Source organism: Heptranchias perlo, chromosome 3, assembly GCF_035084215.1.
Source record: "Heptranchias perlo isolate sHepPer1 chromosome 3, sHepPer1.hap1, whole genome shotgun sequence".
Taxonomy (NCBI): domain Eukaryota; kingdom Metazoa; phylum Chordata; class Chondrichthyes; order Hexanchiformes; family Hexanchidae; genus Heptranchias; species Heptranchias perlo.
The window spans coordinates 41,111,837-41,256,015 of record NC_090327.1 but is presented as its reverse complement, the minus strand read 5'-3'; the positions used below and the strand labels follow the sequence as shown (position 1 = coordinate 41,256,015).

Sequence of the window (144,179 nt, the reverse complement as noted above, 5' to 3'; positions counted from 1 at the left end):
ATAACGTACAGGGTGGATAAAGGGGAACCAGTGGACGTAGTGTATTTGGACTTCCAGAAGGCATTCGACAAGGTGCCACATAAAAGATTATTGCTCAAGATAAAGAATCACTGGATTGGGGGTAATATTCTGGCATGGGTGGAGGATTGGTTATCTAACAGGAAGCAGAGAGTTGGGATAAATGGTTCATTCTCGGACTGGCAACCAGTAGCCAGTGGTGTTCCGCAGGGGTCGGTGCTGGGTCCCCAACTCTTTACAATCTATATTAACGATTTGGAGGAGGGGAGCGAGTGTAACATATCAAAGTTTGCAGATGATACAAAGGTGGGAGGGAAAGTAGAGAGTGAGGAGGACATAAAAAACCTACAAGGGGATATAGACAGGTTGGGTGAGTGGGCGGAGATTTGGCAGATGCAATACAATATTGGAAAATGTGAGGTTATGCACATTGGCAGGAAAAATCAGAGAGCAAGTTATTATCTTAATGGCGAGAAACTGGAAAGTATTGCAGTACAAAGGGATCTGGGGGTCCTAGTGCAAGAAAATCAAAACGTTAGTATGCAGGTGCAGCAGGTGATCAAGAAGGCCAACGGAATGTTGGCTTTTATTGCTAGGGGGATAGAATATAAAACAGGGAGGTATTTCTGCAGTTATATCAGGTATTGGTGAGACCGCACCTGGAATACTGCATACAGTTTTGGTGTCCATACTTAAGAAAAGACATACTTGCTCTCGAGGCAGTACAAAGAAGGTTCACTCGGTTAATCCCGGGGATGAGGGGGCGGACATATGAGGAGAGGTTGAGTAGATTTGGACTCTACTCATTGGAGTTCAGAAGAATGAGAGGCGATCTTATTGAAACATATAAGATTGTGAAGGTGCTTGATCGGGTGGATGCGGTAAGGATGTTCCCAAGGATGGGTGAAACTAGAACTAGGGGGCATAATCTTAGAATAAGGGGCTGCTCTTTCAAAACTGAGATGAGGAGAAACTTCTTCACTCAGAGGGTGGTAGGTCTGTGGAATTTGCTGCCCCAGGAAGCTGTGGAAGCTACATCATTAAATAAATTTAAAACAGAAATCGACAGTTTCCTAGAAGTAAAGGGAATTAGGGGTTACGGGGAGCGGGCAGGAAATTGGACATGAATTTAGATTTGAGGTTAGGATCAGATCAGCCATGATCTTATTGAATGGCGGAGCAGGCTCGAGGGGCCGATTGGCCTACTCCTGCTCCTATTTCTTATGTTCTTATGTTCTTATGTAGACCCGTTTATTCCTACTCTCTTTTCAGTCTGTTAATCAATTCTCAATCCATGCCAGTATATTACCCCCAATTCCATGTGCTCTAACTTTGCTCACCAACCTCCTGTGTGGGACCTTATCAAAAGCCTTCTGAAAATCCAAATACACCACATCCACTGGTTTTCCCCCTTATCTGTTGTACTAGTTACATCCTCAAAAAACTCATAGTTTGTCAAACATGATTTCCCTTTCCCATGTTGACTCTGCCAAATCCTATTATTATTTTCTATGTGTCCTGTTATCACATCCTTTCTAATAGATTCAGGCATTTTCCCTACTACTGATGTCAGGCTAACAGGTCTGTCGTTCCCTATTTTCTTTCTCCCTCCTTAAATAGTGGGGTTACACTTGTGACCCTCCAATCTGCAGGAACTATTCTAGAATCTATAGAATTTTGGAAGATGACAACTAATGCATCCACTATCTCTATAGCTACCTCTTTCAAAATCCTAGGATGAAGATCATAAGGTCCTTGGGATTTATCGACTTTCAGTCAGATTAATTTCTCTAGTACTTTTTTTTTACTATTACTAATTTATTTCAGTTCCTCATTCAGACTCTTGGTTTTCTAGTAATTTCTGGGAGGTTTTTTGTGTCTTCGTCCATGAAGACAGACACAAAAAGTATTTGTTTAATTTCTCTTCTATTTCCTTATTCCCCATTATAAATTCTGCCGTCTGTCTGTAAGGGACCCACATTTGTCTTCACCAGTCTTTTCTCTTTTACATACCTATAGAAGCTTTTACAGTCTTTTTATGTTTCTTGCTAGTTTACTCTCATTCTATTTTCCCTTTCTTTATCAATTTGTTGGTCCTCCTTTGCTGAATTCTAAAATGCTCCCTATCCTCAGGCTTACTATATATGCCTCTTCCTTTGATTTAATACTATCTTTAATTTCCCTTGTTAGCCACGGTTGGACTACTTTTCCTGTTGGGTTTTTAATAAAAACAGAAAATGCTGGAGAAGCTCAGCAAGTCAGGCAGCATCTGTGGTGAAAGAAAGAGTTAATGTTTCAGGTCAAAGACCTTTCGTCAGAACTGGAAGATGTTAGAGGTAACTATTTTTAAGCAAGTACAGAGCCAGGGACAGGGGGGAGGGGTGTGGAGGAAAAACAAAAGGAGGAGTGTGATAGGGAGAGGGCAAGAGTGATTAAATGACAAACGGGATGATGGTGCAAGACAAGGAAGGTGGTAATGGGACAAGTTAAGAAACAAAAGATGGGTCTAGAGGAGCTGTAAATGGAAACAGCAGAACCATTACCAGCAGCTGCAGTCCCATCTTATTACATGTGCACAGAATGTTGAAGCTGCAATGCACTCCACCATCCCTCCTCCCAAGTTTTGTATTTTGTGAAGTATGTTTGCAGAAGAAATGTTGATTGTAGTATCCTTGAATATTTACTGCTCTCACTTTTATTAAATTGTTGGCTGATATATGCAAACAAAGCAAAAGCCTTGTATTGGCCAGTGGCTGCATTTAAGGTTCAGTTTGTCTACTTGAAAAAGTTAAATCTCATTCATCGAGATTGTTTGAGGAAGCGGAATAAATTTCTAACTTATTTTAAAGAAAAATTGTATTAAATTCTTTAACTGAAGGAACTAAATTGTTCAGTTTTTTCAAAATTTCAAAACAGAGTACAAATTTTATTAGTATGTACTGCTGTTGAGTTAATGCTTTTATCTTTCAATAGCCAAGTGGATTTTGTGGATAATTGTATGGTGCATATTAGAACAAAAAAACTTGCTAAGGTTTGCATGATGTGAAGGAATGTTCAGGAAAAAGATTCATGATGTGATTCTGCGAAAGTTTTCGTTCAAAGTGCAGTGTTAACAATACAACTTGCATCTAATGTATCAAGGTCCTTTACAAATGGGCAAATGGACATCGAAGAAGCAAGGTATTAGGAGGATGGGTTTTGAAGTTCTTGGAGGTGGAGAGGCTTGGCGAGTGAGTTTGAAAGTGGGATTGAGGCCACTGAAGGCTCTACTACCAATAGTTAAGTACAGAAGGCTGGAATCCGAGGAACTGAGCTTTCGAGAAGGTATATATCGCTGGAGGCGCTTGTAAAGGTAATGTAGGGTGAAGTCATTGAGGAATTTGAAGATGATGGTTTTAAATTTGGTGCACAGGGTGAGGGAAAGTGAATGTAGATGAGCAAAGGTAAGGGTGATGGCAAGTGGAACTCAGCGTGGGTTAGGATATATGTAGAGTTTTGGACAAGTTGGAATTTATGCAGGGTGGGGGGATGGTGGATGAAGGATGGGAAGCCAGCAAGCCTAGAATTAGAGTAGTTGAGTCTGGAGGTGACATAGGATGTATAAGGGTTTCAGCAATGGCGGCGTGAGGTGGGCAATATAGCGGTGGTGGAAGTAAGCAGTTGTGGTTATAGAGGGGACTTGGGGTTTAAAGAACAGCTCAGGATTGAACAGGATGCCAAGGTTGTGGAAAAGTCGGGTTCTGCCTGAGAACGAACAAAGAGAGGACTTTCACTTATATAGTGCCTTTCAGGATGTCGCAAAGCGCTTTACAGCCAATGAAGTATTTTTGAAGTTTAGTTACTGTTGTAATGTAGGAAACACAGCAGCCAATTTGCGCAGAGCAAGGTCCCATGAGCAGCAATGAAATAATGACCAGATTTTTTTTTAGTGATGTTGCTTGAGGGATAAGTATTGGCCAGGACACCGGGGAGAACTCCCCTATTCTTTGAATAGCACCATGGGATCTTTTACGTCCACCTGAGGGCAGCCGGGGCCTCAGTTTAACATCTCATCTGAAAGATGGCACCTCTGAGTGCAACGCTCCTTCAGTACTGCACTAAAGTGGAGGGGCCAGGGAGAAGGATGACAAGGGAAGCAAAGTTTGTGGTGTGAAGATGGATTTGGTTTTTCTAATGATGAAATGAAGGAAATTATGACTCATCCATAGGAAGGTGAGGACAATTCCAAACTCCTTGATGTCAAGGCCTTGGAATATAGGAATGTACAGGATCGGAAAATACCACTGTGGTACACCTGGCAATGCCAGTGTCCAGGAGATAAATCATATGATACCAATCATATCCTTTTATCTTTTTTTTTTCTCCAGGTACTTATTGAACACTCTCTCGTTTCTGCTCCCAATGCCTCAACTGGCAATCCATTTCGTATTACCACCCTCAAAAGTAGTTTGTTCTATACTATCTTTTTACCCTATTTCTAATTTTGAGGTTATGACCTCTTGTAGAATCTGTAGCTGTTAAACATATTGATATTTATCTTCTCTACAATCACAGAGTGATACAGCACAAAAGGAGGCCATTCAGCCCATCGTGCCTGTGCTGGGTCTTTGAAAGAGCTATCCAATTAGTCCCATTCTCCTGCTATTTCCCCATAGCCAGCCCTGCACATTTTTCCCTTTCAAGTATTTATCCAATTTCCTTTTGAAAGTTATTATTGAATCTGCTTCTACCACTCTTTCAGGCAGTGAATTCCATATCATCATAACTCACTGTGTAAAAAAAAAAAATTCTCCTCATGTTGCTTTTGGTTCTTTTGTCAATCACCTTAAATCTGTGTTCTCTGGTTACCAACCCTTCTGCCACTGGAAACAATTTCTCCATTTTTCTTCTATTGAAAACCCTTCATGATTTTGAACACCTCTATTAAATCTCCCCTTAACCTTTTCTGCTCTAAGGAGAACAACCCCAGCTTCACTAGTCTCTCCATGTAATTGAAGTCCTTCATCCCTGGAACCATTCTAGTAAATCTCCTCTGCACCCTCTCTTAGATCTTGATATCCTTCATAAGTGTGGTGCCTAGGATTGGACACAATACTCCAGCTGGAGCCTAACCAGTGATTTATAAAGGTTTAGCATAATGTCCTTGCTTTTGTACTCTAAGCCTCTGTTTATAAAACCAACGATCCCATTGCTTTTTTTTTAGCAGCCTTCTCAACTTGTCCTGCCACCTTCAAAGATTTGTGTACGTACACTCCCAGGTCTCTCTGCTCCTGCACCCCCTTTAAATTTTACCATTTAGTTTATATTGCCTCTCCTCATTCTTCCTACCAAAATGCATCACCTCACACTTCTGTGCATTAAATTGCATCTGCCATGTGTCTGTCCTCCCGAAGCTTGTTACTATCCTCATTATTTACTACATTTGAGATTAGAGTCATCTGCATATTCTGAAATTATGCCCTGTATACCCAAGTCCAGGTCATTAATAAATATCAAAAAAGACCAGTGGTCCCAATCCCAACACCAAAGGGACACCGCTGTATATTTCCCTCCAGTTTAAAAAACAACTGTTCACCACTACTCACTACTTTCTTTCTCTTAGCCAATTTCATATCCACACTGCCATTGCCCCTTTAATCCCACGGGCTTCAATTTTGCTACCACATAAAGTATTATGTGGTACTTTTATCAAATGCCTTTTGAAAGTCCATATGCACAAAATCAATTGCGCTACCTTCATCAACCTTTCTGTTGCTTCCTAACAACCCTTTCTGTACTCTTGGATCTTGAATACCTCTAAGATTTGATTGAATTTGTGAAATAATTGAATGAAATGATAGAGAATGCATTTGATACAGATGATGGTGCAAGGCAAAAGGAGCTGAAATGTTTGTCCCATGCCTTCTTGTCACAAGTGCAAACATTCCCAGCTTCTGCAGATACTTTTAACTCGGGTGCCTAAGTCTCAGCTATCAATTCAGTGCATCCTCCCCAACATCTCGATGCCTTTTTCTCTAGGGTAATGATGTTTAAGATCCTCCTCCTCATTTGAGGATGTGAAAAGTAATTGTATTATATTAATATTGTATAGATTACTGGGGGTGAGACTATATTTGCAATACTGTAAATTTTGAAACCCTACCTTCAAAGGTGGGGGCTGAGAGAAGGGTGACATGGATAACTTGGACTTGGGCTGTAAGTAATGAGGACAAACATGTAAAGCTGAATTTACTTTTAGTAGGGGGAGAGTTTTGAGGGGTGAACCTAATCCAGGTCTTTACAATGTTGAGAGGCATAGACGATGTAAAAATAACCAGGATATTTGAGTTGGATTGTGAGCACAGGTTTAATATTAATAAATTTTAAGTGAAACTAGAGTTGGAATTCTCTCAAATAAAAACATAGTGGTGGAAACACTCAGCAGATCGAGCAACATTGTGTTTGATTAACTTGATTGAGTTGTTTGATGAAGTAATGGAGAGGATTGATGAGGGTAATACGATTGATGATGTTGTGTATATGGACTTTCAAAAGGTGTTTGATAAAGCACCACATAATAGACCTATTAGCAAAATTGAAGCCCATAGGATTAAAGGGCAATGCCAGTGTGGATACGAAATTGGCTAAGTGACAGAAAGCAGAGGGTAGCGGTGAACAGTTGTTTTTCAGACTGAAGTGAAATGTACAGTGGTGTCCCGCAGGGGTTGGTAGTAGGACCACTGCTTTTTTTGATATATATTAATGATTTGGACTTGGATATACAGGACACAATTTCAAAGTTTGCAGATGACACGGAACTTGGAAATGTAGTAATCAATCCTTCCTCTGTTCATTTCTCAATCCTTAAATCTCATTGGTTAAGGAGATACACCGGTCCCATTGTTCACCATGGTCTAGAGGCCCTCTTGCCCTCGCTGAGTCATTATCAGCTCGCACTTCCAGCAAATTGGCGGGCAAAATTTTTTAAAACTTAAACGTGCAATTGTAAGTCTTACTCTTGGGGTACACCGCAAGATGCCTTGCTCCAGCAAAATCTAGCCCATTATCTCTCTAACAACTAGTGCAAATCAAGTAAAATATTTTGAGTGCCATGAGTTGGTAAAAGAAATGCAAATATATCTAAAATAACACAGTTTAGGAATAAACATGGATTCCTACACATGTTTGATGTGGAAGAAAATCACTGACACTGAAAGTCCCTAGAGGGACCAAGTAACAACCTCAGAATTAGAGGAAATATTTGGAAAGATACAGCAATAATGAGAAATACTTGTCCAGGGTGAGAGCAAAACTGCAAAGGGCACAAATTCAGTAAATGCAACATTATGAAATCACATTTATAGCCACAGCTCAGACGAGCTGTAATATAGAACCCTAGAGCTTTACAGCACAGAAATAGGCCATTCAGTCCATCATGTCTGTACCAGCACTTTGCTAGAGCAATCCAAAACTTTTTTCATGTCTCGTCTCCCCATAGCCTTGTATTTTCCTCTGCTTTAAATATGTATCCAATTTCCCCATAACAGATATACGGTCAGATTTTGCTGTAGCGGGGCATTTAATGTTGTCTGCCGTTAGTTAGACATGCCCCTGCATCCTTCAGCTCAAAATATTTTTGCCCACTAAGTTGCTGAAAGTGTGAGCTGATAGTGCAGCAAGGGAAACAGGGCATCAGGGAGCCGAGTGAACAGGGCAACAAACAGGGTATCTCCTTAACCAGTGAGATTCAAGAATTGGGAAATAAACACGGGAAGGACTGAGAAGGAGGGTGAATTAGAGTGGGTGAATTCAATGTCAAAACAGGTACAGAAAGAGAAATAAAGAAACGGAAATAAAAATTGGTTTGAGAGAAAAAAGAGACAAAGGAAAAGTTTTTTAAAAAATTAAATTTAAATTTGACTTTTTAAAATATCTCCAGCAACAATTAATACCTGAAGGAATGAAACTCCACACTTGTAATAGTTAATTTTCAGTGCCAGAGAGGTTAATTGACAGTAATTAACAATTATGTCGTTAAAAGGTTACTTGCGCTTGTAATGACAAGGCTTGTCATTTTGTGGGCAAGTTTAGTTCGTATCTACCGTGCAAATACAGCAACGTCACGACATTCAATGCCCGTCATTGGTGAGGCAGACAGCGCGATGTCGTTTTCGCAAAGTTAACAGTGGAATGGCGCAACTCGGACAGCAACTTTTGGATAAAGGCATTTAACCGCGCACCTGCTCCTCACCTAAAGTTGCTGTATCATTTGTGCTTAAATAACGGCCACTAGCCTCACCGTTATTTTGACAGCAAAATCTGGCCCCCTTTATTTTTTCTGCCTGAACCACCGCCTGTGGCAAAGCATTCCATTGTCCAACAACCCTCCGTAATGAAATTTCTCCTAACCCCTCTCCTCACTCTCTTAATATTATAATTTAGTTTAGAGTTTTCCTTTGTTTTGTTCAAAGTTATTAAAGAAATGGAAAGAAAGATGACAGTTTTAAATTGATGACCCTTTGTCACTGACTTCCCAATCAGAGGAATTAATCTTTCCTTATTCACTCCCTTCATCAACTTAAAAAAAATCTATTAAATGTACTTTCAGCCTTCTGTGCACCAATGGAAATAGTCCCAATATCTCTCATCTTTTCTAATAACTATAATTCTCCATCTCTGGCATCATCCTGGTGAATCTAGGCTGTATGCTCTCTATAGCTTTAATGGCCTTTCTATAAAGAGTGCCCAAAAAGCAGAATATTTAAAAACAATGAGCTCTAAATAATGTTTCTGCATCCACTTAATTGTCAATTTGATCCCTTCAGTAGGAATGAATAAATTAATTTGTGCAACATCTCAGCCGACATAAATCTATTCACCCCTGAGTGATGGTGCTGGGCAAAACTTTAGTTTTATTTGTCAACACAAGCAATTGTTCAGTTGAAGTTTGACCACTGTAGAGTTTAAACCTCCTATTGTCACTTCAATTGCCTGATATTTCTGTGGGGGTTCACCCGATCTCCTGCAGTAACATCAGTGGGAAATCAGTGGAAATCATAATGAAATGACGTCAACAACCGTTCACGCCACTTCTTTGTGGTTTCCTCCGAACCCCCACCGAAGTTACAGCAGGGGATCGGGAAAACACCTATGGAAATTCTACTCTAATTTCTTTAAATGGTATGTGTTTTAATTTCCTACTGTGCAGTGAACAGATTCCAGTTTTTAAAAAGTTCATTGCTGGGCAACTGGATGATGCAATTGGTTTCTAAATTGTTCTTTCATCTTTGGGACCAGGATTTAAATTCAGCCCAGCCTGATGGGGTGAAAGTCTTCACTCCACAACCCAGTTGTGAATGGACATGAATCTGTATAAAACTGATCATAAATTGGCACCAATTGACAGTCTCAGTCAAACTGCAAGGATGGCAAATGTGTGAAATGTCTCACTGATGGTGCAAGGGATTCTTCGAGGTTGGAGTTGAGCCAGGGGTTGAAATTATGGAAAAGAAAATTGGGCAGTGTATAAAATGGGCTGCTGATTTGTTGTCCACTATTTTAACATCTCCCTTCAGTTGGGAAGGAGAGGGTCGGGGGTTAAAATATTGGGACCGAGCAATCCCGACATCATTCCCGGCTGCCGTAAAAAACCCCGATCTTTCAGGCTCCATCCCTCCCCCCCACCCCGATTGGTACCAGGAGCCTCGCCACCACCACCCCCCCACCCCCACCCCACCCCACTGACTCCTGGGGACCATTCCTATGGGTCCCTGGCTGCGGCCTCCTGTCGCTGATTTCCGCTAACGCCTGTCGGCCAGGCAGTTAATCTGGCCGGTCGGCGGGCAGGAGTCTGCAGTGATTTTTAAAAATTCGTTCATGGGATGTGGGTGTCGCTGGCAAGGCCAGCATTTATTGCCCATCCCTAATTGCCCTTGAGAAGTTGGTGGTGAGCCGCCTTCTTGAACTGCTGCAATCCGTGGGGTGAAGGTTCTCCCACAGTGCTGTTAGATAGGGAATTCCAGGATTTTGACCCAGGGACGATGAAGGAACAGCGATATATTTCCAAGTCAGGATGGTGTGTGACTTGGAGGGGAACGTGGAGGTGGTGCTGTTCCCATGTGCCTCATGCCCTTGTCCTTCTAGGTGGTAGAGGTTGGGGGTTTGGGAGGTGCTGTCGAAGAAGCCTTGGTGAGTTGCTACAGTGCATCCTGTGGATGGTACACACTGCAGCTACTGTGCGCTGGTGGTGGAGGGAGTGAATGTTTAGGGTGGTGGATGGGGTGCCAATCAAGCGGGCTGCTTTGTCCTGGATGGTGTCGAGCTTCTTGAGTGTTGGTGGAGCTGCACTCATCCAGGCAAGTGGAGAGTATTCCATCACACTCCTGACTTGTGCCTTGTAGATGGTGGAAAGGCTTTGGGGAATCAGGAGGTGAGTCACTCGCCACAGAATACCCAGCCTCTGACCTGCTCTTGTAGGCACAGTATTTATGTGGCTGGTCCAGTTAAGTTTCTGGTCAATGGTGACCCCCAGAATGTTGATGGTAGGGGATTCGGCGATGGTGATGCCGTTGAATGTCAAGGGGAGGTGGTTAGTCTCTCTCTTGTTGGAGATGTCCATTGCCTGGCACTTGTCCAGCGCAAATGTTACTTGCCACTTACCAGCCCAAGCCTGGATGTTGTCCAGGTCTTGCTGCATGCGGGCATGGACTGCTTCATTATTTGAGGGGTTGCCAGTGGAACTGAACACTGTGCAATCATCAGCGAACATCCCCATTTCTGATGGAGGGAAGATCATTGATGAAGCAGCTGAAGATGGTTGGGCCTAGGACACTGCCCTGAGGAACTCCTGCAGCAATGTCCTGGGGCTGAGATTATTTATTTAAATGAGGCCCTGCCTTTAAGATTGGCAGGGCCTCCTTCCATGTCCCCGGCCTTGCCAGGTTCTTCGCCCACTACCAGGCTCGCTCGCACCCTTCCCACCTTCCTGTTAATATTGGGGCTGTTATATCCATATTGCACTACTGTTGAAGACAAATTTCATGCCCGAGATTTGTTGAGGATGGATATAGGGTGTTTCACTCTGCATGAAACTTGTTATATTTGACCAGGACATGCTTGATGCTGTCTGGATGTAAAAGGTGAAGAAATGTATGATTTCCCAGCACTGAAATCACCCTATTTGATGCGAACATAGGAACAGGAGTAGGCCATTTCGCCCCTCGAGCCTGTTCTGCCATTCAATGCAATCATGGCTGATCTGTGACGTAACTCCATTTACCTGCCTTAGCCCGATGTCCCTTAATACCTTTGGTTAACAAAAATCGATTAATCTCAGATTTAAAATTAACAATTGAGCTAGCGTCAACTGCTATTTGCGGAAGAGTTCCAAACATCTACCACCCTTTGTGTGTAGAAGTGTTTCCTAACTTCATTCCTGAAAGTCCTGGCTCTAATTTTTAGGCTATGTCCCCTAGTCCTAGACTTCCCAACCAACGGAAATGGTTTCCCCCTATCTATCCTATCAGTTCCACTTAATGTCTTGAAAACTTCGATCAAATCACCCCTTAATCTTCTAAATTCCAGGGACTACAACCCTAATTTCTGTAATCTGGCTTTGCAATTTAACCCTTGGAGTCCAGGTATTATTCTAGTGAACCTACGTTGCACTCCCTCCAAGGCCAATATATCCTTCCTAAGGTGCGGTGCCCAGAACTGCTCACGTACTCCAGGTGTGGTCTAACCAGGGCTTTGTATAGCTGTAGTATAACTTTTGCCCCCTTGTATTCTAGACCTCTAGATATAAAGGCCAGCATTCCATTAACCTTTTTGATTATTTTCTGTACCTGTCCATGACATTTTAATGATCGATGTACATGGACCCATAAGTCTCTTTGGATGCCCACTGTTTTGATCTTTTCACCATTTAGAAAGTACTCTGATCCTATCCTTTTTAGGTCCAAAATGGATGACCTCACACTTGCCTACATTGAAATCCATTTGCCACAATTTTGCCCATTCACTTAATCTATTAATATCTCTTTGTAATTTTATGCTTCCATCTACACTGCTTACAATGCTGACTATCTTTGTGTCATCGGCAAACTTGGATATGTGATTCCCTATCCTATCATCTAAGTCATTAATAAATACAATGAATAGTTGAGGCCCCATCACAGATTCCTGTGGGACACCACGAGTCACATCCTGCCAATGATTACTTGTCCATTATCCCTACTCTCTGTCTCCTGCCACTCAGGCAATTTCCTAACTAGGTCAATAATTTGCCTTCAATTCCATGAGCTTCAACTTTAGCTAACAGTCTTTTCTGAGGGACTTTATCGAATGCCTTCTGGAAATCCATATAAACATCCATAGACATTCCCCTGTCCAATACTTTAAACTTTTTGAAGAGGCGGCTAATCAGGTTCGTCAGGCATGACCTACCCTTTACAAATCCACGCTGGCTCTCTCTGATCAACTGAAAATTTTCAAGGTGTTCAGTCACTCTATCCTTAATTACAGACTCTAGTAATTTCCTGACAGGTGTTAGGTTAACTGGTCTATAATTCCCTGGTTTCCCCCTCTCACGTTTCTTAAATAGCGGAGTGATGTCCAATTTTCCAATCTAAAGGAATCCTGAATCGAGAGAACTTTGAAAGATTATAGTTAGGGCATCTGCAATGTTCTCACCTATTTCCTTTAGAATCCTGGGATGGAAACCATCTGGTCCTGGAGATTTGTCACTCTTTAGTTCCATTATTTTCTTCATTACTGTTAATTTGCTTCTGTTTAATAAATACTTAAAAAAAAATCACGTTGCTGTGCAGCTCATTTTGTTTTAAGCCAAATTTAAAAGATATTTTTCAAGATGACTGTTATTCTGCTGGTAGCTTACAGGATAGCATTAATGTGCTTTATATGTCTGTCCTCAATAATAGACAATTAATGGTTCCGCCAGGACCACTCTGCTCCAGACCTCATTACAGCCTTGGTCCAAACATGGACAAAAGAGCTAAATTCCAGAGGTGAGGTGAGAGTGACTGCCCTTGACAGCAAGGCAGCATTTGACCGAGTGTGGCACCAAAGAGCCCTAGTAAAATTGAAGTCAATGGGAAGTAGGGGGGAAACTCTCCAGTGGCTGGAGTCAAACCTAGCACAAAGGAAGATGGTAGTGATTGTTGGAGGTCAATCTTCTCAGCCCCAGGATATTGCTGCAGGAGTTCCTCAGGGCAGTGTCCTAGGTCCAACCATCTTCAGCTGCTTCATCAATGACCTTCCCTCCATCATAAGGTCAGAAATGGGGATGTTCGCTGATGATTGCACAGTGTTCAGTTCCATTCGCAACCCCTCAGATAATGAAGCAGTCCATGCCCGCATACAGCAAGACCTAGACAACATCCAGACTTGGGCTGATAAGTGGCAAGTAACATTTGCGCTGGACAAGTGCCAGGCAATGACCATCTCCAACAAGAAAGAGTCTAACCACCTCCCCTTGACATTCAACGGCATTACCATTGCCGAATTCCCCACCATCAACATGCTGGGGGTCACCATTGACCAGAAACTTAACTGGACCAGCCACATAAATACTATGGCTACAAGAGCAGGTCAGAGGTTGGGTATTCTGTGGCGAGTGACTCACCTCCTGACTCCCCAAAGCCTTTCCACCATCTACAAGGCACAAGTCAGGAGTGTGATGGAATATCTCCACTTGCCTGGATGAGTGCAGCTCCAACAACACTCAAGAAGCTCGACACCATCCAGGACAAAGCAACCCGCTTGATTGGCACCCCATCCACCACCCTAAACATTCACTCCCTTCACCATCGGCGCACTGTGGCTGCAGTGTGTACCGTCCACAGGATGCACTGCAGCAATTCGCCAAAGCTTCTTCGACAGCACCTCCCAAACCCACGACCTCTACCACCTAGAAGGACAAGAGCAGCAGGCACATAGGAACAACACCACCTGCTCGTTCCCCTCCAAGTCACACACCATCCCGACTTGGAAATATATATCGCCGTTCCTTCGTCGTCGCTGGGTCAAAATCCTGGAACTCCCTTCCTAACAGCACTGTGGGAGAACCTTCACCACACGGACTGCAGCGGTTCAAGAAGGTGGCTCACCACCATCTTCTCAAGAGCAATTAGGGAGGGGCAATAAATGCCGGCCTCGCCACTGATGCCCACATCCCATGAACGAATAAAAAAAAAAGACAATTTTAAATTGATATATTTTCTATTCTACACCTTGCTGTAGGAAAGACAAAAATTACACATAATGTCTTAGGAAAGGAAGCAGATCTTAAGACTATGAAGCACAGCATTTCAAAATACCAGAAACATGTTCATACTAATCCCGAGAAAAAAGCTTCTCAAGAAACCTGCTGTGCCTCTAATGAACAATTTTCTGATGAAGAAATGCAAGAGAATAGAGTTAAGCAGCCCATATGTGAAGCCAATAATGCTGCAAATGAAACCCCATTTGTTGATACCATGATTTCTGGCAGTTGTATGATGGTTACTTCTGATCACTTACCTCCCTCCAGGCCAAAGGTGATGGACAGGGATGGGGTAGAAGAAAACAATTTTTTGCTTGGGCTTTTATGACAGAGTTTGACAGCTTGCAGGTCAGCCTGCCTGATGATTAGACAATTAGATTAGAGCCTGGAGCCAGTTTTCTCGCCAGGCTGTAAGGAGTATGTGTTGTGTTGCCTGATTCAGTGATTAATAACTGTAAATAAGTAATGTGCCTGACACTAATTTAAAATGCTATTGCCTATGAAACATTTATTTGATTCAAGTTGCCTGTAAAGAGAGTGAAACCTGCTGAAATGGGCGTCATCATGTGTTTGTTGAGGGAGGGGGTGGAGGTGGGGGGAGGGAGGGTGGGAGGGTGGGTGGGAGGGGGAGGGGAGGTGGGGAGGGAGGGGGTGGAGGGAGGTGGGGGTAGGGGTGGGGGTGAGGGGAGAGAGGGAGGGCGGTGGGGGTGGAGAGGGGAGGTGGAAGTGGGGGGAGGGGGGGTGGGGGGGAGGGGAGAGGGGAGTGTGGGAGGGCGGGGGGCTGGAGAGGGGAGGGGGTGGGGGTGGAGGGCGGGGGTAGGTGGGTGGGGGTGGTGGGGGTGGAGAGGGGAGGGGGGTGGGGAAGTACTATTTAGGATCTGTTCCAGGACTCGTGCTACAGGTCCACATGGACACCAGTTCACAAATCAGTAAGTAAATGGTGTAAGTGGAAAAACCAAATGAAGCAGATTAACTCCTCCTTTTGCAGTTAGGTTCAATACACCCTGATTCATCTCTCCGTCCTCCCCCATCGCCTGCCCTGTGTGGTTCACTGCTGTGCGATCACTCTGATCGTGTGATTCTTACTTGTTCAAATGTAGATATCACACCTCTTGTAATAGCATCCTTCCCCATGCTTGTACAGTCACTTCTGGGGTACCCATAAGGTTCAATCCTTCGTCCCCTCTTATTTTTCATATACGTGCGACCCCTCAATAACATTATTTGTAAGCCAAGGCTCAGCTTCCATGTGTATGTAAACAACACTAAGTTTTGCTTCTCCACCACCACCTTTAAAACCCATGTCTTTTGCTATACTGTTACTTTTTGGAATGTTACTCATATTTATTTGTTCAGCATCAAGGTGAACCCTTGTTCCATGTGAACTGAAGTGTGACCTTGCATGCAGAATATCTGATATTGTGGCATTTCTTAGGGGTTAAATAGAAACCCTTGTTACTGTATTTAGCTCAATGGATAGACACGAGCCCTCTCATGATCTCCTAGACTTTGGAAAAAGCAGTCAGACAATGGTTTAGGCTTTAACCAATGGAATAGGTTCATTAAAAGTAACAATAAGCAGTAACGAGATTATACAGCAGATTTTTAAAAATTCATTCATGGGATGTGGGTGTCGCTGGCAAGGCTGGCATTTATTGCCCATCCTTAATTGCCTTTGAGAAGGTGGTGGTGAGCTGCCTTCTTGAACCGCTGCAGTCCATGTGGTGAAGGGACTCCAACAATGCTGTTAGTTAAGGAGTTCCAGGTGTTTGACCCAGCGACGATGAAGGAACAGTGATATATGTCCAAGTCGGGATGGTGTGTGACTTGGAGGGGTAAATGGAGGTGGTGATGTTCTCATGCACCTGCTGCCCTTGTTCCAGGTGGTGGAGGTCGTGGGTTTGGGAGGTGCTGTCAATGAAGCCTTGGAGGGTTGCTCCAGTGTATCCTGTGGATAGTACACACTGCAGCCACGGTGCGCCAGTGGTGGATGGGCTGCCGATCAGAACTTTACTGACCTTTAGCCCCTGATACAAAAATAACAAACAACATGACCCTTTGTTAATTTGGTCAGTAATACTGGACCTGGATCAGGCCTGTAACATAACTTATATTTGCATTTTCTTCGGGTCCATGGAATCTCCAACCCTTATCTTGACAGCATTAGAAGAACTGATGTACTGGGACATAGCTGTCCAAGATATACTGTCCATCCCTTTGATTTGCAACCAGGAACAAACGAGTTCAATTGTGTGTATCACTTATATCAGGCTACTAAACGTCCACAGGATTTAAAACATGGGAGTGCTAGCTGGTCTCTTCAATCCTTTGAAATTAAAATCTGGGATTCTGAAAATAAATGGTGTCTTTCACAATAAAAACAAATTGATCAACTTAACACAAGACTGTCCTAAACTTCCTGCGGATGTGAGACCCCTGTCCATTTGCGTATTACCAAGCACTTTACTTTAATTTGATAAATTTCGGGACGCAGCCAAGAGTCTGAGATAAGTGATTTCGACTTGCATTGCAATCAAAATTTATTTGCGTAGGAGTACAATAGTAACTCTCAAGTGAGCTTTTGCATACCACCTGTGATCACAGAATCATAGAAAGGTTACAGCACGGAAGGAGGCCATTCAGCCCATCGAGTCCATGCTGGCTCTATGCAAGAGCAATCCAGCTAGTCCCACTCCTCCCCCGCTATCCCCGTAGCACTCCAAATTTTTTCCTTTCAAGTACTTATCCAGTTCCCTTTTGAAAGCCATGATTGAATCTGCCTCCATCACCCCCCCTGGCAGTGCATTCCAGATCATAACCACTCGTTGCCAAAAAAAAATTTCTTCATGTCACCTTTGGTTCTTTTGCCAATCACCTTAAATCTATGCGCTCTGGTTCTTGACCCTTCTGTCAATGGGAACAGTTTCTCTCTATCTACTCCATCTAGGCCCTTCATGATTTTAAATACCCCTATCAAATCTCCTCTCAACCTTCTCTGTTCCAAGAAGAATGACCCCAGCTTCTCCAGTCTATCCACGTAACTAAAGTTTCTCATCCCTGGAATCATTCTAATAAATCTTTTCTGCACCCTCTCTAAGGCCTTCACACTTTCCTAAAGTGCGGTGCACAGAACTGGACACAATACTCCAGTGGTCAAACCAATGTTTTATGAAGATTCATCATGACTTCCTTGCTTTTGTACTCTATGCCTCGATCTATAAAGCCCAGGATCCCGTATGCTTTTTTAACCACTTTCTCAACCTGCTATGCCACCTTCAATGATTTGTGCACACATACCCCCAGACCTCTCTGTTCCTGTACCCCTTTTAGAATTGTGCCCTCTACTTTATATTGCCTCTCCTCGTTCTTCTTACCGAAATGTATCACTGCATATTCCTGCATTAAATTTCAGCGGCCACGTGTCTGCCCATTTCACCAGCCTGTCTATATCCTCTTGAAGTCTATCATTATCCTCCTCACAGTTCACTACCCTTCAAGTTTTGTGTCATCTGCAAATTTGGAAATTTTGCCCTGTGATGTGTGTTCACTGCAGCCTGGGGAAGGCAAGCTGGTAGTAACCAAATGATACCTCACAGATATTAAAAATATAGACATTCTTATGATCTGAATTGTGACTAAACTTCTAAATGGCGCATGACTAGCCGACATCAAGTTGTGGATGAGCCAGAATTTCGTCCTCCTAACTATCAGCAAGGTTGAAGCCATCCTGTTTAGTTCTTACCAGAAAATTGGTACACTAGCTCCCAATTATATCAGCCTTCCCAACCACTTGCTCAGGCTGAACCTGACCGTGAAACTTCAATGTGCTGCTTCACCCTGATCTTCAAACTCTACGTCCAATCCACCACTAAGGCTGCTCACTTCCTCCTCTTACATGACCATGGGATGTGGGCATCGCTGGCGAGGCCAGCATTTATTGCCCATCCCTAATTTGAAGAGTTTGGGCAGGTGACCAAAAACATGCTTTATGAGATGAGTTTTAAGGAAGCTTTTGAAGATAGGGAGATGTGACAAGATGAAGGGGTTAACTTTCATGGCTGCATATCGTTTGGTCGCCTGCCCAAACTCTTCCAGTTTTATGTCCACTCAGCTCCTCTGTGAAGTACCTTGGGACCTTTTGCCACATAGTATTTCTCTCATCTTTAGCTCCCCTTTTCCACATAGTTAGTTGAATTGGTAACAAGCAGCCCGCTAACAACATGTAGCATAGGCTTCTCCGAAAGCAGATACTGGGACGATGCTCCTACGCTAATTTTTCTTCTTCTTGGAGTGTTTCAATCTGCACTGAATGTCTTCAAATGGCCCAACCAGGATTATAAGTTCATCATGCAGGGAACTGTGGGTGGAAGTTTGGAAACTTTACCATTCTGTGGTGTCATACACTGGTATATTGCATCGCCATTCCATGTTTCTTCTGAGTTTCAATTTTTGCACCTGTCGTGACATTTATGCAATGTATGTGCAAAAAACCAAAGATAATAGGAAAAGATGATAAACTTAAAGTAAATAGACAAAAAAAACTAAATTTTTTAAAAAGAAGCCATTTACTTAATATAATGCACAAGTCTGTTGCAATATTTCCCTTACAGCAATGCTGTTATGCATAGATTGAAACAACACGTTACCAGTTATACTGAAATAAAAACACTTCCTCTGTCTAATCTATTTTAAAATAAACATGCAATATTATCAGATTGAGAATGTACAAAAATTACAACATATTGGTAACTGATTATAATGACTAAATACAGATATCCTTTTGTGTTGAAGGTCAGTAATGATTCTGGTAATAAGTACTCTGTGTCCTGAAATTGTAGTAGTCCAAGGACTAAACTTCTATTTGTGTTTTGACTCATTCCAAGGTGAAGGAATTCACTTTTAGGAGAATGAAAACAGTTGGTGAATTGGAGTACACAGAGGGTCCAACACTGAATTTCTGCAGGGCCCAGTCAGGTACTCTGTGTAAACCCATCAGGAGTGTAGTGGAGGGGGCAAAAAATCCCTGGGATCCAGATACGGTGGGCCCTGGCCCACTGAGTGAATTTCAGTCGGCATCTGTTTGAGACAAAATCTTCACCTGCCCTAAAGATGGCCAATAATGTCAGAAGGAGTGGGGCAAGGAAGAAGGAATTCCCAAATCAGGAATTTCCTCAGTCCTGGACTTCAGAATGAACCTGGCATACAAGCACTTCCAGCGGTGGATATGGACATACCTTGGGATCAGGAGTACCCTCCCCTCCCAAACCTCTGGCTCAAGATGGGCACTTATGACACTATGGGAACATCAGTGGCATGGCCCGACCCCAGATACTTTGATAGTGTCAGGAGTAGAGGTCACTGACGTCTGCTCTGCTACACTTCTGCCGGTGGAATGGGGGCAAGGATTTTCAACCTTTAGCCCTTTTGAACACAGGCTTGAACCTAGATGAGAATATTTCATCCTTTAACGAGCTTTCGGGACCCAAACAAAAGCGTTTGAAGTTTCAATCTAGTTCGTAATAGGCATGAATCCACAGCATGCAACTGTGTATAATGCAGCTCTAACGGCAATATCTCACTCAAAGAACAAATGGATTGTTGGAGTGAGAAATATTAGAAATATGAGATATTACAGTAGGGAATGTTCTTCCAATGTTTGGGATAAATTAGTACAGTAGTGAATGTCCTTTTGGTGTTCGGGATAAGGAGGACTGTTGGGCAGAGTAGAGTAACCTGAACTTTGCATCAAACTAATTTTAGAGTTGACTTGGGAATGCTGGGTGGTGACATTGGTTGCTGAAAATGGAAACTGTTCCATTCTCCAGAATAGACGCTTAACCACAAAATTCAACCACATTTAAAATGAAAGAATGTGTCACTAGTTCTAAATTTATTTTTGGTTTGTGTACACCTAGCTGTTATCTTATAGAAATAGTTCTGAAGTGTTCCATTATTTATTTATGCAGAAATCCAATGCATGGAAATGGATTTGTTGTATCTTGCTAACAATGCCTTGAACAATGTTCCAGGAAGAGGAAGTAGAGCTGGAGGTTGAACTGTGGTCTATTTATGTACTGCCAAGTGCTTGTAACAGATAAGCTGTCTAACAAAACTGACACTAGAATTAAATTTTAAATCACCATTGCAGAGAGTAATAGCATTCATGCCAAGTGTGACAATGTCTTTGTCAACTTTTGTAGTAAAAGGATATTGTTTGCTCAGTGAATTGCCATGGAAAGAAAAGAAGAAAGAAAGACTTGCATGTCTATAGCGCCTTTCACAACCTCAGGATATCCGAAAGCACTTTACAGCCAATGAAGTACTATTGAAGTGGGGTCATTGTTGTAAAGTAGTAAGACAGTTTACAATGTTTACATTATACACACAGTAACATCAAGTGTATGACAGTACCATCCATACTTTAGGCTACCTGAATTGTAATGTGACATTTTTATAACGGGAATGAAAAATTAAAAGTGGGAGGTCGCAAAAACTACACGGTTGATAGCTGCCAGAAAAATATTTGCACTGCAATCTCTTGCAGTATGAACTTTCCTAAATGGTTTACATAGCAGCTGTTTAATTTTGATTTTCCAGATTTACAATCTAGGCTCCTCCCGGTGTCACCATGAAGTTTTTGTCCACGAAACTCATAGGGGCCGTTTTTTACATTTGGCAGAAAACGGGTAGTTGGTGGATGGAGTGTGCCCGTCGCCTGTTGTTGCTGCAGTGAAGTCTGCGCCATTTGAAGCCCAGGCCTCATTTATATGTGAGTTGCATCCACCCAACCAGCACTCCAATGGAACTCGATGGTTGGGGAGGGCAGGAAATTGTTCGGTTTTTATGCGGAGCTGGCTGACTCAGTCCAGGCATGGGAGGAGAGGGAGGAGGGGGGTGAGGTGGGGGAATGTTGGGGGACAATCCTGAGGGGACTGTGCACATGCCGGCAGCGGGATGGAGTAAAAGAAAATCCGAAAATGGTTTCAGCCATTTTTTGAGCTGTCTCCGGCGGGTCCCTTCAAGGACTATTGGTTAGGCCTCTCAAGGCTTAATGAGCAGTGGGTACACCTGTAATAGACAGGTGCTCCGGCCATCAAACTAAAGGCCCCTACCTAGATGGCAGTAGCCAAAGCGCCAGTATAAATAGAAATAAATAAATAACTTGCATATATATAGCACCTTTCACGACCAGGGATAGGGTTCTGAAAAAAATATTAGAACTAAAAGCTGACAAGTCCCCACGTCCTGACAGTTTTCATCCTAGGGTCTTAAAAGAAGTGGCTGCAGAGATAGCAGATGAATTGGTATTAATTTTCCAAAATTCCCTAGATGCTGGAAGGGCCCCATCAGATTAGAAAATTGCAAATGTAACTCCTCTATTCAAGAAAGGAGGGAGACAGAAAGCAGGAAACTACAGGCCAGTTAGCTTAACATCTGTCATAGGGAAAATGCTAGAATCTATTATTAAGGAGGTTATAGCAGGGCATTTAGAAAATCTCCATGCAATCAGGCTTTGTGAAAGGGAAATCGTGTTTGACTAATTTATTAGAGTTCCTTGAGACAGTAACAAGCAATGTGGATAAAGGGGATCCTATGGATGTGGTGTACTTGGATTTCCAGAAGGCTTTTGACAAGGTGCCACATCAAAGGCTACTACACAAAATAAGAGCTCATAGTGCAGGGGATAACATAGAGTAGGCATAAATGGGTCATTTTCAGGTTGGCAAGATGTAATGAGTGGAGTGCCACAGAAAACAGTGCTTGGGCCTCAACTATTTACAATCGATATCAATGACTTGGATGAAGGGACCGAATGTATGGTTGCTAAATTTGCTGATGACACAAAGGTAGGTAGGAAAGTAAATTATGAAGAAGACATAAGGAGTCTGCAAAGGGATATAGATAGGTTAAGTGAGTGGGCAAAAATTTGGCAGATGGGGTATAATGTGGGAAAATGTGAACTTGTCCACTTTAGCAGGTGGAACAGAAAAGCAGTATATTTTTAAAATGGAGAGAGATTGCAGAACTCTGAGATACAGAGGGATCTGGGTGTCCTAGTACATGAATCACAATAAAGTTAGTATGCAGGTACAGCAAGTGATTAGGAAGGCAAATGGAATGTTGCTATTTATTTCAAGGGGAATGGAATATGAAAGTAGAGATGTTTTGCTACAGTTGTACAGGGCATTGGTGAGACCACATCTAGAATACTGTGTGCAGTTTTGGTTTCCTTATTTAAGAAAGGACATAATTGCTTTGGAGGCAGTTCAGAGAAGGTTCACTCGACTGATTCCTGGGATGAGGAGGTTATCTTATGAGGAAAGGTTGGATACGTTGGGCCTGTATACACTGGAGTTTAGAAGAATGAGAGGTGATCTTATTGAAACATGTAAGATCCTGAGGGGACTAGAAGGGGTAGATGCTGAGGGGATGTTTCCCCTTGTGGGAGAGACTAGAACTTGGGGCCACAGTTTGAAAATAAGAGGTCTCCCATTTAAGATGGAGATGAGGAGAATTTTTTTCTCTTAGAGGGTCATGAGTCTGTGGAACTCCCTTCCCCAGAGAGCGGTGGAGGCAGGGTCATTGAATATTTTAAGGCTGAGTTAGATAGATTCCTGATTAACAAGGGGAGTCAAAGGTTATAGTAGGTAGACGGGAAAGTAGGGCTGAGGTTGCAATCAGATCAGCCACGATCTTATCAAATGGCAGAGCAGGCTCGAGGGGCTGAATGGCCTACTCCTGCTCTTAATTCGTTTGTGATCTTGCGTAAACATTTAATAATGCCAAGGTATCTTTGACATAGCACCCACACACTTTCCTATATTTCATGCCTTATTTCAAAGGCTGCAATCAAAACCTTTGTGATTTCTCCTCACACAAAGGAGCTCAATTCTGTCATCACCTGTATTCCGAATATGTTTCCTTGATTCATGGATACTCAGGTTTGAATTGAGTCCCTGGTATTTTGTGACTTCTATCACCAGACGCTTCACCTTTTTGTGTCAGCTGTGGCTCAGTTGGTAGCGCTTTCACCTCTGATAAGGTTATGGATCCAGAGACTTGAGCACAAAATCTAGGCTGACACCCCAGTGCAGAACTGAGGGAGTGCTGCACTATCAGAGGTGCCATTTTTCAGATGAGATGTTGAACTGAGGCCCTGTCTGCCCTTTCAGGTGGACTTAAAAGATCCCATGGCACTATTTCGACAAAGAACAAGGGAGTTCTCCCTGGTGTCCTGGCCAATATTTATTCCTCAACCAACATCACTAAAACAGATTATCTGGTCATTATCACATTGCTGTTTGTGGGACCTTGCTGTGTAGAACATTGGCTGCCGTGTTTCCTAGATTACAACAGTGACTACACTTCACAAGTACTTCATTGACTGTAAAGTTCTTTGGGACGTCCTGAGGTCATGAAAAGTGCTAGATAAATGCAAGTTCTTTCCCGGTCCTGGAATGCCTCGATTTTAAAATTCTCATCCTTGTTTTCAAATCCCTCCGTGGCCTCGTCCCTCCCTATCTCAGTAACCTCCTCCAGCCCTACAACCCTCCGAGATCTTTGCGCTCCTCCAATTCTTGCCTCTTGTGCATCCTCGATTTTAATCGCTCCACCATTGGCGGCCATGCCTTCAGCTGCCTAGGCCCTAAGCTCTGGAATTCCCTCCCTAAACCTCTCGTCCTCTCTACACCTCTCATCTCCTTTAAGACTCTCCTTAAAACCTACCTCTTTGACCAAGCTTTTGGTCACTAGTCCTAATACCTCCTTATGTGGTTCAGTGTCAAATTTTGTTTGATAACGCGCCTGTGAAGCTTCTTGGGACGTTTTACTACATTAAAGGTGCTATACAAAAGCAAGTTGTTCTTGCTCTTTTCCTTTTTCACTTGTGCTGGGCATTTTCCCTCTTGCACATGATCAGCATTCAGCCGTTCGTTTGTATCTAAATACCAGAAAACGAGGATCAATATCTCAATTTTCACAGGCTTCATTTGTAAACATACAAGGGAAAATGGCAATTTTGTGCATGTTTTCAAAATATTTGGATGTTAGCAGATTTGCAAGGGGAGGAGGGAATTGGGCCTCTGCTGTTCTGTACATTATAGTGGAGTTCAAATACAGCTTCAAATTAAAATTGTTAATTAAGGAATTGCAATTTTCAGTAATTGCTCAGAATTAGAGCATTATTTAACAAATGAGGAAGGAAACAATTATTTATTGCTGCTATGAAAATGTTTATATATGAAATTATAAAAGCACTAATTATTTTCAACTATATTCATTTGAGTTATTGTCTGATTTAATTGTAATTTTTATGAATCTTATGCAAGGATATGCATATATATTTCTGTATTTACAAACATTTTTGCACTACGTAATGTTAAAATTACATTTATATTTCAAACAGTATTGAATGACTAAAAAAAAGGAGAAAAACATTAGTAATCAACGTGAAACTCAGCAATAAACAGTGTAAAAACAACCATTGAAATTCAGTGTGTCTGTGATAAGGCCCGAGTCATTACTATACAAGTGATAAACAATCTATCACTATCGACTTCAAAAGATTATACTACAAACCAATTACCGAAAAGCACTGAGGCAAGATACAATACGATTGATAATATTTAAACAGAACTTAAAGGTGAATTTCTATAAGCAAAACAATGAATATTATAGAATCATAGAATCATAGAAGTTACAACATGGAAACAGGCCCTTCGGCCCAACATGTCCATGTCGCCCAGTTTATACCACTAAGCTAGTCCCAATTGCCTGCACTTGGCCCATATCCCTCGATACCCATCTTCCCCATGTAACTGTCCAAATGCTTTTTAAAAGACAAAATTGTACCCGCCTCTACTACTGCCTCTGGCAGCTCGTTCCAGACACTCACCACCCTTTGAGTGAAAAAATTGCCCCTCTGGATCCTTTTGTATCTCTCCCCTCTCACCTTAAATCTGTGCCCCCTCGTTATAGACTCCCCTACCTTTGGGAAAAGATTTTGACTATCGACCTTATCTATGCCCCTCATTATTTTATAGACTTCTATAAGATCACCCCTTAACCTCCTACTCTCCAGGGAATAAAGTCCCAGTCTGTCTAACCTCTCCCTGTAAGTCAAACCATCAAGTCCCGGTAGCATCCTAGTAAATCTTTTCTGCACTCTTTCTAGTTTAATAATATCCTTTCTATAATAGGGTGACCAGAACTGTACACAGTACTCCAAGTGTGGCCTCACCAATGCCCTGTACAACTTCAACAAGACATCCCAACTCCTGCATTCAATGTTCTGACCAATGAAACCAAGCATGCTGAATGCCTTCTTCACCACCCTATCCACCTGTGACTCCACTTTCAAGGAGCTATGAATCTGTACTCCTAGATCTCTTTGTTCTATAACTCTCCCCAACGCCCTACCATTAACGGAGTAGGTCCTGGCCCGATTCGATCTACCAAAATGCATCACCTCACATTTATCTAAATTAAACTCCATCTGCCATTCATCGGCCCACTGGCCCAATTTATCAAGATCCCGTTGCAATCCTAGATAACCTTCTTCACTGTCCACAATGCCACCAATCTTGGTGTCATCTGCAAACTTACTAACCATGCCTCCTAAATTCTCATCCAAATCATTAATATAAATAACAAATAACAGCGGACCCAGCACCGATCCCTGAGGCACACCGCTGGACACAGGCATCCAGTTTGAAAAACAACCCTCGACAACCACCCTCTGTCTTCTGTCGTCAAGCCAATTTTGTATCCAATTGGCTACCTCACCTTGGATCCCATGAGATTTAACCTTATGTAACAACCTACCATGCGGTACCTTGTCAAATGCTTTGCTGAAGTCCATGTAGACCACGTCTACTGCACAGCCCTCATCTATCTTCTTGGTTACCCCTTCAAAAAACTCAATCAAATTCGTGAGACATGATTTTCCTCTCACAAAACCATGCTGACTGTTCCTAATTAGTCCCTGCCTCTCCAAATGCCTGTAGATCCTGTCCCTCAGAATACCCTCTAACAACTTACCCACTACAGATGTCAGGCTCACTGGTCTGTAGTTCCCAGGCTTTTCCCTGCCGCCCTTCTTAAACAAAGGCACAACATTTGCTACCCTCCAATCTTCAGGCACCTCACCTGTAGCGGTGGATGATTCAAATATCTCTGCTAGGGGACCCGCAATTTCCTCCCTAACCTCCCATAACGTCCTGGGATACATTTCATCAGGTCCCGGAGATTTATCTACCTTGATGCGCGTTAAGACTTCCAGCACCTCCCTCTCTGTAATATGTACACTCCTCAAGACATCACTATTTATTTCCCCAAGTTCCCTAACATCCATGCCTTTCTCAACCGTAAATACCGATGTGAAATATTCATTCAGGATCTCACCCATCTCTTGTGGTTCCGCACTTAGATGACCTTGTTGATCCTTAAGAGGCCCTACTCTCTCCCTAGTTACCCTTTTGCCCTTTATATATTTGTAGAGGCTCTTTGGATTCACCTTTGCCTGATCTGCCAAAGCAATCTCATATCCCCTTTTTGCCCTCCTGATTTCTCTCTTAACTCTACTCCGGCAATCTCTATACTCTTCAAGGGATCCACTTGATCCCAGCTGCCTATGCATGTCATATGCCTCCTTCTTATTTTTGACAAGTGCCTCAATCTCCCGAGTCATCCAAGTTTCCCTACTTCTACCAGCCTTGCCCTTCACTTTATAAGGAATGTGCTTACCCTGAACCCTGGTTAACACACTTTTGAAAGCCTCCCACTTACCAGACGTCCCTTTGCCTGCCAACAGACTCTCCCAATCAACTTCTGAAAGTTCCTGTCTAATACCATCAAAATTGGCCTTTCCCCAATTTCGAATTTTAACTTTTGGGCCAGACCTATCCTTCTCCATAGCTATCTTAAAACTAATGGAATTATGATCACTGGTCCCAAAGTGATCCCTCACTAACACTTCTGTCACCTGCCCTTCCTTATTTCCCAAGAGGAGGTCAAGTTTTGCCCCCTCTCTAGTCGGGCCATCCACATACTGAATGAGAAATTCCTCCTGAATACACTCAACAAATTTCTCTCCATCCAAGCCCCTAATGCTATGGCTGTCCCAGTCAATGTTGGGAAAGTTAAAGTCCCCTACTATTACCACCCTATTTTTCTTGCAGCTGTCTGTAATCTCCTTACATATTTGCTCCTCAATTTCCCGTTGACTATTTGGGGGTCTGTAGTACAATCCTATCAAAGTGATCTCTCCCTTCTTATTTTTCAGTTCTACCCATATGGACTCAGTGGGCGAACCCTCGGATATATCCCCTCTCACTACTGCCGTGATGTTCTCGCTAATCAAGAACGCAACTCCCCCTCCTCTCTTACCTCCTGCTCTATCTTTCCTATAGCATCTGTACCCTGGAACATTGAGCTGCCAGTCCTGCCCCTCCCTTAGCCATGTTTCAGTAATAGCTATAACATCCCAGTCCCATGTACCCATCCATGCCCTGAGTTCATCTGCCTTGCCCATCAGACTTCTTGCATTGAAATAAATGCAGTTTAATCTAGACTTCCCTTGGTCTTTGCCCTGCTTTCTCAGACCATCTGTCTGGTCATGTTCTGTACACTCTCCCTTACTGCCTTTTGTTTCTGTCACCACTTTATTTCCCACTGACTTCCTGCATCGGTTCCCATCCCCCTGCCACATTAGTTTAAACCCTCCCCAACAGCACTGGCAAACACTCCCCCTAGGACATTGGTTCCAGTCCTGCCCAGATGCAGACCGTCCAATTTGTACTGGTCCCACCTCCCCCAGAACCGGTTCCAATGGCCCAGGAATTTGAATCCCTCCAGCTTGCACCATCTCTCAAGCCACGTATTCATCTTAGCTATCCTGTCATTCCTACTCTGACTAACCCGTGGCACTGGTAGCAATCCTGATATTACTACCTTTGAGGTCCTACTCTTTAGTTTAACTCCTAACTCCCTAAATTCAGCTTGTAGGACCTCATCCTGTTTTTTACCTATATCGTTGGTGCCTATATGCACCACGACAACTGGCTGTTCACCCTCCCCCTCCAGAATGTCCTGCAGCCGCTCCGAGACATCCTTGACCCTTGCACCAGGGAGGCAACATACCATCCTGGAGTCTCGGTTGCGTCCGCAGAAACGCCTGTCTATTCCCCTTACAATCGAGTCCCCTATCACTATAGCTCTGCCACTCTTTTTCCTGCCCTCCTGTGCAGCAGAGCCAGCCACGGTGCCATGAACCTGGCCACTGCCACCTTCCCCTGGTGAGCCATCTCCGCCAACAGTATCCAAAACGGTATACCTGTTTTGGAGGGAGATGACCGCAGGGGACCCCTGCACTGCCTTCCTACTCTTCCTCTGTCTGTTGGTCACCCATTCACTATCTCCCTCAGTAATTTTTATCTGCGGTGTGACCAACTCACTGAACGTGCTATCCACGACTTTCTCAGCATCGCGGATGCTCCAAAGTGAGTCCATCCGCAGCTCCAGAGCCGTCAAGCGGTCAAACAATAGCTGCAGCTGGACACACTTCCCGCAGGTGAAGGAATCAGGGATACAGGAAGGAGCCCTGAATTCCCACATCCCACAAGAGGAACATGACACGGCGCTGGGATCTCCTGCCATGACTTAACCCTTAAATTAGCTTAAGAACAACTACAATGTCAAGAGAAATAAAAAGGAAAGAAAAACTACTTACCACTCCCTTTAAGGAGTTTACTCCTTTAAATTGTTCTCAATTTAGAGAATGTTAACTACACTAGGGACCTTGATTGACTAAAAAATAAACGCTACTTCCTATAAGACCTGCAGACCTTCCCTTTCCTTTTACTTCAGTTACTGTCGATAAGTAGAAATACTCACCTGAACCTACTCACCAATCAGGTGCCTCCCCTGTGTCGCGTCCCGATCTGATTCCTGACGTCACTTCGAACTCGGTCGCAGCTCGGCTCGGCTCCTCTCAGCGCTCTGAAATCCCGCCTTTTATCGGACGCTCCCTCCGCTCGGCTCCGCTCCTCTCAGCTGTTCTCAGCGCTCTGCAAATTGGTTGGAATTAATGCTTACCTTATTGGGAGGTAAAAGGTCTTGTCTCTTACATGAGCCTAACGTACAATTCTGAAGAGATAAGAGGATTTTCATTTTAGTTGAGCATCCCCTGGAGATGCAGAAACATTAATAATCATTTGAGTAATGCAGCCTTGACATCCATATACTTGGCCCCTGTCTAATTTCTACAAAAGCTCAGACAAGAATACCCTATGGCTGTGTAAAATGTAGGCTACCATTCATCATTAATTAAATTAATGCGATCAAAGAAATCTTTAAATGTTGTCAGATACTTTCAGTTAGGAGTTTATTTGTTAGGTAGTGACTTTAATGATGAACAGTGAAGTTTTTCTGAATGTTAAATGAGGAAAACAACTGCAGTCTGTTGGTACATTTCTCCTTAGATATAATCAAAATGCAACACAAATACAGAACTAAAGTTGTCGATACAAATGTTAGACTTTCTCCTGACAGGATTCAATTCCCTCATGAGAGGAGAAAAAGGGAAACGTCGACAAGAAGAAGAAAAGATTATACGTCTCTGTTTACAAATTCCCCCAAGACCTTGCTTCACCTTATTTCTGTAACCTCATTCAGCCTAACGGGATTCCCAGTTGCACCCTCTAATCTTCCAACTCTGATCTTCTATTTATGATTCCACTCCACCATTGGTGGCAGAGACATCTTATCCCATGTTCTGAATTCCTTTACTAAATTCCTCTGACTTGCTCCATCTCCCCCCAACTTCAAAGTCTACCTTTTTGACCATGTCCTCAATCATCTCCCCTAACACTTCTCCCTGATCCTATGAAGTGCTCTGGGACACATTTTCTGCATTAAAGGTGCTATATAAATGCATATTGTTGTTGTTGTCATCGCCATTCTGGAAAACTATACCACATAGATAGAGGTATGTGTTGTGACTGCTCTTGTTCTCCAAATACTTAAATAATTTGGATATGGGCTTAAAGGGAATAAACTAAAAATATGTTAATAATACCAAAAGGGAGGAATAGCAAACTGTAAGGATGAATTTAGGAGAAGTTAAGAAAGTGGGCAGGCATATGTAAATACAATTCAACATAAATAAATGTGAAGTACGTTTTGGGAGTGGAAATATCCCGTAAGCAGTAAAATTCTCAAGTGGAGGAACAGGTATCAAGTGATGTGTATATGCAGATCCTTAAAAGCAGGCTTTTTTGTGGAAAAAGGCTTAAAGAGGACAAATTAGGTTCTGGAAGTTATCTATAGAGGCATTGAATGCAAAAGCAAGGAATTGATGAAGAGTTCTTACAAGACATTGGTTAGGCTAAAATTGGAGTACGGGTTCTAGTTCTGACCATCCCCATATAGGAAAGATATTGGAGCTGTACAATCGGTAACAAGGGGAAATACATTTAGGATAAGTACTAAAAACATAAAAGTGGTCAAGAACGAATGATAAGAAAGAAAGAACTTGCATTTATATGGCACATTTCACATCTCAGGACCTCTCAGTGATTCACAGCCAATAAATCACCTTTGAAGTGTAGTCACTGTTGTTACGTAGGGAAATACCACAACCAATTTATGCAGAGCAGGTTCCAGAAACAGCAAATGAGATAAATGACCTGTTAATCTGTTTTGATGGTATTGTTTGAAACTTGAAAAACTTCCCTTCTCGCCACCAAATAGTGCTTTGGTTTTTTTTTTAACAATCACCTGAACAGATGATGGAACCTCAGCTTAATGATGAGGTCTCTGACAATGCAACACCCCTGCAGTACTGCACTGAAATGACAGCCTAGATTATGTGTTGAAGTTCTGGAGTGGGATTTGAACCCACAACTTTATAGCTCCAAAGTGAAAGTCCAGCACTGAACCGAGCTGATGTTTAGATGTTTCTACGTGACTGTGAAATCCTATGTGACTATGACTGAGGTAAACTATCACTCCTCATCCATCTCGACCTGTCTGCAGCTTTTGACACAGCTAACCACACCATCCTCTTCCAACGCCTTTCCTCCATTGTCCAGCTGGGTGGGACTGCCCTCGTTTGGTTCCATTCCTATTTTTCTAGTCGTAGCCAGAGAATCACCTGCACTGGCTTATCTACCCACTCCTGCATCATTACACCTGGAATCCTCCAAGAACCTATCCTTGGCCCCTTCCTATTTCTCATCTACATGCTGCCCCTCGGCGACAACATCCAAAAACCCAACGTTCCACATGTACGCTGACGACACCAAACTGAACCTCACAACCACCTTTCTCGATCCCTTCACTGTTTCTGATTTGTCACGCTGCTTGTCCGACATCCAATATTGGATGAGCAGCAATTTCCTCCAATTAAATATTGGGAAGACTGAAGCCATTGTCTTCGGTCTCTACCACAAACTCTGTTTCCTACCCACCAACTCCATCCCTCTCCCTTGCCACTGTCTAAGGCTGAGCCGGACCGTTCGCAGCCTTGGCATCCTATTTGACCCTGAGCTGAACTTCCAATCACATATCCGCTCCATCACCAAGATCGCCTACTTCCACCTCTGTAACATCGCTAGTCTCCACCCGTGTCTCAGCTCATCTGCTGCTGAAACCCTCATCCATGCCTTTGTTACTCCTAGACTTGACTATTCCAATGCTCTCCTGGCTGGACTCCCACTTTGCACCCTCCATGAACTAAAGCTCATCCAAATCTCTGCTGTCCATTTCCTAACTCGCACCAAGTCCCGTTCACCCACCACTCCTGTGCTCGCTGACCTACATTGGCTCCCGGTCCAGGAACGCCTCAATTTTAAAATTCTCATCCTAGTTTTCAAATCCATCTATGGCCTCGCCCCTCCCTATCTCTGTAACCTCTGCAGCCCTACAAACCTCTGAGATCTCGGCGATCCTCCAATTCTTGCCTCTTGCGCATCCCTGATTTTAATTGCTCCACCATTGGTGGCCATGCCTTCAGCTGCCTAGGCTCTTGATGAACTCGATTCTTTTCCCTCAGTCTGGTTCAGCAAATTCTGAGTCGAATACACCGTTGCAGTTCAACAATAACTTTATTAGAGTCGAACTTGGAACTTGGTCTGCAGCATTGATCTGGACTCCCGATAGAGTCCCACCTATGCTGGCAGAACAAGACAAAGAACATACAGAAAATACACACGTTTATACAGTTCAATAGGGGTTGGAACATTGTTAGCATGAGGGTCAATACCAATCATAAACCTGGCATAGGTTGGCCATGAGGGGTTACCTCACTACAGGCCAATCATGGACAATACAGTTAGCTGATCACGCCGCAGTGACAGACATAGATGAATGTCTCTTCATCTCCTAGCTTGGAATGTTTTCCCCCAATCATCCCACATCCTTATCAGCTAATCTGGAATGGTCTCTGGCTTCACTAAGCTCATTATTTCTATTGATCACCCAGCTGCACAGAGACACCTACACCAAACTCCCTACTCCCTAATGGCAACATGTCAATGATGAGCATAAGCAGACCCCAACAGCTAACGAGTTACTCATCTCACTATTAGCCTTGAAGGGGCCCATTGTTCTAACCTAGGCAGCTTCTAATTAACCCTTGCTTGTCCTATTACTACTTTTCTACTTTGCCACTTAGACATTCTCATTCTTTGCCACTTAGACATTCTCATTCGTTAGACATTCTCATTCTAAGCTCTGGAATTCCCTCCCTAAACCTCTCCGCCTCTCTACTTCTCTCTCTTCCTTTCATTCAACGGCATTACCATCGCCGAATCCCCCACCATCAACATCCTGGGGGTCACCATTGACCAGAAACTTAACTGGACAAGCCATATAAATACTGTGGCTACAAGAGCAGGTCAGAGGTTGGGTATTCTGTGGTGAGTGACTCACCTTCTGACTCCCCAAAGCCTTTCCACCATATACAAGGCACAAGTCAGGAGTGTGATGGAACACTCTCCACTTGCCTGGATGAGTGCAGCTCCAACAACACTCAAGAAGCTTGACACCATCCAGGACAAAGCAGCTGCTTGATTGGCACCCCATCCACCACCCTAAACATTCACTCCCTTCACCACCGGCGCACAGTGGCTGAAGTGTGTACCATCCACAGGATGCACTGCAGCAACTCGCCAAAGCTTCTTCGACAGCACCTCCCAAACCCGCGACCTCTACCACCTAGAAGGACAAGAGCAGCAGGTACATGGGAACAACACCACCTGCATGTTCCCCTCCAAGTCACACACCATCCCAACTTGGAAATATATCTCCGTTCTTTCATCGTAGTTGGGTCAAAATCCTGAAACTCCCTTCCTAACAGCACTGTGGGAGAACCTTCACCATACGGACTGCAGCGGTTCAAGAAGGCGGCTCACCATCACCTTCTCGAGGGCAATTAGGGATGGGCAATAAATGCTGGTCTTGCCAGCGACATCCACATCCCATGAACGAATAAAAATTTAAACCTACCTCTTTGACCAAGCTTTTAGTCACTTGTCCTAATATCTCCTTATGTGGCTCGGTGTCAAATTTTGTTTGATAACTGTGAAGCATCTTGGGACATTTTACTACGTTAAGGGCGCTATATAAATGCAAGTTGTTGTTTCCTTGCAAAGGGTTATTAGAATATAGAATGCATTACCTCAAGCGGCAATTGCAGCTGAGCCTATCACAACACTCAATGGAGAATTAGATGAACACGTGAAGAAAACTATTAAAGGGTATGGTGAAAGAGAAGGCAAATGGGATTAGAGTAGGTAAGATGGATGTGGGAGCCAATGCCAGCACGGGTTTAAAGGGCTGAATGGTCGCTTGTGCTAAAACTTCTATGATTCTTTGAGAAGCATTTGCAGCATATTGGCGCTGTAATGTACTGTGCTACAAAATGGTAGTATGTAGCATAGCACTACCGTTCTATAGAATAATTTTCTAGTATCAGCCATGCTGTCGGGCTGAGGCAGCCAGCGGAGGTGAAGCAATTCTCAAAATAGAAGATCATGAAGGGAGTCATTATTGTTCATTCTCATGAAACTCTCTGGTCAGTTATAGAGCTAAACCAGTGTAGGTCTGGGAACAAGTTACTTGCTTTATGTTGGGAAATGATGTCTGAGGTAGGGAAACCAGAGAAAAGGGAAATGAAAATTGCAGCATAATTTAGACCTAGACTTTAATGTCTGCTCAATAGCTGTTCAATCACATCTGGGTCAGTATTCTAATGTGAGTAAAAGCACCTTCTTGAAGATTAGTCACAGAAGAACCACTGCATCCACACAGCATGTGTTACCCAAATAATATTTCTGTTTTTAAATAATCCATTTATTTCTTATTAAAGCAGGATTGTGTGGTGTAATGAATTTGCACCCAGAAACTGAAAAGCTGCACTTTTCTCTAAACTGATTTTGTTTTAAGTGGACTGTAATCGCATGCTGATTTTGTTCCCGTGGCAAGCGCTAATCTCAACGGAGGAAAGATTTTTTTTACTTCATATCTGGTGTTCCTTCTTAACATTCCTTTTGCATCTTAATTATGAAATAAGTCAGCAGAGGTACTTGCCATGAGTGACAGTATTATCTTAACCTGTTGCGTTTCTTTTCATAAGTTTCATAATTTTTTTATCCTTCACTATAGAAACCCACAGTCCACAGTAACGCTGTTCCCCAATGTCACAGGCAGAGATTGATTTATTTATTTACTTATTTACAAAAATGTGGTATTTATCTACCTGGGTAAGGAAATTATTATTTATTTAGTTTCCAGGAAACAATCAAAATTTACTGTCTTTGGAGAGATCTCTTACAAAGTATTTTCCAAATCCTTTCAGTGTACCCTTCCCCATGTCCCATTGTCCTCTCCCATTGCAACAGTGTAACTTCTGGCACTCTGTAAGCAATGCCACAGGAGATCTTCTGGTAAATATATATGTAAAAGTTAAAAGTTTAGCGACACATCCACCCAACATTCGGGGTTGCAGATGCAATTTTTTATGTCACACTTTGAAAAAAGTTTTAAAAAAATAAAGCCAGCCACTTCCTGCAGGTTTCTTCTGACCTCTAATTGACCTCAGGATCTGCCTAAAAGCAATTAGCAATTGACCTCAAGAAGGCACGGTAGTTCGACTTTATGGCCTTAAATGGACACAAGAGGTGTTGTGTCACACAGCTGCACCTTAGGTGCAAAATAATACAATTATGTGTTAAATAGCTTGGTGCTCCTTTCCATACGGGATAGAAATTAGCCTGGGCGTGCATACCAATTTCTACCCCCATGTCCTCTGATTTACCGTGAAAAATGCCAAAAGAAATCGTTTGTTTATTTTATTAAAGATTCTTGAAATTGTAGATTCCATCCGTATACAGATGAATCCAGCAGCTTTAGTGACTTTTACTAGATGAAATGTTCTTTTATTTATGATAATTGAAACAAAATGGAACATTTTCCCCATAGGTAATGGATCTTCTCTTTGTACTGCATTCTTAGTTGAAAAAACAGGTTCTTTTAAGAAAAATGCCACCCTTAATATGGCTTTTACAACTGTTGGCTGGAAAATTGGCTAAGATTCAGGGTTGGCACTACATGAAAAATATCAGGAAGAAGCCAGTCAAGACACTACTCTGAATTAATAACAGAAGTATGGGTGTGGGGAAAACAATCACTGAACACATCTAAGTACTAGAAACAATGAAAATCTATTAACTTGATCAGGTTAAGCAATTTTCTAATATGCTCATGATAGTCATAAACTGGACAGCAGTTGTCAAATAGCACAGGTGGCCATCCACATGTCGTTGTGTATGTGATATAGATTTTATCCAAGTAAAGTGCCTCAGTCTCACAGATTAACTTCCTCAAAAGCAAGACTATACTCAAAAAGGTTTTAAGCGTATCTGACTTTTTAGCTGACTTTGTGTTGACACAAGAAAAAGTATCAACCAACTTTATTGTTTCTACCATCAGATAGTGTGAGCAGCAAAGTGGCTTTAAATAAATCCTACAGTGCTATAAACCTGTATGAGCATTTATTCTGTTTTTCAGGCTAAAAACAACAACAACCAACAACCACCATAGCCACAAAAATGTAATGTAGAAAATATCCCAAGGTGTTTTACACAACACAGGACACAGATTTAAGGTGATTGGCAGAAGAATCAAAGGCGAACAAGGAAAACTTTTTTTACATAGCGAGTTGTTGTGATCTGGAATGCACTGCCTGTGGGGGTGGTGGAGGCAGATTCAATCATGGCTTTCAAAAAGGAATTGGATAAGTACTTGAAAGAAAAACATTTGCAGGGCGATGTGGAAGGGGCAGGTGAGTGGGACTAGCTGGATTGCTCTTGCAGAGAGCCGGTACAGACTTGATGGGCTGAATGGCCTCCTCCTGTGCTGTAACCATTCTATGATTCTATGAGGGCAGGGGAAAAATAGACCAAAGGAATAGAGGAACAGACACCAGGCTATGGCGTGTGAATTGGGAGAAGTGACTGAAAGCTTGGATAAAAAAATAGGTTTTGGAAAGGTTTTTAAAGGAGGAGGGAGAAGTGGAGAGATGGAAGGATTTAAGCAGGGAGTTTCAGAGAATAGGGCCAAGGCTTTACCAAAGGCTCTGGCACCAAATGTGTGACAAAGAGAGGGGGAATGCACAAAAGGCCAGAGTCAGAGGACTGAAGGGTGTGGGAGGGGTGTAAGGCTGGAGCAGGTTGCAGAGATAGGGTGTGGTGAGGCTGTGGAAGGATTTGAAGATGATAATTTTATATTTAGTGCATTGGAGGAGAGGAAGCCAACGTGCACCAGCAAGAACAGGAGTGATGGGCAAGCAAGATATGGGCAGCTGAGTTTTGAACAAGTTGGAGTTTATGGAAGGTGGAAGAAAGGAGGCAACACGAAAGGACATTGGGAAATGGGAGAAATCAGCCAAGATCGTCAGCTGCTCCTCAACTGGGATGCATCTCCGATGGGTTGGACTTGCGCCTCCCAGAGAGATGTACCCCTGACCCTGGACGTAATTTGTAATGTGTGAAAATCATTAACTAAAACGTTAAGAAAGAAGTAAAGATCAAATAAGAAAGGGCATGTGAATAAAAATAGAAACTTTAGAATAAGAGAAGTTGGGCAAAACTTTCAACTTCGGCAGTAAAACAGGCTGTAGTGGATCAGCCACCAGTTATACACCTTGCGCAATTTTCCCTTCCATTTAAGGTAGGCTGTAGGACCCTAATTTTAATATATTCATAGAGCCCCCACTACTTTCAAGTGGCCACCCTGGGCAACTAAAAATCGCCAGATCCACTATGGCGACCAGTGCACTTCTGGTGCAGATAGGGCATGGGAGATCGTGACCTCAAATTCACAGGCCCAACAATGATTTTATGCCTTAAAAACGGGCAAAGATAAATTGAATCTCTTCCCCCATTATTGAAATAATCCCTTTTCGATTGAATTAGGTTTTTGTTGTGTTACTGTTTCTACTGGTTGGTGAGCTAGTAACTGGAGCCATAAACCCTAGATGATTACCAAACGAATGTAGGGGAAAGTTAGAAGAATTCTTTTCAAGCAGGGGTTTCTAAGGACAGGATATGTCCTACCAGGAACGGTGGTGGAAGCAGGATCTGTAACAGCTTTTAAACAGGAAGTGGACAAATAGTTGAAAAAGAAAATTTAGAGTCAGAACTAAAATGGGCCAAATGGCTTCCTTCTGTGGTACAAGATTCCATGATCAGAGGTGTCTAGAATCATTGGGGTCGATTTTGACTTCTGTCTGGCCGCCTGTTCTGGTGACAAAGGTCTGCCATGATTTTGAGGCTCCAGCCTCGATTGAGTTTGGCAGGCGGGCTGCGGACGCCAAATGGGTCCTGATGCAGCTCGCCAGTCTTGGGCTTCAGGAATGTCAGTGGCTGGGACACCGGCAAAGGCCCATGGGTAGGTGCTCGGGGGCTGGGGAACACGATGCCCAGGTGGGGCGAGGCCAGACCGGCAGCGGCCTCTTGTATTTTAGTGGAGCCAGCAGGAGCACCAAATGAAAATTGCCCCAGCGGTTCTAGCCACTGGGTTCATTTTTAGAGGCATAGAATTGAAAAGCAGGGAACTTATGTTAAACATGTGTAGAACCTTAATTAGACCACACATGGAGTACTATGAACAGTTCTGATCTCCATATTATAGAAAGGGTATAGAGGCATTGGAGAGGGTGCAAAAAAGATTCACAAGGATGATACCAGAACTGAGAGGATATACTTATCAGGAAAGGCTGAACAGGTTGGGGCTCTTTTCTCTAGAAAAGAGAAGGCTAAGGAGTGACCTGTTAGAGGTCTTTAAGATAATGATAGGGTTTGATAGGGTAGACGTGGAGAAAATGTTTCCACTTGTAGCGGAGTCCAAAACTAAAGGCCATAAATATAAAATAGTTGCTAATAAATCCAATAGGGAATTCTGGAGAAACTTCTTTACCCAAAGAGTGGTAAAAATGTGGAACGTGCTACCACAAGGAATAGTTGAGGTAAATAGCATAGATGCATTTAAGGGGAAGCTAGATAAGCACATGAGGGAGAAAGGAATAGAAGGGTATGCTGATAGAGTTAGATGAAGTATGGAGGGAGGAGGCTCATGTGGAGCATAAACGCCGGCATAGCCCAGTTGGGCCAAATGGCCTGTTTCTGTGCTGTGGTTTTGATGTAGCAGTGCAAAGCCATGACTATGAGAAAATCATTAATTAAAAAGTTAAGAAAGATTGGCCACAATTTTTCAATCCTCCTTGGATATGGGAGTGGTGCCAGAGAATGGAGGGTTGCAAATTTTACACGCCAGATCTAAAAACGGGAGAGGGGTTTTGATAAAGTAGAAAGGGAGAAACTTTTCCACTGGCAGGAGGTCAGTAACCAGAGGACACAGATTTAAGGTAAGTGGCAAAAAAGCCAGAAGGGAGATGAGGAGAATTTTTTTTACTCAGCAAGTTGTTATGATCTGAAATGCATTGCTTGAAAAGGTGGTGGAGCAGATTTAGTACTAACTTTTAAAAGGGAATTGAATCTCTACTTAAAAAGGAGAAATTTGCAGGGCTACGGGGAAATAGCAAGGGAGTGGGACTAATTGGAGAGCTCTTTCAAAGAGCCAGCACAGGGATGATGGGCCAAATGGCCTCCTTCTGTGTTGTATGATTCTATGATTCAATAAGAAGAAAAGATCAAATAAGAAAAGGTATGTGAATAAAATTAGAAAACTTTAGAATAAGGGAAGTTGGGCAAAACTTTCAACTTCAGCAGTAAAACAGGCTGTAGTGGATCAGCCGCCTGAGGAAAAGGTGTGTGACTGGCGGGCAATCCGCTTCTGTCTGTTTAACGCCCCCCCCGCCCAAGTTGAAAGTTTCACCTGTTATTTAAGGGAAGTAAAGAGGGCTATAAAGAAAACTTTAAATCAGATTTGAGACAATGTGAGTGAAGGAAGGTGAAAAGTCCATGTTTCATAATCAGTTATCATGTTTAACCTCGTTGTGTTCTCTTTTTATGCAGAAGGTGAAAAGTCCAGTTTTTATTAAGGAGCTTCTCCATAGTAAAAGCTAAACAGAAACTGGGTGCGTCTGAATGTATAACTTAAAAGGGACTCAACCCTATGTTATTAATTTCAAATCATTTTCTCATGAATAAAATCCCTCCTCCAGTACTCTGAATCATGTCTCCGGTTCTTTGCTGAAATCCTGCTTGTAAAGCTGCTCCTGGAGGAATGCCATTGTTTCCCTTTCATCCGTTGCATCCTGGGTAATTTGTCACAATGATAGTTCAACTGCATGTAATCTGTAATTTAGATTTATAACTCTCCCACAGCATTTTGGGTTAGTTTCCAAGCATATTGCTCCATTTGTGATGTTTGAAAGTTAAAGTGGTGATATTTTTATGTGGACATGTGTTGAATAATGTGCAAAGTTACAGTGTACATTCTGTATGTGGCACTTCCGCTGGCTTTTAATAAAACCAGCTTACTTTCTATCAACATTGTTTTCTGCTCTCCCTCCTCCTTTCCCAAAGGCAATCTGGTACCTCACCCAAGTGGCCATTCTGCATGAATGAGCCTAGACAATGAGCCTTGGCAGGATATTTAGCCTTGGAAGCCAATTTTGAACTCCCTCACTAATCACATATGCAGACTTTCTAGCAGGTGTCATTTGTAACTAGAATTTCCTCTCTATGCACTAAATGTGGATAAACATTGCATTACTTTTCATTTCCGTTGATTGTAATGCACTTACTGAAATGTGCTAACTTACTCTTTTTGACTCTCAGGGGTTGGGATTCATTTTAACAGACATATACTGCCCAGCCATTAATATCATACCTGCAGTAATACTACACAGGCCCTCTTTAATGAGGTCAGTAGCACTTATCTGCTAGATTTATGCAAAGGCTTTTAATCCAAATGTTACTGGAGCAAATTTGTGGGCAAATGAAGTGGATGAAGCAGCAGAAAGCAAGTTTTTACCATTGTGTCTGGGCTGGGTCTTTGCTAGAGCAATTCAAAATTAATCCCACTGCCCTGTGCTCTCCCCATAGCCTTGTATCTTCCTCTACTTCAAATATTTATCCAATTTTAAAAGATGCACGGTCTCTGCCTCAACCATTCTCTGTGGCAAAGCGTTCCACACTTCTGTGTAAAGAAATGTCTCGTAACTTCTCTCCTTATTCTCTTAGTGATAACTTTAAATTAATGACTTCTTATCACCGAGTCTCTAACTGGAGAAAACAAAGGGGGCAATTTTAACCTAACCATCCCGGCGGGAAATGGACGCAGTCAGATCGGCCTCCTGTTTTACACGCTGCCCGATTTTACTTTCTATTGACTTTAAAATTTAGATCAAAATCAACCCTAGTCTTTCCCTATTCATCCTATCAAAACTTTTCATAATTTTAAAATCTTCTATTAAATCTCCTCTTAGCCTTCTCTGTTCCAGTGGAAATAGCACCACTATTTCGACTTGGAAATATATCGCCGTTCCTTCACCGTCACTGGGTCAAAATCCTGGAACTCCCTACCTAACAGCACTGTGGGAGAACCTTCACCACACAGACTGCAGCGGTTCAAGAAGGCGGCTCACCCCCACCTTCTCAAGGGCAATTAGGGATGGGCAATAAATGCCAGCCTCGCCAGCGATGCCCACATCCCATGAACGAATAAAAAAAAAGTCTCCCCTCATAACTATAGTTTCCGATTCCTGGCATCATTCTGGTGAATCAATACTGTATTATCTCTATGGTTTTTATGCCTTTTCTATAATAGGCCCAAAACTGCACATAGTACTTCAACAGTGGCCTAACCAATATTTTGTTTAAATTCATCATTACTTCGTTCCTCTATGGCCCTATTTATAATCCAAGCCCATGCTTGCTAGCAACTGGATTTTACATAAAACCCTTAAAGCCAATAGATGCTCATCCTATCAGTCTGGGTTGTATTTAAACCCACATCCCAGAGTTGAAAAACCAGTGTCTAACCCACTGTGTCATCCAATTTAGATCATTTGGGAAGTTATTGATCTTCCTTATACATCGGGCCATAACACCACATTTTATAAAAAATAAGCTCCTCCATGTTGTTTATAAATAATGTGAACAGTAGGGGCCCAGACAGACCACCAGAGATTCCACTAATGGCTGCGCCTCAACTAGAGTTTTTTTTCAGTTGATTATCACCTTCTGCTTCCTATTGCCGAGCCAGCTATTTCATTCTTTGCTAAAGATTCCAGCTGTTATTCATGGCTCATTTAAATCCAATTTCAGGCCTGTGAATCCCCTGGAAGCATTTTGTTCATTGTAAATGAGCATGGACTAACAAAGCACTCCATCGGGCTTTTTAGCTTTCTCCAACTCTTACTTTAACTCAATTAATATTACTTATAGAAGAAATAGCTCTGAAACAAGCTTGCTGTCAGTTATATTGCACAGTTTGCATCAGTGCAAACTGGTTTTGATTTTATGTCAATACAAACTGCATTTTGTAATTCAAGTATGGAGTTGCCCAAATTTAATTTAAGCAAACACTGTGAGCCCACGTTGCAGAGGTTGGTCTGGAATTTCCTCAGAGCTGCTCCTACTCCATTGCTTTAACTTTGCTGGAAATGTGGCGGAAACCCCATTTACCCCAGAATGGCAGGCCCATGAATTGTCAGGGCTGGTGACTCCAGACTGCATTGGGCAAAAGTAGCCCAGAGTTCCTGCTCCTAATCACTGTTCGGCGATCCCTGACTGGAAATTCGTGCAGCAGACATTGGATGATGACAAAACTAGGTTCAGCTGCGATAGCGTCCTTGGGTAAGTAATCTGCCAACACTCACTGTCCAGGCCAGTGCACGGACCGAGGTGCTGGAAGTAGTAGTAGCGCCATCTCATGGCCCAGCAGAAATGAAAGAATTGTCACATGAGGTGTCAGAAGGGCCCCTCTGAGGAGCAGCAGCACACCACCACACTTGCTCTTCCCACTTGGGTAGCACACAAAAGGAGGATGAGATTAGAAAGTAGACAACACACACCAAGGACAAGCAAACGCTGATGCAGGGGCACACATCCGGAGTAGACAAATAAACTGGTTGTATCTTCTTTGAAATATATTATGTAGATATATTGTCAGAAGAAATCCATGAATGTTTGTACTGGGGACAAACATGTAGGGATAGTAGTATAGACAGGCTTGGAATTGGGACTAGTGTAGTATGGAGAGAATAGTGGGACCATTCATAAAAGGGTCTGTATTTGATGGCATATTTATGGAGGAAATGGAGAAGATGTAGATAGTACAGTTAATTCAGATGTTGAAATTCTGAGAGTAGTACAAATACCTGCTGTTGGCAACGGATGGTCCTATGCATCCCCTTTGAAGGTGCTGCTGCTCCTCTTGCTGATCCCCTTGCTGCCTGTGGGGATCTTCCTGCTCTGGAAGTTTCATGATGAGGACTCTTTGCAAGGCGAAGTTGTGTGATATGGCACAGTCATTGGAATAAAAGGAGGGGGCTTGGCAAACAGCGAGGAGGATGTAGACAAGGCAGCAGAATGGGCAGTGATGTGGAAGATGCAATTCAATATGAAGAAGTGTGAGATAATGCATTTGCAACTAAAAACAACAAATAGGAGTATGAACTCAATGGACAGATGCCCGAAGGGTGTGGGTGAACAGAGTGGCCTAGGGGTTCAAATACATAATTCCCTGAAAGTGCGAGTGCAGGTCGATAGAGCCATACAAAAGGTCAATAGCATTCTGGGCATTATAAATAGCATAGAGTATAAGAGTAAAGAAGCAATGATAAATTTGTACTAGTTAATAGTGAGGCCACAGTTAAGAGTACTGCGTGCAATATTAGGCACTCCATTATAGAAAGGATGTTAAAGCCACAGAAAGCATACAATTTAGTTTCAACAGGATGATGTCAGGGATAGGAGAGAGATCAGGAGAAATTTATTTTTATATAGAATTGTTTGAGCATGGAATGCTTTATCATAAAGCATAGTTGAGCAGAGAACATTGAATCTTTCAATGTATATAAACATTGGAAGCAGAGGAAGACACAGGGCTATAATAACAGCTGTGGCTCAGTTGGTAGCACTTTCGCTGCTGAATCAGAAAATTGTAGATTCAAGTCCCACTCTAGGGACTTGAGCACAAAATCTAGGCAGACACTTCAGTGCAATACTGAGGGAGTGCTACACTGTTGGAGATGCTGTCTCTTGGATGAAACATTAAACGGAGGCCCCATCTGTCCTCTTCAGGTGGATGTAAAAGATCCCATGGCACTATCTGAAGAAAAGCAGGGGAGTTCTCCTAGGTGTCTTGGCCAATATTTATCCCTCAACCAACATCACTAAAAACAGATTATCTAGTCATTATCTCATTGCTGTTTGTGGGACCTTGCTGTGTGCAAATTGGCTATGTTACAACAGTGATTACACTTCAAAAGTACTTAATTGGCTGTAAAGCACTTTGGGACATCCTGAGGTCATGAAAGGCACTGAGTAAATCCAAGTCTTTCTTTATAGGAGAGAGAAGACCAATGGGATTAGTTTTGCGTTGCTCTAGCAAAAAGGCAGCACAAACACAATGGGCCAGAATTTACTGTAGCCGGCAAATGAACGGCTTCCGCCATTCGTTAGACTTGCCTTTGCCCGTACACTTTCCATGAGCTTTTACATGGCAAGTTGATGTAAGTTAGAGAGCCAAACAGCGCGGCGTCCTCTACAGGGCATCTGGGACTTGTGTGAACAGGACAAGCAGCTGTGTATCTCCTTAACTAATCAGACTGAAGTATCGTTAATGAACAGCGCAGTCTGAGCCAGGAAGTATAAGTTAGAATAGTGAATTCATTATCGAATCAGGTACAGAAAGCAAAATAAAGAGAGGGAAAGAAATATTGGATTAAGAGAGAGAGAAAAAAAGACAGAAAGAAAAAGTAAAAAAAAAGTTTTTATTTAAATCTCCAGCAACAATTAAAAGCTGAAGGAATGAGACTCCACACTTGTAAATGTTAATTTCCAGTGCCAACAAGGTTATTTGGCTGTATCACGCCGTTAAAAAGGGTACAAGTCAGGAGTGTGATGGAATACTCTCCAATTGACTGGATGAGTGCAGCTCCAACAACACTCAAGAAGCTCGACACTATCCAGGACAAAGCAACCCGCTTGATTGGCACCCCATCCACCACCCTAAACATTCACTCCCTTCACTACCGGTGCACCGTGGCTGCATTGTTTACCATCCACAGGATGCACTGCAGCAACTTGCCAAGGCTTCTTCAACAGCACCTCCCAAACCCGCAACCTCTACCACTTAGAAGGACAAGGGCAGCAGGCACATGGGAACAACACCACCTGCACGTTCCCCTCCAAGTCACACGCCATCCCGACTTGGAAATATATCGCCATCCCTTCATCGTCACTGGGTCAAAATTCTGGAACTCCCTACCTAACAGCACTGTGGGAGAACCTTCACCACATGGACTGCAGCGGTTCAAGAAGACGGCTCACCACCACCTTCTCAAGGACAATTAGGGATGGGCAATAAATGCTGGCCTTGCCAGTGATGCCCACATCCCATGAACGAATAAAATAAACTTAGACTGAAGTGGATAGACCCTAATTTTCAAGCTAAGTTCGTATCTACCATCCAAGTATAGCAATTTCACGCCTTTCAATGCATTTGAATGGTGAGTCAGACAGTGAAATGCCACTTTCGTGAAGCTGACAGTGGAGCAGTGCATTTCTTTTAGCAACTTCCGGATTTTCGTGTTTAACTGCCCATCTGCCCTCACCTGAAGTTGCTGTCCGATTTGCACATAAATAACGGTGAGCTCTGTTAGCCACACCGTTATTTTGACAGTGAATTTTGGCCCAGTGTATTAAATAGCCTCTTCTTGCGCTGTAAACGTCTATGACTCTAAAGTACAACAATCGTCGAGATTATAATCTCCCTATATCAGTACTTGAAGTGCTGCTTTAATACACCAATGTTCAATTATTACTCTGGTCAATGCTCGTGTGTCATTATACAACTCGTGTTCAACTCGAGTCCTGAAATATCAGACAGGTGTCATGAGTCATGACTGCAGAGGATAACCTTGATCTCCCAGGGGCTGAAGAGTGGTGGCATGATGTACTGCTCTAAAAGGAAGGTAGCATCATAGGTTCGAGGGAAGTGAGCAGATTCCAATGAAGCTGCCACATGCTCCATGCTCCAAAGCTTCCCTAATGAGGCCAGAAATTACAGCTGTAGACTGATGAGTCACATCTGTCAGTTGATGCACATCCTCAGAGATTGACCTCAAAGCTTGCATGTAGGTACAAAGTTCCTGAACATCTTTTCAGATGAGCACCCATGAGCTCTGGGTCCCACAACTCCGATGTCATGGGTGGTGTTTTTCACAGCCTCCACTGGGAAGGTAGCTCATCCTCACTCACTCCCCGCTCTTCCAGGTTCCTCGTGCTCTATAAATCACCCAGTGCCATGTCCTCACTGACACTATCTAATGACCATGTCAGGTCATTGAAGTTTCATGCAGTGGTCTACAGGCCTGGGGGCGTCAGAGTTAACATTCAGTACCAGGTTCACCTCCCTCCACATGGCACAGGTGACATTTTTGTAGGTTTCCTGCCACAGACACTCAGCACTTTGCACCTCCTCTACTCTGCTCTTAATATTTTCAAAGGACTGCTTGAAAACCAGTTGCTGATGAATTAATACAGCTCAGTATTCAGGCCCTAAAAGGTACGAATTTGTGGGTGCCTCAGCAGCAGCCCATTGGGCCCTAGCCTTGCTTTTCCCTAGTTGCTGCTCATCTGCTACCACCTCCACTTGCCTCTCTTTAGTGCTCAGTGCTTCACTCAATGCTCCGTCCGGACTCCCCCTATCTGATACCCCCAAATGAATGGTGCTTATGGAGTCTGGTCTGCTTGACTGGCGCTTCCTTCTCCTCCATGGTGCTAGCAGCAGCATCTTGAGAGTCTCCTACACAAAGAGAAAAGGAACATGTGTTAACATAGCATATGCAGCCAATGGCCGGGGATAAAGTAATAAGGCCAATACAATGTCTTGTAGCAGAGGGACAGGTGTGTCTGACTGTTAGTCATTGATTGAGTGACTCCCTCAAGAAAGGAGGGAGAGAGAAAGCATGGAACTACAGGCCAGTTAGCCTGGCATCAGTAGTTGGGAAAATGCTGGAATCCATTATTAAGGAAGTGGTAACAGGGCACTTAGAAAATCATAGTATGATTAGGCAGAGTCAACATGGTTTTATGAAAGGGAAATCGTATTTGACAAATTTATTAGAGTTTTTTGAGGATGTAACTAGCAGGGTAGATAAAGGGGAACCAATGGATGTCATATATTTGGATTTTTGAAAGCATTCGATAAGGTGCCACATAAAAGGTTGTTACGCAAGATAGGGGCTCATGGGGTTGGGGGTAATATATTAGCATGGATAGAAGATTGGTTAATGGACAGAAAACAGACAGTAGGGATAAATGGGTCATTTTCAGGCTGGCAGGCTGTAACTAGTGGGGTACGGCAAGGATCAGTCCTTGGGCCTCAGTTATTTACAATCTATATTAATGACTTGGATGAAGGGACCGAGTGTAATGTATCCAAGTTTGCTGACGATAGGTGGGAAAATAAGCTGTGAGGAAGACACAAAGAGTCTGCAAAGGGATATAGACAGGTTAAGTGAGTGGGCAAGAAGATGGCAGATTGAATATGATGTGGGGAAATGTAAGGTCATTCACTTTGGTAGGAAGAGTACAAAAACAGAATATTTTTGAATGGTGAGAAACTATTAAACGTTGGTGTCCAGAGAGACTTGGGTGTCCTTGTACAAGAAACACAAAAAGTTAGCATGCAGGTATAGCAAGCAATTGGGAAGGCAAATGGCATTTTGGCCTTTATTGCAAGGTGGATTGGAGTACAAGAGTAAGGAAGTCTTACTACAATTGTACAGGGCTTTAGTGAGACCTCCCTGGAGTACTGCATACAGTTTTGGTCTCCTTATCTAAGGAAGGATATACTTACCTTAGAGGCGGTGCAACAACGGTTCACTAGGTTAATTCCTGGGATTAGAGGGTTGTCCTATGAGGAGAGGTTGGATAGAATGGGTCTATATTCTCTGGAGTTTAGAAGAATGAGAAGTGATCTCATTGAAACATATAAGTTTCTGAGGGGGCTTGACAGGGTAGAGACTGAGAGGTTGTTTCACCTGGCTGGAGAGTATAGAACTAGGGGCCGTAGTTGCAGGATAAGGGGTGGGCGATTTAGGACTGAAATGAGGAGGCATTTCCTCACTCAGAGGGTTGTGAATCTTTAGAATTCTCTACCCCAGAGGGCTCTGGATGCTGAATCGTTGAGTATATTCAAGACTGAGATGGATAGATTTTTGAACTCTAGGGGAATCAAGGGATATGGGAATCAGGCTGGAAAGTGGAGATGAGGTCGAAGATCAGCCATGATCTGATTGAATGGCGGAGCAGGCTCGAGGGGCCGTATGGCCTACACTTACTCCTATTTCTTATGTTCTTATGTAAATGGTTAACAAGAAGGAGAGATTGAAGAGAATACTTAGCTTGTTGGGCTGGCACAAAGCCACCAAGGTCTCCCTCGCCCATTTCCTTGAAGGCATCGACCCCAATTATTTGGAGGGCCTGTTCTTCATGTTGGTTGAGGTGTCAGTGGTTCGCCAACAGTACAAGTTCTCTCCTGAAGGTTGTAGGCAGGCTTTTTCTAGAAAAACAGGCCAAACAGATCTTTTAGCATTGGAATAAAAAACAAATAAGAACCCTATACCCTGCCTACATTCCACCTGTTGTGAAAACATGAGTGAAAAGTATGTAAATAGTTTGAGGAGCTACTATTGCTTCTCCTTGGTTTCTACATTTAAAAAATATGATTGCTCCATATATTTTTAATTTTCCAGCATTCTTTGTTTTCCATAATATTTCATTTTTTCCTACCTTTGACTGCTTTTGATACTTTGCCCATGTTTACATTTACATTTCATATTACAACACCAGATGGTATCAGTGCTGTTGTTTCTCAAAGATTCCATTGTGGTCCAGTACCCGCTGGTACATTATATAATTCTAATCAGGTAATTGGTGAGAAAACATGTGAGTTATGTGAGGCAAAGGAAGCCTTTGCCTTTGACTGGCACCAAGGTGGAACTGCAGCTTCACAGAGTGTTGGGGCCGTGCTTTACCGGCTTCATTCCTGATGTGGCACCATGCCGTGGTCTGAGAGCTTGGTCATAGTCCAGGAATTCCTTTCCTTTCACTGGGCAGTATTTATGGAATCCAACCTTGGTACTCTTCCTAGGTCCGAAGAACTTTGTGCGCATTTGCTCCCATGGCCTATGGATGTGAGAGACTGGATTTGCTCTGTTCACCATATTTCGCCATACCGGCTGCACATTTAGTCTATTAGGAAGGCTCATTTCAACCCCAAAAATGGGGAGTGCCACCTCCTCCAAAAGGATGTTCCAGTTCTTTCAGTGAAGCGGGCCAGCAGTCAGCTGCCATCAAAAAAGTTCTGACTCACTTTAAGTGCAGCAGCTGTTTAAGAGCTGCGGAACTCAGAATTCCCTGCATCCCCGGGTAAAGCTGTACTCCCTGCACACATTAACAGCACACAGGGAGCATATTGAAATTGTTTAAATTACCGAGGTTAGCAGGCCACCCAAACAGTGCTGAAGTACCCAGACCCACCAAGAGTAAGGGTGGGTTTGCCCAATGATTGGGAAAGTCTTTTCTAAGAACTCAAAATTGTGAAATTCCTTACTAATTTCAGTCTTTACCACCTCCTTCAATTTGTAAGTTTTCAGAAACTATCCAGTCACTACTTCCTGATTTATCCATCTTCTCTTTTACTCTTTTGAACCTTGATGGTGTCCTGCACTGTGGGTCTGGGCCCTACACCTTGGTTTCTTCATTGAAAAACATAATTGCTCTACTTATTCTTTTTAATTTTCTGGAATTCTTTATTTGGACTTTCCTATGATATTTTGTTTCCCCCCCCCTACTTTTGTCTGTTTTTGATACTTTGCTCATGTTTGTATTTGCTTTTCATATTAAAGCACCAGATGCCTCCATGAATAGTTTCCCAAAGATCCCATTTTGATCCAATATCTGCCATTTACGTGATGCCTCATCAGGTAACTCACTGAATTAAATATAGCCAGTTCAAAAAGACTATTGACTGATGCAATAAAATATTTATAAACTGAGTTGACAGTTTCCAATAGCACATAGGCACAAAGCCATGCTATGTTAAGAGTACAAATTTGTATGAATGCTGTATTGCACTGGTACCTATCCACTACACTAATTCTGTAAAGAGAATTCTTTCAGTCATTTAACATAGTTTTCTCAATAAATATATTTCATTTTAAATACAAGTGGAGGTAGGCACTTCTGCTGCAGAATCATGTCTTCTGCTACAATGTTGCAGTCTTATGCTATTGCTATAGCCTTGCTAATAACCTTTATAGTCCTGCGAGATGTCATTATATGTGGGCCTATTTTATTCTCGGAGTCATGCCGACTCTCCCAGTATTATTTTATATAAAAGTGACTAACACAAACTGATTAGATTTCTGTGCATTGATTGTTTTTTAAAGTCTTGTATTTTAGGCTCTCCAATTGATTCCCATCAGTTTTATTTTCATACTTTATCACCAATCCGTAACCTGATTTAGTAACAATTAAAGTCCCACAGATCTGCTAAAATTGACAGTTAAATGTACCAATTTTAACAACAACAACTTGCATTTTTTATAGCGCCTTTAACATAGTAAAACATCCGAAGGTGCTTCACAGAAGCGTTATCAGACAAAATTTGACACCTTAAAGGAGGGGAGAGAGGTAGCGAGGTGGAGAGGTTTAGGAAGATAATTCCAGAGCTTAGGACCAAGGCAGCCAATAGTGGGGTGATGGAAATCGGGGATGCACAAGAGGCCAGAGTTGGAGATGCGCAGAGATCTCGGATGTTTTGATGGCCTTGTATGGGGCTGGCCGAGGCTCTGCCCCCAACAGGTCATCTAGAAATTTTTTTTAGTGAGATAATTTTCTGGCATAACCAATTTGCTGTGCGTCCAGGTCACTTCCTCTGGAGTTATGGTGAGAAGGTCCCCAAAATTTTGTGTCTACATGTGCACAAATGATGACAGCATATTAACACGGACATACTCCTTTTTAAAGCTCATTATAACCTTTGATTGGCACTTCAATGGAGTTTCAGCTTGTGTATTCTATGGAAAGTTTGTTATGGAACTACCAACCAAGGCATTTGTTCTCTGGGTGTGATTTTTGGTGACAGCAGAGAAACTTTTCTGCTGAAACAAATGTGGAATTTAGGTTATTTTTCTCCTTCAGGCCCCATGCCAAAAACCTTGGGCCACCTGCATTATTTGTCAACTTTCTTCCATATTCTGCTGTTATCAGACTACTCCCAGCTTTGACCAACTGCTGTAATAAAATTATTTGATGTTGAAATCCAGAAGTTAGAATGTGGTCACACAAACCAGAACGTTGGACAGGATGGAGACATTGCACTAACCTGTGGCATGTCACTGCAGGCTGTTGCTCCACTGTATGCGTGGATTTGCCTATTCCTTGTTAGTGAGGCAATTTTCCATTTAGGCTAAGAGGGGTAAAAATTGTTCCTCGTTGCACTCGTTTTGTGCCGAACTATTTTTGGGGCGCAATGCCTGAAAAACATCCCACCCAAAATTTAGGCAGGTTGGCCACCTAAAACAGGCATTAGGCCCCTTCCCTGTGATTATGGGCCTAACGTCAGTTTAAGGACCCTTTCCAGAAATTGGGCTGCCCTGAATGGAGTAGGCCTTGGGTCTACTCTGCTCGGGCTTTCTTGACATGGATAAAGACTAGCCAGCGGCCGCCATCGAAAAGCTTGGTAAAAAGTACTGCTGACGCCGCAATTGGTCCCTTTCCTGCTGTCTTCTCCCCATCCTCTCGGTACTTACCTGAGGGCCACTGCCGACGAGGCAGTCAGCCCGAAATTGAAGTCTTCCCTTGGGTGAGCTGCCTGTGGAAAAATGACCGATATTGACAGCTAGCATCGAATATGTAGATGAGGCCTGAGGACCAATTTCTAGTGATCCTCAGGCTTTCATCTTCGGGCGCACGCTGGCAAGTTAGTTGTACCTTATAATATTAACAAAGATATTTGTAAAAAATTATTAGCAGCTGAGGTACAAATCATGGGGGACCCAGAAGAGTAGTAATTGGGGGAAGATGTGACCAATTCTCCTCAGAGCCTGAGTAGAAAGTGGCCAAGGACTTCAGAGTTCTGGGCCCATGGTTCATGGGTACTAGCGTCAAAAGACACATGTACCAGCATGATGAGAGGTATGTTAGTACACTGGGGTCTCCCGTGATTCACAACAACGTACATGTGTGGCTCACAACTCTGATTGCTGGCAGCATCATGCAGGCACTGTCTGCTCTGTAGGAACCAATATATCAAGTGGCAGTTGCATTGAGTTCTGCAGTAGGTCCCCAGGTCAGAGGCAGCCAGGGATCAGTCGGGACCTTTAACTTCATGGAAGCACGGACTGAAGCTGTGGCGTCATTAAGGGACATACTGGAGAGCACCTTTAATTGTGCCTTCCAGTCCTTGGCTAATTCAGTGACTTCCAGGGCATCCAGCATTTGGTAGCCACCATTACACCAGCCATCCAGCTGATGAGTGGGGCCACAGAACCAGGTCTAAGTGGAAGGGTGGTGGTTGCAGTCCAAGCGCCTGATGATGCCGTCAGGCAAGCAGCAGCACAAGCCAGGACTCCGGCCTTCCCTCTCAGAACACCATGCCAATGGAATCTGGCAGGCAAAACTAGGCTGTCCAAAAGCTTCTTCCAGAGACACAGGCAGAAACAATACCGTGCCAGGAGCCAGCTGTTGTAAGCCGAGAGCCATCCCCCATGACCCTTCAGTCCAGCATCAGGAGCTCATTATTTCCCACCTTCCTGGCCCTCAGGGCACTTTACACACAGCACTAGAATAGGTGATAGAAAGGCAATGTTTGGCACCACTGGGATGCATGGTGTCAGGAAACAGTAGGATGACTATTTGGTTGTATCTGGCCATTATCAATTCAAGTACAAAGCACACTTGCTTTGCTTGTAGTTATTCACAGAGGCTGCTTTGTACATTGCCACAATGCTATGATAGTTGACTATGCACTTATTTTGTGCTTTGTTACTCATGAAGGCTTGTTTGTGTTTAGTCATTTTTTGTATTAAATTTGAATATGTACTTATTGTCTGGTTTGTTAATCATGGAGATCACAATTGTGTAGGAAAGAGTGCACCCGTTCCCTGCCACTGCTGGCAGGTAAAATCAGCCCAATTATGTCTACAGCTGCATAGGCAGGTTCAATACCAGTAATTATAGCTACCCCATAAGTTTTAATATTCAGTTAGAATGAATTATTGATTTATTCATTATACTGGCTTTTAGGGCAATTAGAGATGGGCAATAAATGCCGGCCTCGCCAGCGACGCCCACATCCCATGAACGAATAAAAAAAATATGCTGCTTTATTCTGTAACTGTATGGTCATCGTGGCTAATTTTGTCCATAATCTTTAAAAAAAGCCTTTAAAAATCTGATCTTACTGTAATTGTAGGAAAGTTACCTGTATATACATCTTGTATCTGCAACTGAGAAACGTCTTTTAGTTTGTTTGGAAAGTTGTTAATTTTCAGTCTTAGATTCTGGACTTATTGCATTCGGTGGGAAGGAATAAAGGGTTATTTCCCGCTTGTGCATCTTTATTTATATTCTAAAATATAATCTTTATATTCTAGATATTCTTTATATCTTTGTCTAACCTTTATGATAAAATCTATTGTTTATCAGAATGGACTGAATAAATGTTGGGTGGCTGTTATACATTTCTACAGTCCTAGTAATGTCAGTGAAAACCACTCCCCGGGCCCAAGACTGCATGCTGCAAGCCACAAGAATACAAAGTACAAAAGTCAACTGGCAAAAAATTAAATTTCATATCAACTTCAGTAGTTATGGCAACTCAACAACACAAGTTCAGTTAAGGCCAAGAAATGAATCAGTTACCTCTTCTATATTGAAAGGATCATTTTTGAGTTTGAAGTAAATCATCACGGCTAATTTTAATCACTTCAACTGCACAAAAAAAAAATCAAGTTTCAAACTTACTTCCACAGATCATTTTTGACAGGTTAGCCTCGATTTGCTTCTGCCACCCCGTTCTCTTCCCCTCCCGTCGCTTGTTACAGTGTGGAGATGGGGCCCAACAAGCTGACCCACTTACCGCCCTTCCGCCCATGCTACCATTGCCCGCAGGGACTGCCAGGAGGGTGATGCTGGTAATTTTTTAGGCAGTGGCAGAAGGCCCTGTGATGCCTGTTATGGGGAGAGGGCCCATAGTGGGCGCCTCTCCCTCCCATTAGGTTGCATACTCTTACCTTTTTAGGCTTTGGCTCTAAAAACTGCCTGCATCTTCGGGGCTCTTCTGCCTCCTTTAATTTCTTCAGCCTCCTCAGGTGCCACTGCAGCAGTACGGCTGCAGCACATCAGAACTTTGCTTGGGGGCAGTGATGGGCTCTCACTTGCTGGTGGGGACCCCATCGGGAGCATTTCGTGCATTCACTAATGACCGCTGATCCAGGAAAATGGGTCAGAGTCACTGTGGGCTTCAGGTGGCAGATGGAAGTCCTGCCCCGACTCTCGTGGGGTTGATGGAGTAAAATCCAAGCTACTTTGTTACTATGGGATGATATCACACTATGAAATTGCAGGATAAAGTATTTTGGCTTCAAAAATCCGCAGCCAATCTGACATACTCCTGCCTTTTCTCTGGTGGGAACAGCTGGAAACTAAGCTGGAACCCAGAGCCTCGTGACATGCTGGAGTTTCCTTTTGGAATTCTCCTTGTCCTAAGGAAGATGGAGGATAATGAGGAATTTTACATCCAGGGGCAGAAGCAAGTGCACCAACATTGGAGGAGGATCCATGCCTACCTAATGAGTCATGTATAGAGACCATGGCAGTCTTTCCTGGACATGTTGGAGGAACTCTGTCTTTGCTGCTTACATTTCGCTACGAAGGCAGTCGTGGAACTTTGCAGACTCTTCAGTGGAGTCTCCAAGCCTCCTTTACGACTGGGCCTGCTCTGCCTGTGGGGGTGAAAGTCAGGACTACATCGAACATGTATGCCATTGGCTCCTTTTAAGGTGCCACAGGTGACATATACCAGATCAGGCAGTGCACTTCTGCAAATGAGCAGGAGAGGGTTCTTCACCTTTTCAGAATGACTGAATTCCCAGAAGTAAGGTGATTGAAACCATGTGGTCACATGTGCCCCTTCCAAAATGTTACGACATTAATAAACAGGAAGGGATTCTATTCTGACAACATGCAGCTTGTATGTTGTGACTGTTGGAACAGCATAATTCAGGAAGATGCTAGGTACCCTGGAAGCTGCCACGATGCATTCATTCTACAGCAGTCCACACTGCCTCTTTTATTTCAAATCCATTCTGCTTTAAATGGATGGATTCTGGCTGATGAAGGATACCCTCTGGGAAACCAGGCTGAATCTCAGAACTGCAGCTGAAACAAAATATAATGAGGGAAATGCCTCTACAAAGGATATGCAATTAGACTACTCAAAGAAAGATTCAGCTGTCTGAAGCAATCGGGGAGATGCTGTCCAAAAAAGAATGTTCAAAATTATAATTGTCTGCTGCATTCTACACAATTTTTACTGTCTGGAGAGGAATCATCATCCAGCAGGGGCAGAAGGAAGGTCATGAAGGTGCTGATGAAGATGTAGGCAATGAAGCTGAGCATCAGGATTTATCATCTTCACTTCATCAGCAACATACCCGAGAAATCCACTCACGGGTACTGGACAATCAATTCTCTTAACATTTGGAAACCGCCTTCTAATAAGAATTTCCATATTATGTTCCCATGGACTCTTACACCAATCCCATATAATATCATCACCTCATAATATATACTTCACCCACCAGGACATGCTCAAACATAAAAGGAATTCCCAACACCATGTGCAAGTGCAAAAGTACATGATTTATTTATGTGCAATTACTGTTTTTTTGGTGGTGTTTCACCTTGGTGGCAATGTATGGTAAGAATCACTTACTAATTAATCTCATGCTCCTTTTCTAATGCGAGAAGGAAGTGAAGTGCCTGGCTGCTGGTCTTCTCCATGGGCTTCCTGGCACGGGATGGCTTGTTACCTACTTCTGCATTTGTGCTGCTGTAGTGGCTGCCTCTGCCTGCTTGCTTCCTGGTTCTTCATAGGTTCTTTGAATGGGTGGCTGGGTGGGATGGGGTGATGACTCGTCCTGAGAGACATTTCCCTCATTCCTGCCTCCAGCTACCATTCTGCTTATGGGCATTGTCTTAGCATGTTTAGCCATCTGCATAGGGCAGACCACTGGTGGCAATTATAAACAGATTGATGAATTGTTGACTGTTCTCCAAGCTCTGCTATTGCTGTGTAATTGGCCACCATGCTTCACTAAACAAGAGAAATTGCAGCATGCAAGTGGGTGCTGGGGGAGTCTGGCATGGTCCCACCCTCCATCAGTAAGATCAGTAAGAGATCTGCAGGAAAGATGAAATGATGTAGCATGCATGAATATGGGTTGCCTTGTGTCAGTGTTAGAGCAAAGGGGTCTGTAAAGATGAGGAAACATCCCACGTGATTACACAACTGTTTGAGGGGAAAGTTCTTGTGCGTTGCAGGCATGCGCTGCAGAACATTGTTAAGAGATAACAATAGCAGTCACTTACCTTGGCAAACTTTTTCTAGGCATTGAATTTCCTCCTCATCTAGGAGGATGTAGAAACTGCATTCACCTGCTCTCTCACCTCCTCCCAGACAGCCCTGACTTCTGTTTTCTGAGGAAAGTGCCCTGGCAGCCACCAATGGCAATGTTCCCTACCATCACCTCCCTCAGCATGACTTCCAGGGTTTTCTCAGAAAAGAAGCTGACCCCCCCACCCCAGGAACTGGCAGTCCCATGACCCGTTTCATCACAATACTCAGCAGAAGAAGCAAAAGGTGTTGCGGGTGCCATTTTAAGGAGCAGCACCTGCACATTTAAGCACTTGGCCAATACATCTGCCCGCCACCCCTGCCCTACACACTCCGAGTGCTTGATGCAAACTGCGCCGGGAGCACCCCAGCAATATGAAAATGAGGGGACCTTGATAACCCAGGTAGATTCCCTCTCTGTGTCAAAAGCATAGAATGTGCTGGGGCAAAATGCATTTATACCATCATGGCGCCTCCCAGTGGAATTTTTGTTTCTTGAATCCCAAATCTCTACAGTTCAGCTAACAATGCCTTCCTTTGAATGAAGATGTTAATCTGGATGGCGGGGGGGTTGGGGTGGTGTCTAATAAAATGTCATGCACAATGTAGAACTAGAACTGGCACTGGAACGGAGAAGAGATTTGTGTTCACAGTTTCTGCCAAGAAATGAAAATCATCTTCGCAGCCCAGGTAACCGCCAAGGTTTTCAGTACATTGAGAGGTTTGTCCAAGAAATACGATTTTTGTAAATAACTTTGCATAGTTTATACTTGACCATTTAATGTAACGGTACTTATAATACAGCCATGGGGTCCCTTCACCCCTGCTGCTTTTTATATCTCTGGGCCTCCATTCAAGACCTAAATATCTGTGGGCATTGCCAAAAGTAGATTTACCAATGTTCTATTCCTTTACTTGAGTCCAATGATGGCAAGTAAGGGGCTGCTACTATGTTAGGAAGTAAGGCTACCCTAGTATCCATATAGCACGTGAAAGGACTCTATTAAAACCGTAGGACATTCTTCTGCTTTCCGTGGGAAGTGCTGGCCTCTTGATACATGCCCAGCACCTTTAAAATCAATATAACAATTATATAGTGCCTTTAATGTAGAAAATCATCCCATGGTGCTTCTTAGAGACATAAGGGGAAAAAATGGATACCGAGCCAAAGCTGGAAATATTAGAAGGGCTGATCAAAAGCATGGTCAATAAGGGGGGGTTTTAAGGAGGGTTTTAAAGGAGAAGTGGGAGATGGAGAAGCAGATGGGTTTCAAGAGCACTGGGTCTAGGTGGCTGAAGGCACGAATGGCAATGGTGGACTGAAAGGAGAAGGGACTGCACAAGATGCTAGAGTCAAAGGAATGGAGAGGTTAGGGATGGGGAATTGTAGGGCTGGAGTACGTTTATAGAGATTGGGAAGGTTGAGACCATGGAAGGATTTAAACACAAGGATGAGAATTTTAAATGTGAGGTGTTGGAGAACTGGGTGTCAATGTAGGTCAATGAGGACAGGGTGATGGGAGACTGAGACTGGGCTAAAGTTTATAGAAGATGGAGGGTGAGAAGCCAGCTGGGAGAGCACTGGAGTAGTCAAATCAAGAGGTGACAAAGGCATGAAAATCACAGGCACAAACTTGCATTTTATTCTAATACAGTGGGGAAAGATTTCCTCTGTGCACTCTGTAAATGTGTTATTAATAAATGAATTTATGATTTTGCCACACATAGTGAACAAAGGAAATCTTTCCCCAGTGTGTTGGAGCATTGATTGCCCTCAAGCAATACACTGACTGGAGTTGCAGTCTCAACAAAAATGTTTTGAATTTACATTGATTTAGTGCAATCCAAGAAACATGAATGTAAATTTGAGGAATAAGCCAAGCTTTATATACAGCTGATACATATTATCAGCCATTTCAATGTGGCTACTAGTTTCTTTTATATGGACAGCTTATGCAGTTGAACATTTATGGATATTCTCTAACTTCACTTAATCTCTAGGATTGGTTGCATCTCGTAATTTGGTTCAGCACTGCCTCTTTTCCAATGAGGGCATTCAATAGTATTTCTTGAATTGTTGACTTACAATTATTTTGTGGCCTACTTACATTCACAGTTTGATGCCAACACCAACTCTAAAGTTGGCAGCAAACGCACAGCATAGAGTAATGCACGTGCTGGGGAAGTAAATGGTTTTCAGCTGTGCCTCCAATGGTGGCAAGACCACAGTCTCCAGTATGAAGCATTCCCACCTACTTTCATACAGGCAGCGAAGCAGTATCATTAACTGGTTGGTATGAATCTTCTCCAGCTAGTGAGGGAGGTTCAGGAAGCTGAAAACTGAATAAATAAAACTGGAGACTTTAAAACAGCCTTGCACGTGCTGTTTTAAAGTTAGTTCAGCTGCTTTAGGAACTGCCCTGCAATAAAAACCCTTCAGGAAGTAGTTCTTTTACATGGCCCATTTAATATCATGTATGCCATCCCCAAATCTGCAGAAATCCAAACTCCTTGTAATAATATTTACATATCACATGTGTCACAAATTAGGCATCCAGAACTGGTCCCAATGTGAAAAGAACTACCTCAGGGATAGTTTTCATGCTAAGACCAATTTGAACTACTGCCAGTGTGATCTGTAGATGGACTCACTGCCAAATTAACCCCATCAGCAGCCCCATGAAAAGCCTGCTGATGTGAAGATCATGGGGGTAATTTTCACTTTGGGCAGGGGTGGAAAACTGGCGGTTGTGGATCAGGTTGAAGTCAATGCAAAGGAAAATCGGGCGGGCCGCCAATCTGCACCCGTTAGTTTTTCGCATGCGCCCAAAGTGAAAATTAGTCTCCCTTCCTCTTCAACCCTGCTTTCACCGCCAACATCTATTTCCCGACGACCCAACATCTATTTTCCTTTCTTCACCCATTTGGTGTTAATTTTTTCCTTTGCCTTGTAAAATGCTGTGAGATGTTTTATTTTTTTACATAAAGAGAGCTGTAGAAATATAAGTTGAGGTTTATTACAGCTAATGCTTTTTCCATAACTCACATCTTGTTCGCAGATAGTGGTGGCCACTTGCCACCATAACTTGTGGGATTTCCATCTGCTCAGAAGAGTCCTCTGTTCACATTTCTGATACACAGAAAGTGAATGAACACTTACACAGTAACTCTAATGTGACCAATGCTTTTTGTGTCTCACTGTTTCCTGTAAATACTCCCATGAACATGAGTGCACCACCTACCAATGTTGGCTGCATTTAACCACATGTCTGTACACTGGGATCCTGACTTGTAGGCCCTGGCTCAATTATACTTTAACCATGCATTGGAAAGATCTGGTATAATTCTACATTTTTTCAAACTACTTGTTTTTGACATTTTTACAACATAACATGAACAATAATGCAAAAATAACAATTAATGTAAGACATGAAGTGATAATTGTGATGGATACAATAACTCAAAAAAGGTAATATATAAGGACTGAATTTACTCTGTTTCATTTGTGTAAAGACACTGTGTACTGGGCAGGAGTGGAAATTGGACCGGGGCCTAGATACACCAAGTCCCCACTGGTTTTCCTGCCCATTAAAATTTCCTGTGGATTTGGTTAAATGTATGATGTCCCCTCTACCCCTGCCCTGCCCCACAAATGGCCAAGTGTATATAGTCGCCATGCAAATATGACATGTTTCCCACCATCTGCACCTTGGCAGCAGTGGTAGTACAAAAAACGACTTATTAAAAAAAAATGGGGGCACTTTTAAAAACTTTTGAAGATTATTGCATGGTTGCAGGAAAGCCCCATAGTACATTTTCAATCTTCCACCTGAGGTGGGTGCCCCACATGAACCATAAATGGCATAGGTGTCCGCTGAAAATAGTTAAATGCAGAGCTCCTGGGATCTGCAATGGGGTCACGGGTATATCAAGTAGGTGGTGAACATTGGCAGAGTGGAATGAGAGGAAGTTTGGCACTTCTAAATCATGTAGCATGTATGTCCAAAAGCTGAGACAGTAATGCATTACATCTCCTTTTAAGATGGCTTATATGTACAAAAATACTAGGGCCAATTTTCCTCTGCCCTGCTCTCAAATAGAGCCCAAAACATGGCAGTGGAAAAATCAGTTCTAATCCTCTAATCCTGAACTTCCTCAATGATGTTTCTGGTGTGTATGTTTGACTGAAGAGGGCGCGGCAATGTAAATTACATGCAAATTGAAGACAGATTTTCTATAATAGTGCCAGGTGCAGATTGTGGCCATAGAAACCTGGAGCTACTGCTTTCTGAGCTGTTGTTTCGGTGGTATGTGTCATACAGGGAGAGGCTGGTGTTGTCAAGAAACGTTTTTATTTTGGAGCTTTTAATGAAGATTGGTTTTCCTGCTTCTGTACTTGTTGCAGAATGCTTTTAGCCCTTCACCGGTCGTGATGGAGAGTGTTCAACCCCTTGTGCAATATAGTTTACTTGGAGATTCTGAAGTAATTTCTTGGGTGTCTCTTGAGCCATCAACAACTGTTGGTGATTCATACGGCAAACAAATATAAGTTTGTTATGCTGTGGAAGCAGTAATGTGAGTGTTGCTATGGTTAGGAAGCATTTGTCAAATGACTTCAGATGGGTATTAGATATTAATCAGGAAAAACTGGAAGAACAGAAATCAAATGAATGAATAATTTCCCATTTATTACTGAACTCAGCATGATTGAAAAAATCCTAACAAACTAAAATTAAAATAAGATGCATAAACATAAACATATTAATGGCCTTAGTTGTTTCTCCCTTAAGGGACCAGTCAGGGATGTCTCCTACTTCCACCCTTTGCCCTGGCTATAGTGCTACTAATGACGTGCAGCAGAGCAAATCCAAACATCAATGCAGCACAGAATGGAGGGACGAACCACAAAATACCCCTATATGCCAAGGACATACTATAGAATATTAACTAACCTAACCACCTCACTTCCAGCATCTTACAAAGCATCAGAAAATTTGAGCAACTCTCTGGGTATATGCTTAACTACTCTAAAACATAAGGCATGTCCCTCACGCAGGACATTCCCATGTACATATGGGAGTTGTTCATCTTCGCATGGTCAATTACTAGCTTTAGATATGTGGGAAGGCACGTCACACTCAACACCATAGACCACATCCCACACAAGCTGTACAAATTTATTCTTCCATACTCTTACAAACTGCTGGAAGAACTGGGGCCAGAAGGGAACTGGATATGGTATAGAATTACATCATTTGAGCTTGTGTGTCATGCCTAGGTATTCTATGAACCACATGATGAATACTATTGTTAGTAGAGTTAGTGTTAGGGTTAGGGTTATCTGTCTATTAGGGACATCTGTCTTGTTATGGACCAGATAATATAGTTTCTGAGTAAGCCTCATTTAAAGTATTTAAAGTGTAAAATAGACCAGACACAAAAATCTGGTTTTAAAACAGGAGTCTGTAATGGTATCCATGGTATCAGTGTCATTTTGGCATCATTTTGCTATCTAAGGGGTAATGGAAACCCTCCTGATTTCATAACATCTGGTAGTGATGTGGCTTGTGATTGGCTGCTGCAGATTCAAAATTCATGCTGGCCATTCTTCTCAGATGATGACCCCAACACCAACTGGCTCCTATTTTGTCTGTTTGGCCTTGAATTGAGCAAAAAAAATGATAGCCCTACTGTTAACTGTGTGTACGAAGTAATTGCTTGTTATTGTTATTGTTATTCTGTCCAAATCTTTTAAAGATTTAAAGGAGCCTTGTGTTTAAATACCTAATATAGTCTTGTAACAACGAGTCGGAGCCTAATAGACCCTACAGTGGCTTATTGTACTAAAATCAACCATTTGCTTTTCTGTAAGTAGTTGGGGTGGCTCTTATAGGCTGGTTATATTGCATCAAATGAATGTGATACAATATGATTAGACCATGACAATTTTGCTTTATAGAGGCTTCAGTATAACTACGACCAGTGCATATTCCAAGTGATCCAGCTGCCTGTAAGTTTCTAATAGCAATAAATAGTCAATAGGATTTTCAGCTCTTCACTAACGTGTAACATTTCATAATGTTGTGTTGGATGGAGATATGGGTCAGACACTGGTCTTTCTGATACTGATACTGAGATTTAGGTTTAAATTCAGGCATGACTGATGGGTTGAAAAGTCTCCTCAATTTTCTAGCTGTAAAGGACCTATGTGAATGAGTATGGGCTTCTCAATCCAGTTCGTAGTTTGCCCTTGGCACAAAAGCTTTCCAGTTTCTCTGTTGCAAAAGCTAGACTGCCTTTCAGGTGTCTGTAACTCAGCTTTATTCCCGACTGTTCACATTCGGAAAGGAATCAAAAAACCCTTTCACCAGGATTATGTAGAGAAACTGCTGTATTGCTTATTATTTGCGGTCTATGGGGAAACAACATCAAAGCTAACTCATTAGCATCTTAATCAAAAGCAAAATACTGTCGATGCTGGAAATCTGAAATAAAAACAGAAAATGCTGGAAAAGCTCAGCAAGTGAGGCAGCATCTGTGGAGAAAGAAACAGAGTTAACATTTCAGGTCAGATTGATAAAAGGTCTTCGACCTGAAACGTTAACTCTGTTTCTTTCTCCACAGATGCTGCCTCACTTGCTGAGCTTTTCCAGCATTTTCTGTTTTTATTTCATTAGCATCTTAACCATTCGCTGTCTCAGAGCCTTTTTTTTCTCCTGCAGGAATACACTATGTTTTTAAAACATAACATATGAAGGATCTTTTATTTTGCCAAATCTTTTCTGTGGTTAAAAGATCCTGAACTGTCACGCTGCAAAAATGATTTAAGTTGGGAGTGCTCCCCCTAAAGTGACTGAAGTCTCTGAGCAGTGCTCCAGACACTAAACGCCCATTTGGAACAGATTTTGGTGATTGTAGCAAACATAAAAATAAGTTGGAGAAAGGTTCCACGTGAACATTGGTCGAACAAGGGCCAGTTGGTCCTAAGAGATAGAGGATAGTGTTGTAAAAATTTTAAATTTCTCTTCTTATTATGGGGCCACCCTTCCTTTCAGACGCAGCTGTAACTTGGCTGCTGGCGGCCAGTTCTTCAGTGGGGACTTTGTTTCCTGAAGAAATAAAGTTTCCCATTGTTTGCAGGTAGCCAGCAATCCTTCGGTTGTAGTTGACGCTCAACATGCTGCCCTCCCCCCACCCCTGGTGGTGCTCCCGGTGCCGGGAAGCCACAAAGATAATTAAATGAGTAATCTTCACACGAGGTCAGCTCATGTCGGTGCAGGTGAGGTCAACACCTACGGAGCAGTGATCCTGGCAGATCCTGGGTCAAGCCATGATCTGCCCCTGTGTTTTAACATCTTTTTGATAAAATGTGGTGTAAAATTATTTAATTGTTCATGGCAACATGTACGTGATGTCAAAACTACTTTGACTCATTTGTAAACATGAAGTTGTTTAAGCAAAGCCCATAAGCTTTGTTAAAAGGGAAGCAGATAATTGCTTGAAAAATAAAAATATTAAAGAGTATTGGGATCAAGCAGGAGAGTTACATTAAATGGCTTATCTGGAGAAAAATAGAAACAGACTTGATGGGTCGAATGACCTTTCCCAGGCTGTAACATTCTCTGATTATGATTCTAAGTCAGGCCTGAACAGTGACAGCAGGTAAGGACACATTACGGTACAGTCAGCTTCACCATCTTTATTGGTTCAGGAGGCAACTAAAACATTTCAATTCACAGTACTTAGATGGTTTTAAAGTGCTTATAGTGGCTCTATAAAATTCTGAACTTTTAAGGGGCTTCTGGCAATGTATGTTTTTTTCCATAAGACCATAAGAGATAGGAGCAAGAGTAGGCCATTCGGCCCCTTGAGCCTGCTCCGCCATTTAAAATGAGATCGTGGCTGATCTGATTTTTAGTCAACTCCACTTTCCCGCCCTTTCCCCATATCCATGGGAGTCCTTCTGGCAATTCCACTCTGGCTAGAGGAGGAGGAGGAGGAGGAGTAACATCACAAGGAAGGTGCACACAGAGCTGCAGCTGTGGGGAGAGCAGATAGAGGGAGGCTTGCTTAGAGGAATCCTTACCCTCCCAACAGAGTGTGTAGGCCCAGGACAATATAGAATAGAATCATAGAATCATAGGAAGGTTACAGCATGGAAGGAGGCCATTCGGCCCAGCAAGTACACGCCGGCTGTATGCAAGAGTGATCCAGTTAGTTCCACTCCCCCGCCCTTTCCCCGTAGCCCTGCAAATATTTTTCTTTCAAGTATTTATCCAGTTCCCTTTTGAAGGCCATGATTGAATCTGCCTCCACCACCCCCTTGGGCAGTGCATTCTAGATCCTAACCACTCGCTGTGTAAAAAAGCTTTTCCTCATGTCATCTTTGGTTCTTTTGCCAATCACCTTAAATCTATGTCCTCTGGTCCTTGACTCTTCCACCAATAGGAGCAGTTTCTCTCTATCTACTCTGTCTAGACCCTTCATGATTTTGAATTCCTCTATCAAATCTCCTCGCAACCGTCTCTGTTTAAAGGAGAACAACCCCAGCTTCTCCAATCTATCAATGTAACTAAAGCCCCTCATCCCTGGAAACATTTTAGTAAATCTTCTGCACCGTCTCTAAGGCCTTCACACCTTTCCTGAAGTGCGGTGCCCAGAACAGGACACAATACTCCAGTTGTGGCCGAACCAGTGTTTTATAAAGGTTCATCATGACTTCCATCCTTTTGTACTCTTTGCCTCTATTTATAAAGCCCAGGATCCCTTATGCTTTTTAAACCGCTTTCTCAACCTGCCTTGCCAACGATTTGTGCACATATACCCCCAGATCTCTCTGTTCCTGTACCCATTTTAGAGTTGTGCCTTCTAGTTTATATTGCCTCTCCTTGTTCTTCCTAACGAAATGTATGACTTCCCATTTTTCTGCATTAAATTTCATCTGCCACGTGTCTGCCCATGCCATCAGCCTGTCCATATCCTCTTGAAGTCTATCACTATCCTCCTCACTGTTTACTACCCTTCCAAGTTTTGTGTCATCTGCACAAAACCTGCACTTCTTTGAGGAGCAATGCATTAGGAAGCTCCGTTTCTCTAGGGAAGTTGTCATAGAGTTGTGTCACCTCTTGCAACAAGACTTGCAACCAACTGCCACAGCTAGAACTGCATTGCCTGTTTCAGTCAAGGTCACTGCAGCCCTGAACGCCTTTGCCTTCGGCTACTTCCAGGTTGTCACAGGCGACATCAGCAACATTAGTCAATCTGCCGTTCCTGATTGTATTAAGCAGGTGACTGCTGCAATGTTTGTTTAAGCAAGCACTTTTATCATTTCCCCATGGGCAACTGGAAACAGCAGGATAGGGCTCTGGGATTTGTACAGTTTGCAGGATTCCCCCAAGTTCAGGGCCTCATTGACTGCACTGAGGTCACCCTGCGGGTTCCTTCAGATGACCACTGCTTTCCTGAAGCACAAGGGCTTCCACCCCGAGACTGCGGAACTAGTGTGTGATGACCATCAGTGCATCATGCAGGTCTATGACTACTTTCCTGGGAGTGGCCATGATGCTGCGGCACACCATTCCCCCACTCTTTGCCCCCATACAGTGAGTGAGAGACTGGCTGCTTGGGGACCTGAGCTCAGCCCAATTTATAGTGAGTGCCGGGGGAATATGTTATGAATTAAAAAATTCAGTCAAATCCCTATGAGCCACAGTAAAATACTGAGTTAAAACATTAGTAGGCTTTACACAATTGAAACAGTTATAAGAATGTAGTGAAAATATTTATTTGTATTGCCACCACATAGTTAACTTATTAAAATTGCTGCAGAAATTGACAAGAAGTGCTATTAGCTTAAGGTTACATTAATATTGCCAATTTTGTCTGAAAAATAATTTACATTATTTGTAGTAATACTATTTATTTTATTCAGTACTGAAATTCGATCCTTGCAGTGGAAAACACAGATGAAACGAGGAATGTTGAACTGCACTCACTTTGGAAGATGTGATTGAAGGTGCTGATCCTCTAACATGTTGGACAGTAAACAACACACAGAAAGCATTTTGCAGTCACTATAAATTAAACTTTCTTTTCTAGTATCAGCGATTACTGAAGGTAGAGAGGTATGGGTGGTAGAAAGGGTGTCTGTCTTCCTGAATAGGCTGGAAGCAGTTACTTTCTACTCATTGTTCATTCTACCAGAATTCTGTTTTATTCTCTTTCTCTCTGTCACTTTACATAATCACTGACAATTATCCTTTCTGACTGCCTTTATTTCTCTCCAACTGTTTTCCTACATTATATATTCCTATCATATTCTTTTTGTAGTAAGATTTTTGCATTTATAACTTAAATGTATCATGGATTTCTACATATAAAGTAATTGAATTGAAAGCCCATCTCCAACTGCATCACCTCAACTATCTAGGCAACTGGCTGCCAAGCAGGAGACTAGCATTGTTTTGACTCCAGTGTGACACTAGGGGTTGACAGAATGTCCCATAATCTAATGTATAGTATAACATAAATGCATAAATACTGCTGTATACATACCTGCCAGGACATGCCCAATTTCTTGGGTTGACAGATGCAAAAGTAGCTAGCATAAAACATAACCTTTAGCTATGCACAGCCTAGCATTCTTTGACCTCCTCTGAAACTGGGACCATCATCATACATATGGAAAGCAGTACACATGCAGTGGCGCACCACATTTCTTGAGAAAGCTGGAGTACACAATTGTATGCAGCCAGTATAACTGCCTAGTGTGACTTAGATGTTGTTCAAATGTAAGGAATCTTACAACACCAGGTTATAGTCCAACAGTTTTATTTGAAAATCACAAGCCTCCGAAAGCTTGTGATTTTCAAATAAAACTGTTGGACTATAATCTGGTGTTGTAAGATTCCTTACATTTGTCCACCCCAGTCCATCACCGGCATCTCCACATCTTAGATGTTGTTCGGCAAGTGTCCTCAGGAGGTGGAATTGCTACTTGCTGTCTGTTCCTCTCCTGTTTCTTTTGCTTGCGTCTCAGCCTCAGTTCCTCTCTGTTTTGCACCAATATTGTTTTAATCTGTTAAAAAAAATGGCAGCCTGGATCAAACATCCTATTATCCACATCACAACTTAGCTGAAAGGAAATTCAAATTAAAGTGAGCCACCTGCTTTCAGTGAGATGAACCTGGCTGTCAATACAAAACTACACACATCAGCACCAGCCTGGCTTCTGTTACAGAAACTGAAAATCAAAGCCAGAGTTAAATTCTTACTTCCTCTTTTTTCAGCATTAGAAGTTTCGAGATTACAAAACAGTTAACTAAGCAGTAACTTCCTGTCCTTTATAGGAACATATGTATCTTCCAGAAAATGTAAAACTTGCCTTGGCCAGCTTTTCAAAATGAATTGCTACTTTAAAAGTATTGGTTTTCTATGATGAATTAATTTCAAACAAGTTGGTAGCTGCCTGTAGTAGGATTCAAACAGAATGGAAATGGATAAAATGCTGATCAGGTGGTGTACATAGTTCCAGTCTACAGAAAATTAGAATTTTTCATTTTACTCTATTTTGTTTTAAATTGTTTTAAAGTGCCATTTTATTCTTAAAACGTCACTTCATAGAACTCTCGTCTCCGGGTCAGAAGACAATGGGTTTGAGCCGCACACAAGGAATTGAGCTCATAATCTAGGCTGACAGAATGTCGTTAGAACAGAAAATTGGTCCATTGCCATCCTTTGCCCATGTTTGATTTCCTGCAATCCTGGTGGGTGAAATTGGACTTTGGCATGGACGCAAAGTAGGGCGTATCGCATTGGTCGCCTGTTCTGTGCTCTGCCTGATATTCCATAGAACTGAATACTGAGCAGATCGAATAACGGGCGGTAAATGCGATCCCGCCTGTTTTGCGTTCCCGCCCAAGTCCAATTTCTCCCCTTGGACTCCTCTGTCATCAGGACACTGCACTGCTTTGCTAGACTACACTGTATGCATTGACTGGAGTGACTCTGCTCTGCCACTCATTGTCTTCAAGTTTAAGGTAACATCTTCCAGCCTACAGCACCTATCCCTCACCTCCTGCTGTTACCTGCTGAACATCAGTATGTGCTTCCGTGTACTGCTGGCTTCTTAGTTTTACTCTGCTGCTTTGTTGGGTCCTGGAAAGAAACTTGCTTTCTCTTGGGCGAATTACATTTCTCTGCTGTCTTCTGGGCTTTACTGTGACCTCCACTTTCGTCGCCACTTTCTACTGCCTCCATTCCAGTATCTGACCTTCTTCTGCAGGCTCAGCTTTCTGCTTCTCTGCTGGGGCTTTTCATTCTACATTGAATTAACTCTGATCCGTTCTTGCCGGTTCCAGTCCTGCACTGCATTCTGATACCATGCTGCTGAATGCTCTCTGCTTTGTTACTATCTGCTTGTTTCCCATGGCCACCTGTCCTCCCATATTCACAACCATCCACTCATCTTCAGAACTCCTTCATCACCCTCTGCTGGACAAGGATGGAACGGCTCCTCAAACTCTTCCTACAGCCCCCGATCTTGTTTGGTCCCCAATGCTGTTCCGAGGACCAGCTTCCTCATCTACACATATCCCTTGGATTTATCTTTCACTGTTCCCTGATACCCTGGACTACACTTCTCTTGGTCCTCAGTTTCACTCCCAGTTTCTCGCTCCTCTGTTGGTATATCAACTCCGCTGGTGCGCACTGCTAACATCTGAGGCCACTATACACCTCCACTATATTCTGGATCAATTTCTGCTGGTTCACAGTCGACTCTTCACTCCTCTTTGGCCCTCTGTTTCCATTGGACAACCTCCAGCAGTACCCTCACTATTACTTTTTTTTAAATTCATTCGTGGGATGTGGGCGTCGCTGGCAAGGCAGCATTTATTGCCCATCCCTAATTGCCCTTGAGAAGGTGGTGGTGAGCCACCTTCTTGAACCACTGCAGTCCAGGTGGTGAAGGTTCTCCCACAGTGTTGTTAGGTAGGGAGTTCCAGGATTTTGACCTAGCAACGATGAAGGAACGGCGATACATTTCCAAATCAGGATGTTGTGTGACTTGGAGGGCAATGTGCAGGTGGTGGTGTTCCCATGCGCCCTTGTTCTTCTAGACGGTAGAGGTCGTGGGTTTGGGAGGTGCTGTTGAAGAAGCTTTGGCGAGTTGCTGCAGTGCATCTTGTAGATGGTACACAATGCATCCACGGTGCACCGGTGGTGAAGGGAGTGAATGTTTAAGGTGGCGGATGGGGTGCCAATAAAGTGGGCTGCTTTGTCCAGGATAGTGTTGAGCTTCTTGAGTGTTGTTAGAGCTGTAATCATCCAGGCAAGTGGAGAGTACTCCATCACATTCCTGACTTGTGCCGTGTAGATGTTGGAAAGGCTTTGGGGAGTCAGGAGGTGAGTCACTCGCCTCAGAATACCCAGCCTCTGACCTGCTCTTGTAGCCACAGTATTTATGTGTCTGGTCCAGTTAAGTTTCTGGTCAATGGTGACCCCCAGGATGTTGATGGTGGGGGATTCGGCGATGGCAATGCCGTTGAATGTCAAGGGGAGGTGGTTAGACTCTCTCTTGTTGGAGATGGTCATTGCCTGGCAATGTGGCGGGGCGAATGTTACTTGCCACTTATCAGCCCAAGCCTGAATGTTGTCCAGGTCTTGCTGTATGCTGGCATGGACTGCTTCATCGAATGCATGGCCTGTGCCATGTGGGAATTCCAGGACACTTCCCATGTTCTGGACAACCACAGGTGCAGGAAGTGTCGCCAGCTGGAGGAGCTCGAGCTCCGGATTTTGGAGCTTAAGCAACAGCTGGTGTCACTGCAGTGCATCTGCGAGGCTGAAAGTTTTGTGGCTAGCATGTTTCAGGAGGTGGTCACCCCACAGCTTGAGAGAGTGCAGGCAGAGAGGGACTGGGTGACCACCAGACAGACAAGGAGGACCAGGCAGGTATTGCAGGAGTCACCTGAGGGCATCTCACTCTCTAACCAGTATTCAGTTCTGAATACTGGTGAGGGAGAGGGTTCCTCTGGGGAGAGTAGCCAGATCCAAGTCCACGGCACCATGAGTGGCTCAGTTGTACGGGGAGGAGGAGGAAGTTCAGGATTCTATAGTTAGGGGAACAGATAGGTGTTGCTGCGGCTGCAGACGAGATTCCAGGATGGTATGTTGCCTCACTGGTGCCAGGGTCAAGGATGTTACCGAGCGGCTGCAAAACATTCTGGAGGAGGAGGGTGAACAGCCAGAGGTTGTGGTCCATATCGGTCCCAATGACATAGGTGGAAAGAGGGATGAGGTCCTGCAGGCAGATTTTAAGGAGTTAGGAAAGAGATTAATAAGCAGGACCTCAAAGGTAGCAATCTCCAGATTACTCCCGGTGCCACGCGTTAATGAGTACAGAAATAGGAGGATAGAGAAGATGAATGCGTGGCTGGAGAGATGGTGCAGGAGGGAGGGCTTTAGATTCTTGGGGCATTGGGATCAGTTCTGGGGGAGGTGGGACCTATACAAGCCGGATGGGTTGCATCTCAACAGGGCCGGGACCAATATCCTCGTGGGGAGGGTTGCTAGTGCTGTTGGGGAGGGTTTAAATTAGCTTGGCAGGGGGATGGGAACCTGAGCGTAGATTCAGAAGGGAGAGAAGCAGAGCTGGAAATGGAAGGCAGAAAATTAGTAAGTGAGTTTGGAAGGCAGAGGAAACAAAGGTTAGAAATTAGACAACAAAGGAGTTTGGCAGTGCTTAATGGTATATACCTCAATGCAAGGAGTCTAGGGAATAAGGCAGATGAGCTGAGGGCACAGATAAACATGTGGCAGTATGATATCATAGCTATTACTGAAACATGGCTTAAAGAGGGGCAGGAATGGCAGCGCAACGTTCCTGGTTACAGGGTTTTCAGACGAGATGGATGGGGGTAAAAAAAAGAAGGGGGGGATGGCAATATTGATTAAAGAAACAATTACAGCTGTGAGGAGGGATGATATATTAGAAGGATCATCAAATGAGGCCGTATGGGTTGAACCAAAGAACCAAAAAGAGGCAGGCACACTGCTGGGAGTGTACTATATACCCCCAAACAGTCAGAGGGAGATAGAAGAGCAAATATGCAGGCAAATTTCTGAGAAGTGCAAAAACAATAGGGCGGTAATTGTAGGGGATTTCAACTACCCTAATATTAACTGGGATAGAATCAGTGCAAAAGGTATATAGGGTGCAGAATTCTTAAATTGCAGCCAGTATGCAGCATGCCCATCAAGAGGAGGGGCAGTTCTGGATTTAGTTTTAGGAAATGATGCTGGGCAGGTGGAAGGAGTATCAGTGGGAGAGCATTTTGGTGGTAGTGATCATAATTCAGTTAGATTTAGCATAGTTATGGAAAAGGACAGAGATAGATCAGGAGTAAAAGTTCTAAATTGGGGAAAGGCCAATTTTACTAAGCTGAGAAGTGATTTAGCAAAAGTGGACTGGAAACAGCTACTTGAAAGTAAATCATGCCAGAGCAGTGGGAGGCATTCAAGGGGTTCAGAGTAAACATGTTCCCACAAAGAAAAAGGGTGGGACTGCCAAATCTAGAGCCCCCTGGATGGCAAGGAGCATACAGGGTAAGATAAGGCAAAAAAGGGAAGCTAATGTCAGGCACCAAGAGCTCAATACTGCAGAATGCCTAGAGGAGTATAGGAAGTGCAGGGGTGAAATTAAAAAGGAAATTGGGAAAGCAAAGAGAGGGCATGAAAAAACACTGGCAAGTAAAATTAAGGAAAACCCAAAGATGTTTTATAAATACATAAAGAGCAAGAGGATAACTAAGGAAAGAGTAGGGCCTATTAGAGACCAAAAAGGTAATCTTTGAGTGGAGGCGGAAGATGTGGTTCTTAATGAATACTTTGCATCTGTTTTCACAAAAGAGGTGGACGATGCAGAAATTGTAGTTAAGGAGGAGGAGTGTGAAATATTGGATGGGATGAACATAGTGAGAGAGGAAGTATTAAGGGGATTAGCATCTTTGAAAGTAGATAAATCACCAGGCCTGGATGAAAGATATCCCAGGCTGCTAAGGGAAGCAAGGGAGGAAATAGCAGAGGTTCTGACCATCATTTTCCGATCCTCCCTGGCTACAGGCGAGGTGCCGGAGGATTGGAGGACTGTTAAAGTTGTACCCTTGTTTAAAAAGGGAGAAAGAGATAGTCCAAATTATTGGAATTGATTCTGAGGGACAGCATAAATCGTCATTTAGAAAGGCACGGGTTAACCAAGGACAGTCAGCATGGATTTGTTAAGGGAAGGTTGTATCTGACTAACTTGACTGAATTTTTTGAGGAGGTAACAAGGAGGGTCAATGAGGGTAATGCGTTTGATGTCGTGTACATGGATTTTAGCAAGGCTTGTGACAAGGTCCCACATGGCAGACTGGTCAAAAAAGTAAAAGCCCATGGGATCCAAGGGAAAGTGACTAGTTGGATCCAAAATTGGCTCAGTGGCAGGAAGCAAAGGGTAATGGTGGACGGGTGCTTTTGTGACTAGAAGACTGTTTCTAGTGAGGTCCTGCAAGGCTCAGTACTAGATCCCTTGCTTCTTGTGGTATGTATTAATGATTTGGATTTGATCAAGAAGTTTGCAGATGATGCAAAAATTGGCCATGTGGTTGATAGTGAGGTGGAAAGCTGTAGACCACAGGAAGATATCAATGGATTAGTCAGGTGGGCAGTAAAATAGCAAATGGAACTCAATCTGGAGAAGTGTGAGGTATTGCATTTGGGGAGGGCAAACAAGGCAAGGAAGGATAAATGGGAGGATACTGAGAGGTGTAGAGGAACAAAGGTGACTTTGGAGTGCATGTCCACAGATCCCTGAAAGTAGCAAGTCAGGTAGATAAGGTGGTTAAAAAGGCATATGGGATACTTTCCTTTATTAGCCGAGGCATTGAATATAAGAGCAGGGAGGTTATGCTAGAACTGTACAAAACATTGTTTAGGCCACAGCTTGAGTACTGCATACAGTTCTGGTCACCACATTACAGGAAAGATGTGATTGCACTAGAGAGGGTACAGAGGAGATTTACGAGGATGTTGCGAGGGCTGGAGAATTTTAGCTATGAGAAAAGATTGGATAGGTTGGGGTTGTTTTCTTTGGAACAAAGGAGGCTGAGGGGAGATTTGATTGAGGTATATAAAATTATGACGGGACTAGATAGAATGGATAGGGAGGGCCTATTTCCCTTAGCAGAAGGGTCAGTGACCAGGGGGCCTTGATTTAAAGTAATTAGAGAAGGATTAGAGGGGTGCTGAGGAGAAATGTTTTCACCCAGATGGTGGTGGGGGTCTGGAAGTCACTGCCTGAAAGAGTGGTAGAGGCAGAAACCCTCAACTCATTTAAGGTACTTGGATGTGCACTTGAAGTGCCGTAACCTACAGGAAAGTGGGATTAAGCTGGATAGCTCTTCTTTGGCTGGCACGGACACGATGGGCCAAATGGCCTCCTTCTATGCCGTAACTTTCTATAATTCTATGATTCATTATCTGAGGGGTTGTGAATGGAGCTGAACACTGTGCAATCATCAACACTTCTGACCTTATGATGAAGGTAAGGTCATTGATGAAGCAGTTGAAGATGGTTGGGCCTAGGACACTGCCGTGAGGAACTCCTGCAGCAATGTCCTGGGGCTAAGATGACTGTGCCCCTTGAATGGCTCCTGGATCTACTCCATCTCCACAGCTGTCTCCAAACCTGGAAACTGGTTCGTGGATGCTTTAAGCTGACTTCATCCTTTCTTCATCCCATCACAGGACCTCAAACTTTAACTGTGGACTCTTTCATATCATCTGCTCCCTGTCCTGTTTACGATCAGGACATGTCTCTCCTAATCTCTACCATGTCTAAGTAACCTGAAATTCCTTTATGTCCATTTATGTGTGCATTTTGGCTGCCGCTCCGAGCCATTTGCTATTATCTCCCTTTTTCTTTCTTTTGGCTTCTCTCAGATGTTTCCTTCCTGTCCCTTCCCTGCCACTAGTCCTGCCACCTTTCATTTCTCTCCTCTTGGTTACCATGCTCCCCCCACCCCGCCTAGTTCCTACCCCAACCCATCACTAGTCCTCTGCCTTCCTACTTTCCTGTTGCCGTCCCAGGCTTGAATCCCCCTTCAATAAGCCCACAGCTACCCTCTGCGCCTCTCAGCGTTCTCTGAAGTAACCATCAAGACACCTGTCACTGTCACCTTACGAGCCAATCTCAACCGCCCCATCCTCCTCTCTCGCTGACCTTCAAGGTGGTGGTGTCACCCATATCATCAAATCATACCTTGGTCTCTCCCTCTACTCCTGTGATGCTTTCTCCTCCTTCGAACACCTCACCTTGTTCCACCTCTCTCGCCTCTCCTTTAAAATCCTTACTGCCTACCGCCCCCAAGCCTCATCCCAAGTATCTCCCCAAGATATCTTTCCCTCTTTTCCTCCCTCAGCTTCTACACTGAGCAACTCCTCATCCTTGGTGATTTCAATTTGCATCTCAGCAGGCAGGCCTTGCTCTCTCGCCTCTGAATTCACTGCTCTCCTGTACTCCCTAAAACTCTCCTTCCATATAAACTCTCCTACCCATATTCACAACTATCCCCTGGGCCAAAGGCAGGTATATGGAGCTAGATCACAGATCAGCCATGATCTTATCAAATGGCGGAGCAGGCACGAGGGGCTGAATGGCCTACTCTTGTTCCTATGTTCCTATGTTAACCTTTCCATCTCTTGTGGCCTCTCTACACCCTCAGTCTACAACCTTGGGCTTGATCACCAACTAGGCCATCTATGACCACTTTCTTATATCCCTTACCAACCATATCACCCATCCAAATTCACTTCCTTCTGTGTCTGTCCCTGACTACTGTTACAGTACCACTAATGGGAAAAGATCCAGTTAGTTCCTCAACTTGATGTTGCTCTAGTAATATGTTCCACAGTGCAACAAAGAAGCTAATGGTACATTTTGAAGCATAAAATTGGACCATTACAGAGTACATCTGATTCTGATCGTCTACAACAAAACAGTTGGGTTGGAGGCGGTGCATAAAAGATTTTGATAATGAAAGTATTGTGTTAAAATGCAGCGATCCTTTAAATGATAATGGATGACTACTTAGACAGCATCAGGGAATTGAGAATAAGTGGGTTATTGATGGTTGAGAGAATCTCCTATTCTCAGTACATTATTAATCCTGAAATCTGTTGTTGATATGAATTAATTTTTCTGTTTTGCAGGGCTTTCTTGCAAATTTGCTTGTTTCCCCATAGACTCTGGCAGTTTAATGACAGCATTAGCCTTTCATTTCACAACCGGCCACGCTGGTTCTTTGTTTTTTCTAAATCTACAGCGGTTTTGTCACAGCCCATGGAGTCAAATGAAGCCTTTCATTTGGGACTTCTACAAATGCAAAGGTGCTATCATAACCTAATAGAATTATTCAAAATATAATTAAATGCCATGATGGAAGATTTAATGTACTAGAGGGGTGAACTTCATCCCTGATGTACCTTTAAGTTATAAAAGGATAGCAAAAAGACCAATGAGGTAAGTCTATCTTATAAAGTAAGTGGAGGGATGGGAAACCATTTTATAGTGAGGTTGCCATGGAAGTGTACCCTTTATACTGCTGAGGTACCTTTGCTTGATTTTAAAAAGATGATAGGCAGGCAGTTGCAGATATAATCAAAATCACAATTTTCGGCAGATTAACTGAAAATGTAGCTACATCATCTTTCTTTAGCACAAAGATGCTTGTCTAGGGCAAAAACCATAATTAATAATATATATTTCGATCACATTTGTGTCTCCTACCACTCCAATATACAAGACACATTGGCGTAGAAATTGAATTGTGCCTGAATCAGTGTGCTATCCCGTTGCAGCACATGCCTAATGAGGCTGGTGGCAAGAACAACGGTGTATTGGTCTGTTGGTTTAATTTTTTATTACCGGTGAGTTGTGTGCATCAGTCGCAGCACCAGAGGCAGCTCGCCAGTCTTGGGCAGCAATAAGATCGGCCAATGTCCGAGGTCAAAAGCAGAGTCCGTGGGTGAGGCGATCAGGAGGGGGAGAGAACAGTGGCCGGTAGCAGCCCGCAAATTTAATGTGGAGCTGGGAGGAGCACTCCTGCTTCTCCTGGCTCCACAAGAAGATTAGTAAAAAAATAAATTTAAAAAATGAAAACTTACCTTCCTCCAGCCTTTAAAGACCGTTGGTTTGACTGCTAACAAAAACAACAACAACTTGCATATATATAGTGCCTTTAATGTAGTAAAACGTCCCAAGGTGCTTCACAGGAGCAATTATCAAACAAAATTTGACACCAAGTCATATAAGGAGATATTAGGCCAGGTGACCAAAAGCTTGGTCAAAGAGGTAGGTTTTAAGGAGTGTTTTAAAGGAGGAGAGGTAGAGAGGTGGAGAGGTTGAGGGAGGGAATTAGAGACTGGGGCCTAGGCAGCTGAAGGCACAGCCGCCAATGGAGGAGAGATTAAAATCGGGGATACGCAAGAGGGAAGAATTGGAGGAGCGCAGAGGTCTCGGAAGGTTGTAGGGCTGGAAGAGGTTACAGAGATAGGGCGGGACGAGGCCATGGAGATGATTGAAAAGAAGGATGAGAATCTTAAAGTCACGGTGTATCCGGCCCAGGAGCCAATGTAGGTCAGCGAGCACAGGGGTGATGGGAGAACGGGACTTGGTGCGAGTTAGGATACGTACAGCAGAGTTTTGGATGAGCTCAAGTTTATGGAGGGTGGAAGATGGGAGGCTGGCCAGGACAGCATTGGAATAGTCAAGTCTAGAGATAACAAGGCTTGTTGATAGCTTTTTAGGAGCATTTACTATTATGGCGGGCAGCGCACTTCCAACGTGGAACGAGCGTGTGCATGCCGCCTGCCATATTGGGCGCTTAGGTGCCTATTTTACGCCTGTAAAACAGGTGCAGCACCATCGATTTTCTAGGCTGCAGACCGCAATAAGTAAGACTGTGTAGGCTGCAGAATGCAGAAGACTGGTGGATAACGTGATTGTGCAGAGGTAATTTCAGCTTAGTCTCACCTTGAGTTGCTTAATTCAAGGTGTAGCAGAGATATGTCGCTTGGAGTGTAAGCAGAACATCGGATTTAAAGTTGATTGCATATTTTTGGTACAGTAAGAACTGAAAAATTGATTGCAGCTTCCTGTACAGATCCAGGGTTATCTCTGGTTCAAGATGTAAGCATGGAGCGCCCCCACATGTCTGAGAGTTGATGGCTGCAAGAGACATTTATTTTGAATCACCTCTAGGCAGGACCAGCAGCAACTAAGATTATGATTGTTGCCACAACCAATATTGAAATTAAAACAAGATCTGTCGTATGGATCCATTGAAATTCATCAATATTCAATGAAAAGTTCAATGATAACAACACGGGAAAAGTGATGGCTAGGTCAACAGTATTTCTAGTATTCTTTTTGTCCCCGATGTCCATTTATAATATGAAAGTAATGAACCAAACTTTAAATATTTAAATAAAAGACTCATTACTTTTTCAGTGGACACTGAGCATTACTGACCACCAAGCAGGTAATGTGATTGAATTCTGGCTGTTGCTATGGAATATTGGCTGACTCCTGATTGCACTCGTTCCCACAACATTCCACAGGTCATGATCCACCTTGTGTAATATATTCATTTTTATATCATGTATACACTATGGGCATATTGATTTATTCAAAGACAGTAAGATTATGCAGACAAAAATGTTACATATATCACTATCTTTGTCATTGTCACAGGAAGATAATTATGCCTACAATTAAATAACCACATCATGTAAGTGATCAGTTAGCTTTCCCATCATTTTAGTTTGAGTTCTTTAACAACTGCATGAAAACGGCTGAAAATAATTATCGTAAGACAGAAAAGGATAAATTTTGCAAGGTTACGCTTCCGATGGCACTTTGCTTGAAATTATATGGATCAGAGAATAGGGCATAAGGGTTGGCAAGCCTCATTCGCGGTGCTCCCAATTCATGGCACTCCCAATGCAGAGTGCTTCCAATTTTCCCGTGATTAAAATTGAACTCCATGTTTAATTCTCTGATCTGTGCTCCGGGCAGAAGTTTCACATCACAAAATTTACCCTTAAAGTGATGAAGCAAAAATGGTCACTTAAAGCTATGTTTTGCAAACCAATTGCTTACAGAAACTACTTAGAGGTTCTTTGGCCCCGATTACCAAAGGAAGTTACGGGTGCGTTGGGGGTGGTGGGGAGGTGGGGGGGGGGCTGCGAAAATTAGGGAAATCCCAAGCCGGTGAGGAAGCCGGCTCCAACCTGCCGACTTCCGGGTTCCCCACAGACCAGTCTGTGTGCATGCGCGCCTCACGAATGCGGAAGTCCTGCTGTCAATTAAAGCCGGCAGGATGATAGTTAAAGAACCAAATGTGCCTCATTGAAGTACTTAAGGTACTTTATTTCTGATGTAGTAGATAGTTAAAACGATTTTAAAATTACCTGGGCAGCTTTCCCTTGGCTTTCGATTCACGCCTGGTGAAACCAGGCAAAAATAAACAAAATAAATTAAATAAAAAGCCATTGCACAAAGTTAAAAAACAAAATAAACCTAGCTTTCCACCCTGCTCCAATGTCCGATGTCTTCCTCTCCGATGTTCCCCACTCCCCCCATGTCTCCCTCTCCGATGTCCCTCTCAGCCCCCGATGTCTCCCTCTCTCATCTCCCCCTCCCCACCATGTCCCTCTCCGATCTCCCCCCACCCCCGGCTGATCTCCCTCTCTCCACACCAATCTTCCCCTCTCTCCCCGTCGATCTCCCCCCTCTCCACCCCGATCTTCCCCTCTCCACCCCGATCTTCCCCTCTCCACCCCGATCTTCCCCCTCCACCCCGATCTCCTCCCGATCTTCCACTCTCCCCCTGATCTCACCCCCGATCTTTCACTCTCCCCCCAATCTTCACCCCTCCCCCGATCTTCCCCTCTTCCCCTCTTCCCCCCCCCCCCGATATTCCCCTATGTTCCAGCGTCTGATGACGGCTTGTTCTCTCTCTTTCTCTCCGTCCCCCCCTCGGCGTTGCAGCTCCTGTCGGCTGCCAGCCTGTCAATCAGGCTGGCTGCCAGGCACGAAACCCGGAAACAACTTAAATCACCAACAATTACATCGCGATCGCGTCGGAAAAGGTAAGTTTTGTTTATGCGGGTTTGCCGCACGCACCTTCACCTCCCGCTGCCAACCCGCCACCATTTCAAAATTGAGCCCTTTGTCTCTTACCCCACCAATATAAGCTCTGACATTTCCGCCTTTGCTAAGTTCAATTAAAAAGTAGACCTGAGTAATAAGTGGTGATGTTGGCAGAAAGTATTAATGGATTATTAAGCTGTGATTAGCACCATTCTGATGATTCCTACAATTCCAAAAAATGTTCAAAAAGGTTAGTGGAGAGTGAACTAAAGTTTTATTAAACTCTTAGTACAGTCATTAATGATGAACTTGTGCAGCATTCCTTAGCTGCAGCCACTTAAAAAAATATTATTTTATTCCACTTAACAAAGGGAAAGGTTTTGAAATGGCACAATGGCAGTGAAAAAAATGAGTAGTACAAGGAGTTTTTCTCACCAAGGGCAAAGTGTAGTGACCACTGATGAGTAAATCTCAGTGAAGCAGGAGGTGATAGCGTCCCAGGAATGCAGAGGGTAAAGGAGGTGTACAACTCACAGTGGGTACTACACCAGGCAGTGCACTGCAACAGAGACAGCTACTTGGGCCTGATTGAGAAGTAGTGGATAAGGATCTCTGGCTCAGAAAGGAGGCTGTAACTCAGTGTCCAAGAAGACTTGCAAAGCCATTTCCTCCCTCACGACAAAAAAGCAGCTTACATTGCTCCATAAAAAAAGTTACCAGTATATATAGGATCTCATTAATAAGGCCTTCCATTATTGTCATTCAGTAATTTTACAGAAAATTCCATACCCCATAATTTGATAAATGAACTTTTTGACATTTATACCAGTTAACTGGCTTGATGGCTGCGAGAGAAACATTAAAGGGTCATTATTGCCGACGTATCATGATTTCTTGCTAGTTTTTCATTACCTCCAAAGAAATCTCATTCTCAGAAGCAACTCAGCATGCGGTTTGTTATTTATGATGAGAAATGGATTTTTTCTCCCATTGTTTGATGAAAAATGAATGTCCAGTTCCATAGTTGTCAACTTTTGGTTCTCTTTCCTTGCAGTTTCATTATTCTTAATCTTTTATGCTCCCCTTTGGTCTTTACAAATTGATTCTTGAAAGAACTCTGCAACAATCAATTTACTTTATGACTAAGAGTAAAACAAAATGCATGAAAAATTATTGAGTTATTGAGTAAAAGGCTGCAGCTATTTAAAGGAGGATATCACATTTTTGAAAACAGGAAGCATAAGTGCAACATGTTTGAAGAAACCACAGATTCAGGGAAGGAGGATCAGCAGCTCTTAGATTCTCAGCTGCATCTATGGAGGTGTTTCTGGCTGAAGTAAAGGCTAAAAGGGATCGACTATTAGGCACTGTGGGCAGGCCCTATGGAGGAAAGTTGTCAAAGCAGTCAGTGCCATCTCTAGCACCCCAAGAACTGATACACAGTGCAGGAAGAGGTTCAATGACCTCACAATGGTGGTCAAGGCAAGTCAAGCACTTGCCAGTCCACACCCTGTACCACCTTCAGAGGCTTCACTCACCTCCTTACCTCTCATAATTTTTGTCTGTCATCACATGGGTGTCAAAGAAACTCACTTATGTAAAGGGCAACCTCTGCAGACATTCAAACACCATCTTAGCTCACAACCACTCTGTCTACTCATATAGCCAACCACAAGAGGTTCTGCTCTTCTTGAAGGACAGTTCATTTAAAGGGACAATACACCTGCACTGCTCATCATCATGGGATGCATGCGCTCACAAGTCCAAATGCTGACCAGCAATACCAAAACCCAGGAAAGGAACACACAATAACACAAAAGATCTGCAATGTAGGACAGAAATGAAGGGAATGGCCTATTTCATACTGAATTGCTCTTATAGCAATGGTTTGATTTGTCCTTCCAATTCTATTGAAGAATTTACTCACAAATCTAAATAGGAAATTTGAAACTGGAAGAGTAGAACTGCAATGCTGCTGATGGCATATCCATAGTGATTCATTAAAAACTAGTTACCTAGGATACACTCTAGTGGATCATCACTTTAATGGATAAGAACTTCAGAATGAGCAACTAATTACTCAAAGAATTCAATATTCATAAAATAATTATTTTACATGATTGTACTGTATGGTACCTGCTTTCTATGATGCCTCCAGGTGGTTCAAATGAATAGAATATTATCATATAATTGTGCTGAATGTGAGAGAATACAATATCCACATAATAATCAGGATGACTGTAAAATTGAAACAATGGTGAAGGGATGCTGTAGGAGTCTTCCCTTTTGAAAGGCATACATTGACATTTTATGAATGCATTTGCAGATTTAACACATTAGTACAGTAAGAGAAAAAATAAGTAGGATTTTGCAGAAGACTTGAGAGCAAAATCAGCTGAAATGAGTGAATAGGGATGGTGCAGAACTTTAATTCAAGTCTAGATCTTGTGCTTGTTCCTTTAGAGATCAGTTTAAAAAACTTTTTGATGTAAATTGACATAAGGACCCATCCAAATTTGGCTGATTGTCAAAAGTCATTAACAATAAATCAAACTTATGGGTATATTTTCAACTAGCAGTGTTTCTGTACGATTTCTTAATGCGTTCATTATAAATCCCTTAGTGTGATGGAGCATTATGATTTAGACTTCCCTCCACATTTTGTTAAGTTGTACAAAGATCAAATAGCTAAGTATGGATGAAGTAGGTCATTCAGCTCATCTAACTTATTTTGTCATAAAACCTACAATATGTGAACATATCACTTTAGGTATTGTAGTCATAGATGGAGCCATAGACATTCACCATGATGGGTATAATTACAGCAGCATTTTTAAAGTGCCAGTGCAGGTGCACAAATAGACTTCTGGGAATTGAACTTCTTGGTGATAGGAGGCAGAGGGTGCAAAGCAGGCTGATCTCCCAGGAAAGCGAATATGAATTCTGGTGAAACACAGATCTGCAAGGTTTCTGCCCCATACAACCTGTGATCCAAATCCCAGTCAGGGGATAGCAGGCAGTTCATCTATTCAACCACCCCCTCCGCGCCCCCCCCATTCGTCCACCGCCAGCTTTGAAGGCATGTCTGGGGGCATTCCCAAACTATTTTGGGAACCCTGCCCGGTATGTCACATAATATGCCCAGCAAGATCTATGCCTGCTGAGAACAAGCCCATACTGGGCTTTAAAAAGGCCCCAAGACTGTCAGAGAGAAAGGTAATCAATACCCCTTTATCATTTGGAGCATTCAAAAAAAATGACATGCTTTAATTTTCCAAGTCTAGAGGTCCCCCTGCCGGTGTGGCAGACAGTGGGCGGAAATCCTGCCCTACCACACTTCCAGCAGCAGAGCAGGCCTCCAGGAATTTAGGTTTCTTTGTCTCATTTTTGCATTTATTTTTCAAGGGACAGACCAACTCAAATCAAAAGTGTGAATCAGGCCAGATTCAGGTAGTCATAAAGTGTGTCAAAACAATTACTGGGAATTTCCTTGGAGTTTTTCCCGCTTCACCACCGCAACTTTGGCGGAAATTTGGCAGAAACCCAAGGAAATTCCCGGTGAATACGCTACTTAGGATTCAGAATTCGATTTGGTTCCTTATTTTGTTTTGTGTTTTCCCTCCAGTTTTCCTTATGATTTTCTTTCTACCCCTCCTCTCATGATGGTGGGTAGCAGCCCTCTGCTACATGTCTGAGTAGCCATTCTTCATATATAAAACTAGACAGCCTCTTTGTTGTCAGACTGCTTGTCTGATGTTCAGGCCTGGATGAGCTGCAATTTCCTCCAATTAAATATTGGGAAGACCGAAGCCTTTATCTTCAGCCCCCACTACAAACTCTGTTCCCTCGCCACCGATTCCAACCCCCTACCTGGCCACTGTCTCAGGCTGAACCATACTGTTCGAACCTCAGTGTCCTATTTAACCCTGAGCTGAGCTTCTGACCCCATATCCTCTCCATCACAAAGACCGCCTACTTCCATTTCTGTAACATCACCCATCTCTGCCCTGCCTCAGCTTATCTGATGCTGAAACCCTCATCCATGCTTTTGTTACTTCCAGACTCGACTATTCCAATGCTTTCCTGGCCAGCCTCCCATCTTCCACCCTCTATAAACTTCAGCTCATCCAAAACTCTGCTGCTCGAATCCTAATCTGCATCAAGTCTCCGCTCACCCATCACTCCTGTGCTCGCTGACCTATAGAATCATAGAAGTTACAACATGGAAACAGGCCCTTCGGCCCAACATGTCCATGTCGCCCAGTTTATACCACTAAGCTAGTCCCAATTGCCTGCACTTGGCCCATATCCCTCGATACCCATCTTCCCCATGTAACTGTCCAAATGCTTTTTAAAAGACAAAATTGTACCCGCCTCTACTACTGCCTCTGGCAGCTCGTTCCAGACACTCACCACCCTTTGAGTGAAAAAATTGCCCCTCTGGATCCTTTTGTATCTCTCCCCTCTCACCTTAAATCTGTGCCCCCTCGTTATAGACTCCCCTACCTTTGGGAAAAGATTTTGACTATCGACCTTATCTATGCCCCTCATTATTTTATAGACTTCTATAAGATCACCCCTTAACCTCCTACTCTCCAGGGAATAAAGTCCCAGTCTGTCTAACCTCTCCCTGTAAGTCAAACCATCAAGTCCCGGTAGCATCCTAGTAAATCTTTTCTGCACTCTTTCTAGTTTAATAATATCCTTTCTATAATAGGGTGACCAGAACTGTACACAGTACTCCAAGTGTGGCCTCACCAATGCCCTGTACAACTTCAACAAGACATCCCAACTCCTGCATTCAATGTTCTGACCAATGAAACCAAGCATGCTGAATGCCTTCTTCACCACCCTATCCACCTGTGACTCCACTTTCAAGGAGCTATGAATCTGTACTCCTAGATCTCTTTGTTCTATAACTCTCCCCAACGCCCTACCATTAACGGAGTAGGTCCTGGCCCGATTCGATCTACCAAAATGCATCACCTCACATTTATCTAAATTAAACTCCATCGGCCATTCATCGGCCCACTGGCCCAATTTATCAAGATCCCGTTGCAATCCTAGATAACCTTCTTCACTGTCCACAATGCCACCAATCTTGGTGTCATCTGCAAACTTACTAACCATGCCTCCTAAATTCTCATCCAAATCATTAATATAAATAACAAATAACAGCGGACCCAGCACCGATCCCTGAGGCACACCGCTGGACACAGGCATCCAGTTTGAAAAACAACCCTCGACAACCACCCTCTGTCTTCTGTCGTCAAGCCAATTTTGTATCCAATTGGCTACCTCACCTTGGATCCCATGAGATTTAACCTTATGTAACAACCTACCATGCGGTACCTTGTCAAATGCTTTGCTGAAGTCCATGTAGACCACGTCTACTGCACAGCCCTCATCTATCTTCTTGGTTACCCCTTCAAAAAACTCAATCAAATTCGTGAGACATGATTTTCCTCTCACAAAACCATGCTGACTGTTCCTAATTAGTCCCTGCCTCTCCAAATGCCTGTAGATTCTGTCCCTCAGAATACCCTCTAACAACTTACCCACTACAGATGTCAGGCTCACTGGTCTGTAGTTCCCAGGCTTTTCCCTGCCGCCCTTCTTAAACAAAGGCACAACATTTGCTACCCTCCAATCTTCAGGCACCTCACCTGTAGCGGTGGATGATTCAAATATCTCTGCTAGGGGACCCGCAATTTCCTCCCTAACCTCCCATAACGTCCTGGGATACATTTCATCAGGTCCCGGAGATTTATCTACCTTGAGGCGCGTTAAGACTTCCAGCACCTCCCTCTCTGTAATATGTACACTCCTCAAGACATCACTATTTATTTCCCCAAGTTCCCTAACATCCATGCCTTTCTCAACCGTAAATACCGATGTGAAATATTCATTCAGGATCTCACCCATCTCTTGTGGTTCCGCACATAGATGACCTTGTTGATCCTTAAGAGGCCCTACTCTCTCCCTAGTTACCCTTTTGCCCTTTATGTATTTGTAGAAGCTCTTTGGATTCACCTTTGCCTGATCTGCCAAAGCAATCTCATATCCCCTTTTTGCCCTCCTGATTTCTCTCTTAACTCTACTCCGGCAATCTCTATACTCTTCAAGGGATCCACTTGATCCCAGCTGCCTATGCATGTCATATGCCTCCTTCTTATTTTTGACTAGTGCCTCAATCTCCCGAGTCATCCAAGGTTCCCTACTTCTACCAGCCTTGCCCTTCACTTTATAAGGAATGTGCTTACCCTGAACCCTGGTTAACACACTTTTGAAAGCCTCCCACTTACCAGACGTCCCTTTGCCTGCCAACAGACTCTCCCAATCAACTTCTGAAAGTTCCTGTCTAATACCATCAAAATTGGCCTTTCCCCAATTTAGAATTTTAACTTTTGGGCCAGACCTATCCTTCTCCATAGCTATCTTAAAACTAATGGAATTATGATCACTGGTCCCAAAGTGATCCCTCACTAACACTTCTGTCACCTGCCCTTCCTTATTTCCCAAGAGGAGGTCAAGTTTTGCCCCCTCTCTAGTCGGGCCATCCACATACTGAATGAGAAATTCCTCCTGAATACACTCAACAAATTTCTCTCCATCCAAGCCCCTAATGCTATGGCTGTCCCAGTCAATGTTGGGAAAGTTAAAGTCCCCTACTATTACCACCCTATTTTTCTTGCAGCTGTCTGTAATCTCCTTACATATTTGCTCCTCAATTTCCCGTTGACTATTTGGGGGTCTGTAGTACAATCCTATCAAAGTGATCTCTCCCTTCTTATTTTTCAGTTCTACCCATATGGACTCAGTGGGCGAACCCTCGGATATATCCCCTCTCACTACTGCCGTGATGTTCTCCCTAATCAAGAACGCAACTCCCCCTCCTCTCTTACCTCCTGCTCTATCTTTCCTATAGCATCTGTACCCTGGAACATTGAGCTGCCAGTCCTGCCCCTCCCTTAGCCATGTTTCAGTAATAGCTATAACATCCCAGTCCCATGTACCCATCCATGCCCTGAGTTCATCTGCCTTGCCCATCAGACTTCTTGCATTGAAATAAATGCAGTTTAATCTAGACTTCCCTTGGTCTTTGCCCTGCTTTCTCAGACCATCTGTCCGGTCATGTTCTGTACACTCTCCCTTACTGCCTTTTGTTTCTGTCACCACTTTATTTCCCACTGACTTCCTGCATCGGTTCCCATCCCCCTGCCACATTAGTTTAAACCCTCCCCAACAGCACTGGCAAACACTCCCCCGAGGACATTGGTTCCAGTCCTGCCCAGATGCAGACCGTCCAATTTGTACTGGTCCCACCTCCCGCAGAACAGGTTCCAATGGCCCAGGAATTTGAATCCCTCCAGCTGGCACCATCTCTCAAGCCACGTATTCATCTTAGCTATCCTGTCATTCCTACTCTGACTAACTATATTGGCTTCGGATCCACCAATGCCTCCATTTTAGAATCATCATCTTCATATTCAAATCCCTCCATGGTCTCACCCCTCCCTATCTCTGTAACTGTCAGCTGTGGCTCAGTGGTAGCACTCTCGCCTCTACGACACAAGGTTGTGGGTTCAGAGTCCTACTCCAAAGACAAGGTCTAGGCTGATACTTCAAAACAGTACGGAGGGAGTGCTACACTGTTGGACGTACCGTCCTTCAAATGTGATGTTAAACCGAGGCCCCATCTGCCCTATTAGGTAGATGTAAAAGATCCCATGGCATTATTTCGAAGAAGACCAGAGGAGTTCTCCCTGGTATCTGGCCAATATTTATCCCTTAACCGACATCACTAAAGCAGATTATCTGGTCATAAATTGTTTGTTAATTAGTATGCAAGCAAACAGGGCTATTTTTCAGAACCATCATTATTTTGCTCTGTTCCTGTGGGTGGAAATAACACTGTTTGCCATTTCCTGATTCATTTTCATGGATATGCTCTCTTTAGCTCCATCTTCAGGTGACAAAAGCTAAATTTTTGCCACATTTAAATTCTGTAGAACTGGCTCGTCTGAATACTCAGTTGGCAATGTGTAAATGAGCCGTATAGACTAAAAGGTTCCTTGTTTGATTCAGAAGGAGGCCATTTGGCCCATCGAGCCCGTGCCAGCTCTTTGTAAGAGCAATCCAGTTCATTCCATTCCCCCACTCTTTCCCCATAGCCCTGCAACTTTTATCCCTTCAAGTATTTATCCAATTCCTTTTTGAAAGCCACAATTGAATCTGCTTCCACCAGCCTTTCAGGCTGCCCATTCCAGATCACAACTACTCACTGCATAAAAAAGTTTTTCCTCATGTTGCCTTTGGTTCTTTTACCAATCACCTTAAATCTGTGTCCTCTGGAAATTGAATGTGTAGCCTTTGGGTGAGGACTGGCACTAGTGTGACGTCGTCTAAGGTTGAATAGCCTGCCTTTGCACACTGTCTCGGCTCATCTGCTGCTAAAACCCTCACCCATGCCTTCATTACCTCTAGACTTGACTATTCCAATGCTCTTCTGGCCGACCTCCCATCTTCCACCCTCCATAAACTTGACCTTGTCCAAAACTCTGCTACCCGTATCCTAACTTGCACCAGGTCCCGCTCTCCCATCACCCCTGTGCTCGTTGACCTACATTGGCTCCCAGTCTGGGAACGCCTCGATTTTAAAATTCTCATCCTTGTTTTCAAATCCCTCCATGGCCTCGCCCCTCCTTATCTCTGTAACCTCATCCAACCCTGCAACCCTCTGAGGTCTCTGCGCTCCTCCAATTCTTGCCTTTTGCACATCCCCGATTTTAATTCCCACCCACATCATGCAAATGGTGATGTGGGGGCAGGGCCAGGGTTGCCAGCAGATTTTCCTCTCATCCACCTAGGGTCACTGACAGTAGATTATTGGAAAAGATAAAGGGGTTCGGAATTGAGGCAAATTGGATTAATACTGGTTAGAAGGGAAGAAACTGAGAGCAGCAGTTAAGGGCGGTTTCTCAGAGTGGTTTAGAAATGGGTAGTGGTGTCCTACAGGGTTCAGTTCTGGGGCTGCTTCTGTTCACGATGTACATCAATGATTTGGAATTAGGGCTAGAGGGAGGGGTGTCCAAATTGCAGATGATTCTAAAATAGGAGGCATAGTAAATAATTCTGAGGACCAAAGAAGGTCGCAAGGGGATAGTGATAAAAAAAAAGTAGCAGATAGAATTCAATGTCAGTAAATGTGAAGTGGCACATTTTGTTAAAAAAAATATACTTGGAATGGGGGAAAGCTGGGTGAAATGGAAGAGCAGAAGGATTTGGAGGTTCAGGTTCACACGACATTAAGACCGGCACCTCAAGTGCATAAGGCAATAAAAAAAAAGCTAATGGATTCTGGGATTTATAGCAAGAGAATAGAATATAAAAATCGAGATGTAATGATGAATCTATATAAACCTTAAAAAGACCACAGTTGGAGTGCTGTGTGCATTTTTGGAACCCACGCGATAGGAAGCACGTTGAGGCAATAAAGAGAGTACAGCGCAGATTTACTTGGATGCTCCTTGGTATAAGGAAATACAAATATAAAGAAAGACTTGAAAATTGGTGCTGTTTTCATTATAACAGAGGCAATTAAGGAGTTATTTGATAGATGTGTTTCAAATGATGAGGGGATATAAACATACAAAATTGACAGGCAGGAAAAGACCAGCTGGTCCATCACATTTGTCCCATACTCATCATGACGAGACACTTCCCCCAACCCCTGGTTATTTATATTTGTACATAAAGTGCTAGTAGAACATGAATTGAATGAATGAAACACGATTTTCTATGACATGTTGTATCGACTGTTGGAACATTTATGCCTATAAGGAGAAAAAGATTCAAACTGATTTCTGTAAATCAGCTCCTGGTTAAAGAGGATACTGACACTGAGGCTATAGAACAACTTGCTCACATTATCTGGGGGAGATTTTGGGGACACCCGCCTGGTGGAAAGTGGATGGCTGCACCCTGAAAATAGTGGGGTGTGATTTTTAGCCCCATTCCTGCCGTTGCTCTGGTCATCACAATCTTCCCCTGGGCCTACCGCTGGGCAGCCAGACTGCCGTCCTCAGTCAGACAGTAGGCCCTTTTAATATGCAAGTTGGTGTTCCTAGGACCCCATTTGCCATTTTAGGACAGTAGTGGGTGGAGCGTGCACTGTGCATGCAGTCTCGGAATCAGCTGGTGGTCCATCTGAAGAGAAAGGTCACAGGTAAGTTTTACTGTAGAATTATGGGGTCGGAGGAGCTCCTCTGGGTTCCACAAAATCAGATTGGGCTGCACCGCTCAGAATCCCTTCTCCCCCAAGATCAGAACCCCCCGCGCCCCTGCTCCTCCACCCCCCACGGATCTGCCTTCTTTCGACCCAGAGGCCGGCTGGTCCAACTGATAGTACGATGGCTCAAAGCCAGTGGGCTGCCCCGGGGCACTTGTTTTCCGAATCCTAATGATGCCCAGCCTCAAAATGGCTCTGACCTCCCAGCGGGACTATCGGGCATCCTATGTGCGCACTCCTCTGGTTGGCCGCCCAAAGTCCACACCGGGAGAAAGTCTATCCCCTCCCCGGGCAAAACTTTCAACTTCGGTGGGGGGGATAATACTGCCAGTATCAGATCGGCTGCCCATTATACACACCATCTGATTTTCCCAAGTTATGACAGTTAAACCAAAACAACATTAGACATGAACAGTGTTGGCAACAGTAGTAATATATCCAGATACAATTACAATTACCAGAGGTAGCTGACTGGGCCATCCACAAGCCACTAATATCTATAGACTCTTATATCTATAGAATCTGTCACACTGTAACATGCAAGCGGTATACCATAAAAGTATAATAATAATACTCTTAATTTGTCCAAAATAATTTTATATTTAAAAAAGACTAGTTCAGTAAAATGAACCCCGTAAGAATTTTAAAAAGTGTACTCTCGGTACTATAGATTGTGGGGACTTGCAGACTTATAACCTCTTGACATAGTGTGTGGACAGAAGTTAGTGAACAGGTACACATCAACACATCAAAAATGAGCTGAAAAAGAATGTTCGTCCTGAATGACAACTCAATATTTGCTACAAGATCCATCAAGTAAGCTTTCAAGTAGTGCCAAAACTATGAAAAGAGGCTGCACATTCTATAGTAAAGTGCAATGAAAGGGAAGATCTTGAAAACACATCAAGATTGAATTAATATTTATTACAAATTGTGACCAAGAATCAAAACAGTATTTCTGAGCATTTATAAATTCAAACTTTCACTAATTCCTAAATACACAACTAGAAAATTGTTTCTTGAGGGGAACATATTGGTAAAGCCTTGGCTAATATTGAATAGGTATTGGCCATAGGCAATATCATACTGAAGTCAGCCCATCTTTTATATGCTACATTTTTCTGTGACAGGAAGTCAAGACTAGCAAAGAATTCTGTTACAGCAAGAATAATAAAAAGGAAATTAGCAGTGTTATAACAGAATTTGTATAGATTAACACAATTGAATGTTTTACTTACTCTTGCCTATAATGACGATGGTTTACTAAGGATAGATAAAGGAAATTAGTCATGTGTGTACATTGATATTCAGTCTTATGCTTAAAGGGAATTTGTAATGAACTTCAAACAACAAAATTAGCCTTATGTATGCTTAATTACTGGGTTGAAAATGTTGTTATGTCTGAAAACATTAGTGTGGCTGTCAACTATATTTTATCTCAATATCAGTTCTGTCATTGAAATAAATATCGAAACAATAGTTCATCCCTTGTCAGGTTTAAAATAGCTAAATGGTGTTTTGTCCTGTAGGCATTTGGGGTATGGTGCCATGGATGCCAGGTGCCCTGAGATATCTCACCAAAGTAGCCATTCTTTAAGTGTAACAGTGAGTGTCAGCAGTCTATTTGACCGTTGGGATAGTAACAGTCATACCTGATCCTGTTCTTAACTGATGAACTCATATGCGCTTTCCAGCAAGTGTCAGTAGAAATTAAGCAGCATGGGAACCTTGGCTGATTGTCCCTTTCCTAGCCCACGGGGATTGAGGCCAGTTGTGCTACCCCTACTGCCATCCTGCTATGTGTGTAGTATTGTTATCAACCAACATGGAATGATCAGCAATCACTTAACTTACGGCTGCAGTTAAAAGAAACTCCACATTGTCCTGTAATTCCTTTCAGCCCGTCAAATCTAAGCAACATGCACCAGTTGGAAAAATCTCCAAACAAGACATGTGCTCCTCATAATTCTTAAACAATGTTGTAATTAAACATAATTAGTGCATAATTAGAAATTTGGGTGCACACCGTGCACGATTCTTCAACCATTAATTTAAATGACACCTTATATGCTCCTTTTAGGTGTAATTTTCTGACTTCATGTTCCGCGGGGAACCTGCCACCGTTAATTTAAGTTACCCCTTATATATTTAATTTAAGGGTAATTTTCCAACATTCATAGAATGATATAGCACAGAAGGAGGTCATTCGGCCCATTGTGGCTGTGCCGGCTCTTTGAAAGAGCTATCCAAATAGTCCCACTCCCCTGCTCTTTTCTCATACCCCTGCATATTTTTCCTTGTGCTACCAGCGGGGAGATTGACCTGTTGGGAATGCAATGTCAGAAAATTACCCCTTTTGATTTTTGCTTCCTACCTACACTTCGGTCCTCCTACCGTCAGGTGTATTTATGTTGCAGTCCCCTCCTCCCACCCATTTCAGTGTTCCGCAGATAGATTAACTTTCTTGGTTGACCTCTGTTCTCTACTCTTTCAAATGAGCTATTTTCTTTCTCCTAGTTATTTTCTTTCTCACACACAGTGCCACCTTCTGCTGTGATTAATTTCAGCAGCTGATTTAAAAAGTTGGTGAAACTGTCCTCTTTCTAAATGGAAAATGAGCAGAGAGCAACATGGCTGATTAAGCCAAAAATCTATTTAGATAGAGTGATCATATCCTTTCCCCCAATTATAAAGATATCCATGATTAATTACCTCTATACAACATTTATGATATAAACAATAATGTTGAAGTGTCTTCACAGCACATCCCATGAGGCAAGCGGCTTGATGAGATAATGCAGTACCTGCTAGCTGATGGATAACCTGTCGATGGGACTGTTTGTTTAGAAAGAACATTTGTTGAGGTTTTGATCCATCTGACACATTCTAATGGAAAGTAGATATTGGTTACAAGAACAGTAAGTTTAAACTGATATCCTATTAGGTCGGGCAAGAAAAAGTTACATAGTTACATAGAATGTATAGCACAGAAACAGGCCTTTCGGCCCAACAGGTCCATGTCGGTGTTTATGCTCCTCCCTCCCTACTTCAAAGGGAAAAGTAGGAAAAGCCACTTAGAATCGGATGTACTTACTTAAAATCTAGCTGTTACATCATAAATATGTAAGCAGCAAATATATATTTTAGGAGGCAAATATTTTAGGAATAGTGATGATGAGCATGTGGACCTACATCCACTAGGAACAGGATTGAAACTGCTCAGAAGCAGTGACAACACTGGGAGCTTGCCCTGAATGAGAATGACTCTGGAAACTTGGTGGGGTCAGGTTGGGGCAGTTGGGCTAGTGGCCTGGCAGAATATGTTTACACTATGCTATTGTCTCTCAGGATAGTAGCATATTTATGACCTTCCAGGAGCTCTCTCAGACACTTGCACATGTGGCAAAAAGGCAGGGAGTGGGGAGGGGGGCAGGATACCAATGTAGCTGTCTGCAGCAGGTCAATCTCAGGATTTAGTTGCCATGAGACAAGAGTCACTAGATCAGGTTTAAGAGGTCATATGTCACACACTTGCATAATGGAAAGAAACACTAGACACACATACGGAGTGTGGGTTTTCATTAAAATTATGGTTACACTAAAGTTGCAGTGTGGGCAGTGGTTGGTTTTGACAAGGTTTGGAAGTGGTTTTGATGAGGTGGAATGAATGGAGGCTATGTGAACAGTTGGCTACAAGGAAGTGTCTGTTGTTGAAAGCATCTTTGTGGTGGGCAGTGGGAACAAATATACAGGATTGTTCCTACAACAGCCAGATGTGGTAATCAAAAGGTTTTCAGTACTGGATGAGCTCAAATGTCTCTTGCAGCCAGCAGCAGGATGTCCTCTGCATCATTAAGATTAGTTCCTTTTGACCGACTGAAGTATAATTCATAGAATCATAGAATGATACAGCACAGGAGGCCATTCGGTCCATCATACCTGTGTCAGCTCTTTGAAAGAACTATCCAATTAGTCCCAATCCCCTGGTCTTTTCCCATAGCCCTGCAAATGTTTCCACTGCAAGTATTTATCCAATTCCCTTTTGAAAGTTATTATTGAATCTGCTTCCACCACCCTTTCAGGCAGTGCATTCCAGATCATAACAACTCGCTTCGTAAACATTTATTTCCTCATGTCGCCTTTGGTTCTTTTGCTAATTACCTTAATTCTGTGTCCTCTAGTTACTGATCCTTCTGCCATTGGAAACAGTTTCTCCTTATTTACTCTATCAAAACCCTTCATGATTTTGAAGACTTCTATCAAATCTCCCGTTAACCTTCCCTGCTCTAAGGAGAACAACCCCAGATTCTCCTATCTCTCCATGCAACTGAAGTCTTTCATCCCTGGTACCATTCTAGTAAATCTCTTCTGCACCTTCTCTATGGCCTTGACACCTTCCTAAAGTGTGGTGCCCAGAATTGAACACAATACTCTAGCGGGGGCCGAACCAGTGTTTTATAAAGGTTTAGTATTACTTCCTTGCTTTTGTACTCTATGCCTCTATTTGTAAAGCCAAGAATCCCATATACTTTTTAACAGCCTTCTCAACTTGTCCTGCCACCTTCAAAGACTTGTGTACGTATACCCCCATGTCTCTCTGTTCCTGCACCTCCTTTAATTTTGTACCATTTAGTTTATATTGCCTCTCCTCATTCTTCCTACCAAAATGAATCACTTCACACTTCTCTCTGTTAAATTTCATCTGCTATGTATCTGCCCATTTCACCAGTCCATCTATGTTCTCCTGAAGTCTGTTACTTTCCTCCTCACTGTTTACTACATTTCCAAATTTCGCGTCATCTGCAAACTTTGAAATTATGCCTTGTATATCCAAGTTCAGGTCATTGATATATATCAAAAAGAGCAGTGGTCCCAACACCAATCCCTGGGGAACACCACTGTACACTACCCTCCAGTCTGAAAAACAACCATCCACCATTACTCTCTGCTTTCTGTCTCTTAGCCAATTTCGTATCCATGCAGCAACTGCCCCTTTAATCCCATGGGCTTCAATTTTGCTAACAAGTCTATTATGTGGTACTTTATCAAACACCTTTTGAAAGTCCATAAACACATCAACCACACTACCCTCATCAACCCTTTCTGTTACCTCATTGAAGAACTCACTCAAGTTAATCAAACATGATTTGCCTTTAACAAATTCATGCTGACTTTCATATATTAACCCATATTTTTACATGTGCCAATTAACTTTGTCACAGATTAATGTCTCTAAAAGTTTCCCCACCGCCGAAGTTAGGCTAACTGGCCTGTAATTGCTGGGTTTATCCTTCGCCCCTTTTTTGAACAGGGGTGTAACAATTGCAATCTACTTCCATATCTAAGGCCAATTGGAAGATTGTGGCCAGAGCCTCCGCAATTTCCACTCTTACTTCCCTCAGCAACGTAGGATGCATCTCATCTGGAATGAGTGACTTTTCTACTTTGAGCAATGCCAACCTTTTTAGTAGCTGCTCTTTATCTATTTTTATCCTATCCAATTTCTCTACTACCTCCTCCTTTACTGTGACATTGGCAACATCCTCTTCTTTAGTGAAGACAGATGCAAGGTACTCATTAGGTGCCTCAGCTATGCCATTTGCCTCCACAAGAAGATCTCCTTTTTGGTCCCTAATTGACCCCACCCTTCTCCAGTACAACTGGAGAAAAAAAATAGAGGCTTTGGGATCTGGGAGAACACAGGATGGTGGTCCCAGAGTTCGGGGGCCACTTCTGGACTATAATGGTACTGCACCTCTTCACCATGTTCCTGCACCTTCCCCTGACCCGTCCATGGCCCATTTTTGTATCATTGAACATCCCACCCACTTCTTTCTCCATCATCAGCCGGTCTCTATCTGTAAGTCACTGTCTTAATGCACTTAGTGTACTATTAGTATGTTTACTGACATGGGGGGAGGGAATTGTCCTCCCAACAGCAGTGATCTCCAAGGCGAAACTTCCACCTGCCTCTCCAACACTGCCAGAACCCTAACCTAGTTTCCTGGAGTGGGGTTTATCTCATATGCAGGGTGGGCTCTGGGTTGAGTCACTACATGGAGAAGAGGGAAACTCTGTTGCTGAAGCATCAGAAGAAGCAAGGGAGGAAATTGGGTGGGTGGGTTCTTTTACAGGCACACGTTCTGATCCATCTGATTTTCCAATATTTGCTGTGCCCAGGCGATCCAATGTGTCAGAGTGCAGAACCAGGAAAATCTGCTCCATAGTTGATAACTCCCTTTAACTGTTTTGGGGCAAAAGTATCCAGTCAATGCACAAGATTTTTAGATTGGTTTATGCCTTCAATAAAAACTTTAGTAGAGATATAAAATGACACAAAGGCAATTCAGTGGCAATTTAATCATGTCATTATGAAGTATGTATTTTTTATGTTTTTATCTATTTTAAGCCTTATTTTGGACAATGATTTTGTTTTAAAGCATGTGATGTCATTGAAATTTTATACATCTAAGTATTTTTCTAAGCATGTTATATGACACTTTTGAGATTTTTAATTTCCATTCTTAACTTATGAACTTTTAACAAAGTATTTGCATAATTTTACTGCAGCAACTCTGTGTTCCTGGCATAAATCTGGCCTGGCGTAAGCATTAGCAGCTCTTGTGGTGCTGATATACTTATAACCTTGTCTTGAACTGTCAGCGCAGTCACATTCTAAAATGTTGCAGGAAGTGGGCTCTGCAAGGAGTAAATTATGCTCATTATATCTTTTGAATTGCACTGATTCCAAGACCTTGATTCAGGGTCTGAAAATCCACAATTTGACATCTCAGTTGGGCTATCACCACCAAAGTTCAAGGGGACAGGGGAGGTCACTTCATTCAAATGTTAATGTCGGGCACTCATGGGCATCTGCCAGACTAGGGTGACTGGGAGTCTGGCCACAATGGGGGTGAGGATGCCCATGAGTGACTGGAAACATCTTCACTACTTCCCATTGGTTCCCTTTATAAGAGGGTCATAAAATCTTCAGAAATTTCCAGAATCTTCAGGGGTCCAAACTGCCTCTCAGGCCTGGGCTCCACATGCATCATTGGATGGGCTGGTGCGCAGGGTCTCACTTAACATTCCAGCCTGTTGCACTCTACTAGACAGGGAGATGACCAACCCTGGTCACATCCCCCATTAAGCTTTTGGAATTCTTTAAGGTGAGTAGAGGCTCCACTCCTTCCAAGGCCCTGCAGAAACTCCCACGTAAGTTGGGTCCTAACCTAATTTGGAGCCCTTCCATCACACTCCCATCAAAGTTACAATGGAAGTGCCCCTTAAGGGACACCTGTTTTAGCTCATCTGTTTCTAAAATTCCTGTAGTGAGTCAGTCGTCATATGCCCTTTAGTTGGGGAGTTAACTGATCTATAGAGAATGGTGTCATTAGTAAAGATAATTCACTTTTGATGTTATCAACAAATCACTGATGATGAAAAATAGAGGACACTTCCCTGAGAGACCACTGTGTCGTTGTTTCAACTGGAAAATGAACACCCAATCCGTGCTGCTTTAATTTGCTAAATAAGCAGCTTACCCAATGAATCACAAGAACTTCTCAATGAAGCAATACTATAGTCTACTGAACACTTTTTCCAACTACTTTTTGCAAATTGAGATCCCACTATATAGAATTACATAGAATTTACAGCACAGAAACAGGCCATTTGACCCAACAGGTCTGTGCTGGTGTTTATCCTCTCCTCCCACCTTACTTCATCTCACCCTATCAATATATCCTTCTATTTCTTTCTCCCTCATGTACTTATCTAGCTTTCCCTTGAATGCATCTTAAATCCCACTATTTGTGGGCCATGAGATTCAGAATGTCACACATAAATTAATTTACCCTGAAGCCAAATTAACGACAAGAGGCCAACTTGCTGTGATGGAGATGCTAATACAGACTTCCATTCGCTATCATTTTCTTGGTTTTTGCATTAATTAACTGAAGATAACTAAAATTGTCAGATCTAATAACTTTAATATTAATGTCAACATACCTTTTTTTCACTGAGCTACATCTGTGGCAGTCCAGATTAGTCAGAAACTAGCTTAATATAACTGATCCACAGCTAAAGCAAACTATTTTAACTTTTCAAGACAGTTTTTAATTAAAATTGTCTGTTGTGACTGTCATTATATTCATTTGGTGCTTTGATGATAAATGATAGCCATCATAGCATTTCACCCTCTTCTGGAACTTTGAGAGGATATTGCATGGGGAAGAGGTTGCAGCTGATACGAACCTAACGTGCAAAGGATGGAGTACATATTTATGCAATTGGTGCAGAACTTGACATTAAACATTTAACAATAAGAACAGAAAAGTGACTTAGAGTTTTAACGCAAACATTTTTTAGAGGAAAAGTAAGAAAATGCCTTTTGCCAATTAAACCTTTTCAATCCAACAAAACAGCTGTAAGTGGTTGCTAATAAAAATAACTGAAGAGTAATAGATCTGCTGTAGTGTTGTTCCTGGGTAGCTCGGGACCTAGAGTATGGTTTCTGATATTTATTGGATTTATTAGTGATTATCTTATATTTATGACCTCTAGTTTTGGATTCCCCCATAAGTGGAAACATTTTCTCTATGTCTACCCTATCAAACCCTTTCATTATCTTGAAGACCTCTATCAGGTCACCCTTCAGCCTTCTCTTTTCTAGAGAAAAGAGCCCCGCCTGTTCAGCCTTTCCTGATAAGTATATCCTCTCAATTCTGGTATCATCCTTGTGAATCTTTTTTGCGCCTTCTCCAATGCCTCTATATCCTTTTTATAATATGGAGACCAGAACTGTTCACAGTGCTCCAAGTGTGGTCTAACCAAAGTTGAATACAAGTTTAACATAACTCCTCTGCTTTTCAATTCTATCCCTCTAGAAATGAACCCCAGTGCTTGGTTTGCCTTTTTTATGGCCTTATTAACCTGCATTGCTACTTTTAATAGTTTGTGTATCTATACCCTTTGCTCCTCTACCCCATTTAGACTCTTATTATCCAAGCAGTAAGTGGCCTCCTTTTTCTTCCTACTAAAATGCACCACCTCACACTTATCTATATTGAAATTTGTTTGCCAATTACATGCCCATTCTGCAAGTTTATTAATGTCTTCTTGCATTTTGATGCATTCTTCCTTTGTATTAACTACACCTCCCAATTTGGTGTAGTCAGCAAATTTTGAAATTGTACTTACAATTCCCGAGTCCAAATCGTTAATGTAAATTGTGAACAACTGTGGTCCCAGCACTGATCCCTGTGGAACACCACTTCCCACCTTTTGCCAGTCTGAGTAAGCTATCCTTAACCCATACTCTCTGTTTTCTGTTTTGTAGTCAGCTTGCTATTCATTCTGCTACCTGTCCCCTGATTCCATATGCTCTGACCTTAGTCATGAATCTACAATGACTTTTGACTATTGAAAGTCTTCTGAAAATCCAAATATATTGCACCTACTGCATCACCCTTACTACTCTTCTGTTACTTCTTCAAAGAATTCGATAAGGTTGTTCAAGCATGACTTTCCCTTCAACCCGTGTTGACTACTCTTTGTTATATTTTCATTTTCTAGATGTTTTTCTATTACATCTTTGAGTAAAGATTGCATTATCTTTCCTACCACCGACATTAAGCTAAATGGTCTATAGTTCCTTGGACTTGTTCTATCTCCCTTTTTAAATATAGGAATAACATTAGCTGTCTGTCCGGACCAGCGATCCTATCCTCCCTAAGTTTGATTAGTTTATCATTTATCTCCCCCCCCCCTTTCTGACATCAACGTCTTTATACCTTTTTTGATCTCTTCTAATGTCATGTGCACCTTGTTAGCCTCCCTGGTAAATACTGAGGCAAAGTAACTATTCAATATTTCTGCCATTTTGCATCCATTAAACCTTATCCTGATTTTTCTTTTGTTATTTATGTGGAGTACTTTATTATTTATTTTTATATTCCTTGATAATTTAATTTCATAGTTCCTCTTTGCTTTCCTAATTGATTTTTTGACTTTCCTAACCTCTTTGAATTCTCTTTTGTCATCCTCTCCTTTATTGTCAATATACATATTTAGTTTCAATTTTACCATTGTCTCTTTATTCATCCATGGTGTTTCATTATTGGCTAGTTTGTTCTTTTTTTAAATAGAGGAATGTATTACTCCTGAACGCTATTGATCACCATTTTAAATATTTCCCACTGCTGTTTTATCTTTTCATCTGTCAAAATTTTTTTCTAGTTTAACTTTCCCAGTTCCAGTTTCATCCCCTCAAATTAGCTTTTTTCCAATCCATAACTTTGGCCTTTGTCTTACTTACCTCTTTCTCAATCATTATTTTAAACCTTATGTTATGATCACTATTGCCTAGATGTTCCCCTACACTTACTTCTCTTATCTGCCCTGCTTCATTTCCCATTACCAGATCCAGCAGTAATTCCTCTCTTGTTGGGCTTCTTCCATACTGGGTAAGAAAGGAGTCCTGTACACACGGTAAAAAGTCCATTCTCCTTTCCCAACCTTCTCTTGCCAGTTTATTTGGAGGTAGTCTAAATCTCCCATGATTATTATTCAATGTTTTTATACTCATTTCATAGATTTCCCTTCCACTATTAGGTGGTCTGTAGATTATGCTTATTAACGTGATCGATCCCTTCTCATCTTTTGTCTCAGTCCATATGGATTCTGTTTTTATCTTAAATGTTACTTATGTTCCTTTTTTCTATTGCCATTGTGTTGTCTCTAATTAGTACAGCTACCCCACCTCCTTCTTCCTTCTCTATCCTTTCTAAATACACTATATCCTGCAATATATAACTGCCAGTCCTGTTCTTTATATAGCCATGTTTCAGGTATCCCTGCTACTTCTGGCTCCTCGCTATGAATTATTGCCTCCAGTTCTCCTGTTTTGTTTCAGATGCTGTACAGGCAATTTCATTTGTTTTTAATAATTGTTCCCCTCACTTTATTTTTAACAGTCATTTTGTACTCATGTTCTACAACTGTTTTTGTTCCCTGACCGTTTACGTTACCCTTATTCCTTACCTTGGTCTGACCTTTACTCTCATCTCCTATTTTATCTTCAGACTTATGTGATTTTCACCAGATCCCTCCCCCCCCAATCTTACTAGTTTCAAAGTCCTATCCACAGCTCTATTTGTCCTTTCTGCTAGGATACTGTTCGTATTCCGGTTCAGGTGGATCCCTTCCCAGCGTGAACAGGACTTGGTGTGAGTTAGAATGCCGGCAGCAGAGTTTTGAATGAGTTCAAGTTTATGGAGGGAGGAAGATAGGAGGCCGGGCAGGAGAGCATTAGAATAGTCAAGTCTAGAGGTAACAAAGGCATGGATGAGGGTTTCAGCTGCAGATGAGCTGAGGCGGGGGGGGGGGGGGGGGGGAGAAGACAGCTGATGTTACGAAGGTGCAAGTAGGCGGTCTCGATGATGGAGCAGATGTGTGGTCAGAAGCTATTCTCAGGGCCAAATAGGACGCCAAGGTTGCTAACAGCCTGGTTCAGCCTTAGGAAGCACAGAAGGAGGCCATTCTGCCCAATGTGCTTGTGCTGGCTCTTTGAAAGAGCTATCCAGTTAGTCCCATTCCCCTGCTCTTCCCCCATAGCCCTGCACTTTTTTTCTTTTCAAGTATATATCCAATTCCCTTTTGAAAGTTACTATTGAATCTGATTCCACCACCCTTTCAGGCAGTGCATTCCAGATGTAGCAATGCCCCACTGTTAACTCTCCAATGATCAGCACTTGACCAGGTGGTGATTTGCCATGATCCAGCCAGGCTGATGGCCATTGCAGCTGCAGTCAAAGGCCAGCTACAAAGTGCTTCATAAACAACCCTTGTGGTCCCAGTGCAAACATGAGCAATCCTTAAGTTACACGAATAAAAGCCCATTCCAAATACTGAGCTCAGATGTTATTTAATGGCTTGCATTGAATAAAGTGACATCTTTTTACATTTGATGTACTTTTCCAACACATTTATTATTTGGGTCACAGTAGAAATTATAATTCCCATGATGCATCACTCTCACACAATTTATGATTAGGAGCAATAATACCATGCGATTTTTAAAAAAACCTGAATGGTGAAAACTACAACTCTCACGTTGTAGCTCTTTTCTCACTCGCGCTCTCTCTTACACACACAATTTATTCACAACAGCTATAACACCTAAGGCTCAGGTGAAAATTTAGCTGAAGATACAGGCTCAGATCACAGGGAAACTTCCAGCAGTTATTTCAAACATTAAATAATCAAATTTATGAGTAAGTTTGGTGATTTTTTTCAGAATTCTTAAACTTTTTGACATTTGTTATGTTACAAAAGTTATTTCTGGTTATACATTCTGACCTGAATGAAGAAAAGGAGCAGTCAAAAACAACTTGCATATCTGAAGCACCTCACACCTCAAGAGACATATCTCAGTCTACTTTACAAGATGGTGCACAACAACTGGACACTGAGCAGGAGGGGGAAAGGGGAAAGAAGGATCGGAGAGGCCAGAGCACATCAAAGGTAAACATACCCAGGAAGATTTTGAAAGAAGGGAGGGAGGTGACAAGGCAAAAGTGCTTAGGGACTTTGCAGGAACAAAGTGGCAACAGAAGCAGCCACCGCTGGTGGGGAGGAACCTTAAATAAGTTGGTGTCAGAAGAAGAAAGGGACATATAGCTGGAGGCCATCATGAAGGTAGAGAGGGGAAAGGCCTTGGAGGGAATCAAAGGTGAAGATGATCTTAAAGTCAGTTTTCTGGCAAGGGGTATGAGCTTTAATGCCGGTGTTAACCTGGGCTGTGTGCTCTGGATGAAATGCAGTTTTTGGAGGGTGGAAGAGGGTTGTCTGCCGGGAAAGTATTGGAAAAATTAAACAATCGAGGTGATAAAGGTATGGATGAGAATTTCAACAGCAAAAGTAGGGGCAGAGATGGGCAATGTTTTAGAGGTGAAAGATAAAACTGGCTGGAAGCTGGGGTTAAGCAGTGTGCCAAGGTTCCCCATTTTCTTGGTTAGCCTGAGGTTAATTGATGGGCACTCTTATGAATCACAGCACCATTGCTATAGGCGGGGGAGGTTAGCCAACTCTCTGCCGTCATCCTTCCCAACAATCCTGGCTCCAGTCTTCTACCTTACATTTTTTGACTTTAAGCTTGGAGTCCATTTTTCTCCCTGTAGAACGATTTGAGATCTTTTATGTGAAGAACACTATAAATAAATAAGTTGTTTTACACAGAAACACAGACTCCAATAGACATTATAATGTTGTAGTATGCATAGGAGCATTATGCCAAATTTCCATGTTATACTGCAGTTGACACAGTGATACTCCACTGTCTAACCACCACCATAGGGAGGCTTTGGCAGAGGTGGTTTGGTCAGTGGTGCATTGAATTTTGTGGCTCTTCAATTAGATTCTCAGTATATTTTCACCACTAATAGGGCAAATGTGGTGTCAAATAGTATAGTAAATATACAAATCTCCTGCATTATGTAGAGGGAGAATGAATGAAGAACTATTGTCCTATCTTCATGGAAGAGAACACATAACTTCCCTGAAATGCTAGGAAACCAAGGGACTAGTGAGAAGGAGGAATTAAAGGAAATTAGTATTAGTAAAAAAAGTGCTGGAGAAATTAATGGGACCAAAAGTCGATAAATCCCCAGGACCTGATAATTTGCAACCCAGAGTACTAAGAGGTAGCCATGGAAATAGTGGATGCATCAGTTGTCATCTTCCAAAATTCTATAGATTATGGAACAGTTTCTGCAGATTGGAGGGAGGCAAGTGCAACCCCACTATTTAAAAAAGGAGGGAGAGAAAACAGGGAACCACAGACTGGTTAGCCTAAATACTACATTGCTGCAGGAGTTCCTCAGGGCAGTGTCCCAGGCCCAACCATCTTCAGCTGCTTCATCAATGACCTTCCCTCCATCATAAGGTCAGAAATGGGGATGTTCGCTGATGACTGCACAGTGTTCAGTTCCATTCGCAACCCCTCAAATAATGAAGCAGTCCGAGCCTGCATGCAGCAAGACCTGGACAACATCCAGGCTTGGGCTGATAAGTGGCAAGTAACATTCGCGCCAGACAATGACCATCTCCAACAAGAGAGAGTCTAACCACCTCCCCTTGACATTCAACGGCATTACCATCACCGAATCCCCCACCATCAACATCCTGGGGGTCACCATTGACCAGAAACTTAACTGGACCAGCCACATAAATACTGTAGCTACGAGAGCAGGTCAGAGGCTGGGTATTCTGCGGCGAGTGACTCACCTCCTGACTCCCCAAAGCCTTTCCACCATCTACAAGGCACAAGTCAGGAGTGTGATGGAATACTCTCCACTTGCCTGGATGAGTGCAGCTCCAACAACACTCAAGAAGCTCGACACCATCCAAGATAAAGCAGCCCGCTTGATTGGCACCCCATCCACCACCGGCGCACTGTGGCTGCAGTGTGTACCATCCACAGGATGCACTGCAGCAACTCGCCAAGGCTTCTTCGACAGCACCTGGATGTATGTCCCAAACCCACGACCTCTACCACCTAAAAGGACAAGAGCAGCAGGCACATGGGAACAACACCACCTGCACGTTCCCCTCCAAGTCACACACCATCCCGACTTGGAAATATATCGCCGTTCCTTCATTGTTGCTGGGTCAAAATCCTGGAACGCCCTTCCTAACAGCACTGTGGGAGAACTGTCACCACATGGACTGCAGCGGTTCAAGGCGGCAGCTCGCCACCACCTTCTCGAGGGCAATTAGGGATGGGCAATAAATGCTGGCCTCGCCAGCGACGCCCACATCCCGTGAACGAATAAAAAAAACTAGAGTCTATTATAAAGGATGTGATAACAGGGCACTTAGAAAACATCAACGGGATTAGACAAAGTCAACATGGATTTATGAAAGGGAAATAGTGTTTGACAAACCTACTGGAGTTTTTTGAGGATGTAACTGGTAGAATAGATAAGGGAGAACCAGTGGATGTGGTTTCTTTGGATTTTCAGAAGGCCTTTGATAAAGTCCCACACAAGAGGTCAGTATGCAAAATTAAAGCACATGGGATTGGGGGTAATGTACTGGCATGGATTGAAAATTGGTTAACAGACTGGAAACAGAGAGTAGGAATAAATGGGTCTTTTTCGGGTGGCCGGCAGTGACTAGTGGGGTATCACAAGGATCTGTGCTTGGGCCCCAGCTATTCACAATATATATCAATGATTTGGATGAGGGAACCAAATGTCATATTTCCAAGTTTGCTGATGACACAAAACTAGGTGGGATCGTGAGTTGTGAGGAGGATGCAAAGAGGCTTCAAGGCGATTTAGTCAAGTTGAGTGAGTGGGCAAATACATGGCAGATGCAGTATAATGGGATAAATGTGAAGTTATCCACTTCGGAAGGAAAAACAGAAAGGCAGAGTATTATTTAAATGCAGATAGATTGGGAAATGTTGATGTACAAAGGGATCTGAGTGTCCTTGTACACCAGTCACTGAAAGCAAACATGCACGTGCAGCAAGCAGTTAGGAAGGCAAATGGTATGTTGGCCTTCATTGCAAGAGGATTTGAGTACAGCAGCAAGGATGTCTTACTGCAGTTTTACAGGGCCTTGGTGAGACCACACCTGGAGTATTGTGTGCAGTTTTGGTCTCCTTACCTAAGAAAGGATATACTTGCCATAGAGGGAGTGCAGCAAAGGTTCACCAGACTGATCCCTGGAATGGCAGGACTGTCGTATGAGTAGAGATTGGGTCGACTCGGCCTGTTTTCGCTCGAGTTTAGATGAATGAGAGGGGATCTCATTGAAACACAAAATTCTGACAGGGCTAGACAGACTGGATGCAGGGAGGATGTTTCCCCTGGCTGGGGGGTTCAGAACGAGGGATCACAGTCTCAGGATACGGGGTGGGACATTTAGGACTGAGATGAGGAGAAATTTCTTCACTCAGAGGGTGGTGAACCTGTGGAATTCTCTACCGCAGAAGGCTGTGGAGGCCAAGTCACTGAATATATTTAAGAAGGAGATAGACAGATTTCTAGACACAAAAGGCATCAAGGGGTATGGGGAGAGAGCGGGAATATGGTATTGAGATAGAGGATCAACCATGATCATATTGAATGGCAGAGCAGGCTCGAAAGGCCAAATGGCCTACTCCTGCTCCTATTTTCTATGTTTGTATAATTAGATTGTATTTGCTGTGCAATTATGCCAAAGAATTATTACTTTTATCTGGCCAAACAGTTCCCTAAAGAATCCAAACTAAAACCATCATTAATTGTCTGACAATCTGACAAAATTCTCAAGACCTGAGGTTCACATAAACATAGCTAGTATTGTACAGGAGTGGGGGGAAAGAGGGTCAGCATGGGTGTATGACATTGCCTTGGCTTGCACAGAATTATTTTAAATCTTAAACAAATGTATAAAGCCACAAGCAAAAACAAACATTACATTGGACATTTTAAATTATTTGCATGCCAGGAACATCAACTTTTATATTATTGATTTTAAAAAAAAAATGTCTGACATGGATTAAGCAGTTTACAAAAACTAGATGCTGGTGGGACTTTTCTCTGCTTTTTTACTTTGGAGGTTCATGTCTTTAAAAAAAAAATCCCACCTGTAAAGGATTTTCATTGTTGTCCACTCCACAAAAAAAGGCAAGTGAAGAATGCATCATTTGGTTTGCTAGGTTCAATCGTGGTCTGCATTCAGTTAGCTAACTTAATCCACAGGTGAGAGCACTATAAATAGCACTAGCAAGCCGAGGGAAGAGGGGTAAAATCATCAACCAGGGTTCCCTGCTCCTGATTGCTTTCTAGTAATCCTTGCTAGAAAGTGCAAATTGAGGGAGATCAGGACTCAGCTAAACTGAGGTGCTCTACATAGTCAAATAGCCTGCTAACATTCACTGCCTAGGCTCATATATGAAGAATGGTCATTTGGGTAATATACTGAGGGCTGCCTGGGCCTATAAAAATCGTATCTCAACTTGAGCTACTGCTTTCAGGTAAACTGGACTACAAGGAAACTTAAAATGCTGGAAGTCTGCAATAAAACAAAAATGGTAAAAATGCACAGCAAGTCAATCAGCATGTGAAAGAGAAAGACAGATTAATGTTTGTTGGTATGCTTCATAGGAACTGAAAAAAATTCCCATATTTTAAAACCATATTTGATGACATAAGAATGATTTCACATTCATGTGTCAATTATAAAAAGGGTTAAAGAGCATCATAGCATCTTGAACGGATTCAATAAACTTTTGTAGTATTCTGTAGACATAACTTGAAAGCATTTTTTGTGTCATCAAATGTGTGTTCAAAAATTATTTTAGAGGTTTTACTTTTCCTAAAAGTATATCAAAACATTAGTATCTTGACAAAAATTGTATCCCAGAAGTTCACGCTGCACTGAATATGGTAGAACCAAATGTAAGTTTCCAAAGTGGACTTCTCCAGGAATTAAACCTGTCTGAAAACTCCCCAAGAGTGACAATGCATTTCTAAAGCTTTTCCTTAATCCAACATGGTATGGAAGCCAGCGAAATGGACAGGAAGAAGGGAAACGGGAGGACTGGCCAGCAACACCTGGCTACTTCCAGTGAACACAGGGTGGATTCTGAGAATCAAATGTAAATACATGTGGGGCACATAATGCAAAGCATATATTTTTATTAGAATTTCAGCAAAGCTTGAAACTTTCATTATGGATAGATCTTTAAGAATGGGAGGTAAAATTTGCACTGCTCACCCAATTAAGCCTGAAGTAGACATCAATTACACAGAACAAATATTAAATTCCATCGCAACAATGTTCAGTTAGATACCAATACTCCAAAATTTTATTTACATTTTTGACTGATTACTTGTCACAGCGGTAAATGGACCCAAAAGTGCCAATATTATAAAAACTGCTCTATGCAGCATAACTTACATTGGAATGCCCAAGTGTAATTGGCCTTTGTTTATCCAGCGTGTAAAAGCTTTTTAATGCTAGAAATTCTAATGTAGATCATTTAATAAACTCAGTAGGTTTCTTCCTGCCTGAAGTATTGTGACCCTAAGATTGCTTTAAAATTGTTTTTTCTTCTTCCATGGGGCACTTACCATTCCAGAGGCTCGAGTATGCAAGTTTGAATATTATTCCCTAAAATCACAAATGCATATTTAGGTTTGTGCTACAATCTTTCATCTTTCTGGATATTCAATGCATTTTTACAGCTGTGTGATATCCAATGAATGTAATCCACATGAATAAACTCAGCAGGATGAAACCTTCAATCCATGAAAAAGGTGATCTTCACATCAGTCAAAACTCGTCGGAATATGAGCTGTACAGTAAACACTGAAGGGATTAGCACAAGGACATGCTTCCTGTGTAATTTTTGAACAAAAGAGCAACATTACCTTTCCTGTCATCTATGTAACTTCATTTTCCACTTTGTAACAAGTTACAGAATAATTCCTTGCTGTGCATGTCCAAAATCATGGGGGTGGGGGGACTAACACAAAGTCCAAGAAGAACGCAGTGACAAACTACAGCTACTAAAAGGTAGAAAATAATGGATGCAACTTCACACAGAGAAAGGCAGGTTGAACTAGAAACTACTGGAACAGATGAGTCCTAGTGCCTAAAACAGTGAACCATTGGGATCGCCAGGCTACCACAGGTTTTAAATATGTTTTCTGTTCAGTTTGGCCTATTCAGTACATTTTTCACTACAGAAACTGCAAGCTGAAGTCTATTGTCAGTTATATTTTCCACAATGTCTGAACTTGCAAAAAACTGAATTCTATTTAATGTTAGAACAAAAGCATTAGTGACATACTTCTATTAAAACACATGACTGAATTGGGAGCGTAACGAGAAACGTTTTTATCTGTAGAAAAATAAAGAATTAAATTACTACAGTTTGCCTTGTTTTTAACAAAAGTCTGCATGTGTGACATTATTTCAGGTAATGCAGTGGACTAGCCTTCACAATACCTCTCTAATGGTGAATGGAAAAGACAAGATTGTTTTCACCCTCAATGTTTGCCACACACCCATCGAAGTTGCTGTTCTTCCCTGAGGTCGGTCAGGTCCTGGATGGACCTCCAACTGCACTGGCAGGCATATGCTCGTGCACCTCTCCTACTTAATGTCTTCACTTTCAGTTTATTTAAGTCAGGCATGTTGTTTCTGTTGGTGAAAGCAAAAAAGGGCAGGTGTGTGCATCATTTTAAAAACACAACACATTATATTTACTGCTCACAATTAAAGCTAACAGAATAATTTGGATAGGATGTGCTTCTTAAAATGTCATTTTTTTCTTGCCAATTTTCTCCCCTGCCCTCCTAAAAACATTTCAACAGCGGTGATCAAACTCTAGTAAATCACCAAATCACTCATTATTCACATGTGAGCCTTGCCTGTCAGACCTTCCTGGTATATTTTCCAAAGCTATTCACTGGAAAACTTGTGGATTCATTGAGGGAGCTTTATGCATTTTTTTTTAAAAAAAGGATATCTCCCTGGAGATATTTGGAAAAAAAAATTACATTTTGTGTTACGCATCCTGTTGTGTATTTCTAACCCAGCAGCTCTCATCTTCCTCGGCTGAAAGAATCGATAATCATATTGACATGCTGGCTTTAACTTGGCTCATGGGTAGTAGCACCATGGTGAAGCCAGCCTGCCTGGCTATACTTTCCACAACTTGCCCCATCCAAACTGCCACAGCGGTGGTGTAGCCACATGCTGGCCTCTCCCTCTGGCACATTCTCCTCCTTCAAGCACCTCAACCTGTTCCATCCCTCTCACCTCTCCTTTGAAATTTTCATCAATGGCCCTCCCCCAAAGTTTCTCCCAGAGATATTCTTCCTTTCTTTCCTCAGCCTCTGCACTGAGTGACTTCATCCTTGATGATTGCAATCTTCATTTCAGCTTCCCTTCTCTCCTCCCAACTCACTGCCTTCCTATCTTCTCTAAACTTATCCCTCTATATAAGCCCTCATTCACAACCACCCTCTCAACCTTGTCATCTTTCGTGGCTTCTCGTCTCCTTTGATCTCAATCAACAACAAGACCATCTGAGACTACTGTAGTGTTCTTTCCTGGGCTGTGAGAGTGGTGAAAGGGTCTCTAAGACCCCTCAACCAATCAGCTTGAAACAAGTCCACGCTGTGAGAACTGGGAAGTGCAATTCATTCACAAACTGCGCAAACTAACAACCAGGAAGTGCTAGAGAAGGTTAATAAATGTACAATAAAATGAGTTACAGAAGGTGAAATAGAGAGGGTAAGATTAAAAGACTCAGATAAATGAGACAGAAAGAAATAGCATCAAAAATTTAAAATTTTTTAAAATTAAAAAATGTTTTTTTTAAATGTCCAAAAACTATTAAAATGAGGCGTAATGAGACTCCACATTTAAAATTTTTAGTGCCAGAGTGGATGTTTGGCAGTCATTAATATTTACCACATTGTTAAAACTTAGTTTAGACCTAAAAAAAACTCAGCATACCTGTTTTGTGGTGTGATTAATTCGTTTCATAAGAAATAGGAGCAGGAGTAGGCCATACGGTCTCTCTAGCCTGCTCCGCCATTCAATACGATCATGGCTGATCTTCGACCTCAACTCCACATTCCCGCCCGATCCCCATATCCCTTGATTCCCCTAGAATCCAAAAATCTCTCACTCTCTGTTTTGAATATACTCACCGACTGAGCATCCACAGTTCTTTGGGATAGAGAATTCCAAAGATTCACAACCCTGAGTGAAGAAATTCCTCATCTCAGTCCTAAATTGCCCACCCCTTATCCTGAGACTATGCTCCCTAGTTCTACACTCTCTGGCCAGGGGAAACAGTCTCTCAGCATCTACCCTGTCAAGCCCTCTAAGAATTTTCTACTTTTCAATGCGATCACCTCTCATTCTTCTAAACTCCAGAGAATATAGGCCCATTTTTCTACTCAATCTCTCCTCATTCCTTTCATCCCAGGAATCAATTTAGTGAACCTTTGTTGCACCACCTCTAAAACAAGTATATCCTTCCTTAGATAAGGAGACCAAAACTGTACACGGTACTCCAAGTGTGGTCTCACCAAAGCCCTGTACAATTGTAGCAAGACTTACCTTACTCTTGTACTCCAACCCCCTTGTAATAAAGGCCAACATACCATTTGCCTTCCTAATTGCTTGCTGTACCTGCATGTAACATCCTGTGTCTCATGTACAAGGACACCCAAATCCCTCTGAACACCAACATTTAATAATTTCTCATCATTTAAAAAATATTCTGTTTTTCTATTCTTCCTACCGAAGTGAATAGCCTCACATTTCCCCACATTATACTCCACCTGCCACCTTCTTGCCCACTCACAATCTGTCCATATCCCTTTGCTGACTCTTTGTGTCCTCCTCACAGCTTACTTTTCCACCTAGCTTTGTAACATCGGCAAACTTGGATACATTACACTCGGTCCCTTCATCTAAGTCATTAATATAGATTGTAAATAGCTGAGGCCCAAGCACTGATCCTTGCAGCACCCCACTAGTTATAGCCTGCCAACCTGAAAATGACCCGTTTATCCCTACTCTCTGTTTTCTGTCCATTAACCAATCCTCTATTTATGCTAATATATTACCCCCAACCGCATGAGCCCTTATCTTATGTAACAACCCTTTGTGTGGCACCTCATCGAATGCCTCTTGAAAATCCAAATATACTACATCCACGGGTTCCCCTTTATCTACCCTGCTACTTACATCCTCAAAGAACTCAGATTTGTCAAACATGATTTCCCTTTCATAAAACCATGTTGACTCTGTCTAATCATGTTCGGATTTTCTAAGTGCCCTGTTATCACTTCCTTAATAATGGATTCCAGCATTTTCCTGACGACTGTTATCAGGCTAACTGGCCTATAGTTCCTTATTTTCTCTCTCCCTCCTTTCTTGAATAGCAGTGTTACATTTGCTACCTTCCAATCCAATGGGATTGTGGGATCTAGGGAATTTTGGAAGATCACAACCAATGCATCCACTATCTCTGCAGCCATCTCTTTTAGAACCCTAGGATGTAACTCATCAGCTACAGGGGATTAATTTCTCCAGTATTTTATCTTTACTAATTACTTTAAGTTCCTCACTCTCATTAGACCCTTGGTTCCCCCTATTTGCTATGTTTTTTGTGTCTTTTACTGTGAAGACAGATACAAAATATTTGTTTAACATCACTGCCATTTCCTTATTCCCCATTATAATTTCTCCTGTCTCAGCCTCTAAGGGACCCAGGTTTACTTTCGCTACTCTCTTCTTTTCTACATACTTGTAGAAGCTTTTACAATCTGTTTTTATATTTCTTGCTAGTTTATTCTCACATACTATTTTCTCCCTCTATCAATTTTTTGGTCATCCTTTGCTGGTTTCTAAAACTCTCCCAATCCCCAGGCTTACTACTCTTGTTGGCAACATTATAAGTCTCTTCTTTTAATCTAATACTATCCTTAACTTCTTTAGTTAGCCATGGATGGATCACTTTTCCCCTGGAACTTTTATTTCTCAATGGAATGTATGCTCATGGAAAATTATGAAATATTTCTTTAAATGTTTGCCATTGGTTATTATTGTCATAACTTTTAATCCGATTTTCCAACCTACCTTAGCTAACTCGCTCCTCATACCTATGTAATTGGCTTTGTTTAAGTTTAAGACTCTGGTTTCTGACTTAAGTACGTCACTCTCGAACTCATGTGAAACTCTATCATATTATGATCACTCTTCCCCAGAGGATACCTTACTATGAGATTACTAATTAATCCTGTCTCATTACACAAGACAAGATCTAAAATAGGTTGTTCCCCGAGTGGTTCCAGGTAACTGTCTCGAATGCATTCCATGACCTCCAAACTATCTTTGCCAATTTGATTTGTCCAGTCTATATGAAGATTGAAGTCCCCCATGATTATTGCATTACCTTTGTTACAAGCTCCTATTATTCCTTGGTTAATACTCTGTCCAACAGTATAGCTACTTTTAGGAGGCCTATTGTCTACGCCCACCAGTGTTTTCTGCCCCTTGTTATTTCTTATCTTCACCCATACTGATTGTATTTCCTGATCTTATGAGGCAAGATCCTTCCTAACTACTGACCTTATGTCATTCTTTATTATGAGGGCTACACTTCCTCCTTTTCCATTTTGTCTGTCTTTTCGAAAAGTCAAGTCCCCTGGAATATTTAGTTCCCAACCTTGGTCACCTTGAAACCACGTCTCTGTGATGGCTATTAGATCAAACCCATTTATCTCTATTTGCGCCATTAATTCGTCTATCTTGTTACGAATGCTTCGTGCATTGAGATAAAGCGCCTTTAACTTTAAACCATTTTTCCCTGATTTGACCTTATTCGCTGATGCACTATCGTTGAACTCTCTGTCCCTTCCTGTCACACTCTACTTATCTTTACTCAAATCACTACACTGCTCTAAAGCCTTGACTTTTCTCTTTAGATTTCTAAAATTTCCCCTCACCTGAACCCTCTTTCCCCCCCCCCCCCCCCCCCAACCCTCCTTTTTAGTTTGAAGTTTCCAGCTGGGTAGTGCAGCAAATTGGCACTGGTCCATTGATTCCAGCCGCAAAGCTGACCGCTCACTGGTGAATTTCTGCGTTTGACTGCACATGTGCGATCGTCAGAACTTGCTCTTTGATTTCGCCACAAAGTGCCATTAGGGTCACTGTTATTTTAAAAGCAATTTCCGGCCCGTCACCAAGATAGAGACCATCTGTTCAGCTGCCTCTGCTGCATCCCCTCTTTCCCTTGCCCACTAGGCCAACCTCCCCGGTTCTCCCCTACTTAGTGCTGAACCCTTGTCTCTTTCGCTCTAGTTTCTTGCCTATCTCCCCCCATGCCCTCAGTTCATCTCACCCACGAGACCCAACTCTTGTTCTTTTGGTTCCATTCCACTAAACCGCTAACCAGCCAACTTTCCTTCCAAGCTCCCATGTTATCTGACATTATAAATGGCTCTCATTAGGCACTGTCCTCTTCGTTTTCAAAATTATCAACCCCTCCTCAAAAAACCTACACTCAACCCCTCTAACCTTGAAAACTACTGTCCTATCTCCAACCACCATTTCCTCTCCAAAGTTCTTGAAATGTTGTTACATCCTAGATCCATGTCTATCTTCCAATAATTCTGCATTTGAATCCCTCTAATCTGATTTCCGTCCGTCCCACAGCACCAAAAGGGACTTAATGAAAGTCACGAACAACATTCTCTATGACTGTGACTGTTGGATACCATCCCTTCTTGATCTTTCTGCAGTCTTTGACACGGTCAACCGCACCATCCTCCTCCAACACCTTCCCCTCACACAATCACCTCCGGAACCCTGCAAGGATCCATCCATGGCTCCCTCCTCTTCCAAATCTGCATGCTGCAAAATCACCCACAGACATGGGGCTCGATTTTAGCGTCGGGTTTCCTGTGCGTTATCAGCGGGGCGGGCTCCAAAATGTCAATTTCCACGTGTGGGAGCGGATCGCGCCGAGATCCCGGCCACTTCCGGGTGCCGCGCGGGGCTGCGTGCGCAGACCCCGCTGGTGGGAATCCCGCAGGCACTTAAAGCCAGCGGGGTTCCACTTGAGTGTACTTACCTTGCTTGTTGAGATCATTAAATGAGCTGAATCAGCTGTCAAAACAGGAAGTGTGGGATTTTACCTTCAAGGCAGAGTGTTCCACACACTGGGGGAAACAGTCTCCCTTCAACCGGTCGTGTTCCAGCCAGCAGCCTGTGGCAGCTGCCAAGGTGCACTCCACAGCGGGTGGGAGAGCCCTCACCCACGCAGGAGGCCACCACGTCACATAGGGCAACCCCTGCCCTCCACCACCCCCCGCCAAGCCAGAGGACAGACCGACGTGAAACCGCAGCCCCAGTGCGAGGAACCACCTACCTACCCTGCACAACCCCTCAGACCAACACCTGCCAGATGGGTGGTGCGTTGACATCCTCGGAGGACGAACAGCATGACCAGCCCCAGCAGCCTCGCAGTCCACGTCGTCCGCCTCGGAGACGTGGAGCCCCCCAACACGGTGCTGTGGCACACCCACCTGCACAGCAGGAGGGAGGGCAACCACAGAGAGAGATGCGTCGCAGGAGGCACTACCCTCCGCACAGGGTGTACAGACCGAGGCTCAGCTTCATGGACCTCTCCGAGGAGCAGTGCATACGGAGGCTCAGAGTCAATCGCCAGGTAGTCGCCGACATCTGCAGCCTCCTTAACGACGAGCTGCTCCCTGATGGACCAAGCAGCATCTTCTTACCTGTCGCCGTCAAAGTCACCACTGCACTCAAGTTCTTCGCATCCGGATCCTTCCAGGGTGTCACCGGGGACATCACCGGGGTCTGTCAGTCGTCTGCACACAAGTGCATAAGGCAGGTCACCGATGGGTTGTTCCGCAGGGCCTCGCACTACATCAACTTCGCCATGAACGAGCGCAGCCAGATGGAGAGGGCGGTTGGATTCCATGCCATGGCTGGCTTCCCACGGGTACAGGGTGTAATCGACTGCACCCACATCGCAATACGGGCACCTCCGCATGAGCCAGGGCTGTTCATCAACAGGAAGGGGTATCACTCCATGAACGCCCAGCTCATCTGTGACCACCGCCAGAGATTCCTACACGTGTGCGCCAGATACCCCGGCATCTGCCACGATGCCTTCATCTTCAGGGAGTCCACCGTCCCGCCCATCCTCCATGCACCCAACGCCGGCAACGGCTGGCTCCTTGGCGACAAGGGGTATCCCCTACACACATGGCTCATGACGCCTCTGAGGAACCCCATCACCGAGCCGGAGCATCGGTACAATGACAGCCATACTGCTACCAGGTCTACAATTGAGCAGACCATAGGGCTGCTCAAGATGCGCTTCAGGTGCCTTGATCGTTCTGGGGGAGCGCTCCAATACACACCATTCAGAGTGGGATGAATCATAGTTGTCTGCTGTGCCCTGCACAACATGGCCCAACAGAGATGGGTGCCGCTGGAGGAGGCCCCATCCACACCCGCCACCCACATTGACGAGGAGGAGGACGAGGAGGAGGATGAGGAGGCGCCAGAGGATGGTGGACGACCCATGCGCCGAACCACGACTCACCGGGATGCTCGCCGGGCCAGGGAGGCACTCATACGTCAACGGTTCTCCTAGAGTCAGACAGTGCGAGGCGCTCGCATCTCCTCACCTGCACATGCGAGGGGCCATACCAGCCCCCTCCACTGAAGAGTGTTGCCAGTACCCACGCACCCACAGCAGTGTGCCCAATGGGCGGCAGCAGGTGTGCGCCGTCATGATGGGCTGCACGGAACGCACCTATTGCACAGGCCGCGGAAGAATGGACGAGAGGTGGCAGGAGTGGTGAGAACGAGTGTTTAATATGTACAATGTGAAATACTATAAACAAAACGTGTACAAATTAACAGACACCTGGTGCATTCCCTTTGTGCTTATAACGCCTTTGGATTTCTTTTGCGGGTACCCCTACGTGGTGCTACCCCTGTGGCTCCAGCAGAGGTAGTGGCAGGTTGCTCCTGTTCTCGCCCTGACCGGGTAGATGCTTTGGGCGGACGGCCCCTTGGTTTCGGTGCCCGTGAGGGCACCTCCACAGACTGCTCCTCCTGCACCGGGGCAGGGGCAGACTCGGCCACCTGGAGAGGAGGCACCATTGCGGGTACTGGTTGAGAGGGGGACAACGGGTGGGACGTGGGGGCGCCTTGAGAAGCGTCCCCGCTTCCATGTCCCCGGTCACCATCATCCTTCTCGTGGCCTCGGCCCACATCACCCCTTCCACCCTGCTGGACGGCAGTTTGGATGGCATGTGTGAGGCCTTGCAAGGCCACCCCTAGTGTATCCGTCAGCCTGTTTATGGCGGCGGAATGTTGCTCACCCTGAATCCGTACAGCCGTTGTCAGGGCCTGCACGGACTCGATGTGGAGCTGTGCGTGACGCTCGAGGGAGGCCAGCCTGTCCTCCGCCGCAGACGCTCCCGCACCTACCCGCGACACTATGTCGCCGGTACCCTCCTGTGCCACCAATGCCCGCATGCAGGAGTTGGACTCCTCCATCGCCTGCGCAATTGTGGACAATGCGCGCGGCACCTCTCCCAGTACCTCGGCAATTAGCTGGTGCCCCTCGACGGCTCTCCTTTTCACTGGTGGCCCCCTGGGTTCAGCATCTGGGTCCGGCTGAGCAGAGCCTGGAGATGAGTGCTCCCACCGACGCCGACCCTCCGCGGCTGCCCCTGCCACCAGGGTCTGCTCATGCTCACTCGTGCGCGGTGAATCACCAAGTGCTACCCCAACTAGTTGGCGAGGGGGACCCACCGAGGTGCGTGTCTCTGCGCTGGTGGATGGTTGGCTCAGATGTGACGATGCACCCTCAGAGACCGCCATGTCCTCTGAGGAATCGCCCTCCTCAATCACAGCGCTTGCAGACGGCCCTGCAAGAGAACAGAGGGCACTATGAGGCATGTGCACCAACGTTACGGTGCGCCTGATGGCAGGTGATGATACGGTCACTCGCGATCATGGGTGTTGAGTGTCAGCTTTCCCTTACCGGCCGTTTCTGCAGCGACAGACTCACCATCTGCGACAGACAGGCAATGTGGCGTGCGGGCGAGGTCGAGCGCCTCCACCTCTGCGTCTGTCAGGTCGACCACGTGCGGCGGGCCACCTCCGTTGCGTGCCCTTTCCCTGTTGTTCTTGCTTCTCTTCTCCTGTCAAGACAAAACACAGATGCGTGAGTGGGTGCGTATTGCATAGTGACACGCATCGAGCATCGGTGTGGGTGGGTTGAGCGTGGGGCAGATGGATGAGAGGATGCGTGTGCCACATGCCCATCCCATTGCATGGGGATTGGGGTGTGTGGTAGTGTTCGGGTGGGGACAGGGACGGTGGGTACTTGCGGGCACGGCGAGGATGGTGAGTGAGTGGCTGTGAGGATTGCTGTGGGAGCGCTGTGGTGGCTCTGCAGGAGGGGTTGTGATCTGTTTGGCGTGATGGTGGGGACAGGTTGTGGGAGGGTGCGTTGGTGTACTCACCTTGCCGGACCTAGTGAGGTCATTGAACCGCTTGCGGCACTGCTCCCATGTCCTGGGGGTGTTGGCCCTGCTGCTGACCTCCACTGCCACCTCTGCCCATGCCTTCCTGGTGGCGGCGGCAGGGCATTTGCGTCCGTCCGCAGGGAACAGCGTGTTCCTCCTCCTCCTCACGCCCTCCAGCATCAGCTGCAGCGCGAGATCCGAAAAACGTGGCGCAGCCTTTCCCCTGGGTTGAGCCATCATGTCTTGCCTACTGATTGCAGCAGGAGGGGCTTTGGGAGACTGCCCCTTTAAGTGGAGCTCCTACATCGCATCGACAGTAGTGCGCATGCGCAGCCCGCCGGCACGCAGCTGGGGAGCGGAGAACCCGGAAGCAGGGCTTAATCAGTTCAATTATCCCGCGATTGCGCGGGGGGCGCACGCAATTAGCCGTCCGCGTTTTCCACGCTCCCGGAGGACCACCCGCTGGGAACCCGCAGGCCTGCTAAAATCGAGCCCATGAGGTCTGCCTCCACATGTATGCTAATGACATCCAGCTCTTCCTCTCCATTATCACGGTATTGTCACGTTGCTTGTCCAACAGAGACTTGGATGAGCTGCAGCTAAATTTCCCCCAGCTAAATATTGCTTATTAAGGAACATCATTCCATAACTCCACTGACATGAAATCTTTTATCTTTGCATCCGATTTTCTGCCCCAAATTGTTGAGTAGTTTTGTTATTAAATTATAGTACCAGAACGTACTGAAAAAATCCAATGCATAAATTGCTTTAATGGAGATGTTTACAATCTGCAAATTTAGCCCTGAAGGGAATCTTTTAGCACAGCTGCTGCTTTTATTTTTACCCTGGCTTTTAACCATGATATTTTGGGGTTTGAAAGAAAAGCAAAAAATAAGAAAGGTTCAAAGGGGCACCTCAATTCCCAACACCCATGAATAGCAGTTATATTTGATCTTGTTTTCAAAGATCAAATATACAAAATCACCCCTAGAGGCCAGCCAGCCTACCTAATGTGCCTGAAATTGCTTTTAAATGAAAACAATTGTCTGTTGTTGGTGTGTTAATAAAATTTACAGTTGGAAAATCAAAGAAAGCAATGATACACAACAGTTTCGAAAAGCAGAGAATGTCTACAGTTCATTTTATGAATTTAGAATTCTAAAATTGAAAGCAAGGAACTATAAACAGTGAACAAGAAACCATATAAAAGTTAAGTGCAAAACCTAAGAGAACAATAAACATTATGTAAGAGTTTGTCTGAAACCTTTTAAAGGTCTCAGTTTTTAAAGTATGTTCAAACATACCTAAAAAAGTAGTCGCATGACTTGTTCCATTCACAATCATCAAGTGCAATTACTCTAAAGTCACAGGCAGTACAGAGGAGCTGGTCACACGTTCTATTAAATAAAAAAAAGTATGGAAATATCTTGTCTTCATAAAATAACTATTATAATTAACCAGAATAGAACTGTGCAATCAGTAACAGTCAAGATATCAGTCTATCTGACCACACTATATTAATTTTGTATAAGTTATAAGATTTTTCTTTCCATTAAAAAAAAATTGACTTAATTATTTCTTGAAAATTCTGTGAGGAACAACTTTTGTCCCAGAACTCTGAAAGAGCTGCCTTCAGTGCCTTGCTCACCGATTTTCAATGTTTCCTTAAGGGGAAGTAGCTAGGCACCATACAGCTCTTCTCAGTATCGTTCGGTTAGAAATCAATTGAGCGAGGAACCAGCAGTGCAAGGTCTCATCCTGGAGCACTAACACATCAACCATATCATCCCCTGGTTCAAAGAGGGGCTATCATGAGTAAGGGACATCAAACACCACTGCCTCACTTACAAATGACCAGGTTACACCACCACACAGAATGGTGTTGAGTTTTAATGGAAACTTGGGGCAATCAGGTGGTCCCATCCAAAATTATAAAGAACAATGTCCCAAATGTGTGCTCCCTTGTAGAGCCTTGCCCATCAGAAGTGCATGACGGGAAACTGGCCTTTAGTTTCAGCTGGGCTCAGTTGGTAGCATGATTATCAGAAGGTTGTGGATTCAAGCTTCACTCCAGAACTTGAGCACATAATTTACACTGACATTCCAGTGAGCGAGTGCTGCATTGTTGAAGGTGTTGTTCTGGGGACGAGATGTCTCTGTTCTAGTGGTTCAGGCTGATGTTAAAGGTCCCATAACACTCAAAGAAAATATGATAAGGCACTATATAAATGCAAGTCTATTAAATATACCTACAGAGGAGTCTCTTCAAGCCCCAGGAGGAGAGTCAAACTCATCTGGGTAATGTACTAGCTTCTGCATTTATACTAGTTAACACAGTGCTATTCCAGTACAAAGCCACCTATTTAGGAGGCAGAACACCTGAATTGCACTCCAATTGGCTTGCTCGAGACATGAATTTTTCATCCTCAATTTGCCCACTGCCAGCAAAAATGAAAACTCCAGCTTCATCAAAGGCATGAGGGCACTAAAAGGTAATAACAGGTTTCAAATTAGCAGTGAGTTGAGGCAGAGGTAGGAAAGCTGCAGCACCAAACAACACAGCTTCAGCAGCCTCTATGAGGAAATTAGAAACATTAGATCTAGCCTGGATGAGAGCAAATTCATGGATGATACTATAATCTAATCTGGTTAGGATTAGTGTTTTGCCTAGTTGGATGTGGATATATGTATTAAAAAAATTACTGAGTTTTTTTATATTATAAAATTTACACAACAGGTATACAAACAAGCAGATGCATCATATCAATTCTTTTTCTCTCCCCTGAATTTTCTGTCTAATACTGACTTCAATAAGGGGTTAATAAAAGAAATGCAAAAAAAATACCTCTGAGACGTATTTGTTCCCAATCCTAGAGGTGCAGAACTACCACCGAGATAAACTGGACAACACCTAAAAACAAAGCAACCAATACAGGTCTCTTCAGAAGTAGTACAGGCATTTCCAGAAAGAAAGTTAATTCAATTATAGAGCAATATTTTACTAAAAATATTGCACCCTCTGTAAACTTGAGCTCATGCAAAACTATGCTGCCCATATCCTAAGTCACACCAAGTCCCATTCACCCATCACCCCTGTGCTTGCTGACCTACCTTGGCGCCGGTCCGTCAACACCTCGACTTTAAAATTCTCATCCTTGTTTTCAAATCCCTCCATGGCCAATTCTGGCCTCTTGCACATTCCCGATGTTCATCACTCCACCAATGGCGGCCGTGCCATCAGCTGCCTAGGCCCTAAGCTCGAACTCCCTCCCTAAACTTCTCACTCTTCCTTTAAAACTCTCCTTAAAACCTACTTCTTTGACCAAGCTGTTAGTCACCTGTCCTAATGTCTCCTGATGTGACTTGAGTCAAATTTTGTTTGATAACGCTCCTGTGAAGTGCCTTGGAACGTATTACTACATTAAAGGCGCTATATAAATGCAAGTTGTAAGAACGACTTGTGTTGTGGACTTCACAAAACGAGCATTCCTCCTCATCACTATGCCTCTGAAACACATTCTCTGACTCATCTCATTGCCTCTAAAATGCTCCCTCCAAACACTTTCATTCCCCTTCAGTGTTGCCAAAGTCCAGTGACTCCCCACTCCCCTGCCCTTTATGTCCCATTTGGAAAATCAATACCTTTAATAAAAAGCAAAATCTGAAAAGAAAAACAGAAAAAGCTGGAAATACTCAGCAGATCAGGCAGCATGAATGGAGAAGCAGAAGTGAGAATTTCAGGTTTGCCCTCCTTCAATACTGGAAGATATTACAGATGAACAGCATTTAAAAAGGAACAGAACAAGGGGAAGGGGACACACACACAATATGACCTGTGAAGTGCTTGGGTTGAGCATAGGAGATGGTTAAATGGCTGAAGTGAATTAGCAGGAGACAAAAGGAGGCATAATGGCAAAAAATAAAAGACTATATGAGACACAGAGAGTGTGTGAATAGCTAAAGGGGGAAGAGGTAGAAAGGGCAGCATGAAAATCTGGCAAGACTCCAGTGGCCCAGGAGCCTAGTGGAAGAAAAAAGGTCAACACTTGGGTGCAGACCACCCTAACAATAGAGTTAAATCAATATCTTTACCATTTTAGTATGATCCCACCACCACAAGATCTTGGCTTCATTTCCCAAGATCAATTTCAGATGCTATCCCTTCTACCCCCTACTGGCCTTTCCCTCCATTGCCACTGGTACTTGCTCTCACAGCAAGTACAGTATGGTGGAAAGCTATTTTCGGAAGCTTAGCACAAACAAAAACAATCTGATTCCTGCAATTGCATTAAAGGTTTGTGACGTAATTACATCATCTCGCAGCTGGAGTGCAGTGGCAGTCTTTGTACCAACAGCATTAGAAACAGAATAAAACCCATCCTTAGAATGGAAACAGTATATATTACAAATCATTATAATGGGAATAATGAATAATGTTAGTCCAAATTAATGGTTCTAGCTCTCTCTGATGATATAAAGGGTAAAGAGAAGGCTATCGGTTCATTCTCTGGTCTGTACTGAGTTAGCTGAAATTATTGTGGCAGCAGTTGGGAGCTACAATTGGTCTCAGTGCCTCTGGGCTGGGGAGAGAACAATAAGCCAGGGGTCACTCTCCTGGGTGCTATTCAGTGAACTCTACTGAAATGTATGCTTGTGTAGACATCAGACATGAACAGAATTGGGCTTGGCTCTAATCCTTGCATTACTCAGTGTCTCTGGAACTGTACTTTAGCGAGAGTCAGTGCCTTCAGGAGAGGAGTGAAGAAAATAATAAATAATTTTCTGGTTCAGATGATGGTTCATTCTTGAGCTGTAATATTATCTGAAACCCTTGATTACACTACTGAGTTGTATTCCCTCCCAGGTGTATATGACTATATGGATAATTTTATGAGGCCATTCTGCTGGTGGGGAGATGTGCCCATTGGTAGCTCATAGTAAATTTGTACATGTGACTTTCTAACCATTAATTTTAATCACTGGGGAAATTGTTGGCAGGGTGTCACCCAAACTTCCAATATTCACTGTTAGCTGCACAGATGCATAAAATTGTTTCTTAGATGTCTTTTTAGTCCAATTAGTATAAAAAAAAGGGAGAGAAAAAAAGACAAAACATAACATAACAAAAGGTACAAAACCTGTTGAGACAAAACAATTACAGAGCAATTTATATTTTATCATTTTATACAACTGAATAGAACCGTAACAATGAAAATTAAACATGTAAATCTTCTCATCTATATGAGTTTCAGTTACAGACACTGTAGTGACTAACCAAATCAAAATTGTATAAAGAACATATTTCTTGAACTTACTTTCTACCTTTGGTCCAAGAAAAAGTCCTGTGACCAGCACAATTTGTTATTGCTCTTGGACTTGATTTCTGTAACAAAAAGGCAATGAGTGGCACTTCGACTAATGGAAAAAAAAAATCAGAAACATAGAATCTATCATTTTCTCATTTTTGTAAAGCATCTGAATTATTACAAGATAGGTCTAAATCTAGAATATTAGTAAGCTAGAGTGTCCCAACATGGGTGAGGATGGTTCCAAGAGAACGAGTATGTCTCGGCATGTGAAGTTTTGGTATTTCACGTGCACTGGCTTTGCAAGTGCAGTAGGAATTTTCAGATTGTAAATTTAATTATTTCTACAGTATTGGACCTTTGAATATATTTTTTATTACACCCATCTGCTGCACCATGGTGCAAAAAAAATTAATAGTGCTCAACATTTTGTGCGCTGATGAATGGATTAATTTCAGCTTACATACACATTTTGCAATGTTTACATCTTGCTATTGAACCTCAGTGCTTGTGGGGAATGACTACACAACCCAGCCTCCACTTTTAGTAAGGTCTTCTAAATATTGCTAGGCCAAGGCCCATGCAATGACCAATTTAGTGAATTGTAATGGCTGTCATACAGTATGAACATGAATTACCTTAGCTGCATGCTCCCTCCTCAGGGCCAGCACACTGAAATCCTGTGCCACCACTATTTTTTTAAGCCACAATGCTTTTAATGCTAATTTGCAATAGCACAACAGGCATGGAAACTGTGGATGATATTTTATTCATGTGACTATTAGTTGGTGGTAATCAGCCAAGCAGTTATTTTAACACCAATCTAGCTCCATGCAGGTGAAATCTGTGTGCAGTTATGTGGTAGCTAGCCAGTTCAGATTTTACTACACAGGTAACTTCCTCGACATGAAAATTGTAATGTTATCAGGCTTCCCATAAGAAAAGAGCACCCGGACTTAACATTACACAACTAGTTACATTTCCAACAAGAGGATAAGTAGAAACTGTGTTGAATGATCCAGCCTACATAAGAGCTAGATTTGGTTTGGAGGAGAATGTCTCACACATGCCATCTTTTGTAGCATCTTGGTGTGAAATTGCTAAATAATGCTGTGAATCCGTATGCGCTAGGAACTGACTTGAGGCTGTCCAAACTCATCATGTTTGACCTTGGCAGCCAGCAGAAAGAGAGGCTTTCATCCCATCAGTCTAGCCTGAGTTCAAAGTAAAAGTACTGAAGGTGAAATAGCAATATGCCCACCCACTGTGCAACAGAACCCATTAGGGGTATTTTTCTGACGTTGCGTTCCAGTAGGGAGTCTCTAGAATGCATATTGGAAAAACATGCTCAGCAAGAACCTGAATTTCTGATATGCACTCCCAGCAGGTAGAGCCTCTGCCAGGAATCTGAAGGCAGAAAAATATCCCAATTATATCAGAAACCAGAGCGCAAATCAAGGCACTGTTTAAATTTAGACAGGGGAGATGTAGGAGATTATAAAACATAGAAAATAGGAGCAGGAGTAGGCCATTCGGTTCTTCGAGCCTGCTCTGCCATTCAATATCATCATGGCTGATCCTCTATCTCAATACCATATTCTTGCTCTCTCCCCTACACCTTGATGCCTTTTGTGTCTAGAAATCTATCTAGCTCCTTCTTAAATATATTCAGTGACTTGGCCTCCACAGCCTTCTGTAGTAGAGAATTCCACGGGTTCACCACCCTCTGAGTGAAGAAATTTCTCCTCATCTCAGTCCTAAATGTCCTACCCCATAACCTGAGACTGTGACCCCTCGTTCTGGACACCCCCCAGCCAGGGAAACATCCTCCCTGCATCCAGTCTGCCTAGCCCTGTCAGAGTTTTATATGTTTCAATGAGATCCCCTCTCATTCTTCTAAACTCGAGTGAATACAGGCCGTCGACCCAATCTCTGCTCGTACGACAGTCCTGCCATCGCAGGAATCAGTCTGGTGAACCTTCGCTGCACTCCCTCTACGGCAAGTATATCCTTTCTTAGGTATGGACACCAAAACTGCACACAATACTCCAGGTGTGGTCTCACCAAGGCCCTGTATAACTGCAGTAAGACATCCTTGCTCTTGTACTCAAATCTTCTTGCAATGAAGGCCAACATACCATTCGCCTTCCTAACTGCTTGCTGCACCTGCATGTTTACTTTGTGACTAGTGTACAAGGACACCAAGGTCCCTTTGTACATCAACATTTCCCAATCTATTACCATTTCAATAATACTCTGCCTTTCTGTTTTTCCTTCCGAAGTGGATAACTTCACATTTATCCACATTATACTGCATCTGCCATATATTTGCCCACTCACTCAACTTGTCTAAATTGCCTTGAAGCCTCTTTGCATCCTCCTCGCAACTCACGATCCCACCTAGTTTTGTGTCAAACAATTACTGTACAACATATATTCAAACTGAACAGAAATCATATTTCTTAGACAGTTCTTCAAGATCATTTACACACATACAAAATGATGCCCAAGTTTTTCCTGGACATTACTATAAGTGAATTTTCACAAAACATATTTTATACAACTTACAGAAGGATCTGATACACTTGGATCATCATGAAAAATATCTTCAATAAGATCACTTAAATCATCTTCCTCTTTGGAAGTTTCTTCAGTTGGGACTGAAGGTGAGCTGAAAAATATAACAATATGTTAAACTTTATCTGATCTATGTAAGAGGAGGGTTCAAGGATGAACCTGCAGCTCCAAATTTTTCACATTAAAATGGAAAGGAAAACTGCAAATGCCAGAAATCTGAAATAAAAATAGAACACACTGGAAATACACAGAAGGCTAGTCAGCATCTGTAAACTGAAAACACAGGTTATGACATTCTGGAAGCCACCTGGAATGTCAGATCTGTCTTTTCTCTTTATAGGTGACTAACCTGCAGTGCATTTACTCCAAAATTTTCACCATTTTAATAGGACCACAGGTTTAAAAAAAAATTCAGAAACCACACTGCAAATGTTTATCCTAAAGGCAAAACTGCAGCTGCTGTATGGCAAATTTACGCTGGTGGTCAACATGATAGTATTGTTGCAAATTTTTCATAGTAGGATGCTAACGGACTACATTTAGGTACAGTAGAACTCCGGCTAACTGAAATAATGGCTTTATAAAATTCCGCCAGTTGTGTGTCACTATAGGTTGGGGTGGATGGTTATGATTCCATGTCGGAAGCTGTCATGATCGGCGTGTAACACTGTGTTGGGTGAGTATGGGGGGCAAAGCTATATTCAGCAAATGTGGAATGCTGTGTTGTTGGATGTTGGAGTGTCAGTAAAGCTGTGTTGGGTTACGGTGAACAATTGATTTTAGAACTCTGGTGCTACTAGATTTCTGATCTACTGAATTGACCTTTGGCCACTTTATTGCAGCAACTCTGAGGTCCTACTGTAGTCGGAATAATCATGCTCAAAATGGCCATTTAAGGCATTTTTTGTGCAGTCACTCGTGTGGTATACTAATTAGTGACATAATTGCTATGGGCTTGATTTTCACCATGGATTGAAGAGCGCATTTTCTTTTTTAAAAAACTCAAGTGAGAAAGTTATTTGAGGAGTTGGTTGCTTTGATTTAGTTAAAGAACATAAGAAATAGGAGGAGTAGGCCATATGGCCCCTCGTGCCTGACCTGCTACCTCAACTCCACTTTCCTGCCCGATCTCCTTATCCCTTGGTTTCCCTAGAGTCCAAAAATCTATCAACCTCAGTCTTGATTATATTCGACGACTCAGTATCCACAGCCCTCTGGGATAGAGAATTCCAAAGATTCGCAACCATCTGAGTGAAGAAATTCCTCCTCATCTCAGTCCTAAATCGACCACCCCTTATCCTGAGACTATGCCCCCTAGTTCTAGACTCTCCAGCTCCAGCCAGGGGAAACAGCCTCTCCGCATCTACCCTGTCAAGCCCTCTAAGAATTTTATACGTTTCAATGAGATCACCTCTCATTCTTCTAAGCTCCAAAGAATATAGGCCCATTCTTCTCAATCTCGCTTCATGGGACAACCCTCTCATCCCAGGGACAACCCTCTCATCCCAGGAATCAATCTAGTGAACCTTTGTTGCACCCCCTCTAAGGCAAGTATATCCTTCCTTAGGTAAGCAGCCCAAAACTGTACACAGTACTCCAGGTATGGTCTCACCAGAATCCTGTATAACTGCAGCAAGACTTCCTTACTCTTATAATCCAACCCCTTTCCAATAAATGCTAACACATCATTTGCCTTCCTGATTGCTTGCTGTACTTGCATGTTAACTTTGTGATTGCTGTACAAAGACACCCAAATCCATCTGACTACCAACATATCTTAGTCTCTCACCTTTTAAAAAATATTCTGCTTTTCTATTCTTCCTACCAAAGTGGATAATTTCAAATTTCCCCACATTATACTCAATCTGCCACCTTCTTGCCCACTCACTTAATCTGTCTATGTCCCTTTGCAGCCTCTTTCTGTCCTCCTCACAGCTTATTTTCCCACCTAGCTTTGTATCATCAGCAAACTTGGATACATTACACTCAGTCCCTTCATCAAAGTTATTGATATATATATATATATATATATATATATATAGTAAATAGCCGAGGCCCCAGCACTGATCTTTGCGGCACCCCACTAGTTACAACCTGCCAACCCGAAAATGTCCCGTTTATTCCTACTCTCTGTTTTCTGTCCGTTAACCAATCCTCAATCCAAGCTAACATATTATCCCCAATCCCTTGAGCCCTAATCTTGTGTAACAACCTCTTGTGTGACACCTTATCGAATGCCTTTTGAAAATCCAAATCCAATAAATGATTTTAAAAAATCCTTAAACAACATGGGCATCAAAAGATTTGGAAAATAAATTCTAGAATATCAATGAGCAAGTCACAGATTTCCTATCACTGACTACATGCTCCAGCAATCTTGGATCAGCAATGATAAATAACTCTGCAGTGCTTGGTTACTTCTCCCACCAAAAACAACAAAAATATTTGCAGGAATGTCATTCTGTTATAGGCATAATGTACTTTCCCTAACCTGCTTATGCTGTTATCAGCTATCAGGAGCATGGTGAAGAAATGTATTTTCCTATGGAAGGACAACTTATGCAATGGGCCCTCACCAACAGTGGTGTTGAGAACTACCCACACGTTCCCAATCCATTGCAGCTTCAGCTTATGTATATATCAGTTACACAATATATGGAGTAAGCTAACAATGCAAAAAGCTATACATATAATGCACATTATTTTAAAATTTCAGAAAAATCGTTAAGTACCCCATGTACCTGATCCTCAACAAGGCAGAAAACGCCATAGAAGCTGTTTTGTGATTTTACGGACACAGACCCAAGAGCAAACGCAGAACCTTCCTGGTCTATACTGATCACTGGATAAATTCACTAAGCCACCGGGGAAGCCCATAAATCGGTATTAAACTGTAGAGGAAACTCGCTTAGCAGGTGATGCAGCACTATGCTGGTAAAAAAGTGAGAGTGCCACAGGACAGAAAATACCGTATCGTTGTGTGTTTTATCACCGGTGAGTAACTGGGGAGCGAATGACATACCCTTTATAAAATTCCCTACAACAGTGACTACACTTCAAAAGTATTTCATGGTCTGTGAAGCGCTTTGGGACGCTCTGAGGTAGTGAAAGGCAATATATAAATACATTTTTTTCCTTCTTCCAATCAGGGAGTCCAGAAATAACTGGCTTATAATCAAAAATACAAACTGCCTGGTCGCTGTCCTATCGCTGGTAACTCATAGGCTGGGTGTGGCTGCTTGCTGCCTGTATCAGCGCCACCCAGCCCCGCACCTGATTACAACCTGCTGAATCCCGAGTTACACATTAATCAGCAGAATGGTAAAGTACTGCTGGTCAGACTCCATGTAATGTCCCCAACCAAGTCGCTGCAGCTCAGAGAAGCAAGTCACTGGGATTTAACCTGATTTTCACCTCCTTGGCCGAGCCCCCAACCTCGGCCACTCCCTCTCGACTCGTCGCCGACCTGTCTCTGCAGAACCGCAACTCCACTTCGTCCAGAAGCTGGTCCAGGTCGTCCGCCATTGCAACTGCGCCGGTTGCCTGGAGACGGCGGGAGCGCGCGCAATGACGCACAAAGCAACGGGACGCGCGCACGTGGGATGTGCGAGAAAGCGCGCGTGCAGGAGATGCGCAATGGACCCAATGCTCCCAGGTAGAGAGACACCGAGAGGAAAGCACATGCACACACAGTGTGCATGGAGGATTGTGTATTCGCACTTGAAGCAAATTTACGAAAATAAACTCAATATTAGGTGAAAAGGATGCTAAAAATCTGAAATAAGCACAGGCAATATTCAAAATGCAGAGCAGGTGGGTTCAGCTCGTAAAAGGAAAGATAGGTTAACCTTTTGGATGGAATCCTCCATCAGAACTGAAATAATTTACTTCACTCATTGTTACTTAAAATGATTATATGTAAATTTGAAATATACTGTGGGGTGAAAATGACAGTACAGAGGATTCACCATTATCCATATACCAGTTATTACATGCGTGCCATCCTAGAAAGATAGTAACAGCTGACACATGCCCAAGAAGCTGATAACTCACAAGGGCAGTAATTAGAATCAATTTTTTGATCAAGCTTTTTTTCTTCAATCTGATCTCTCCCTCCATGGCTTGGTTGCATTTGTGAAGTACTTTGGGACACTTTTATGGTAAAAGATGCTATTAAATTCCAAGTTGTTATGACATGAAAACAAGTAGTTTGACAGGCTTTGTAACTTGTTAAAGGTATACCGAACATGCATTACTTCACTTGTATTGGAGGGAAAACATAAGAAGATGGAAACATAAAAAGGGGAAAACATGGTATATGGATGGGAGCTGGCAGACCTAGGTTGTACGGGCCACAAGCCTAGAGATAACATAAGATAAGCTGTCTGGGCATGATTTGTGAGCCTCCAGTTTTATCAGTATTTAAGGATGGGAAAGTAAAAGGAATAACCAGCTAATCAACAGGCCCAGTTTTTGCCTTATAATTAATATTTTCTCAGAATACATCTTTGATGTGTGTCTGTTTTAAGATGATTGACCCTAAAAGGTGAATCCTTGCAATAAAATGAGTCATCTTGATTGGTCAGACATTTAAATACATAGGAAAAGAGGTCTTTGTGAAATGAAGTGTATAAAAGACTGGGATTTTTGACAACCAAACTGGAAAGTAGAAGGAAAATCTAGGAACAGTTCAGAATATCTAAAAACACAAGTCTTCTAAGCTGAGAAAGTGTTAAGAGTAAGAGTACAAGATTACAAGTCGAGTTACACATGGGCACTTATCAACTGTATGTAACTGAGAACAGAGGGACAGAAGCTATTCATGGTTATGTATGTAAGGTAAAAATTGAGATTACCAAGAAAAGAAGCAGATGGGAGAAGAAGGAAGAAATACTCTGGCTACAGATGGAGATTGATTTTGCAGGCATCCCCAAAGGCAAACACGAATGCTCAGAGGGAGCCAACTCAACTCTATTATATCTGACCCAGAAGGAAAAGGTTGTATGAATTCCAAGAATAATATTGTCAAATCTAATAGCTTGTCACAACTCGCCTAAAGTGGACTTTAAACTTACCTGCACAGTCTTGTTATCCAAAGCTGTTAACCTTGTCAGCTGTGTAAACAATTAACCTTCCTGATTTAAGTAATTTTGTATGAGTGTAACTCGGCTGTATTAGGTAGAGCTGAACTGAGGCTGAGTTGTGACACATTTAAACAATGTTTTTATATTATATTCGTTCTTGGGGTATTGGCGTCACTGGCAAAGCTGGCATTTATTGCCCATCCCTAGTTGCCTTTGAGAAGGTGGTGGTGGGCTTTCTTCTTGAATCATTGCAGTCTGTGTGGTGAAGTTTCTCCCACAATGCTGTTAAGTAGGGAGTTCCAGGATTTTGACCCAGTAACAATGAAGGAACGACAATATATGTCCAAGTCAGGATGGTGGTGATGGTGTTCCCATGCTGCTGCTGCCCTTGTCCTTCTGGGTGGTGGAGGTCACGGGTTTGGAAGGCGTTGCTGAAGAAGTCTTGACGACTTCCTGCAGTGCATCCTGTACATAGTGTGCATTGCATCCAAGGTACGCCGGTGGTGGAGAGAGTGGATGTTTAAGCTTGTGGATGGGGTACTGATTAAGTGGACTGCTTTGTCTCGGATGGTGTCGAGCTTCTTGAGTGTTGTTAAAGTTGGATCCATCCAAGCAAGTGGAGTGTATTCCATTGCATTCCCGACTTCTGCCTTGTAGATGGTGGAGAGGGTTTGGGGAGTCGGAATGTGAACCCCACGTCGCAGAATACCCAGCCTCTGACCTGCTGTAGTAGCCACGGCATTTATGCGGATGGTCCAGTTGTGTTTCTGGCCAGTGGTGACAATGATGGTGGGGGATTTGGCGATGGTAGTGCCATTGAATGTCAAGAGGAGGTGGTTGTTTGGAGATGGTCATTGCCTGGCACTTGTATGGTGCAAATTTTACTTGCCACTTATCAGCCAAAGCCTGAATATTGTCCATGGTTTGGTGCATGCAGGCATGGACTGCTTCATTATCTGAGGAATTGTGAATGGAGCTGAACACTGCAATTATCATGAACAGACCTACGTGACCTTATGATGGAGAGAACGTCGTTGATGAAGCAGTTGAAGATAGTTGGCACTAGGATGCTGACCTGAGGAACTCCTGCAGTGATGTCCTGGGGCTGAGATGATTGGCATCTAACAACTATAACCATTTTTCTTTGTGCCAGGTGTGACTCCAGCCACTGGTGAGTTTTCACCCGATCCCTATTGTCTTCAGTTTTACTGGGGTTCCATGGGTCGAGTGCTGTCTTGATGTCAAGGGCAGTCACTCTCGCCTCGTCTCTGGAATTCAGCTCTTGTGTCCGTGTTTGGACCAAGGCTGTAATGAGGTCTGGAGCCGAGATGTCCTGGTGGAACCCAAACTGAGCATCGGTGAGCAGATTATTAGTGAGTAAGTACCGCTTGATAGCACTGTTGATGACTCCTTCCATCACTTTGCTGATGATTGAGGGTAGGTTGATAGAGCGGTAATTGGCTGGGTTTGATTTGTCCTGCTTTTTGTGGACAGGACATACCTGGGCAATTTTCCACAGTGTCGGGTAGATCTCAGTGTTGTAACTGCATTAGGACAGTTCGGCTAGAGGTGCAGCTATTTCTGTCACACTAGAGAAGCCAGGAGCCCCAGTTGATGCTGACTGCTCCAAGGGAGATGCTGCCCCTGGGAATGGCTTAATAGTGCCCATATCGCACCTTCCCCTTTATAAGGGGGCTGATAAATATTCAGATATTACTTGTATCTTTGAGTAAGGTTTGCCTGCGGTTTCCACAGATCTTCTGTTGAAAGAGAAGCCCCATGAAAATTCAACCCCTTAGTTTTAATTGTTTAAAATTGGAAAATAACACTTAAGTAGAATCATAAAATTGTACAGCACAGAAAACCATTTGGCCCATTGTACGTGTGCTGATTCTTTGGAAGAGATATCCATTTAGTTCTATGCCCTTGCCTTTCTCCTATACCCTTTTAAAATAGAATCATAGAATTTTAACACCCTGAGCTCCACCCAAGGGGTGGAGTATATTTTTTTGTATGCCATTGAACCAGACAGTACAGAAGAACATCTAAGCAAAACGAGAATCCAAATTGGGCTATTTTGGTTTATTCATCATTGTTTAAGATTACGTAGCATAACTCAGGAGTGAAGTTGGTCATATTGAATTCTGACAAGTTGTGTGGGATCACCTCACCATATCCCTCAATTCCTTCTCACGAATGCAAATCATTTCCATGTTCTCCTTAGTGTTTAAGATATGAGAGGCAATGTCCTGTAGATGATACTGTTCCAAATTTTCCTTCTTGGTCTCCTTTGGCTCAGGCAATTTACCTTTCATTCCCTGGTCCATAATTTCTAATTGAGGGTATATGCCATATGCAAGAAGGCCCCTGACTATGGAGAGGATAAACTTAAATAAAATCTTTTTTTGAACGAAAATACATATTTTTCTTTATCAACAGTAGAACCGCTCAATACAAATACCACCATTCATAGTCTTTCAAAAATGTAATTAATAGGAATAATTTAATGATTTTTATTGTAAACAATGGCCCATTGTACATGTGCTGATTCTTTGGAAGAGATATCCATTTCTATGCCCTTGCCTTTCTCCCATACCCTTTTAATTGCTCATAAAATAACTGCGATGCTAACAGGGCTCACCGTTATTTCAGGGCAAATGGAACAGCACATGCGCAGTCAAACGCGGAAATCCGGCAATCTTTCTACCATTTGCCCTGCTCGTTTGAGAGTTGTGCGGGAAGGACAGTTCACCGGCTGAATGAATGGACCAGCGCAAACTTGCTTTCCTACCCAGCTGGAATAGAACTAATCTCTCCATAAAAAAGGTACGCTGGGTTTTTTAGGTCTAAACTAACTTTTAACGGTGTGGTCTTAATGACTGCCAAACAACCTCTCTGGCACTGAAAATTAACTTTTAAAATTGTGGAGTCTCATTACTTCCAATTTTAATTGTTGGACATTTATAAAAAAAATGTTTAAATTTAAACATTTTTAAAAAACTTTGTCTCTTTTATCTCTTAATCGCTTATGCCTTTTAATCCGACATGTCTCATCCTCTCTTTATTTCACTTTCTCTAACTGATTTTACATTGAATTTACTGTGGTAGATTTCACTTCCTAGTTCTGACTCTGCGCGGCGCGGCTTGTCCAGGATGCTTCCAGCTGATTGGTTGAGGGGAGAGAGAGCTCCTTTCCCCGCTCTCACAGCTCAAAGAAGCCCGGGAAAGGACGCTGCACTTCTTGCAGCTCACCATTAGAGGAAGTTCCTGCACTAAAGCCCGCAAATAGTTTGTAGGTGAGTTCATAACTAACGAGTGGCGTGCAATGTTTGTTTACCACTCAGCTCAATTTCCGAGCCATTACCTGTAAAAAAAATTATACAATTCTAATTTTTAAAAGCAGAACAGCTGCTACTTTCTAGACACAAATCTGCTATGTTCTGCTTTTTATACTGCTTTCAATTACATTTCCTAACTTCTGACAAGTCATGCTGGTGTCCACAATTTTCAAGCCCTGCTTGACTACCCACTGGGAAGTTCTGTCTGAGGTGACTCAGCAGGATTGAAGACTAGCAATTAAAAAAATGGTGAGTTTATTAATGCTGCTGACAACTTTGCTGTTCGATATTTTTTCCGTAATCAATCTAACAGAAAAGTTACATACAACAATAATAAAGGGATCATTTTACATTGCTGCCTTAGACGCCACTGAGCTGCCCCAGATGCCCCTGGAGCCCACAGATGTCAAGGAAAGTTTATATATGCCTCACAAATATACATTATATGTAATAATTACATAACAGAAACAGACAAGTCGGAATTCACAGAGGATAGATTCAGAGACCAGTGGTTTATTCAGAATAAACTACATGTGTGCAATCCCATGAGTGCCAAAGTTGCATTAACCATCAGCCTCTGATGTGTGTTCTGTTTATAAAATTTGTAAAGTAGGATCTATTCTGATAAATAATTTAACTTTTTTTTACTGTATTCTATGTATATGATACATACAGGACAAAAATTATTATATTTAAGTAGTTTAAAGTTTCCAGAATTGTTTAGAATTCAGGTTCACTTCACACTCCAACTGTGGAGTGATAACATTATTGTGAGGTCAGATGATGTGGTCCATCAGAGTTTTGACTGCAGGGTTAAGAGGTTGGACTAAGGATGAGTTTGCACATCAGAGCAAAGTGCATGAAAAGTTAAGATTTGAATGGCTGTGGGATTACCAATAATATGCATGTTTTGTGATCATGTTTTGTCACAATTTGTAATTGTTGATTTTCACACTGTTGTTGCTGACACAATTGGCAGACTTGTGCATCTCTGTATGATGATAAAAGGTCCTAATGGCTACTCATGGGAAGCGTAACCACCAAGCATTCAGCATTAAAAGAAATATCACATATGTATCATGTAGTTTATTTTTACTTTGCAGGGCCCTTTTGCTGTTAAAGCAAAGACATTGACAGGCCTGGGTCGAGCAATGTTGCCAACTGTGGTAATACATCAAAATCCACGTTGAAACTGGTTTCCACCTGTTAGGTTGTCATTCAATCCAAATAATCAGAAAGGAAAACAATTATTTTCCATTCTCACTGATATGATGTCAGTCTAGTCTCATGTCATACTGCTTAACGGTGTTACATTGTAGACTAGGCCCTTGTGCCCCACTGTCCCCACATTACTCAAACATAAAATATGCAAGCAGAGATGAATTGGCTTTTGAGACAATTGTCAGTTTACAATATTATCATAATCACAATGCGCTGAATGGTAAGGTTAGTATGTTATTTACTTTATTACGCCACTCTATTAAGTATTAAATTTAGTTTAATAAATTCTTGCAAGCTCAAAATAAATTACATTAAATTAGTAATTAACCAATTGAGAAGTAAGAAAACAACCTCTGCTTTTCATTTGATTTCAGAACAAATTAAGATGATGACTTTAACCAATCATAAAATAAAAACAAATGCATATTTTTCACTGTTTTCTCTTAATAAAACTGCTTATTCTTGATAAACAAGACTCCAATTAATAATGCTTGCATGTTAATCTCTTCCCACATTCTCCTAACAAACCTCTCACCCAAGGACTAGTAATTAAATGCTGAAAGAGAACCATTTTCCAGAGTTGGCCTGGCAAAAACTGAGTAGAATACTCTGGACTAAAACTTGTTTTACCAGGATTCACCCATGTTCTCCCTGGATTTTATTTTCCACAATAACTGACCTAATGTTATTTTACTAGGAGACTTCACTTATAGATTCTGCCTGATTCTATAATAATAAATCATGTGAAATTTTTAAGCTCCCCTGGAATGTCTGATTGAGCTGGTGTATCTAGATTAGACGTAAAGAACAGCATTTAGCTTCTATGCCTCAATGTAGCAAATGACACAAATAAATATTTCAGTTAATTTGCTTGCTTTATCAAGCAAAAGAAGATGGGTAGGGGATAGGTGCATTTCCACCAACAGGCTTTAAATAGAACCCTGGCATGTGTGAGTCCCTGTGTGCATGCGCAGAGGAGGTGCAAATCATTTTTCAAGCATTTTCATTCATCTATATAATTAAAAACGTGGGTACCAAAAACCCACTAGGGTACCTCTGGCGCTGACCGTGGCCGGAGTATCTGGAGTTGGTGTCACGTTTCAGGATCTTTTCACCATTGTTCCGCAGAAAAAAATTGAGAAAAAGTTAGAATTATAGAATCATAGAATCGTTACAGCACAGAAGGAGGCCATTCGGCCCATTGAGCCTGTGCCAGCTCTTTCCCCTGTAAACCTGCATATTTTTTCCCTTCAAATATTTATCCAATTCCTCTTTGAAAGCCACAATTGAATCTGCTTCTACCACCCTTTCAGGCATCGCATTCCAGATCATAACCACTCGCTGCGTAAAAAAAGTTTTTCCTCATGTTGCCTTTGTTTCTTTTGCCAATTAACTTAAATCTGTGTCCTCTGATTCTCAACCCTTCTGCCAATGGGAACAGTTTCTCTTTATTTACTTTATCTAAACCCTTCTTTACTTTAAATGAGTTACTTTAAATGTTGGCGGCGATTTTAACCCTTACCGTCTGGCAGAAACTGGGCCGGTGGACAGTTAAAATCATCAGGTTACTCACCTGCCCTTGAGCCACCAGAAACTGACCTGCTGCTTTTTTAACCTTCTCCACTGAGTAGGCGGCAGGAACAGTGGTGTCCTTTTTAAAATATGCACATTGAGTCCCAATGACATCATCAGAACCCGACTGCAATTTCTACTAGGAGGCCTGAGCACGAGGCGGCAGTGAGTTTCCTGCCAGCCATCCCAGTGAAGAAGTGGAACTGGACCAGAAGAGGCCCAAAGAGGTAAGTTTCAATTTTATTTGTACTTTCCTTGTGGGGCTAAAAGGAGCAGGAGTGCTCTTCTGGGCATCACAAAAAAATGTTAGGCCTCCGCTGCCGCAATCTCGTAATCCCCCCCCGATCGCAGAGACCCTCGGTGGGATGGCCTGGCAGCTAATAACACCATTTAGCTGTTCTCATTGGGCAGCTTTCAGGCCACACCAATTTGCGTCACTTCCCACCCAGCAGCATTTAAATGAGGCCCGGGAATTAAAATACCCATGGCCTCTTTTTTTGCAGCAGCGGGTGAGTTTTGAACTGATACCAAAACTCATCCACCGAAAGCTAGCCCGCAGTTAAAATCAGGGTCATTATGTTTTAATTCATTCATTGTTACACCCCTGGGTTACACTATCGTACAAGTAGTAAAGAATCTTACAACACCAGGTTATAGTCCAACAGCTTTATTTGAAAATCACAAGCTTTTGGAGATTATCTCCTTCGTCAGGTGAGCGTGGGACTCCTTGAACGTTTCGCATTTATAGTCCGAGAACAATACCTGGTGATTACAGATAATCTTTCCAACTGCCCGTTGTCAAGGCAATCAAAGTGTTCAGACAGAGAGGTGTTACCTATAGGACCACCGAATAGACAAACAGCCAGAACACAAGACAGAGAGAGAGAGAGGGAGAAACATCTGAAAGGAAGAGAAAGACAGAGAATGACCCGTTGTATTAAAAACAGATAACTTTTTTTTCGCTGGTGGGGTTACGTGTAGCGTGACATGAACCCAAGATCCCGGTTGAGGCCGTCCTCATGGGTGCGGAACTTGGCTATCAATTTCTGTTCGACGATTTTGCGTTGTGTGTCTCGAAGGCCGCCTTGGAGAACGCTTACCCGAAGATCGGTGGCTGAATGTCCTTGACTGCTGAAGTGTTCCCCGACTGGGAGGGAACCCTCCTGTCTGGCAATTGTTGCGCGGTGTCCGTTCATCCGTTGTCGCAGTGTCTGCATGGTCTCGCCAATGTACCATGCTCCGGGGCATCCTTTTCTGCAACATATGAGGTAGACAACGTTGATACAGGGCTCAGACATCTTATTCAAGTGCTACTGAAGGTATCTATGGAAGGATGTCCAATCTTACGAAGGGAAAGATAAGAAAGTCTGGGTAAAGAGTTAATTTTGTGTGACTAATGTGCAACTATTTACTAGGGTGTATCAGCAGGGCATTTCTCCTAATCATGTGCCCATTCTTGTTAATAATCTCAGAAAGATGATCCTTTGCCCAGACCCTCGAAAAGGCTAGTTACTTTGTGCTCATTCATATGATATTTGAAAATAAAGTGTTACAAAATCTTGCAAATCTTAAGGAGCTGCTTCCGTGGTACAGACTATGACTGGTATTTGGCACATTTGAATTGAGCTCAATTTAAATGTATAGCTATAAAAAAAAAGTTAAGGACTGGGAGTGATCTGCCTAGCTGATGTTTTTAGTAGAAATTGTGAATATAGTAATTCAGTTATTAACATTATCTTGAAATAAACTTTCAGATATATCTTTATATATCTAAAAAGAACTGAAGAAAAGATTCATTCCAGTTCCTCAGTCAGGACCACCATCTTGGATCAATGCCAGCTCAGCTGTACATTCCTGCTCCCCTGCAGTCTGACCCCATTTCCCTGACAGTGTGTGGTGCAGAGATAGACGCAATAGGCTCCCCATTGCTTTCATTGTATCTAATCCTCATATTCTGGAAAGGCCAGTATTCCCGATCAATCTGGTGAAAGATTACCCTATAAACATGAAAATTAAATGCAGAAAAGACATTTTAAAAGGATGACCTCCAACGGAATGAGAGCAAGTACAATTTGTATTTCTGTAAACACTTTAAACAGGACAAGTGCTTTAATGGCCAGATATGATATTGGACAACACATTTCAAATCAGATGGAACATCGAGATACAGAACATGTGTGTGAGAATGTGCAAATGCGCATTTCCTCTGCAGTGTCAGTAAAATTAAGATTGATTTATATTGTATAGAAGATATCAAAAAAAAAATTCTGTTAGAATTATTCTTTTGCTGGCTACTCTAATAGCAGCTTTTGTTGCCTTTAACTGAGAATGCGCAGTTTATATGCACTTTCTCTTACAAATGAGCTATAAATGGATTAAATTGCTGTTGGCACATTGATTCCACTGATAAATGAGTTAATTTTTCTCCCTCTTTTATCACACTTGCTAGATCTCAACAGTTCAACTCACTGTACATTCATGAAGCTAGGATGCATTGACTACTCCAGTTGTCCCTCAGTATTAATCAGAAAAATAATGGCACCACTACTAACCTCTACTATTGGCAAATAATGCTTATGAGGCTGATTTTTTTCTCTGCCTAATGCCTGAGTGTACCTATTTCCCAGGTGTTTGGGAGACCTATTGTGCCGAGCCTCAACCCTATTTGCACTCGATCTTGGGAGGGGGCAAAGAGATCGCAACAGAAACAGGTGCTGAGATTTAAATTGTATTTATAGGAAGCAGAAGTGACATCAAAATGACTTCCACATCAATTGCCTCCCATAATGATATTTGTGAGTCATGTACTTCACCAAGACCGTCCATTTCCATCTCTGTAATATCACCCGTTCCCACCTCTGCTGCTGAAACTCTCATCCATGCCTTTGTTACCTCCTGACTCGACTACCCCAATGCCCTCATGGCCGGCCTCCCATCTTCCACCGTCTGTAAACTTGAGCTCATCCAAAACTCTGCTGCCTGCATCCTGACTTATACCAAGTCCTGTTCTCCCATCACCCCTGTACTCGCTGACCTACATTGGCTTCCGGTTCAGCAACGCCTCAAATTTAATGTTCTCATCCTTGTGTTCCAATCCCTCCACGGCCTCACCCCTCCCTATGTAATCTCCTCCAGCCCTACAACCCTCCGAAAACTCTACGTTCCTCCAATTCTGGCCTCCTGTGCCTCCCCGATTTTCTTCACCTCACCATTGGCGGCCGTGCCTTCAGCTACCTAGGCCCCAAGCACTGGAATTCCCTTGCTAAACCTCTCTGCCTCTCTACTGCGCTTTCCTTTAAGCCACTCCTTAAAACCAACCTCTTTGACCAGGCTTATGTGGCTCGGTGTCAAACTTTGTGTGATAATGCTCCGGTGAAGCACTTTGGCAAGTTTTACTATGTTGGGGGAGGGAGTGGTGGTATGGGTTGGCATACGGCATGGGATGTCATGGGGGAAGGGATCAGGGGTCAATCACGGGGGGGTTGGTGTCGGGATCGGCGGTCATCGTGGGGGTCCGTGATAGTTGGGGGGGCACTTTTGCTCCTCTTGACTCACAAGGAGCCATTAAAAAGTAAGCAAAAACACTTAACCTGAGCCTCCTCCGGTCTGGATGATGTCTGCTACCAGCTTTCGCATTTGGGGTTGAAACCGTGCAACCCTTAGACCCGCAGTTAAAATGGCATGCACGTCCTGATGCGATTTCGCCATTTAAATTAGGGGCGAGCAGCCTTCCCATGCCTGATTTCAGGTTAGTTATGATGTTGGGGGGGCAGGAACGCGTCGAAAACCCCTCCGATATCTTAACCCAACAGTCACACCATTTCCACTGGGTAGTGTGGGTGGGGGGTTAAAATTTCCCTTAAATAGTTATAGGTAGGGTTAAGTAGCAATTTAAATAATGAATAGAGTTACTTAACAAGATGAGTGACAGAAGTTGTAAAGGCAATTCAATAGTGTCACCGTAATTCAGATCAGTATCTGAGCCTATTGTAAATTGGTGAATCTAATCAAGGAGTAATCTCCTTAGATAGCTGACAAGTTAACAGCATTAGATAGCCAGTCTTGAATAGATTATAGTTTATGCGATAGCAATGTTTCCAGAGTTTATATGACCTTATTCTTATGAGCGGTATGGTCGAGTTGATCTTGCCTCCTCTGGGACAATTGCATTATCTTCTGGAACATTGAGTCAATAAGCCCCTTCGGTGACGGGGTTATCTGTTCCACTCGGATCCTCTGTTCTGGCTGAACTCATCTTACGCACGACTGACACGTTCTGAACTGGTTGGCTTAACCCTCAGCCTCCTTGATCTCAGACAACTTGTACAATTAAGTGACACACTTATCTCTGCCTCTAACTGCCTGGTGTAGCTGTGCAATTTTGACTTGTATAACCTCTTAATCTCTGTTCTCTATATACTTGTACTATCTACTTCTAAATCTGCTAGGTAAGATTATTTACAGAAGAAGACTAGAAAAGACAAAAAGAATCTTCTTCTAACTGATAGAGAACCTACATCTAATGAAGACGAAGAGAGTCTGATGAGAGACATGTCAAGCACCCTCTTACATACCTTAAAATCAAAGAAAAACGCTTTCCATACAGTAGACCAATCTGGGTGATACATGTGTCCGAAGGGTTTACCTCTTTTGGTGTGAGTTATTTCTAACAGTCACGTAAATGTCCTGGAAGATGTTAAAGTTAATGAGGCACGGGTAACTAGGCATACCAAGTTCCATTTTTACTCCTCTAACTTTTCAATCTTCCTTTAACAAAGGGCCCTTCACAGGACCAGATAAGGCATTGCATATTTATGTCCCACCTACAAGCGATTTCTGAGCCCTGTCCTTAATGCTAGCTGTCTTATCACTGGTAAGGAAGATTTGTTTAAAGAAACTTCATCATGGTTTTAATCAATTTTGATTTCTCAGCATTCAGTTTAACTACTGACTCCATATTGTGTGGACACCTTTAAGCCAATACTCCATTTTGAGGACACATTCCAGGCAATTTGCAGAGCATTTTCCTACAACACAGAGGTGTATTATCAATTTGATTACATCTACTATGCTGTGATTAGTTCCATTGTAATGTTTGATGTTGGCAATATCAAATTGCCAATAAAAGTGACTGATATTTAACAAGAATCTAAATCACTTAAGTGCAGTATTAAATGTTATTATAAGTATTACAATGTCTTAGCATTAGTTGGATTTCATTTAATAACAGTACCACAGAGTAACATTCAATCTCGAAAATTACAATACAGACTTGGTAACATTCACATTATATCACAAGGTGCCACTGGTATCCTTTCAGTGTTTAGTATGTTCTTTGGGTATACAACCTCTCTCCTTAGGCAGCAGGCTGGCTGTGATAGCAGATAATACTTTCTCCCTCTTCAACGCTCTGGTTTCACCTCGGGTATATCTTCAGTGACTTGTCACTGATTGTTTCCTTTCTTTGGTCATCTTCTGCTTTTCCTGACCTTTTAAGCTAACCTTACATTTACTATTAAACAAAAAGCAAAAGAACTGCAGATGCTGGAAATCTGAAACAAAATGTGACAAAGGATCCACACTGACACTTCTGTCTGTCTCCACAGATGCCTGACTGTTACCAACATTTTCTGTTTTGTTTCTTATATTTACTTTCGTCTGCTATACTATACTTTCACTAGGTACTTTGATTTTACAATCCATAGCATAATTTTAAATCATAAAAAAATCATCATAATCTGCCCATATGAACAAGCAATAGTCCAAAGGCAGCGACTCTGCAATAGACAATAGTTTTGAAGCAATAAACTTATAAAAATATTTTCTAGGAATTCCTGTTCTAGCGCATACGGATTTAAACTAGAAGTTGTAATTTATCCTTGTTTAACTACACAAGTACAATAGATACAAAAGTGACAATTGGGTGTGGTGTAGATGGATGTACTTCAGGATCAACAGGAGCCAGGCTGGAATGCATCAGGTTGGGGCTGCCAGTGGGGGTTTGGTCAGGGCAACTAGTGGATGTTGGTTTGGGGCTGACTACATGAGTAAAGTTAATTTGTTGCATGCAGCCAAATTCCTTCTAAATCTGCTAGTGATTAATTCTAAGAATAAGTACTAGCTGCACCAAGTCTGTCTTACATTGTATGACTAAGCCCCATTCTGAATGGAATTCAGAATTTAATTTTTATTTTTATTCCCCTATAGAAAGCTGCACAATTTTATAATAAATGGCCTTTAACTAGGCTTCATAGTCCTTAAAAAGCCCTTAACAAACTGTTCCCCCCCCCCGACCTCAGTAATTTTCTTGCACTCATTTTAGACTGTAAACAAGATTCTGAGTAATGGTTATAAAGGACAAATAGTCCATTGCTGCATTCTACTGGTCTTATTCACCTAGTTATTCATGTCTACTTTTTAAAAGAAAATACCATCCAGAAGAAATAGTTTCATGTTAAAATATTCTGATCTTTCTTCTACTGAAGACAGTGACCTGGATTTTCCTCTCTCTCACCACTTGTTTTTGGGTAGTTTTGCAGCGTTGCATAAATGAAAATGGGGCAGGGAGATGTTACAACAAAGCCTGCCTCAAGAACTGTCCATCAGTATATTTCTCTGACAGTGACTTTGGCTGCATGCCCTGAGCCTACTGCGCTCTATGTAAATGGAGGGGTGATTAGCTTCCATAGTCCCTGCTATTTATGTAGTGCATGTGCAAGGCAAGATAATTCACTGTAACATTCATTCTGGTAATTGCTCAGTGATAGGATGGCAGGTATGGAGGTAAGTCATGCATCTGATGGTGTTTCAAGATGCGCAAGGGTA

General features: G+C 42.9%; 1 protein-coding gene across 3 annotated transcripts; it reads right to left on the bottom strand.

Annotated features, from left to right (window-relative positions):
• Positions 1-67,589: 67,589 nt before the first annotated feature.
• cfap418 (cilia and flagella associated protein 418) lies at positions 67,590-129,672 on the bottom strand. 3 transcript variants are annotated; one of them, XM_067975257.1, is made up of 7 exons: positions 129,543-129,672; positions 126,131-126,233; positions 123,572-123,639; positions 121,102-121,167; positions 119,561-119,653; positions 109,159-109,353; positions 67,590-67,742 (listed from the first exon to the last, which is right to left on the bottom strand). In XM_067975257.1, the coding sequence occupies exons 1-6, from the start codon at positions 129,662-129,664 to the stop codon at positions 109,200-109,202; spliced, it is 606 nt and encodes a 201-aa protein (XP_067831358.1). In that variant the 5' UTR covers positions 129,665-129,672; the 3' UTR covers positions 67,590-67,742; positions 109,159-109,199. The 3 variants fall into 3 exon arrangements, with proteins under 3 accessions (XP_067831358.1, XP_067831349.1, XP_067831341.1); XM_067975248.1 differs by lacking the exon at positions 67,590-67,742 and adding an exon at positions 107,991-109,051; XM_067975240.1 differs by lacking the exon at positions 67,590-67,742 and having other exon boundaries at positions 107,991-109,353.
• Positions 129,673-144,179: the final 14,507 nt, after the last annotated feature.

Excerpts from the sequence above, each read along its gene's own strand:
- cfap418 (XM_067975257.1), bottom strand. The coding sequence starts at position 129,664 with ATGGCGGACGACCTGGACCAGCTTCTGGACGAAGTGGAGTTGCGGTTC. Across the intron at positions 126,234-129,542 it reads GCCAAGGAGGTGAAAATCAG|CTCACCTTCAGTCCCAACTG; the intron begins GTTAAATCCCAG and ends TATATTTTTCAG. Across the intron at positions 121,168-123,571 it reads TCTTGGACCAAAGGTAGAAA|GTGTTGTCCAGTTTATCTCG; the intron begins GTAAGTTCAAGA and ends CTTTGTTTTTAG.